Source organism: Channa argus, chromosome 6 (assembly GCF_033026475.1).
Source record: "Channa argus isolate prfri chromosome 6, Channa argus male v1.0, whole genome shotgun sequence".
Lineage (NCBI taxonomy): Eukaryota > Metazoa > Chordata > Actinopteri > Anabantiformes > Channidae > Channa > Channa argus.
This window is the reverse complement of record NC_090202.1, coordinates 13812923-13928321: the sequence shown is the minus strand read 5'-3', so window position 1 is coordinate 13928321 and position 115399 is coordinate 13812923. Positions and strand designations below refer to the sequence as shown.

General features: G+C 38.2%; 3 protein-coding genes across 12 annotated transcripts; 1 reads left to right on the top strand and 2 right to left on the bottom strand.

Annotated features, from left to right (window-relative positions):
• Positions 1–17014: 17014 nt before the first annotated feature.
• LOC137128586 (arf-GAP with Rho-GAP domain, ANK repeat and PH domain-containing protein 1-like) lies at positions 17015–66331 on the bottom strand. 6 transcript variants are annotated; one of them, XM_067506846.1, is made up of 34 exons: positions 66175–66330; positions 53424–54519; positions 48570–48739; positions 46303–46388; positions 46134–46216; positions 45821–45967; positions 45500–45566; positions 44532–44652; positions 44155–44339; positions 43821–43927; positions 42804–43003; positions 42417–42502; positions 41839–42021; positions 35429–35603; positions 34931–35059; positions 34601–34736; positions 34297–34399; positions 33532–33724; positions 33352–33397; positions 32920–33083; positions 31116–31328; positions 30556–30661; positions 30325–30472; positions 29774–29857; positions 29424–29501; positions 28944–29061; positions 28077–28190; positions 27837–27982; positions 27656–27738; positions 25523–25582; positions 23577–23640; positions 23051–23209; positions 20283–20320; positions 17015–19500 (listed from the first exon to the last, which is right to left on the bottom strand). In XM_067506846.1, the coding sequence occupies exons 2-33, from the start codon at positions 54455–54457 to the stop codon at positions 20300–20302; spliced, it is 4809 nt and encodes a 1602-aa protein (XP_067362947.1). In that variant the 5' UTR covers positions 54458–54519; positions 66175–66330; the 3' UTR covers positions 17015–19500; positions 20283–20299. The 6 variants fall into 6 exon arrangements, with proteins under 6 accessions (XP_067362947.1, XP_067362949.1, XP_067362946.1 ...); XM_067506848.1 differs by having other exon boundaries at positions 23134–23209; XM_067506845.1 differs by lacking the exons at positions 17015–19500; positions 20283–20320 and having other exon boundaries at positions 22663–23209.
• A 4035-nt stretch (positions 66332–70366) lies between these two features.
• On the bottom strand, positions 70367–81629 carry stard10 (StAR related lipid transfer domain containing 10). The gene is made up of 6 exons (XM_067508185.1): positions 80804–81629; positions 75664–75811; positions 75394–75497; positions 72881–72998; positions 72287–72339; positions 70367–71425 (listed from the first exon to the last, which is right to left on the bottom strand). Exons 1-6 carry the CDS (start codon positions 80960–80962, stop codon positions 71219–71221), a joined length of 789 nt encoding a protein of 262 aa, XP_067364286.1. The 5' UTR covers positions 80963–81629; the 3' UTR covers positions 70367–71218.
• Positions 81630–85797: 4168 nt separating this feature from the next.
• On the top strand, positions 85798–114529 carry clpb (ClpB family mitochondrial disaggregase). 5 transcript variants are annotated; one of them, XM_067507817.1, is made up of 16 exons: positions 85798–86466; positions 86707–86755; positions 88732–88818; positions 94340–94443; positions 95939–96067; positions 100069–100166; positions 101946–102060; positions 108637–108714; positions 110237–110292; positions 111390–111434; positions 111897–112058; positions 112135–112291; positions 112421–112494; positions 112627–112746; positions 113538–113642; positions 114206–114529. In XM_067507817.1, exons 1-16 carry the CDS (start codon positions 86019–86021, stop codon positions 114401–114403), a joined length of 2025 nt encoding a protein of 674 aa, XP_067363918.1. In that variant the 5' UTR covers positions 85798–86018; the 3' UTR covers positions 114404–114529. The 5 variants fall into 5 exon arrangements, with proteins under 5 accessions (XP_067363918.1, XP_067363920.1, XP_067363921.1 ...); XM_067507816.1 differs by having other exon boundaries at positions 85799–86466; positions 86704–86755; XM_067507819.1 differs by lacking the exon at positions 88732–88818.
• Positions 114530–115399: the final 870 nt, after the last annotated feature.

Here is a 115399-nt window from a genome sequence, read left to right as displayed (position 1 = left end):
GTGTGTGTGTGTGTGTGTGTGTGTGTGTGTCCAGCAGAACTCTTGTGCTTTAGGGCCCGGGATTCAGATCAGTCAATGTGGGCACTAACAGAATGTCTACTGGGGCTTAGGTCAAAGAAATATCTACAGTGGTCTCACATCACCAGCTGGAGAAAGTATTTATACCAGTGAACTCCTCAATAAATCAATGACAGTAGCTGTTTGAATGTTTGAACTGGCTAAACTGATAGAGAAATCACTGCAGCATTATTATGATCACCATCACCAGTGACGATAATGGAAAAGGCAGTGGATGTCAAAATGATTAAAGTTCATCCACTGGCCATGAATGTCTGTGAAAAAATTGCATTGTAATAATTGTAAAGCCATCTCAGTCTACATCAACAAACAGTTAACCATTGCCATCAGCAGAACTACAGTTGTGAAGCTAAAAATAATAAAAAATATCATTTCTTCAGACAGACTTTTAATTTGGCTTTGAATCTCTTCATTATTTAGACATTTTCCTCTGTAACCAACTTAAAATTGTGCACAAGCTGAGCTTTGTGCACCACCAGTTCAATGAAACATATCTTCTCAGTTAAAAAGGCCGGTTAGTATAATAATTTGTGGTTTCCCAAAAACCTGCAAAAAATACTAAAGAGCCTGGGAGATCAAAATTTGATGGCTCTTTTACACACAAACACACTCTTTAAGTCAGGCTGAGAAACCAATATACTGTCAGTACTCACAAATAAAAAAAAAGATAAAAAAGCTTTCCACCACAGGAGGGTAGAGTAAGAGGCCGTAGCTGTAATGTGACAGCAAGTGTATGACCACTGCTCTGCAATAAAGGGCAGTGGAGCTTGTTTTTATGAGATGGGAAATTCCTGTTGTTTCAGTTTGTGCTCAAACACACTGAGCAGAGCTTCTGCTGTAAATAAGATGAGACTGATGAGTGCAGAAGCCCGCCTCGGCTCTGCTCATTTAAAAAGCCCAAATTAAATGTGTTCAAAGTGACATGTATTATATTTAAATCCTGCAATAAAACAGACTGTGTAGCTTCTGTTTATGGCTCAGTTGGATCAATACCACTATCAGATTCAATGTTCGTCTCGAGCATCCCTAAGAAAGGTTTGTAAGTCAGATAAATCAAGATAACAGCAGGACAAGGGAACTCCCCTGACATCGGTATAAATGTTTAGTGACCATGAAACTAAAATCCTCTTGTTGTTATTCAAAATGCTGTGCAGCAACAAGAAACTGTCACGCTTCAGTTGATTGAGTTCCCAAGAGTTGCTCCCGTATCATCTCCTTGAGCTGATTACATCAGAACCTGATTAGACCTTCTGTCCTCAACCTGGAGTGTTTACTGACATTTATAGCCTAGTCTGATTCCTGGAATTTGAAAGTGCCGACTGAATGGATGCTCAATTATTTATGATCCCCTCTGTGTCCATGGGATGACCGGTAGATAGCTCTCTGTTAAACCACACTATCTGTGATATCACTGCTATCCAATGGGCTCTGATACATAGACTGTGTGTATAGCGCATCACTGTGAGCTGTGGTGCCTGCAGCTATGGAGTCACAATATAGTGGTAAAATACGACATAGGGGTATATGACTAAAAGAAAAGGTGGAATAGATATTTACAGATGGTTCAAATCACACGGCAAGGCTGCAAAAGCTGTGAATATGTTTTTGTGTGTGTTTATTGCTCGTATTATTTTGCCTTGCTTGACTCTGTCCAATTTCCGTACTTAACAAATACACATAGACGTCTCCCCTCCTGAGCTCCTTAACAGTGTTAGCGTGTGAATTCTGGCACAAAAACAATCCCACAAAGCCAGCTGCATTACCTTGTCCAAACAACACAACCTCCACCTTCTCTTCCACTTCTTCCCTCACTTGTTCTGCTCACATGGTGTCAAGTTGGTAACAAGCAACAAATAACAAGCAGGACCTGTTTCTGTGAAGGGAAGGAAACAGAGCGTAAACATGTGTGGAGTAAAGGGGACAAGCTCAAAAATATAACTACTGTGCTCAAGTGGTATTTGAACAAATGCTTAAACTCAACAGTTTACATTTTCCCGCCAAGCAACATCTAACAGCAACACAAATAATGACAATCCTTTCTCAGTAGCAAAGCCAAAATTAATATTGGAATTCATATTCTGCTCAGGCTGAACATGAAGATGTGGTGTACATCAGACTCTTTGGGCAGACAAAGAGTCTGTGTTTAAGACCGCTGTTTGCATAGTTTCCACAGTTTCCACAGTGCACGCTTTAACCTTAAACCTGCAAAAACTTAGATAGCCACTAGGGGACAATGGAAACAGAAAACAACACACAAAATTATTGCATTATGTTTAAATGTTGCGTCTTGTTATCAGATAAATTGTGGTCATATATTGTCTTTTTTAGCTCTGTTTTTGGTCCTGACCGACTCCTGGTTTTGTTAAATGCACTGTACCTTACAGTATGTCTGGATTTTGGTGCAGTTAGTGCGCAGTGAGTTTATCACCAAAAACAGCTGCATCAGATGCTCAAATGCCGTGCAACTCAGAGCAATTAGTATTAGGTTAAAAGTCCCACGAGGTGTCGTGACTCAAAGCTTGTCGTATGTGACTCATTGTCAGTACAGAAACACTGACACTGATAGCTGAGTCATTTCATTTGCTTATACCGAACCATGTCTTCTGTATCCTATGGCCACATTGTTGAGATGACAGTTCAAAGACCATGAGTCCTCTCAGGAATGCTCATATAGGTTATTTTTAAATGCACTGCCAAACCACCCAATTTGTTGGTAAGATGTAACGGCTTGTGGGAGGAAAATGAGCTCCCTGTTTGAGTGGACATGCTTTTCAGACATTTCCCACTCCTCCTATCTCTCCCTCGTTTTGTTAATCCCCTCCTTTCTCTGTCTGTCCTCCCATTCCTCCCTCCCTCCCCTTTCCCCTTCCTTCCTTCCTCCATCCCTGCTGTGCTTGTTGAATACCTTCCCATAGCCTCAATTCCCTGTTTCTTTCCCTCTCCAACCTCCTTTACTTTCTTCTTCTCTCTTCCTGTTTCCTTCATTTTTGCTTCCTGTCACTTCCACCTCATACTATGTAAGCCTTTTTTCGCTGTTAACCACACACAGCATTTAGTAAAAGCCCTACAGTTGCCTCCATCTTCACTTGATATTTTATGGTTTTATCACTGAGATGGAGCATAGTGTTATCCTCAGCCCAAGGCAGTTTTCTTCACACTAATTAAACCCCTTCTCAAAGTGTTCATTCTCCACCTTTTGGGTCACTTTGCTCCAGTACAGTATAAGCTAACTGAGGCCTAGAATCACAGTTATTCTCTTGAATGTGCTTGTGTCAAATAGTCTAGATACCCATGCTACTTTTCCATCCAATATTCATCACCTTCCACAATACAATATACATACACAGACCGACCACAACATTAAAACTAGGCTGTTTTAATGTTGTGGTCGATCTCTGTATGTTTATGCTTGCAGCCAGTCATGTAGTGACTGCATATGTTTTTTGCGTGTACTGCTTGTGTATAAACTATTCCTGCACGTTTCAGTGTGATCTTGAAGTGTGCTGACTTTCCTCTGCCGACTTTAAAGACAATACACTGGAGATCCACAAGTTAATTGAATTATATTTGGAGATACAGAAAAAAAAAGAGAAAAAAAGAGATGCTCAACACAACATTAAAAAGTTTGTTTCTTTTGTTTGTTTCTTTTTGTAAAAATGACATGCATTTTTTTAAACAATCTTTACTTCATTTAAAGTAAATTCCACTATTCCTGCTACATAGTTTTTCTAACCATTTACTTAATTAAATTCCTTTTTTTACAGAGCATATTCAATAGCTAGCTTAAACTAACAGAAGAACTCACAGAAAGTAAATTGTGCAGAGCGTTACACAACGTTGAAGTAGTAAAAAATCTGTGGCGGAGAGTTTAATCCCTACTTCGGGATCACTATCACTTAAAATCATTTTATAGACTTCAGTAAACCCACTTTAGTTTTATAACAGCTCCCTCCCGTGTTACACTTATGGTTCTGTAAATAGATTATTATGTGGTTGTATTTACTCTTTGACTGCTAAGGGATGTTTTAGAGTCAAGCAACAAGAGCAAGTGTGGCTCTTTGTAGTTTTACATGACAGAGGAAACCATCCCTTTATATAAACCCTTATGAAATTCACAGTTTAAAACAAGAAAACTTGGAATTTAACTAAAGGTTTTTAATTTTCTTAAGCACACGCAAGAGCAAAGTAAATCAGGAGAACGCATTTTCTGGTAAAATCAGCAGTACAGAAATAATCAAACTGATATGTCTGTTCTTGCCTTGTAATCACACATCCTCACTGTCTTCAGATAGATTGTTTGGAAGGTGGCCTTCTGGTTGGTGTGTGGAGAAAACAGCAGTCGCCCGATTGGCCAGATGGTCGGGCTGCATCAAATTGCAAAAATTATTTATACTATTTTCACCCTCTTACTCCCCCTGTATGCACTTCCTGCCATTTCAAAAATGTCATTAGATCATTGTAAGGACATCCACAGCATGGTCAGAACACGTGCGGTCGTGAATTATTGTTTAGACTATTTCTGTTCTGCAGAAGTTTGTTTGAAGAGCAAATGCATTCTTTTCTGGTTATCTGTGTAACCCTGATTCTTTACAGTCTTACACCAACAAACACAAATGACAATGAACAATTTAAAGCTATTTTAATAATTTCTATTTACTGTATCATTCCTTTATTCACTTAGTCAACACTGTCTTCCATTTACTGTAACAGACACTTTTATTCAAAGCAGTACACTAGTAGCAGACACTAGGGACAATTTTGAGGTTCAGTGCCAAAAGAGGACCTTGACATGTACCCACGGGGATGGGCAGTCAAACCACTGACCCTGTGGTTTGTGTAGGACTCTTCTACCAACTGAGCTACATCCCCCCCTCTATCTATGATCAATGAACTAATAGAAAAGTTACTTTTTCAATTTAACCTGACATTACCTCTTCTTACTCAAGCTATGTCCTTTCTGTCCTGTTTCTCCTTTTCTTTCTCCTGAGAGAAAAGGGAGGTGTAGCTGATGTAGTTGATGTATAGTTCTGGTTCCCCTACTGTGAAATTAAGATTCTTCTATCTCCCTTTGTTTTTTCTCTCTCCAATTTAGGTCTTCAGCTGAAAAGATATTTCCTTAGGCTTTCTTCCAGGCCTAGTTTGGCTCCTCAGGCCTTTAGTCTCTCTTTTTTCTATCTGGGCAGGGATCACTTATGTCCATCTCTCTGGCCTCAGTGACAAATATCATACAGTAGTTCATTTGAAATGGAAACTTTTCCGAGGCTATGTTGTGGAAAAATTGAGAACATTATTCAACAAAACCTACAGTGTTTGAGTTTTATGTCAGCAGAAAGCCAGCTGACCACAGTTAGTCATGCGCTGAACTCATTGCTGCTGCACTTTCTCTTTTTGGGCAACATCATTAATTTTCAAAGGCTCATCCTTTTATTCTCCTTGCTTGTGTCACATCAACAGCTTGAACATGTTTTTATGAGCTCAGCCAGAGGCACAGCACCACATATTGTGCTGGGGTTTCATATATAATCTATAAAATGTTTTCAACCTTTCAGGAGAGAGACACAACATCCAGGCTATCAATAGAAACACCAGGTCTTGCTTTTGAGTTTCTTTAATTGTGCTTCAACATTGAGCTGGTTTAGTTGACTTACAGCCCCTGAGAGCTTTTCAAGACTGAGACTTGATAAATGACTTTATTCTCCAGGCTTAGAAACATGACCAAGCTTTTTACATCCACTTCCCTGCGAGTGTTTGTGTGAAAGAGAGAGAGACACTAGGAGCTGTCTGAGTGCTCCATCAGCTGGGAGTTATGGTCACACTGGCCTGTCGTCTTATCTCTCACCGTATAACTTTAGATTTTCATTCCCACCGGGTTTGTTGTGTGTCTGTGTGTGTGTGTGTGTGTGTGTTACTATCTGTAAGAGATGAAGAGGGACTGTGTGTGTGTGTGTGTGAGTGTGTGTGTGTCTCAGAGGGGGCCAGATGGTGGCTGACTTAGCAGCATGCATTAAAGAAAATCATGCGATACAGTTGCGCTGATTTTTCAATATACTCGGGAATAAAAATTATAAATATACTTATTAATATTTTTTTCCTCTAAATGAGGCTTCTTTGACAAGTTTGACAATCTTGTTTTGATGCTCATTAATTTATTTGCTGTTATTCCTGACAAACTAATGTGATTGCTTTTTCAAAGCTGTGTAAACACGCAACACTGCTAATTATGTACAGTTTTACCCTGGACATGAAACATTTTGATATTTTTCCAGGTTATTAATCTCATCATTCCCTGCAGAACATGTACCATCAGCTGTTAAGTGAAGTTTAAGGATGAACTGACAGGTGAATGTCTGAGTCAATCATCAGTACTCCTGTTAGAAGCAAAATTAATAATTGAGCTTGAGTAAAGTAAACGTTCTTAAAGTTGGCAAAAAATGTTATAATATATATATTATAATATAGTATATATAGTTATTATATATATTATAAATCATCCTCTGTGGTTTCTATAACTTACAATGTTTCATTAAATATTCAGTAACTATACTGCTTTAGTACCTGTGGACTGTGGTCTGCGTAAGTTGTTTTTATGTCCAAAACATGAAGTCAGGTTAAATGGTGTCTCTAAATTGCCTGTAGGTGTGAATGTGAGTGTGAATGGTTGTCTGTCACTATCCGAACTGTCCAGACAGTAACGCTATCTCTCACCCAGTGACAGTTGGTCAACTCAAAAGGAAAAGTGGCCATTTTTCTGTGGCCATTACTTATGATTCCAGACTTACATTGTTCCACTTCAGTAAAAGATAATACAAGTTATTTAAAGTAAACGTTTTATGTTTTTTCACTTTTAAATCAGTTATTTACAGCAAGATCTCTACTTTTACTACATACATCATGAATTTGTGATGAAATATTGAATTTGACAACATCAGAGCTGAAGAAACCTTTCAGCTGCCACTGAACAGAACCTTTGGGACATTATACGTCTGTTTATACTGACTATAGCAAAACGACTTTTTGGCCGAGGAAATAAACAGATTTGTAAAAACCTCCCCATCCCATAACACCACTGCCACGTAACTCTCCAGATGTCATCATCCATCACCTTTCTTGCCTCCTGGTCCCTGCCAACTGAGCTTGGAAGCTCTCTAGCTTCAATCTGCACATCCTTTAGCTCTTTGGCTGCCACCATGACAAGCACCGACCACCTTCTGGCCACAGAGTGACGCAGCTGTTCTAATGATCGAGCTTTTGAACAGGATCCACACCGACTCCATTTTGCAGGGAGATGAAAATCCTCAGGCAGCTCCCTAAACACTAAACTAACTCAACTATTGAATAGTCCAGCCTCATTTCACCTGCTTGTCCAGACTTGAGTCTCACAAAAACCTGTGTGAGTCAAGTGTGATGAATCAAAGTCATTCACTGCCCAGATATAATAAACATTTAAGAGCCATGTTGGATCTACAGCATGATGTGTTACAGTAGAATCAATCAAAAGCGAAACCCAGTGAGTATGTTCATCTGTACAACATGCAATCACACAGAGGAGAAAAGTGGAAGGTTCTTTCCTGTTATTTATCCTTTTGGTAACTATCATTGACTGTCACTGATATAACAACAGGACATTATGATTACAAACACACATCAGACACAACTCTTCCCTGATACATTATGAATATATCAAAAGTGACAGTATCACAGGCATTTGTTTAACAGAACTACAGTATACTGGAGGGTAAAGGATCTCTGCACAGTGGCAGTGCACAACAGTGTCTGATGTTAACTCCTTGTAATTACAACAAGGAGGATGTGATAAATCTACGGCCTAATACCATACAACAAACTCATCCACACATCTATTATTCTTCACCTTATCTTCAGGGAACAAAGCAACAAACACTGCATCATCTGCAAATGTAATGTTGTAAACATCAAACAGCAGTTTCCCTACATTTGTTTATATGAAGAGTAAATAAAAACAGGGAGACGCTGTGTCCCTGTGGGGCTACTGTCTTAGTAAGAATTGAAGAGAACACAGCATTTACTTTAACACACTTTAATCTCTTTCCACATAAAGCTTCTTCTATTCTCCCCTGGGCAATAAAGGGTTGTAATGGTTAACCACACATACATTCTCAAAATAAAAAAGTGTAGCTTCAAAACACTGTAAGAACCAAACTCTTGTAGCACACCTTAAACCTACCACTAACTCTTTTTTTCTTTACTGTGTAGAGTTTTTTTAGTCTCATCTGTATTTCACACTGCTCTTAATCCCAATAACCATCTATATTAAATCACAGAAATCAGGATGACCTTTTAGTTCAAAAGTCATATGCATAACAATTATGCATCACAGACTGAGGCATCAGATTTTCACACAGATGGTGGCATTTGTGGGAAAATCATGATATGTTTCTGTGGATTAGTGGCAGGCAGGTGCATCACTCAATAATACACAGTACTGCACTGACGCACACACACACACACACACACAGTGAAATGAATAAAGAAGTGGGAGAAGCGTGGTGATTTTGCATTAAAGGGAAGAAATGAGGAGAGAAAAGAGGATTACGATGCAACATCAAAGTTCTGCGTACGTTGTGGAAATGGCAGAGAAGTTTAGTGAATCATACAGTAAATGGAGCAGAGTGTGGAATTATTGTAGCTTGTCTGTGTGGGACTTAGGTTACAACCTGTGTCTTTTCCAGTCCCTGGAAACTATATTTTTGATAACCCCCTTTTAATGCGAGCAAAGTTTAGCCCTTTTCCTAAACAGCTTATGTAACTCTGAGAGCATAACCAAGTACTACACACAGACACACACATGCACAGAGGAGAGGACCCTGTGGCTACATCATCTGCACAGACTTTCTATTTTCTCTCTCTTTCTCTGAACAGCACCCATGGTGCTTTGCGCTCAAAGCGGTGATTCTAACTGCAGACATATGATGCACAAAGGCCTCTCTTTTTCGGTGCTGTGACCATCTTTATGTCTCCTTTCTCAGCTCTGGGGCTCAACAATTGCTATAATTCTATCATCGGTGATAATAATACACCACACTTAAGTGTGCATGAAGGTGCACATTAAGAAAGCTACACTGAGAAATGACTATGGCTTCCTTTACAAACTGTGAGCCATTTTTGTAAACTAAAATACAAGAACGTGCAGTGTTTTTTTTTTTACATTCATTATTTAGGCTTTTGAATTTTCACTGTAATTGTGACCACAAGCACTCATAAGGTTTTCCTGACAGTCGGTGTTGATTACAATCTACACTTGCAGACGATTTTCACTACTGTGAGCTCATAACAAGCTTTTAAATTAAGCTCTCAGAGTTTGAACATGGTTTGTCTGCACAACATGGATATGTGATGACAGAGGTTGTCCCAGAGTGGGGAGGGCTAAAGAGGGGATTAAGATGTCAGTGGGATATATAAACACAACGCTGTGAGCCACATGCAGCAGGAGATAAAAGGTAAGGGGGAGGTGAAATAGATGAGAAAAAAACTTACTTACTGTCAAAATGTTTAAAGTGATATGTCGTATTAATGCCACTGTGTCAGGAGCAAAATGTGTCCCAACTCACAGATGACGCCACTACTGCTACAGCTGCCTTTACTATATAATAGAGTGACATGACTTGCCCAGAGGCAATGTCTGTGTGTGTTTTTATCGGCCTGGGACATATACCCCTTAATCACTGCATACTTTAGTTATACTGACCCTGGGAGCTCAATGAATGCAAACAGTGCTTGGCTGTATATCATCACTTTTTTTTACTCACTGTACCTGTGCTGTTAAATCATTTGAAACATTTAGTTCATGTGCTTGTGTTTAGTCTATCTGCATGTTTTCTTACACCGTTCTGCACTGAGCTCTGCACTGTACAATCAGATTTAATTGAGCTGTACAATTAAATCTGAGAGTCATACTCTTCAGTCTGTCGGCTTGTGCACATCCTGTTTCACCCCCAACCAGAATTCGCACGGACACACACACACACACACACACACACACACACACACTAAAAAGCCCATGGCATCTTTAGAGTGACTAATAAACTATTAGCACTTGTCTCCCTGGCCCTTCCTTCCTCCATCTCCTCCTCCCTCCGTCTTTCTCACCTCTCCCTTCCTGTTCCTCTGCTCCTTCTACTCCTTCAATGATTTCAGCTCAAGGGGTTTCCTGATTGTCCGGGAGTTTAGCATCTTTGGATAAATAACAGCTGTGATTATGAAATGACATATTCTTAATCCGCTCTCTACAACTTTCTTTACTGTCTCTCCTTTCACACATTTTTCCTGTTACTATCTTTTCTTCTGCTCCTCCTCTGTCACTTCATCATCTCTCCATATTCATCACCTCTTACTCCCCCATTTTTATTACCTCGTCCATGGTTCTTCCTCCCTCCCTTCTTCCTTTCTCCCACCTCATGCTTCGTATTTTCTTTTCCATCCTCCTCTCCCACCTCTACCATCTCTCACCCTATTTTTACCTCTACACCTTACCATTCTCTGTCTCTATTGCCTTTCTGTATTTTCTCCTCCTCTCCCTCTAATCACACTCCCACCCCTCCACCACCTCCTCCTGAGTCCTTCCAGGGCGATTGCATCTGTGAGATAAGCTGGGTGTCAGACACGAAATGTTCTCCAATTTTTCAGTGTCTGATGCAACTGAGAAATGGCCAGACTAAAAGATAAGGTTAAGGAAAGACTGTGGGGAGGTGGAAAGTTGGAAAGGATTGAAAGACACATAGGTCCAAGCAGACAGAGATGAAGTCAGGAGACTATTTGAGATTAACTTATAGTATTGTATAGTATTAGAATTTAGTTTAGTCACTAGTGGGTTTTACTGAGTAAAGCTAAGCTACTTCTGACAGCAGTTTCAAATGTACTGCACAGACTTAAAATCATCTTTTACTCTTGGAAATTGTTAAATGTTTACACATTATCCGTTTGCAAGAGACAAAGCTTTATTATTTTTTTAGTTTTTACTTAAAATACCAATGACTTATTCCATGCAGTTATTTTTACTTGAAAAAAGGAAAAAAGTGGCTGTTGATGTTCATTATATAACGTTTTTAGTTTACTTGTGCATATGCAGGTAACATTTGGAAGGAAATGTGGACATGTCCCTGAACAAGACATGAGTTGGTCCTGCAAACTGGGGAGGGTTTTTTTTCAAGAAGGCCATCCAGGTGATCTGTAAGAGAATGAAAACAAATATTTTTAGCTAAGGCTGCACTAGTTGTAAGTAAGCAACTTTGTACACTTTGTGTCATATTCATTAATTTTGTCATAATTATTAGAAATAGAAATATTATCTAGTAGCTGTTATAGGTGTCAGACTGATGTGATGCAGTGGAGTTAAAATAATTACTCCCTAGTAAGTATAAAGTTACATTGAATTCACAGTACAACTACCTATAAAGTAAAAGTATTTAATTCAATTCAACCACTGATTTGCTCAGTGTAATTGGAAATGTTTAGTTTTTCATTGTTCTTTTTGGACATCGAAAAAATGTTAGCGTTAATGAGGAAAAAAGAGTAAAGAAAAACAGGAAAAATGATCAAAATAACACTGACACCTAACCTGAATCTGGGTGACATATTTGGTTTCTGTATCTCTCCCCTTTAGACGGACAGCCAGACAGTCATTGTCTGATTGATTGTGCACAAAAAGAGAAGAGGAGAGCAGTTGCCATGGGGACAAGGAGAAAGCCATTTCTACCTTTTTTCCACCCCCCCAAGGACTAGTAACTGGTGATACACTTGAAGGGAGGGGGTGCAGGGAAGCAAGACAATTGGTGTAGAACAGAAAGAATTTTGTGTGTGTACACGCATTCTTGTATTTGTAACAGAGTTAGAGCAAATAAAAGTTTTATTATCCAACTTAAAAGATTTGGCTGGTCCTGACATGGTTGAAGGCCAGTTTCAGGATTAAGACTTTGATTTAGGTTATAAAGTAGGTTAGAGAATGCATTTTAACAATAAATGTCCCACAACGAATAAAAATATGAACCTGTATGTGGGTTTGTATGAACAGCAGAGTGAGGATCACTTTTGATTTTTCTACCACTTAAGCATGTTTTGAAAAAGTGAGGCTGCTCCCCATGGATTTGCACCTCTTCAAAGAGGTAAAGACCTGGTTGTAGGGATAGAGGTTTAAGTTAGGGTAAGGCATTCAGCGGGGATAGTTAAGGTTTGGGGCCAGGGAATGTATTATATGGGGGGCCGGCGATCCCCAGGAGAAATAAAAAGATACCTGCAAAGAAAAACACAAATGCAGAGTAGATCATACATTTACTCAAGAAGGCTGCTGTAAGTACAAGTTTGATGTACTTTAAGAGTATTTGTTTTTCATTCTATATAACTTGTACTTTAAAGATTTGGGAAATATTGTACTTTACCCCACTAAACTTATTAGAGCTCTAGTTACTCCATTAATCTACTATTAGCTAAAGCAAAGAACTTGAATGATTTACGAAGCATCCAACAATACAAGTAGAGCCGAAATTACTAGATCTATAATTACATTTATTGGCAAGTCTTGATAAAGAACTGCTGACCTAAACTCATTTCAAGACTATAATCAGTAAATGAATCCTTAATAAAATTTTTAGCCTCCCCACAGTCCTGCACAAGATTGGGTAAAATTACCTTCACCTCAAGTACAACAGTAAACCGTTCATGAAAGTGTCAACAGCAGCTAAATTATGTCATGGTTCCATTAAGAATGAGAAACCCCACGTGTAAACAGAGGGGGAGAATAATAATGTAAGGGGTTTATTGGCAAACTTAATTTCAGAAGGGAGGGGAAAAATAATCTATATTAACAAACCAAGACAGTAACTAATACAAAAGTAAGAAATACAATCTAGGTAAGTTAAACATGCACAACTTAAGAAACTAGAAAAACTAAACAAGTGCATGACTAAGAAACTAAAAAAGAGCTTAATAAAGAAAGACCTGAGCATGGGTAAACATAAAGACCGCACCAAAAGACAGTCTGGACATAAACTAAACATCAGTCAAACTTACAACAGGACCACAAACAAGGACAAGCTGGAACCTGACAGAACTGGAGGTCTAGGTAGGCTGGGTTGTTGATCTGGTAGCAAGGGAGATGTATTTATACTGTGGCTTGATTGCTGAGCAGTTGGAGCTGGGTATGGGCATGGCTGTGGCAAAAGAAAGGAAAATGAACAAAGAGGGTGAGGTATGAGCAGCCTAAGTGTGTGTGGAGGGTAGCTGAGAACAGAGCGGCAGTGGCATGGCCAGGAGTGTGTGTGTGCGCCTGTGTGCGCGTTTGTGAGCGTGTGTGTGTGAGCGGGGAACCAGGAAAGAAGAAAACACAATAAAACAAAACCAGGCAAAGAAGTGGATCAGAAAATTTTTTATTATAAATTGTATTAAAGTCACTAATCATTTTAGTACTTTTACTTAAAAGTGCAATTTGCTGAATAAATAAATAAATACATTTCTTTTTACAAGCACTAATTGAATGTTTCCTGAGCTGACTCAAATTTACAAGCATACCATGAAGTGTTTTCTCTGAATCTAATGTAAACTTACTACTCTTTCTTGCGACCTATTCAAAGGCTCCTCCAGGCCCAAAGTAGTACGATATGGTTGTACTACTTTAGAGAGATAAACCACTCAGATGAGAGCCAGACAGCTAGGCTAATCAGCTGACTCCAGCTTTGTGTGTTGTATGAGCAGGGTCCTGTAAGAATGTAAGAGGCGATTTAATGTATGTATGAAAGGGTGTTTTTGTGCTTTCCAGGCAGCTGGAGATGACTAAAGAGAAGGTTTTAATGAAATGTATCAAAGGAGACTGCTCAAATGAACTGCATCCAGCTGAGAACAGCTCCACCTGGCACTGCAGAGGATCACACAGGTTCATTCCAACTCTGTTTTCATTTGTAACAGCAGCCTGCAGGAGATACCTGGACATACCTGGATATACCTTGACATACCTGGAAAATACCTGGGTGTGGAGCTGGATGAGCAAAACACCATGTATATGCTTTATCTTGCTGTAAGCTACATGAATAGGGGGCCTAGTGGGTCAGTGGTAGAGCATTGGGTTGGGATGAAGAAGGCTGCTGGTTCAAATCCTACCCAGTCCAAAGTGCCGATCTGATCCCAGTCACGAGCTCAGATAAAATGGGAGAGTTGCGGCGGGAACTCATATCAAATCAGCATGTGGAACACTTTATGCCGCTGCGACCCCTGAAAACCATTTATCTTTCAGGTGTAAGCTACATTAATATATATCATTTCATGTCTTACACCATAGCAGGGTGTTATTTTAATGCCCTCAGAGAAGCTGTTTAGATCGTAGTCACAATAAAGGTCACAGACGGGCAAAAACAGGGTTTGTAGTTGCTGAATAACTTACATTTTTGAAGTTCTTTTGTCCTTCGTCCTACTTTACTTCTTAAGTGATCGTGCTTCACTTGTTTGTTCTGGCGTGCGTTATTCTTTTTCAATCATTGAATCACACATCAGACATTTTGATACTTTTTTATGTTGCTTACAAAACAATGTCCACACGGGGTCCATTTAATTTTGGTTCTGGAGCTTTTGGTCACATGATCTTCTTTTCTGAGAAAAGTAGATGTTCAAATATACATGAGCAGTGTGAGGTCTTTCTTACATTATTGTTTGTGGAAAGATCCTATGACCTCTAACAATACCGTAATGGTTTAAGGCATCAAAACCTTTGATGCTTGCTTGCTTCGTCCCCTGACAACAGCAGACATTTCAAAGTTACTGAGACTAAAATTATTTGGTTTTGGACAGAAACAAAATAAAACATAGAAGACATGTGGACTGGAAAATTGCAAAATTAGTTTTATCATTTTATCCTATCCTTCTTGGTGGATTAGAAAGTTTTATAGAAAAAGGAAGCAGGTTCTGGCAGAACACAGATAATTCAAATAATTCAAATTTAACCTGATACCTCATGTGGCTGCATACTGCCGATTTGCAGGGAAAACTGGGGTTCAAACCACTGACCCTGTGGTTCGTGGAGGACTGCCTTAGCAACTGAGCTACAGGCGCCTCGCAATGAAGGACACAAAATATAACACATGGACACGATTTGTCGGTGAAAATATACAGTACAGTGAATGATGTATTGTTGTTGTAGGGCACATCAGGCTTTGCTTTTATGAGAGAATTCAAAGCAAATCTTATTTACATAACCACTTTATAACAATCAGTGGAAAGTGTTTCATATTACAGAAATACAAACATAAACAACATGAAGCAACCAACATAAAAATATCCATATAAATAAATGCAATTACTTTTGAAACTTTTGTAACTGTTGTTACATGATTGCAACTATGTAAATATGAAGCTGAAATGGTTAACCTGTAACTCTGTGTACAGCAAAAACATCACCTGGATGATCAAATAATAGACTGACATTTTTGTTGGAAGCAGCATGTGTGTCCATTGGAAGCTAAATTCAACCCAGATATTTAGTGAAATTTGACAGGCTCCACTGAATATGACAATATCGGTACTCAGGGCACCTAATAACCTACTTGCAACTTTGGCCAGAAACATCCTCACATTTGTGCTCTGCGGTGCTGTAGTGGTGAGTTGTGTTATATAAAAAAACCTCAAAATGTCACATGCATTTAAACATTTAAACTGCCACGTGAATCTACAATAACTTAACATTATTACAAATAGAAAATAAATTATTATTATACATTATGAATTCAGAGCTCAATTATGCAGCACAACTGTATCTCTGAGCAAACAAGGAACGCAGTCCATCATTCTAAATTCAAACCCACACAGGCTTCTCACTGCTGACTCTGTTCAGGCTGAACTTCACATAAAAGGAGCTTCCACGTCTGCTGATGCAGCGCAGCATGTAGTGAAATCTAATTTAAGTGTCAGTCACTCAAGCTGTTATGTTGCTGCATGCTCAGAGTGGAAATGATGAAAACCGGTTCACACAGGTGGATGTCCAGATTTCGGTAGGGGGGCCGGTGGCTGCTGCTCTGCCTGCTATTGTTTGTCTTTTTCAGGACCTGTGGCACACTGTGCTCAATGAAAATTTACATTTTATTTTTGGGAGCTGGCAGGTGCAGTGGCAGGTTTTGGCAGTTGGCACGTCCTCCCACCCTGTAGGTTCAGCCCTAAGCTCACTTCCTCAGGTTTGATGTATCTCCATCCTCCATTCAAGGCTTTTTACTGAACCACACTCATTCCTCTCCATCCTTGTGTTTTGTGTAACTGCAGGAGTAACCCATATAATAAAGGCCATATTAGCATGTGTTTGTTTAAACATCCTCCTGTGTGTTCTTCCCATTAGGTGTCCACTGCATATGAATGGTTTAGTGAAGGTCTCCTGTGTGCAAGTACCTTACGGGCCTCTCCGGTGTTTGTCTAGAGGTAGAGAGTGACCCTGATGTGTCAGCTCTGCTTAGAATAATGAACAGAGCTGGTCGACCATTGTGACACACACACACACACACTCTGGAACCTCTTCAGGGCTCTCCCTACGATCACTGAACCCCCACCCCCTTACACACCTGACATTTTTCTTCAAAGCACTACTATAGGATCCCATTTTAAAGCTGCGCCATGACTATGGTCATAAAAGACCACACAAAAGTTTCTGTCCTTACTTGTGTTTACAGTATACACTATCTACAAGTGTGAAGTGCTGAACTTTTAACATAAAACCAAACTTTTACCATTTATTCTGTAGGGTGGATTAGAGTGTCACTGTTTGGGTACTTGCATATTATTTGGTAAAAGCCTTGAAGAAAAACAACTTGATTACTGTGAAGGCAAGGCAAACCTAGAAGACATCAACCTTTTGGAGAAACACATTCTGGAGAGTAAACAGAATCACATGATCCATAGTTATACGTGTATTTAAAAGTCATCATATATACACAAATGCACAAGTAGCTGAATGAGTTTATTAGTTTCAGAGAAAAAAAAAGCAAATGCATACACTGCTTATAAAAAGCATTCACCACCACGTGTCACATAAGTCAGGACACGTGTGTGAAAACGCGGTATGAAAATTTCCTTAAATATGAAAGGTCCAATAACTTCCTCTTCATCTTCCCCTAAACCGTTTTTTTTTTTTTTTTTTTTTTTAATTTGCAACTTAAATAAAAGCTACTGCATTTTGTGGAAAGATGCAGCATCCAAACTACTAATTCATCATAATGATGTAGAATTCAGAATTTTTAAATAGAAGTAAAATGCTCTGGGTTTAAATGAGCTCATAATCATGAACTCTGTGAGCAGGGCACTTGTGAAGGAGGTCTACTGTATGGACACTGCATGATAGAGGAGACTAAGCTGTTTTATGGAATACATCAAATTTTGCCAAAATTCATTTAGGAGATAAATTAAAGACAATGTATTGCACAGGCGGATGTGACTGAAGTGTTTTTGACTCGAAATATTAAAATGCTACAACTGTCATAATTAAAAAGGCGTCAGTCTCATACTGTGTGAATGTTTCTCTGAACTAGGCATTGAAAGGCCTGTGAGGGTAAAAAATAAAAACAGCAGGAATTTAAAAAACTGCTGCTCACAGTATCAGCATATCTTAACTGAGCTTGCTGACTTTAAACAAGGTTTAAAATGTTATAATGGTTCAAATGAGCTGATTCATGAAAGCACATTCACTTTGATTCAAAGTCATACAACAAATCATGAAAAAGTAAAGGGGGGTGAGTACAATCCTTTTTATATGGAGAGTAATTACACTTCTATAAACTGAAGTCAAAACTCAAACACCTGCTGAGGTCTGAACTGGTAGGAAGCAAAACACACACACACAGTACATTTTTCTCAAGCACTGGAATTAAAGACATTTAGAACTAACATTTAGCTGTAAATGACAATGTCTCACTTTAAAATAAATTACAAAAACATAACATCAAGGAAACCTGGAAACCGACAGGTGTCATAAGGTAGGAACACTACAATGTAGTAAGGACGGACACTGTTGAATGCAGCTGATAAGGCAAAGAGTCACTGGTTAGTCCCTTAGAAAAAATATTTACAAGTCTGGACACAAGTACAAAGAATGAAGAAAAAAATGGAGAGTATCCATGCTGCTTTGCTCACAGATTTTTCAGTGGGACATCTGTTGCCTGTTTTGAAGTTTTGATGTACGTCTATTGTCTCTAAGCATCACCTGTGTATCACAAGCTTAGGAAAAGGAAGCGAGCTTAGGAAGGAGAAGAGGCAGTGCTGAGGTGAGGACTGTATACATCATAGATATATAGACAGTAGGAAAAAAGTAAGCAGTCAAACAAGACCACTGATCAGGCCAGGACAAAAACATTGGTCTGAGTAAATACGGTTTGAAACGTGCCCAACTTAAGGTGTACTGAGTTTATTCAATTCAGAATTAGGTGCAATAATAAAGTTAATACATCTCTTGTTTGATCATATATTACAAACAACCTTTTGTCTCATCTGCAATGTTCTTTTTCTTAATATTTTAAGTAAAAAGTTGTGTTTTCTTCAGCACATCCCTCTTTACTTCACTTTAAAAGACACAATTTAACACAAAATGAAACTCAATTTACAAATGCACATACAATATACGCATTTACATATACTGTGTGCATACGGGATTCACACAGCCAGGTAAACTGGAACAAGCACAAATATGCAACTCTGTCTGAGGTTTTGCACAAAGCTGGCAAAGGTCCTGTGGAGTAACAGACGCTTATCCATGATTTCTAAGCTTTTTCTCAGTCCCAGTCTTGGTCCCCATGGACAAAAACTCCAGAGTGTGACTAATTTTAAACCAAGCCACCATCTCATAGGACATCACCTTTGATTACAATAGCAATTATTTATTGCTGAACTGAAGAATTACCCCAATTGTTTGATCAAAAGTACAGAAAGAGACATCACAAAATTAGATTTCAGCTCCAACTACATGCCAGTACATTCGTATTTTCTATTAGAAGCAAAAACCGATACTTGCTAAGCAAAATGTTTGCGTTTAGATTTACACGACCGAGGTTTGTTTAAATAAAACGTTCTTCAGGCTTCTGTCAATTAAAATTGCAGTGATTGAGCCACATGCCACTGAAAACAGTGGAACACTGGGTGCACAATTGCTGCATGTTGAGCTATTATATAAGTGATTCTGATAATATTCAGGATGATTAAAGTCTTCATGAAGTCATCAAACAGTTTCTCCTTCATTTTAATGCCATAACTTCTTCTACTGGTTAGGTTTTATTGAGTCTTTTTTGCTTCTCGGTCCAGTTGATAATTAAAGAAGCAGATGGCAGTGTAACACTATAATCCAGTTGTTATTTTGAGTTCCTGTTTCACTCTGCGCCTACGGTCACAAAGTAAAGAAGTAACTGGGATGTTCAGAGGTCTTCTAATGAAGCAGACCTTTAAAGGAAAAACAAAAAGGAAAAAAAGACGGTTAAAAATATTAGAAATTCTACAGTGTTCTCTACTATGAAATTCTACTTTTTATTCCTCATAATTTTTACATTTTCTTTTTATCTTAGTGTAAAACCACAGCATTTGGAAAGTCTCCTGAGGGATTAAACTTAATAATTTTTATCCAGATTACAAATGTCTTGGATCCATGGCAACCACATATGAGGCTGGTGGAAAAACGCTGAGTTCATAAGCCGCTGTCAAGACAGCAAACATACAGCCTGACATGTAAACCAACACATCAGATTAATGCTTTATCTTTCACTCAAACTCTACAACATATCCATTTCAATGGTAAATTTTGCTTATCAAAAATTTCTAGGAACCATCGCACATGAACTTTAAATAAAAATTTTAAAAAAAAATCAAAAAAGAGAATTTCACCGCATCCAAGAATTTAAAATTGCAATCTAACAATATATTATTAAAAACCTATACCATTAATTATGGACAGAATAAATTGGTAATTAGTAGGTTGGTAACTGCAATCTGCATTTGTTCGCTCCATTGCAAATGGCTGTTAGCTCAAAAGACTGGTTTTATTAGGTGGTACAATAACTTATACAGTCACTGTTATTTATTTATTTCATGACTCAAAAAATTCAACAGTCAATCATTCATTTACTATCTTTTCACAACCTGAGAGATAACAGTGATAAATAAAATTATACAAAAAAAAACAGATTAACTTCTAACCTACTGTAAAACACTCATTTTCACTGTCTTACCTTTCTTACGGCAACCATTATCGATCATGTCTAAAAATCTGAAAGATAAATAGAGTGATTATGACAAAGAAAGTGATGGTCAGATGAAGAAACTGGTTGGTGTAGAAGAGAAATGGACTGAAGACAAATAGGAAACAGAAAAAAGACCTACAGGGTAAGTACAGTGAACTTACTGGGTACTTATTAATAACATTGGTGTTCCTATACATAGATATTTGTTGTTACTTGATAACAGTAAGCAAACTTTGGCAAATAACAGGACAACAAATAGAGAAGTATTTTAGTAGTTATGGGGGTACAGGCCCCATTGGTTGTACTTATGGTGTAAGTACTGTGCATCTACACATAAGAAGAGGGTAAAAGGCTCCACTTCAAGTTACAGCCCTTGTTTGTTTTACTTTTACTGTATAACAACAAGTAACAAAGGGTTTTAGATATAGTGATATCATGTGATATTTAATTATCTATCAATATGTTGTTTAGAATACTAAAGTTCAAATGATTTAAACTGGGTTTCTATGCTTTGAGGCAATTAAAAATAAAATCATAATTGCTTGTTATTTTCTCAAAAATGTATACATCTAAACCCGTTACCTGTTGTTATAGAGTACAACAAATAGGGGCTGTAATGTAAGTGAAGCCTCTTACCATCTTCTTATCTGTACTAAGTATTTGCACCTATCATGTAATTATTTAACATGCAAATGGTAATTTCTTCATGTCAAACTATTTATTAAAACAAAAGCTAACAACAGTGTCTTTAATGTCAGTGTCACTTGTCAATCCTTAGGTATTGTGTTGGTCTGATGATATCAAAATGTGAACAGCATGATGAGAAAGAAATTTTTACATACAAACTGACATTGAACCAGAACATTTAGCGGTCGATTCATGGATCAGACATGATCCATCGTCTTGTTAGAGAACAGCATGTTATGCAACAAGTACTGAAAGATTGAACAGTTGGACATGTGCATTCAAAATTTAGAGAAGGTCAAATTAAGTTCACCCGTAAAGGCTATAGTGCATTCTAGGTGCATTCGGAAACTATTTGTGACACACCTTTGTTACTAATAAGTACCCAGGAAGTTCACTGTACTTACCCTGTATGTTGTGGGCTGTAATCTAAATTGTTACCAAGAAAAAAATGGAAGAGGGGAATGGGGACTATGTGGCCTTTACATTTAAAAAGGCATAAATATCATAAACAGGAGACAGGGGCAGGTAACTGTCCTTTCTTTCACATACACTGAGATGCATCAAAATAGATATCGTTTGAGCATCAGTAAATCTTATACGAACAAACACACATGGTGTAGCATATTCACTCTTTTCCACTTCATGCTGAGAATTGGACACATCAATATGCAGTCAGTCTGTTTCCACCACCACTACATACACAACCATCCTGCACAAACTTGGCTTCTGCGGCTGTCCCATCACCAAAGCAATCACATGTCCTCTCACAGTCCAAACAATGTTGTTATCAAGTAAATAAGACGAACAAACGATTTTTTTTTTTTGTCCTTTCGGCTTATCCCGTGAGTTCAGGGTCGCCACAACGGATCATTGTCCGCAAGTCGATTTACGCCGGATGCCCTTCCTGACGCAACCCTCCTAATTTCTAACGGGCTTGGACCAGTCTTGCCCAGAGACACTTCGACATATAGCACAAACGATAATGAACATTAAATATCTGTAAGGTATCAACACAGCAACCCTGGAACCATGATAAGCAAACTGAGATTCTATTAGCTGTTGAAGTCTGCAGGAAGCAATGAGAGGTATGTGATTGCTAGAAACAGCGGGAGGAGACAACTGCATCATCAGATTGTGGACATTTGTTCCTATAGCAAAAATATTTCCCAGGGTGAATTGTTTTAGATGGCTGCAGTCACTTTGTCTATGAAAATAACAGAACACATTGAGATGGTGATACTGTGGTTTTTGAGCAGGTCTACTTTGATGCCAGAGCACTTGAAATACAATCCATTAAGCCAACAGTGTCAATGTTTGTTACATTTCTACACCAGTATACAGCTCTGTGAGCTGATATGGGGTTGTGCTGTGAAACATGGTGGTAACCATGCAGGCATCTTGTTATGTGAAATGTGTTACTCTCTTTTTCTGTTGTGTCCTTGATTTTTTAAATCAGCTTTGGCAAAGCTTCAGAAAAAAACTTTTTGTAATTCCATTTTGTTTGTTCTCAATTCACACCCACTACAATATGATGATGCTGCTGCTGTCTATTCCTCTTCACATGGTCTGGATTCTTAAACTATGTCATACCCAGATGCAAATTAGTAATTTATTCTCTTAAGGCTCCTAAACGGCTCCTGAAAACACACACATACAGACCGCTTGAGTTTTTCAAGAGCCCTGTAGTTTATTGTTGGTCAAAATATACACTTTAAGAACCCAGATCCTGTCATGACAATTTAATGATAAATCATGAAACAGAGATCAATGATTCTGCACAGGTACAACCCTCAACTACTGTCCTCTAACCAAAGAAAATATTTTAGAAAGTTGATGCAGAGCTTCTCATGCACCACTTTATGTCTGAAATAGATATTAAGATATATAAGCAGATATATAAGAATATACTTGTACAAAGTGAGTACAAATTTTTTCTGCTCTTTACTGCACAGCAAAGTTGAGGGTCTGGACCACCTGTTCAGCATGAATGTCTCTGAGTAGCCTGCAGCTTAAGATTGAGCTGCCTTGCTTGTTCTAGATTAGTCCCAGTGATTGGTAGGTTGACTCACACCAAGCGGGTCTTGGTTGAAAGCTGCTACACTGTTCCGCATCTCATTCTCACTGCCACGCAGTGGTATCAGTGACACATTACCATGACGTGGATCTGGCAACACACGGCTGGCACGTGTCTGCTGGAGTCCTTCCTGAGGCCACAAGTCACCATCATACTTTAATGAGTAGACACACACAGGGATAGAAAAGAATTTAAGGCAGGAAAAGATTTTAAAGCAAGCTACTGTATATTCCTAAATGGACACATAACAAATTAAATAATAATGTTTAAATTGTCCGGATAAGTATTACCACATCCAATTGTGCTGGGTTATCACTGCTGCTAAAGCAAACTTCCAAAACTACTGGATAACCTTAAAAATTATTGGCCAGTAATTACATGGCAGAATTCATTATACTGAATAAATATTAACAATAGCAATGTTATAGCATATCTATATATAATGTGTATTAAAGCCCATGCATATATTCAACATATTGTTTTGTGGGTGTGTTTGTTTGTGTCTATGTGTGTGTTCACACCTGGATGCTGAGAAAAGTAGCATACCACTCCTTCAATTCTGATGGGGAGTCACAGCAGAGATACCTGCATATGAGAAGTTGATAAAAGAAAAACAGTGTGTAGACTTAGGACAGAATACAGAGAGACATAAAGGTAAATTTTAGAAAACAACCCAGGAAAAACCAAGAGAGGTAGTCGATGATATTACCTAAAATTGAAATACTCTTTCCTATTGTGCCCAGCCATGAACACTGACTATGACTCATAATTTTCACTCCCAACAAAGAGAAACACTGATTAGGACTTTTGGAATTCAATCTGTGTGCCTGTGTCCATGAAAAGGGTGTTTGTGTCTTTGTAATCTCAGTATGTACGTGCATATTTTATGTTATTCAGGTTGCCTTTACAAACCCTCTGAGTCATCAGCAATGCTGTGGCACTGAATAAACAGGGTTTATTTATAATTGCTATGAGCACAGATTTTAACTACAACAGCAGACTACAAGTGCTCTCCAGTGAGACACAACAAACATTAATACAGACTTTAGAACAAAATAGCATCCAGCATTCTGTATACACCACAGACTTATATTTAGCCACAGTTGGGCGATCCCACACATAATATACAGTCGCTCCATTCTAGCACACATACCTACAGTACAGTATAGTACATGGCAATACATTTTTCTTTTTATGCCAATAAATAGGCCTCTATTCTAGGCCATTATTATATGTAGAAGAATAAAGGCTGCTCTTTTATGATGAGTTTCCATGAAGCCAGAGAATAAAATTTAAATAATATCTTGAAAATGTCCAGTCTCAGTGTCTTTATAGGTTTATTTTTTTTTAAAGTGCAACAAAAAGGGAAAATTACTAAGTGCTAAGAGTAGTGAAGACAGAAATAACCCGATAAAAATGAAATTAAGTGCAGGTGGGTAAGTAAGATAGGGAGAGCACAGCATCCATTAGATTGGCACACCCTCATCCATTTTCTATATTTTCTTTCTCGGTTAGTTCTTTCCACCGCTAAGTCTTTTGCATGCAGTGAATGCAACATTTCTAACTTAGTATGCAGTGAATCTCCTTCTGCATGACACTATGCCTCTCTGCCTTCTTTATCTTTTTTCAACACTCCCTCCCTCCTTTTCTTTCTCCCGGGTGTGTTTTTGCTGTGAGGGACAGGATGATGGAGCGTAACCAAGAGATGATACTGCCTAAAGCATGGCAAAAACAGCGCTCCCATTACAACTGTGCTGATGTCTACTGCTGCTGACAGTGTGGAGCCAACTGTAACATGAACACACGGTCACTTCAGCAGATGTACACAGATACACAGATGCATGTACAGAACTGGATTACAAAAGAGGCACAGTAACAGGTGTACTTGTGTGTTTCCCTGCTGGGTGGAACCAACCTTTTATTTGCCTCCTCCGTCAAGCTCCCATAGGGATTTGACCTTTTTCTCTCCCTACAGAGAAACTGCTAGCCTCCCTTACAGCTGACCATGTTTACATAAAAAACACTCACACTATTATTAAAATACCCGTGCCTGCTAAACATAAGGACAGCACAAGTGTCAAAATGACTAGTATTGCAGCGAAGGCTGCCTACTACTGCAGACATATGATACATTATTGTAGCGTAAGATTGTTTTAGCTGTAAGAGTAGGACTTTTGTTATATCCTGTTAAAATTTGTGCATAATTGAAGTGCATTGAAGTACAAGTATCAAACCACAGATCACATTATTAGACTTAGACAGACTTATAATCTGTAATTACAGTACCTTAATCTTGGTTTTGAAATTTGCTTACATATCAAACACATGTAAATGTAGTGTATAATTATCATCATATATATGAGCAGGACCGTCCTGAGCTGTGATTTCTCAGGATTGACAGCTACTGTATGTAGTATATAGAATTTTTTGGGATGCTGTATACACACAACACTGGACATCTACTTACCACTGTTGTCTCTCAGACTTATCTTGTTTTTTACTCTCATAAATCACTGTCAGCCCCCAACTAGAAGAGAGAGAGTCAAAGAGACAGAAAGACAACATTTATTTTAACTGCAGTACAACTAGAAATATCCTATGCTTATGATTTTTGGGCCCAGTCTGCCCTCCAGTGGCCACTTCCCATATAAGTTCCCCAACAGTGAGTGAAAGTGTGAGGAGAGATCGAATAACCAAATGAAAATGAATTATTTAGGTTTAAGCATTAATTGATGAATTGTTAGTTGAAGAGAATGCAGAGTTGCAAAACTGGCTCTTAACTTCTGTACAGTTTTAAACTGATTAAAAAACAGTTAAATGAAAATGTTAATTAACATACATCCCATTTCTTCAAGTTGTAAACTGTTATATTTAAAAATGCACACTAGCCTCTTTCTGGTATTTATGTGCATGATTCTACTGCTGCTTTTCTTGAAATGTATGTGCTACTACATACGCAAAGCTCATCACCATTTAAAATATGTGTTTTTTTAATATTACACTAACAGAACCACTGATAAAAGTCTCAATACCCACTGAATTTGTTAAATTAAAATCTCAAGATTAACAAGCATATATTTTCACTATCCACAGACACAAAGACAGGTATCCTTTTACATTGGCTGGCAATTTTTGTGTCTGTTTCCCCTCTAATATAGTATCATGTTCCTGCTCTATCAGGCAAATACATGTCACTTTTTTCAATGTGCCATTATTTATTTACTACACGATGAAGCCAAAAATCCAAACAAATGTGGGGAAGACTAAGTATCCCCCATGATTCAATAGCTTGTAGATTCACCTTTAGCTTCAAAGACTTAAGAGTAATCTTTTCCTGTTTGACTTTGTCAGTCTCTCACATTCCTGTGGAGGAATTTTGGCCCATTCTTCTGTACAACATTGATTTGGTTCATTAAGGTTTTTGTGCATTCGTTTAAGCACAGCTCTCTTAAGGTTCCACCACAGCATTTCAATTGGGTTGAGGTCTGGACCTTGATTCTTTTATTTTTTCTTTCTGATGTAGATTTACTGGTCTGTTTTGGATCAGTGTCCTGTCACATGACCCAATTTTGACCAAGCTCTGGCTGACAAACAAATGGCCTCAAATTTGCCTCTAGAATACTCAGGTATAGAGGAGTTCATTCAATGACTGCAAGGTGCCCAGGTCCTTTGGCTGCAAAACAAGCCAAAATCATCATCACTCCACTGCCATGCTTAACAGTTGGTTTAAGGTGTTCCTGCTTAAATGCTGTGCTCAGGGCATTACGGTCAATCAACTTGTTTAAATAAAAAAACATTGAACTCCAAACTCTTGTTTGGATAATAGTTTTTAGAATCCTTTGTTCATGTCTTTCAGCCTTTGACATTGTGCAGAGTTCATCCACATACTTTTAATTATTCAAATTTAAGCACTTTTCGAAGTCAATTTTTAAGCTTTTCCAGCACTTTACAGCTGTGATAAATTAAATATTTGCAAAATTAGATAAATACTGGAAATAATTATTGCTTTAAAAACATATTTTTAAAAAGATGGCATTATGCTATAAACAATGAAAATGAATTTCATAATATAGAAGAAATTAAAATAAACACACTCACTTGAAAAATAATTTTCAATATATGTGTTACTGTAAATGTCATAAAGGTGATATTATTGAAGTCATAGCTGGTCTTTGACTCATACTGGAGTGCGTTATATTAAGTAATGCCATGCTATTTAAAATGTTTAAGAAACCAAATTAAGGATTGAGAAAAAACAGCTGACCATGTGAAAAACTTTTTTTCACTTTGATATAGATTACTATTTGATATAGATTAATGTTTGCAGAACTTTTCAGTTGCAGAAAGTTCCTAAAGTTATGGTTACTGTTAAGTAACGTTAGTGTAAATACATACAGTAACTGTTCAAGCATTTTCAAACACTTTATCCAAGTTCAAGCACATTTCAGGCCTTGAAAAAAACGACATTTAAATTCAAGCATTATTAAGGATTTCAAGACCAGATCCAGCCTAATACTATATTACCTTATATTACAAACTTTTGTTGTCATGAACAGGATTGTATGTGACATGAAGGGACACCTGCATGTACAATACTTACCATGTTGGAGGACGAAGTTTCTTCTTGATACCTTGGTAAATCTTCAGGCTTTTAACAGGCCATTCCCGTTCTGGGCGGTTACTCTAAGTCAGTGGAAAAGAAACAGATTTAATGAGTCTGTGACAGAATTTGACACCCGAGAAAGAAACAGTAAATATGTTTGAGTATTTGTCAGACCTACTCTGACATCCTTGTACATTCTAAGTGAGTTGGAGCTAAGGATGAAATATCTGTCATGAAAATTTCCAGAGGTCAGTCCTAATCCCAGGATGCTCCGCTCCTCTCTGAATTTTATCATGCCATGTTTTGCTGCATCCCCCTTCCTGGCTGAAGAGAGATCGGTAACAATGTAATATACAGAAGCAATGCAAATGCAGTGATAAAGAGAACTATTTTGTAAAGATTTGTTTTCTGTTTTTACCCAGGTAATTAATGATTGCATCCATAGCCAGGTGCTTCTTAATGAGCAAACTGGAGTCAGTGCCAAAGGAGTGGAATATGGGTAAGACACGTTCCTTGTAATGCAGTGGGCGCTCTGGGGGAAACACAGTGATTCAAAGTTTAGAGTAATCACAAATCATCACTTTCCATGATCTACAAGAATGGTAATGTTATTCTCAAAATGGCTTTGAGTCATGACTGACAATGTTCAATATCTTACAAAAGAACAAACTACACTTTTACAGTCTTCAGCACCTCTTTACTTCCTTCAACTATAAACAACAGCTGGATGTAAAGGTAAGTCTTTTTATGTCTGTTACTATAATACAAAAGTCTGCAGTAAACAACGACTGAATTTCCTCCAACTCTTTCCGTTAGTCATACTCTTTTATATTTCTCTTCTTGTTCTCTCTAATATACCTCTGTGTCCTCCTGCAAGTAACCATTGATAGAAAATCTGCGAAACTAGTGGAGTGTTACTGGCACTTGATAAGGCCCGCACAGGTTTCCCGGTAGAGAACCCAACGGTCCACATACCAACTACAACATACAGTCACAATGTGTGTCCCAGTAGTTAGCTCAGGCTGCAGGTTGTAAGTAGAGCACTTCACAGGCTTTAACTCGTTGGTTTTGTTTAGATTTGAACTTCCTCATCTTCCATGTTACTTTGACAGTTTGCGTTTGGTCATGTGAATCCATATTGCTTTAAAAGCAAAACAGTTAGAATTAGAGACTATGGGTTGACCTAAAACACTCCTATTGTATGGCCAAAAATTAATTAAATGCTTAAAAAAATGTTGCATTAACTATTACCTGCTGCTCCCCACTATGTTCCCAACTCACTCACCCATTTCCTCTTTGTCGCTGACCTCCCAGCAGCTCCAGTGGTCCTTTTCTTTTACTGGGATGTTGCGTAGATCAAGAACCTCACAGGTCAGTTCTGCTGCTGTCATGGAACCAGGAATCTAAATAAAGAGGAACAGGGTTACACCAATGATTTCATATTAGCTTCCAATATTCTACATTGTAATTTAGCCATTGATTTTTTTCTTTGGTCTAACACACTACACTGAACAAGAGCTGGGTCATTTTCTCAATTTGCCATTTTGTTCGGAAAATATCAGAAAAAAATAAAAAGGTCCACTATGATTTATTAGAGCCAACAGTGAAAAACCCAAAGATTTTCAGTTTACTATCATATGTGGCCATATGGTCAAATATCCACACTTGGAAAGCTGGAACCTGCTCATTTTTAAATCTGTCCAGTCATTAAATAATAAACCCCTTCATGTTTCAGCTCTAATTCAAAATACTACTATTGTATCACCTTCACATGCTGCTCTGTTGTGTCTTTCTTTTCCTCCAGATACACTGTACAGATGAAATGCCCTCCAGGCTCAGTATTCTGAAGTGTCCGACACACACGCACACACACACATAGAATGTGTCAGACAAAACATGACAGCATTTGGCTTTGAAACACATAAAACCACAACGGTAGGCATTCACAACATGTAGGAACTTGATTTTAAATACACTCTGACATAAACAGGAAAACTTTACAACAACAGAACTAATTATGAACGGCTGTGTTTATGTGGTTTATGTTATAAGTAATATATAAATAAATAATGACACTTTTTTTAACTTAGTTTTGTTTGTGGGCTATTAACTCACAGGAAACTTTGTGTTGAAATTCTTTCGCAATTCGTTGATAGCACTGATCTCTTTTAGCTGCTTTTTTAGCTGCTGCTCATCCACCTGCAATAAAGAACAAAAATATTAATTCACCCATACAAACAATTGGCTTGATACTATAGTTATGGCACCATGCCAATAGATTTTAGATTTCAATATGACACAGGCATTTCCACCTCATTGTGGCTGCTAAACGGGCAGAAAAGCAGAGTGTTATGTTGTTTGAACTAACGTCACCTCAATGAAGCTGGATTTTAACTCTCTTGAAAGCAAAATGACACATGTAAAAATACACTAGTTAGGATTAGTTATTTAACCAATATACATTTTCATGCTGGTGGAAAAAACTATTTTCTGTGAGTTTTTCTAGCATTGAGTTGATCTTGTAACAAACATAAGATGCCATGATCTCTGAACATCTCAGCCTTTTAAAGCTGTGCTGCATTTGCCATTTTCTGATGGTACTGTTCAAGATAAATTATTTAGCTGATCTCATTCCAATCTTTCTAACACTGAGCTAAGAGTCTGACCTCAAAGATGAATGTGTAGTGCTGTATGAGGTCCTCTATGGCACGGCCAGCAGTGTAGTCTTTTCCATCAGTTTGGAACAGTGTGGGACCAAACACTATACCTAGGTTATGGAGGTTCATCTGGTTCATCTCAGAAAACCGCTGTACACTAAAACACATACAGGGATAACACACATGAGTACGTGTGCACAGATATGCAAAAAGATTTTATTGTTTCTGTGTAATTCTCACCAATAGAGGTGGTTGATGAGTGCTTGTAGTGTAGCCTTGTTGACATGAGGCAGTTTGTTAAACAGCAGCTTATACTGGGAGATTTTAATGCTTTCATCCTTAATGGCTGGAGTACACGAAAAATAGAGGAGGGCATGTCAGGAACTTACAAGATTATGAATACAGAACAAACAATAAAGAAATATGTGGAAAAATGTGAAAAGAACAGTATGAAAGTTTAAGAAGACAATATTATATTATTTCATATTATATATATGAAAAGGGGATAAAGATATAAAAATATGAACAAATGCATTAGTGTAAGCAGAAATTAAGCTTTAATTCTAAGTTAAAAGTGGAAAGCTACTGATAAACATTTACTGTAGTGCTCTCGAGGTTCATATATGCCTGTGCAAATTGACCCATTTTTTAATCTCTCTGAATACAATGAAAAAAACTATTTGCAAAGGTATATCCCAATTGATTTAAGTGCAAAATATGGTAATTTCTGTGAACAGATCGAGCCTCAAATTACTGACTGACTATAATATAAAGTATATCAACAATCTTGGGAATTTTACCAGCAGTATTGAGCCAGCTTGTGGCATCCTCTGACATGAACAGTCCCTCTTCCAACTCCCTGAAGAAGCGCTTGAGTGTGTTGGCAACATCATCCACCTGGTGCTCCCCTTCTTTCAGACGAAGGCTGCGAGCATCAAGACGGAATCGGTCACACAGAGCTGCAACGCGCGAATTCACACCACTCTTACGATATATCCCCTCAGATGTTATGCCTAGATAAATACATTAACACAAGCACACAACATACTGTAACAAAACAAAACACATACAGTGCTTACTATAAAGCCATGCCAAAAAATAAAACCTTATTCGTCAGCCGACTGTTCAAAAATGGTAAAGTATCTGCTGTGATAATTACTGACTGGTGGGACTAGAGAGGCAAAAACATGCTAAAAGGTTTTAACCCACAGTGAGAACTGTTGGCAGTTACATTTACATTTTTACATTTTACATTTATACACTGTATGACTTTTTGTTACTGTATATTAACTTTCATATATTCACCACTAGAGGGCTTTGTGGTATTAATAATCAACTAAAGTATTTGCTTAAATTTTTCCTGTTCTTCTTTTAGCTGGTTTCTGTAGAACTAGGTCATTATAATAACATTTTTTTGGACCAGATATGTGATACATTTCACAATTGAGAGCCAAATGCAAAATAATTTAATCTACAACAGATTTTAACAACCTGTCAAAGAATGGGGTAAAAAAAACATCTAAGAGAGTGAAAGGCCAAGGATGGAGCATGGAGTAGACCTTAAGGTTAAACAGAGCTGTTTTGTTGCTTTGTAGCTTACTGGTTTCACTCAAGAGTCATTACACTCGCACGAAGACGAACGCCAAACCCTCCAAGTATGCATATTTAGAACATGAAAAAATAAATAAAATAAAACCACAATAAACACTGTCATATATACTGTGAATAACTGCTTGTATGATGTAAAAGTAGGTTTAAATATGCAGCAGAGATAAGGAGAACGAACTTCTACATACAGTGCATTCAGAAAGTTTTCAGACCCATAATGACCAGGTTTTAGAAATGTCTGTAAATGTATTAAAAAAGGAAAAATGTTTTCCAAGTTTTCAGACCATTTTCTCAGTACAATTATATTTACATGGACTTAACCAGGCCTTCTCGGGAAAGCTGATTTCTTAAATCTTGTGTAAACGGGAAAACTGGTGTCCGAATTTGGAGTAGGGGACTAGAGTAACCCAGTTTCTCCACGTAGATTTCTGTCGGTAAATGCAGATTTAGTTTTGCTGTGTTTATGCATAACCAGGTTTCTAATCTGCGCATATGCAAAACAAAAGGCTTGCAGATATGAACATGCTGTTGAGTGCAAGACTGAATGAAAGTAGGGATCATCCACTTAAAGTACCACATAATATTTTACACAAAGTGCCTCGTATTAATTTATACAAGTCACTTTCCCCCCGTGGATTTTTTTGATTCAGTCTATATTGTGGATCAGCTAAATATTTCTCCCCCTTTTTTTCCCCTTTCTCTCACCCTGTGCTGTCACTCTGCCGTGACCAGAATAGTGCACACACAAGAAAGAAACATCAGAAATCAACATTTCCTGTTAAAATCTGTGTGCCAGGCTTCTAAAATAAGTTAAAGGCAGCGAAGAAATCAGGTTATTCTTCAGCTGCGTGTATACGTGGATTTCCATTAACCTGGTTTCTTAAGTGCCTCTTAACACCGTTTCCCGAATAACAAAGAAAGATGATTTCTCTGAGTAACTCAATTATTTCAGTACATGTAAATGTAGTCACTGTTTGTACTCTGCATGTCTCTCACCACACTGTGTGATGTAATCAATGCAGCTGTGAACGATGATAGGTATGTCTGTATCTGTTAGCTGCTGCTGGCTCAGTGTGTCTCCTCCACTCCCTGCTGCTGCCTGGATTGCACCACACCATCCAGCAAAATCCAACTTCCTCTCTCCCTCTATGTACAAAGTCCTAGGAAACAAGTGGGCGGCAGAGGAAAACAGTAAAAAAGAGACAATGTCAGGCAACAAGAAAAGATGGAAAAGAGCAAGAGCATAAAAATTTCCAAAAACTATTTCCCATGGGGATAAATTGAAATTGATAAATGGAAATCTAAAAAACATATTATAGTATTGACTGTGTTTTAAATGTCATCATATTGTGGAACAAGGGCAAACAACTACTTTTAAGCATCACAACTGTAACAACAACAGCAAAAACAATTATTGCCCCCTCTCACCTGCCTTTCTCGACCAGAACCAGCACCTCATTGTCTTGTTGAATTGCTGCACAACATAGATATGTAGAAAGTATATCATTTTAGGCAGCCATTCTTTCAAAACAGAAATTGCTGTATTTAATTATCACCATCTGTGTTAGAACACTATATGTGTACAGCGGGTCTTTGTGTCTCACTCACAGAGTTCATTGAGTTTACGGAGGTGGATCTCCTCCCCCTGACTCTTCTCCAAATAGGCGTAAAGTGTGGACCCCTCCAGAGCGAACCAGCCAACCTTGGATGTTTGTAGGTTCAAACCGTCTTTATATTTCAAACGCCCGATCCGATCAAAACTCAGCCTCAGTAAAGGCTCTACAGTGGCTGGAATAATGCACTACAAATAAAACAGGACATTATGGCATTGCAGTACAGTACAGTAATTCAGTATTTACCTTCCTAAAACCACAAAAAGCAATACTTAAATTGTTAGAAAAAGTTTCAAGTTTCAGTTTTTGTATAATACTTCAGTGTGCTAGAAACAAGAGGAATGTGTTGTGGTCAGTAACTGTCTTACAAACACACTATTGTGCTTCATATTTACCAGCTGTTTCCTCTGATGCTTAATTAAAGAGTAAGTGTTAACAGATGCAATCCGTTTTATTTTAAACGTAGCAAAATTACCTTGTGTGTAACTCTAACACTTCCAAGTGCTTCTGTTAATTTCACAAATTTTTGCAGCAGACTTTTCGGAAGGGTAAATAAATAACACAGGAAACAAGTCAGTTTTCTAAGCTTGTTTTGACCTCTAGACAGCTTTTCCCTGCTCAGCACAGCTAGATCTGCAACCCTTTAAATCTGAGCACTACAGTGTCATTGCAAAGATGTCTGTTATGTAAGTAAACTCCACCCTTTGAATGGCTCCATTTGAGGAGAAAGTAAAAATCCCAGTATGTATTTGGTGGTTACCTTGGCAATAGATTTGACCCATTCCTTGTGGTTGTCTGGGTCATCAGTGCCAAACAGATATAGACGCTCTGACTCCGAGTACAGTTCAAAGGTATTGTCATAACTAGGAATTAGACAGGTTTCAAAGAGAGAAAAGGACATGTTGTGTCAAACAATGTATTCATGCATCCATAGGTGTAACTGAATCATAATATTTTAAGAGGGCATCCAAATTAAATAAATAACAAACTTCCTGTTTTAATAATATTTTGATTATTACTCATTTATTGCAATAAAATGGGGATCAGTTCCTGTATGTGTATACCCATGTTTCCCAGGTGTATCTACAGCCAAACAGACTATCTCTGAAGCCTTCAGTACTCCGTTAGGGCTCGAGTTCTTGTCACTCTCATAGTAGCTGAAGCTGCCATCATTTAGTGTGCACCATCGACGACTAAACTCTAGTAGGAACAAAGAGTTGCAGTAAAAGATTTACCAAACATAATATTGAGAATTATAATTGTACTGATGGTTTCTATTGTAGACACTGGTTTAGTTAATTACTACATGAATTATTTTAGAGCAGGGTTTAAAAATATACAGTGTATTCTTCGTGTTCTTTCTCTTGCAAGTATTGTATGGTGTCCATTATTACCCTCTTTGGTTTTGCGATCTGGGGCCCGAGCCATGGATCCAGTTTTAAAAAGGAAGCCATTGTAAGACACACTAAATGGTGGTACGTAACGTCCCACATTCATGTCTTCCAACTCTGATCGGGGCTGCTCTAAAGGAAAACAAAGAAATATGCAAAACAATATTTAAAACTTTCTTCTTGTCCAAAACCATACAAAAGTTATAGATAGATAGTGATAGAAAAACACTCAAACACTCGAGGGTATGACAGGAATGTGTGTTTGTTTATGTAACATTTAGAAGTGTTCATAATTGCCAGAAAGCAAACGTGACAAATGTATAAGTAACACTTATTCCTATGTCCTATCAATAATTCTGATTCCACTATTGTCACAAGAGCTTTCTTAACTGATCTTAACTGTACATGAATATAACCAAAATGATAAGCCTGCTTAACCAAACATAAGCATCATAACAAACAATGGTGTTTTTTGTGGCTTTTTGTGAGGTTATACTGTACCTGTGTTCAGATTATGGCTGATTATCTCCGCCTGCAAGGGTTGTGAGTGTGCATTAGCCAGCAAAAGAGGCGATGGCCAGTTTGACATACCAGTTGAACAGTTTACATTTGCACCACAGAAAATTAGGCTTAATGTCTCCAAAACATCACTGCACTGCACACTTATACACAGAGCCTAGGGACAAGGAAAGTGGAAGAAGAGAAACACAAGTACTGTAAATGCTGACAGACAAAAACAACCAATCAAACAACGATGCACTAGTTATTATCATAAGCAACAATGGCCTGTACCTCAGTTTATTTAATATTTCACTGAACTTAAATCAAATACTATATATAAACATTCACTTCACATCGGGTAGCAAAGAGCAAGTAGGTTTTTGAATGACAAGATGGACGAAATATACTGAACAATAGCATGAACTACTAGAGAGACTACACAATAAACTGTATTATTTATAGTAAACTATATTATAAAATATTACTTAGTTTACTTCAAGTATTAGATAAAAAAATATAAAAATATAAATGTAAAATAATTCTGCAGGCTGGGTAGAACATAAGAGAACTGAAACATCAAAATACTGTAAACCTGAATTTAAAAAATAGGAAGGAGGGGGAGGTGGAATTGCAGTGATGTTATGACTGAGAAAAGGAGGATGCAGTGTTTTTACAGCTGAGGAAGTCAACTTAGTGGGGAGCGCATACACACACACATACACACACGCTTTTTCTTCTGGTAAAACCAATAAGCACTTTTCTGATTGAGAAATTCCACACCACTCTGTCACAAATGCAGACAGAGCCCCTCCTTTATTTAACAACTATTGAGCCTCCCCACATGCAGTCAAAGAAAACAAATGAACAAAGATTAAGACCGCAGAAAAAAAATCTCAGAACACACTCAGAAGATACAAAGACAAATATCACTTCTATTTCACATGCTATTGCAGCAGAAAACAAACAGAAGTGGTTCAATGTGCTAGATAGAGCACTGATCCCTGGAGTAATTTCTTTTTACTTAATCTTAATTTTTGCCTGGTTAAATTTGGAACAACTCGTTCTCTTTTCCTTTGTGCATTACACAGTTTACTATATGTCCCCTGCTTTATTTGATTATTTTCTTGTGTTTTTTTTTCAACTGTATTTGACATTTGACTTACAGTGGTTACAGTTGTGCAGCCAAGTCTCCATAAACAGATTATTCTCTTTTCCACCATGAATAAGATGAACTCAGGTTTACTTTGCAATATATTTATGTCAGTAAAATCCTGCAGTACATACCAAGACATGAAGTACGCTGCAACTCAGCTGTACATTAAATTTTTTTAACCATTACATAGAATTGGCCAACAAGAGAAAAAAGTCAATATTTCAAATCAATTCCTGCAGGCTATGTTTAACAACCATACTACATGACAAGCAATTAGATGATATTCTGGAATTTGACTAAAAACACAGTGTAGTACAGACTTGTTGGAACCTCACTGCCAACAAGTTTGAACCAGGGCACTATAATGTGCTGTAATGTGACGACATACTCACACCAAAAACCACCTAGGCGTATATCCATGCACAAATAAAACAGAACAATAACAATCTATTCAATGTGGACACTCATGTGAAAGCTACAGTAAGTTGTATGTAGGTCAGTATACTGAAATGTATCAATAACCCACTATGTTTCCTATAAACAAAAGAGAGACTGAGAGAGAGATTTTATCTGGGGGTTTCTAAAACCATGGCCTCTGCTGTTATACGGGGCAGAATAGGTGGAAAAGAAACGCTTGAGAGAAAAAAAGGCAGATAAAAGGTTTTCAAGCATATTAATCCAAATCTGATCACACTGCAAACTCAATATAATAAATACACCACCATTAAAACAAAAAGCCAATTCACCTACAGCTAGCCACAACTCCACCCACATTTATATGTGCGTACATATGTTCATATATTGAATCCAGATGAAAACTAGCAGCTATCCACATATATTTCATCATTATTTCACCAGAAACAGAGAGATGGAGGTAGGGGTGAAAATTCAGACAGAAGAAAAAGGGGAAGATAAGAATAAATATTACATGAAGGAAAAAACAACAGACACAAAGAAAAGGCAAAGAAGTTGGCTGGGTGTGGCTCAGTTGGTCAGTCCACAAATTACAGTCGTCCACAAATCAAAAGTTGCCCTTTTTATGTGCTATAGTAATTTGTGCTTACTGTAATTAAAAAGAAAAGCATTAGGAAAAACATGAGGAAATGAGAGATCTAAGCTGGAATAAAAATCAATACTAGGAATGTTAATGATAATCGATAGACTGCAGTTAATAGTTAACATATTAACAAACCTTGCAAAAGACAAAGAAATTCAGTGTAATGTAAACTCTCAGCAAATGTGCTGTAGCTTGCAGTTGCCCCTGATTACAAAATCAAGAGGTGTCACTTACAGTTTAATGAGATAAAGTTGTTTGCTGTCTGCCCATAAAGGCCAAAAAAAGGCCAAAATGAGCCCACCTTCTACTGTCTAAGAGTAATAAGGGTCAGCCTGTCATGTTATTAAACACTGTTGCTGTACAAGCAGAGCTCATCACTCATCTCCAACATAAAAGTGATATATATGACAAACCCCTCCTCAGAATACTGGATCATTTTACTGATGACATCAGATGACAGATTACCTGAAGTGACAAAACTGACACAAAAGTATTTGTGCATCCCAAGGTTGAGTTCAAGTTGAGCAAGTGTTTCCAGCTGTACTAATGCTAATTATAGTAAACCACACACAAATCATTCCAACCATATGACTAAGGTAATGCCTAATATAAGGTAAAACCATAAAGATATGGCTCACACTTGGTTTTAAAGCAAATATCTCTAACACATTTAGGCTTCTGTTTAATACTTTGAAATTTCTCAGCCCAATCCTCCAAGAGTGAAAGATAGAAATGGAAATCAGTGGTTGTGACACTTTTATTAAAAAAGAAGAGCTATGTATGCTCTTTGTTGTTAACTTGTTCACATGGGTAACCACCAATTAAGAAAACAGCTTAAAGCTTAAAGGTCCCTAGAAGGGAAATAATACGTAACAGCAGGGAATTGAAAAAACTAAAAGACAATGACAGATGGCAGTATCCTTCTATGGAACCCACTTACCAAAACTATAAGAAGCACAAAAAGTAGTGGTTGTCCAGGTAGAAAAACGTCAATACATCTGTTGCACAGTTTTTAATGGTCATAACTAAAATGAGACATGTTAGACTGAATGGGTTTTTAATTTTTTGAAAAAAATAAGTCAGCTAGTGATATAAGCCATGAGCTTGTGGTATCAGGGCATTTGTGGCACTGGTGGTAGTGCGGTTGTCCACCAATCTCACAGTTGTTGGTTTGCTTGAGCAACAGTGAGTGTAGTTCATATGCAAAGCAGCTCCCCCAACGGTGTGTGAGTGTGATTGTGAGTGCAAATGGGGGAACGAGAAGCAGTGTTAAGTGCTTTGAGTACCAATAGGTACAAAAGAGCAACATAAGTGCAGACCATTTACCTTTTACCATTTAACTGTTTCCAACTCAACAATTGCTGACATACGCCTAAACTGTCAGAGCTTTGGTGTTAAACAACTAGATAACATCTTTATATATCACTACAAAGAATCTGTTATGCCCCCCTAGTGCCATTTGCTTACTCTCTAAACCTGTGGTCTGCAACACGTCGCTCGCGAGCTACCACTAGCTCGCAACCACTAGCTCGCAACCACTAGCTTGCAACCACTTTCCAAGTAGCTTTAATTGGTCATTTGACGAATGCACTTACGTGTATATCTACTCAAATTAATATGTGTCCCGGCTTCCAGACAGCAAATGAAATAAGACGAGCGTGCACAAAGCCGCCACTGGTACCCATACCAGTAACAGTATTCAATAGAAAGAAATGTATGCAGACACACTAAATGGAAAAATATAAACTAAAATATTTTTTGTGATGTTTTAATGAAAAATGTGAGTTGTGGACACCAACATTTGGAAAGGTTCACAAAAACAGCAAACAACATCAATTTAGGTCAAAATGTTAAAACACATAAGTAGCTCTTCTGCCATTTCAATTTTTGTAAAAGTAGCTCTCAAGGGGAAAATGGTTGGAGACCCCTGCTCTAAACACACAGGCCAAACATTTTAAGCATTTTAAGCCTCAAAGTTCTGAGCATCAGGGAGACCATCACAAGCTGATTAAGAAGTGCTGAAGAAGACAGAGAAAGAAAGAGAGTGCAAACAAAGCAGGTGAAGATATAGAAAGACAATGCTGTTAACTGACAGAGTAAAGCCTATGATCTACTGAGTACATGGAGAATACATGGTCTAACATATAAAAAGAGAGCAACATTGACCAAAAAGACATAAAACATGCCTACTTGCACATTAATATGCATGTTAACATATCTCAGCCCAGTCCAGTCCAACACAACACTGACAATAGCTGTACATTCACTTATAGATAGCTACTTTACAACACAACAGACTTTACTCTCAAGGCAAAACTAGGGCCCACAAACACATTCAAATATGGACTTGTACAATTGCAATGATCTTGACATAGATTGCAGACATACAACATACTTTCACTACCCTGTCCTTTAGCTCAGCTCACACACAATCTTACCTGTAAGCTTTCAGTTCCTTTCTATAACTCCTTTGTTTCACTGTCAGTTGACACAGACACACAAACTTATAAATGGAACAAACAAAAACATAGTTTGTAGAAAGTTAGGAGAATATCATCCAGCTACAAATAAGAAAAAGAGCCATAAGTGGAGACTGAATATTCTGCTGCAATCCCAGGAAAACAGTGAGGGGAACAAGATGAGAAGTGGAGGAGGTAATAAGCAAGAGGGGTGGAGTTATGGTACATTCCAGCTGGAGCAGTGAGTAATGATGCCACATTCAGAAAAGGAGAAAAACAAAGAAGAAAGAAAGTAGAGATGTGGAGATAGAAAAGGGCAGGACTAGATCAGTAAACCTGGATGTAGCCCAGACCACTTCTCATTTTACAATACACAAACTAGCGTTTTTTTCTATTCTTTTGACACTGAATCACACTACCTTATGTAATTTTATTGCCATTGCCTTGTCACATACTATTACTGCATATTTAAAGTAATGCATAATTTCCTAAGACACACCTAACTGCAAATACTAGTAATGCAACGCTTAAGAACTTTAAGAGAAAAGATAGCTCAGCGATTAAAGTAACCATCTGTATGAAATTATGGAAAATCGTGCATTCAAAAAGACAACAGAATGTTTCAAAGCTCTAAGTGCTCACATTCACCAGTGACATCCTGAAAGCCCAATAAACGATAAAGCGTGGAAACATCCGTAAAACGAAGAGAGTGCAGTAACTGGAAAACAGATATAAAGCAGAAGCATCTGAAAAAAGGACGGACGACAAGCAGCTGAACAAAAATTCTTTTAACCTTAACCAGCAGTGATTGCTATGCATGAGTGTATGTGTGTGACAATACGAAAACAATCCTTTATCTCCATCTGCACAGCCACAAAGTGACACACACGCGCTTAGAAGGGAGGGGAAATAGAATTCATAGTCAGGTGCCAAATGTGACTCACATGCATGTCTGTGAGCAGTCCGTATTGTTTGCGGTAAGCGGGTTAAGCAGCTATGTGACCCAGCTGGGTCTGAAACACTAAGACATTTATCACACACAGTGGGGCACAGCAAGGGCACTATATAAAAGCTACTCTGCCTATTCCCAGATTGTTCTTCAATGTCCTACTTTCTAGTACAGGCAGCCTGGTTGTCTGTCCTGAAAGCGCTGTTGTCTGCAGGTAACGGTAATGTCTCACCATAACTTTACATTTTTGCAAACACTGTTGCGGGTAAGGGAGGAATTCACAGAATATAGTTTGAACCTGTAATATCACTCCATCTTTGTTAAATATACTCTGGGTCTAATGATATCATTAGATGTCCTGCTTTATATGCAAGACTTGTGATGTAGGAACATGACTTTCACTGCATCTTCAATACAGTCACTTGAATACTCCACTCTATACAGTAGCTGGCGTATGTTACACTTTAATCACTAAAATAGTTAAATGTAGAATGGCTACTTTATAGTCACTAAGGAGACAACATACTTGATATTTTAGACCTTTTGGCTTCCATTTGCAACTGAGAGGCAAAAGGAAAAGTAAATGTTAACCAGCAATGTTGTCAAGCTAATAAATACTAGTACTGATAAATCCTCTTTGTGTATGACAACCTCCTGCCCAAGATGCTGCCTAACTCTTTAGTCTGATGGAATATTCAATTGATAAACCTTAGAAGAAAACAGCTTGTAGGTTAAATTTCAAACATGATGGTACCACAGACTAAACACAATTATTTAAACTGAGTTACTTACTTTATTAAGCTCTTCTTGATTTCCATACAGAGGGTGGTACTTCCTGTATTTGCCTTGGCGGTATTTGTTAGAAATGAAGCGTCGTCTGTCTTCGCTGCAGCTAGACGGTGTCAAAGCCTCACTAGGCGGAACGTTAGCCGCCCAGAAACTGTTCACTCGCTCATTGCCTAGCAATAGGAACACCTGCACAGGTAGGATTTAAGAGAAGTATTACTACATTAGGGAGGAAGGAGGCATTAGTGGTTAACATGATGTATTACAAAATATACTGTACACAGTTTATTAGGTATGACTGCACATTTATTTCATTATTAATTTCATTGCATTATGTGGGACCAAGTTCCTAACAGTTTGTACCAACACCAGTTTGTACCCAGAGGATACAAACAGAACAACCTCATGATATAATGCACTCCAGGAATAAAAACATAGTAGAATCACAACCCTTCTAACAGTTGCAACTAAAATTAAAATGAAATTCTAACCTTGTGTATGTGTGTGTGTGTGTGTGTGTGTGTGTGTGTGTGTGTGTGTGTGTGTGTGTGTGTGTGCGTGTGTGCGCGCGCATGTATATATACCCGTATAAGCTCTTCTGTCCACACCTTCCTGTCCATCTTCAGGCTTCGAACCTTTGAGATGCTAGGACCCAGTCCTCTATGCTCTCCTGACACAGCACACAGAACAGAAGAAAATTAGCATCTAAATCATGTAACAACAGTGTGATATTCTCTAGTTAGCTTACATCCGCATCACTGTCATTGCAAAACAGCAATGTTTTGAAATATCAAAATACTGTAAATACTGCCTGCTTTAAATTTTAATGTTTTGAAGACATGTATATACTGTTGATACTGTGTTAATAATTTAAATGTTAGTAAAACAAAAAATGTTGATTGATAAATGTATAAACGTAGATTCACATACCACAAGCACATAAACGTAACTCCAAAACCAAACAGACAAACCTGCGCATCGTTTGCAGACCACCACACACAAATTGATAGCTGCCCACTCTGGTTTGGGAGCCCCACAGTCGGCACAGAAACTGTTGCTTGGCTCCGCCCAAATCTGTTCCGCTACCTCACTATTGGACAAGGCTTCACCTATGGCATTGCGCATGGCATCCATCCACTGCTCCTTTTGCTGTTCTGACTCCGCAAGGAAACTGCGAAGAGAAACAAATGCACGGCCAAGTGTTAATGTGGACATTACAGTGTTAGAGCCAAATACTAAGAAACAAAACAAGAAAGCCTTTGGTGGCTCTGTGTACTGTATGTGTATGTGTGTATCCTTATGCTCATGAGCCAACCGAGTCCTGACTCTTTCTCTGCTCTTCGATTGCTAAATATACAAAGACTTGAGTCAAAGACTGGAAACTATGCAATCATACACATACAGAGACAGATTTGTGGGTTGATGCAGAGTCTCATGTCATATCCTTCCTGAAACAGCTCATGCACATTTACCACACACAAACACTGCACATGCAAAGAGACACATAAATTGAGTAAAGGCAGAGTTAGACTAAAACACACTGTGACTGTTTGTTTTAAATCTTACACAAATACACAAGCCTTTTGACATTTCCCCATCCTGTCAAGCTGAGCCCTTGCACTACAGGCTGTGCACTGTCCGCCAAAAGACCACACACACCACACCAACACATGCACTTGAGCACACAAACACTGTCATACAAAGGGCTATTCACAATTTCAAAAGATGTCCAGCTGAGGACGATGGCAATGGATGGTGGGAAAAACATCATGATTTAATTTACTCCAAGTATCTTTGCACAACCCAATATCAGCCATTGAATTATTGAAGGGATATCTTTGAACTTTCATTCTTTTTAAAACAGAAATCCATTTTTAGATAAGAAAATAAATGTGCACTGGATACTTGTGGGGCACACAAACTCAAAGACACATCCGGGTCAAAAGTAGAGTTTACTGTTCACATATGGTAGAGTGTACATACAGTACCTGAATGTGCGGTATGGTGTGGTAAGATCAAAACAACGACGATCTGTGTCTTTTATATTCCCTACATTCATCTCAATGGATGTGATACCAACACCAATACGAAAGTCCTGGAAGAAATATGGAGAAGGACAGATTATTTCTACCTTTCTATGTTTTTTTTTACTGATTAACAGTCATTCAGTATAAAAGAATTACTTTGGTGTCGTTTAGAAAAAGAGATAATAGTTTTCAACAATAATGCTCACACATTAAAAAACTAAAAACAGATTTATTTGAAGTGTGGTATTTGCACACTACTGCTTTTTTCTTTGATCATACACAAAAGGATCCATACCTCTATGGTTTTGTACAGGAAGACCTTATCTGAGGTGACAACTGTATAAAGTTTGGATCTTAGTCCTTTCAGCTCCAGATAGCCCTGATAGTCTGGGATTAAAGGTGAACCAGGGTTCATAAGGCTGTGGTTATAGCGCCCCCTGGTACAGTCCTGCAGTACAGTCACCCAGTCATTTCTCTCAGCTGAGCCGATGTGCAAACCCATGAAAAAATAAACATGTTTAGTAAAATGTCCATGCACAGATGTATATGAACCAACATAAATGTATTTGTATACAGAGATGACATATACATATGACACTGTATATTACAAACAACAACAAGATTATTTTGTAAATGTAAGTACACAAAGTTGACAAGACAAAAGGAACAGACCTTCACTTTCAGCCCTGAAGATGAATGTGCGGTTGGTGGTGGCAACCTCAAACTTAAGCTCTCCTGAACTGTTCACATTTGTAATAAAAGCTGTTGAGACGATCCCCTTAGAATACACATCCTAATACAAAACACACAGCAACAACGGCTCTGTCAAACAGATCCATATCTATCCATTCAGCATGCAGATTGTGTGATAGCATACAGACTGAATATGGATGGGGCTGATTAGGAAATCATGTGTCTATAATTCTAGAGTGGGCTAAGTAATAAACTAATAAGTTTGGGCTACAGTGTTTACAAGTACTTAAGAAACCTGGTTACTGGAAATCTGCTTATATATGAGCAGAATAGTAACCAGATTTTACCTCCACCTCTGACTTATTGTGGAAGTCTGGTATGCAGATTTTAACTATGACAGAAAACATTGACTTTTCTTTGTTTTAGTGTTTGTGTTTGTGCCACAGCAGACAATGCAGAGGGAGAGAAAAAAAAGGAGTCACACACACCTGATCCACAACGTAAACTGTCTGAATTTTAAAAATCCATTTCAAAAAGTGACTTATTCAGTCTTCTAAGAGACACTTTGTGTAAGTTAAATTTTCTGTCTGATTTTAGGTAGACTTTTTTTTAAAACAAGGCAGCATTGCCCTGGTAATCATCTCTTCTCATTCATTATCATTCACTCATTTGTGTTGCTGTCTGCAGCCTTTTGTTACACACATTTGATGTTGGAGAAAGCCAATTAGAAACCTGGTTGTGCATATACATGGCAAAGAAATCATTGTTCTCAGAACAGAAATCTACCTGGGGAAATCAGGTTTGGCTTTTCGAGAGAGAAGATCGTAACCTGGTTACTTTTGTCCATGTAGACGCACTCAATGTATCTATCTACATCTCCTACATCATGTCTGTAGATGTGACCAATATGACAATTTGATGATCTTCCTGTATGTGTGCGTTGTTACCTTGTCATTGTCAAAGTATCTCAGGTAGTCAACATCCAGCTTTACCCATCGTTTCTGGTAACGACCCCTGTGTAAGAGGATGCATAAACACAAAAACACTGAAAAAGCACTTAATTCTTTCACCATAATAGAGTAACTGTTATATATACACTGCATTATAAAACCAAATATTGTTTTGATGTGTGCCTGCTACTTTTTTAATTCTTGTTTTATTGTTGTTATTCACTCTTCTATACTGCAAAAAAGGCATTTTTTTTTTATCTTTTTCAAGCAGATCTTGCGTGTGTCTGTGTGTGTGTGCACACGCATTGTCATTAATACCCCTGAGGTCCATTCTTGCCCAGCCAGCCCATCTTGATGACAGCAACAAGTTGAGAGCCATCTTCTTTAATGCTTGAAGACCTGCCAGTATTTGGCAGGTAGACACTGGATTGGTTGCGGATGACATCATCCCGCCATAGGGTAGCACTTTGGATGTACAAGAAAACACAACACACACATTAAACATCGTGAAACACCACTTACTGTACTTCTGACTTATCAAAAACCCAGTTTTATGAGATAAAGTCAATGGTGGTTGACTGCAGTATGTGTGTGTCTGTAGCAGTGGTTTGTTTGTTGATGCATGACTCACTCATCATCATCCAAGCCCTCGTCATCACTGTACAAAGAATTTTTCCGCCCAGTTGCCTTACTGGGTACTTGTAGGGACATATCCTATTGGAGCAGACATTTGTCATTCACATTGTGCATAAGTCAAAGAGGATAAACAACGTAAAAGAGGAGAGCACTTGCACTCTTACCCTGTCTGATGTGTTTATGCAATGAACACCAGAGGAAAACAAGTCAGGGTCTTCATAGTCAAGATTATCATCAAATGATTCCAAACCTGAGGAAATAAGTACAAGAACAATATAAGATAAAAGATAGCAGAATTGTCAAAACTGACATTTGAACAAATCTACAGTGAGGATGAACAAAAAAATGTATTCACTGGGAGTAACTACAAGACAGCATTTTATCAAATGCTGCCTTTTGGGCTAAAGGGGGCTGGTTTACTATTATTTAATTTTGAAAAGCAGTAACATTTTTGCTCTGTACAATCTTTATCTGAGAAATATTTGCTTTTGGAGATTTTGTTGAATGGAATGTTTCCATTTTCAATTCATTAACTGGCAAACAAAACTACCAAAAACATATAATTAGGACAGAGAGAAAATAGATCCAGAAAACGAAAAATGTTAACCATCCATTTTGAACCTCACGTAGTTTAGGTTACGTGCAACTTACAGATAACCACAGAATTTGTAAGGCACTCTGGGAAATAGAGTCAAATACTTGTTAAAGAGCATAGGGAAACTGGAAACAAGTAAAAGCACTGACTATACCAGTTAATCAAGATATCTGTTGCTGGACTACAGTATTATTTGTGGTTGTCTTTGTAAACACAGAAACTAAATGGTCTACATAGGACTGCAGAGAATGTTACAGGCATTAGTTTGTCAAATTGCTATAACTTTTTTCAATGTTACAACTCTTAAAATCTAGCTTTTCTGGTTGAATACCGCAATTAGTCATTATTAAGCAGTCATATTACCTCTGACACATGGGACAGGTTAACCAATATAAAGTGAAAATAATACTCTGAGTAAACAATACATGTGCAAAGTCTACAAATAGGATAACGTGTACTAGTATCTGCACTCTTTGCACTCTCCAAATAAATGCACTAGTCCATAATGGCATGGCCAACATCAATCAGATGGTTGTAGCTGAGAAATAACCTTCACCCTAACAGTCCTAGTAAAACAAAAAGGTTTCAACACTATTGGAATTCAGTTTGTAAGTGTAAACACATCAGAGACAGTTTTAAGACTATGGTATGAAAAACAACTGGTCTATCAAGCTTTATACCATTGACTCCAGGTAATTACAAAAGTTATTTAAAGGGATCTACGGTAGCAATGCAGCTGGTAGAGGTAGGTCAATATGTTTGAACCTAGTATCGGTATCAGAGAAAAGACAAAACGCTGCTGTAGTATATTTGTAGACAGACTAAATAATAAAGCCACAGAATTTGTACAATATAAAAAAAAAACACTTACACTGATAGATATGTGAACAGAGGAGCAGACTAAAGACACAACGAGGTGTGTGAATGATAAAAAACATTATGAGGGTGTTATTATTACTTTTTTTAACTTTTGTAACATGGAGACCAGCATGTTTGTAAAGGTCCTCAATAAAACGAGTGGTTTTCTGGTGATGATGCCACACACTAGGGAAATAGGGGACAGACTGCAAACAACCAGAAGAATGTTTATCTGTGCAGGGTATATGATTATCCACTAATAATTATGCAGGAATTCCCATCAATAAAGACATGCTGTGCAGAATTCTGAATCACACTGCCACTATAATATTTTAATGAGCCCATCCCTGTATTATTTGTGTTACCAGGAACTAGGTAAGCATACTGTTGAAATGTAGAAGGCATACAATTTTCAGCCAATTATAATGAATAGGCTATTAATATTTGCTAATGTTAAACTAATGTGATGTAAAGTGTTGAAAATGTAAGGAACGAATAATAATATTTATAATAATAACAATATTTATGCACAAAAGATTTGTAAAGGGACATGTGTATTAACTTCAATGCAAACTCTTCTTAAATACTAAATACCTCCCTTCTACATAAAAACATTCTTGGTCTGTTTCATTTCTTTAATTTAGTTCACATGCCTTTCAAAATGTTACTTTCACTATGAGTGTATTGCTATTGTTTAATAATCCATTTGCTTATTTAATTAGAAATGCCAGTCCTAAGGTAAACCCTAAAGCAGAAAAATATATTTATAAGCACATGTTATATTAAATACTGTGCAGATTTTAAATTACCTAAAGAGCAACTGCAGCTAAAATGTCAAGCTTTGATAAATCAGTAGGGATCGGTTTCCCTATTTAAGTGTTACTATTTAAACTCAGTCAATTTGAATAAACCTGCATTACACAGAAACGTCACTAACACCCATTAGTATTAGTTGTAAATTTTTATTATATTACTTACTGTACTCATTGGGAAGCTGGGGTACCCTCCTAGAAGGAAGAGGCGGAAGAGTGTCAGGTTGACTTGGCGCTACTGTGTTTTCTTGGCTTTGAGGTGTCCTAATGCGTGGTGGGACCTTTGGGGTTTGGCCTTTCTGCATCTCATCAGTGTCCATTTGCGGGGTAGAGGGGCTGGGGAATAAAGGGGTACAGGACAGGTCACAAGAGGTTTGGAGCTCAGACGCCATGTTAATCTGGGATCCGTTGAAAGTCCCACACAGACAGGGTGATTCTATACATCCCGTTTGAGAAGAAAGTCTTCGTCCCTTAGACATTTACATGTTGTCATTCTATATTAAAAACTATAAATATAACTGCAGTTGTGATTTTACACCTGAAACCTGCTACTAAAAAAGCTCCATCCAACAAAGGTATGTAGAGCTTGTGAGACATTATAACTCTGCATGAAAAAAAGACAAAAAATAAATAAAATTCCAAACTTCTAAAACTAACTTTGGTAACCAGGATGAGTCCACATTATGACCTATTGCTCTGAAGTCTTCATGAGTAGTGAGAGAATTTATTCCAAAAACAAACTGGCATCTCACTACCCCCCTCCCCTCTCTCTACTTCTGTTTTAGGCAGTAAGCCAGAACCTGCCTCACAGCATACCTCTGGGTCCCAGATAATCTTACACACACCCTCACACAAACGCTACACAATTGTGCTTGTATTTTGGTTAGACAATTAACTATAGTGAAAAATTCTGATAGTAAAAAACACCTCAATTATATCATCATTAGCATGAATATGGCACCATCTACACACAGCTCTCTTATCTTTGTAAGCTCTTTTATTTTAGTAACCCACAGGGGAATGCCTTTTTACCAGATAAAAATCTATCCCCAACTACTCTGGTCATCACTTGCTATCCAAATCCTTGGAAACCCTTCTTCAGAACACTTCACTACTTCATCATGGCCAGTTCGCTCTTACTACATATACATAGAAGTTGTGATTTAGCTGAAATAATAATAACAGTATGACTGCATTTTCCCATTGCAACTTAAAACACATGGTCAGTAGAGCTGATGTTAGGAGGAAATACACACTATCCCTTACTCAAATATTACCTTAGCGCAGTTTACTAATTTACTACTGGCCATCTAACAAAAACAGCAAGTATATTAACTACTGTGGTTATACTACAACGTTTAAATACAAACGGTACAATGCGTATATAGAGTACAGAACATTATATAACCACCCAATATAGATCATTTGTTTTTTAAGACAATTTTCTTGTTCAAATTTCATACTGTTAGTATATTATCATTCCTTTATTCTATTAGTCTTATGGTTCGTCATAAAGATGCACAAACCCCAAAGTTGTGTAATTTATTCTTTACAATGCGCATTTTGCTGATGGGAAATTCAAGAGTGAGCACACAGATTTGGTCTCTATCCATCCAGTATTGTGAAAGTTCCTCTTTATTCCTCCCTCCTTTGTGAATTTTCTTCTCATATGACGTTTTATGCTTCCATGAGAAGGAATATTAGTGATATTAGTTACACAATACCAGTAGCATTTTTAGCTTGAGTGATTTTATTTATGATAAATTTACTGATAATTACCTGCACCATTTTAAATTGTAATGAAAAAGGCAAAAGACAAAAGACAGAAGACAACTTTGACATGGTGGCCGTAAGAGTGTAGATTAATAGCAAAAAATATCAGTGTTACCAGATGGTCTGTGGTGTGACCCTAACACATAAACTGTTCTGTTGTGTTAGATTTTAAAAAGACACATCAAGGTGGTTGTAAAAACCAGATAAAAGAACATTCAATATACAAAGTCCACAGATGTTTGATTATATTAAGTCTTTATGAACATTGTTATGAATTAGCTTTACATAAAATTGGAAACCATAAAAATGTAAGCAATGTATCAGCTCTGTTTAATAATAAATCAGAAAAAGATAGGTAAGATCCACTCTTATAGGAAACTGACATGTGTTTCTTTTATTCTCTGAAAATGAGTGCAGAGAGTGGGGGGCTGCAAATAGATGCTATTTTTAACCCACTCTCTGCTAGCTAATACTTAACAGTCTCCTCTCCTCCCACGCTTTATGTTTGTCAACTTCTGGTTAAACTTCTACATTTTAATTTAAGATCACCTTACTATACCTACTGGGCATCTGAATCATGGCGTTGACAGATAGAGCAACTTAAAGACTCTGTTATTTTTTAAATATAGTATATAGAGTAATAAAAATATTTAAGGTAATCACACAAGATCTGCAGAAAGCCTACTATTCATTCAAACCTGCGTAGTTCAAAACACTGTCGAAATGTTATTGTTACCCGAGAAAACAAAATAAGTCAGGGATGCCTTTGCCCATCTTACGTGTTTTGTAATCTTTACAGACATACAGCTAACACACCAACATCAGTTCCCTAAACTTATACAGCACAGGAAAAACAGAATGTCTAGTGTCACTCAGCATCACTAAAAAGTTAACTATCTTAACTCTGGTCAAGTTAAAGCAAATCTGTATAAACATATTAAAAAAAGTCTCACTAACAGTGGCAACTTTTCTATTCTCTAACAGCAGAAAACATGAACACAGCAAGATGAGCAAGCTTCCTTGTTGAAAACGCTGAACAGAGGTAAGAGGGAGATGACAAGGAGAGAGCACTTGCTAAATATAATACAAGACAGAGAAAAGAACTGTTGACATACGATTTGTGTCAATGTTACCTGCCTTAACATGTTCATAAGGAGTCCTCTTCCATGGTATATCCATACAATTAAAACTTAAAACACACAGACACGCGAAGTAGGGGAAAAAAGTAGTAGGAAATGACTGGCTAACCAGAAGATGGGAGGAGGCAACAACCAGCGAACTGACAAGGAAACAAGAGAGCAACAAGACAGTGTGTGAATGTGTGCAGGTCAAGGCTACAAAAACGAGTTCCTGGTATCTTTGAAATATGTGCCTTTCTGTGATATTTTTTATCTCACTCTCGCTTTCAAAGAGGGTAATGGGGAGGAGTGTTTTAACTGCTCTATGTTGTTCTTCTCTATTGCAACTTCCCCCTCTCTCTACAGTTAGTTTCCCTTTAAAAAAAAGAAAGCAAACATGCAAATGCTACTCATAATAGAAGTACCCCAAAGCCAGAGGCAAGGTTCAAGTTTCTTTTCCTTTAACTGGTGATGACACACATAGAAAAAAACAGCTGCTAATGATAAATGCTAATGATTGTGCTATTGCCAAAAACTACACAAACAAGTTTAAAATAAAAGATTAAAGTGAGAATAAAGTCTGCTTTTAAAGGGAAAATGCTTTGGGAAAAAAAGAATATTATATAAAATGAACGATACTGTGAAAAGGTTTTAGGCAACCATTTTCATTTTAGCAATGCTATGATGACTAGTCATAGTTATTTCACTGTATTTTGTGTTAGAATATGAGTAGAAAAAAATATAGGAAATGTACACGATATCAAAAAACACAGAAGGTGTTTTCGAGTGTCCTACCCTTGAACTTAACATGTCTTGAACTCTCTTGGATCTAAAAACAAAAGGAGTGGAAGATTAATAAAACAGTCAACATTTGACAAGATGTTTCTTTTAGAGAACAGAAGAAGTCCAGCAAAGACCTAGCACAGCATCTGGCTGCTGTGTGAAAAGCCCTTGATGAAACACCGTGGCAGCTCTGTCATAGTTTGGCGCTGCATTTCTGCCAGCGGTGATATTGATGAGACTGGTATTGCTTCTGGAAAGCATCTGATTGGGAACAGTTGTATTTTTCAGATTGACAGTGAGTCTTATCAATGAATTCAAGATGTGGTAGGTGCAAAGAGAAGTCATGCTGGAAACTGACTTTTGCTTGTAGAAGCTATTTTCCTCTGAAAATTTTGCGTATGCATATTTCCTGTATTTTCTGTATTATCTCATTAAAAGCAATAAGAAATGCATAAATTAATTGTCTGTGCAACTTTGCTAGAATAGCAGATTCTCTTCAGAACTTTTATAATCTTCAGAAAATACTTTGCAAAAGTTTGAAGATTATAAAAGTTCTGAAAAGGTCACCACAAAGCATGTGAGACAAACACATACACACACACACTAACACACACACTTTATCAAGTGGTCAGGTATAAGAAACCACAAAACAGACTGCAAGCAGGCTTTCAGTAAGGCTCAAAGTTCTCATGCATGCACACTTCACAGGACTTGTTAACACATTTCCTTATTCAACATGCTACTTAGCTTCAGGTCCAATGTGCTTCATCCTTTCAGTTTCAGGAAGTATCAAATTTTAATTTGAGGAAGCATTTAGAAATCACCAATAAAACTTTTTTGTATGTCTAACCATACAAACTGCTCAAATTAACAAGAGATGGAGTTTACCAATTTGACCACTAGATGGCAACATCTGGTAAAGAAAAAACAAGATAACTCACTTTTTGTAAATTCAATTTAAAATAGAATACAATGGCATTATTGTCTTAGTACAAGTAAAAGAAATTTAAATTAATAAAATGCATGTTTAATCACACAAACAAAAACAAACAGTGACGATTTAATTTACATAAATATTTGAATGAATATGTAGCATTCTGCCTTTAATGTAGCACCCCCTTTCTTTTAAGTTTTAATATGTTTTGGACCCACAAATTCAAAACAGAGGCAGTCACACCCCTTGTAGTCACACCCCTTCTCTTGCTCACATGCATGCCAAGAAGATCTCTGAGCAATGATATATTCATAAGTAAATGTGTGCAGGAATATAAGACAGCCCAAAAAAAACAAAAAATACTCATAAAGCTGCATTAGTTATTAATGAATAATAAAAAAATACACTTTACCTGTGAGTTCTGGGAGACTGTGAAGAAAAACGGTGTGGGACCTGTGGAGGGCCCCTAGGTCCTCCTCCTGCTTTTGGAGGGAGTGGTGGAGCATTTGTGTCATCACTGAGAGAAGCAGTGGATGAGACAGGTGAAATTTTTCTTCCTCCATCAGTATTTAAGTATTGAGAATAGGGTTGAATGGCTAATGTCTGAGGCCGAGTGCATGTGAAGGCTTGGGTAGGATTGGTTGTAGGAGTTAAACTCTGATTCACCGACCTGCTCGGTAAATCTGGGGCTTTGACCACATGTCTGTCCAATTTTGAGGAACCAGGGGTTTGAGCAGGAGGTGAGGGGCTCAGGGCAGAGGTAAAACACTGTGGAGGGCAGTTGGGGGTGCTTCGTGGGGGGACTGGGGGCAAAGAGGTGTCAGAAGTTGGTGACACAAGGAGGATGGGGGGAGAGTCTATAGGAGCACTTGGGCGGAATTTAGTCCTCTCTTTGGGTACAGGCCTCTGCCTATCTCCCTCTATCCCTCCATTTCTCTCATCCTCTTTTCCTTGTCCCATTTGTCTTTGTTCAGGAGCCAGCTTCTTCTCTCCTCCCTTCCCACATTCCTCTTTCATCCTGGACACCTGTCTCTCCCTGGGGACTGGTTTCTCTTTTTCCCTGGGTTTAGGTGTTGATGTCTCTCCATTCCTTTGCTTAAGGACAGGCTTTTCTTCAAAAGGAACAGGTCTCTCTCTCTGCAACACTTGAATGTGACTTGTTTCCTCTGAGCTCTGAACTCTCTCTGACTGTATGATCTGAGGCTTACAGTGAGAGTGTGCCTCAGATTGTGTGTCACAATTACTATGTGTTTTGCTAAGGCTAGCCAAGATGCGTCTCTGATGGCCTGGCAGGGTGATGCCCATCTGTTCCAGGAGATCTGGTGTTAGATCGCGGCATTGCTGCAATGTTGCTATCCCAGCGACCCGAAATGCCTCTGAATATTGCTCCAGGCGAAGCACACATAACCAATCCAACACATTTATACAGGATTCAGAATTTGACATGATTAATGTGCATAAGGGCAACTCCACCACAGCGACAATGCAGACCTCATATCATGGTACACCTGTGGAGAACAAAAAACATGAACACTGACGGTCTAACAAAAAGCAAATTACTCAGTATAGACACAGGGTTTTCAAGAGGAACAAGTGGAAAAAGCATGCATCTGCTCAAAACATAAAATCTTTCTTTGACTTTTATACTGAAGTTTGTTTTAGTTCCTAAAATGGATAATTGTGTGTCACATTTCTGATAATAGACCAGATTGTGAATAACACTTCCTGCACACTACACTATTTTGAGAAATCCTTTATTGGGAAATGTGTTACGCCACATAAGTGAAGAACACTAATAATTGTGCTTCACGAAAGACAAAAATAAATACGAAAAATAATCAGACTGAAGATGTATACATTTTTATAGTCTACAAACACGAGCGGAAAAGCTTGTAACAAAATGGACAGCTCTCACCTCAGTGAAAGAGGAAGTTGTGTTGATGAATTAAAAGCAGTTTAGTCATTTTGCACTATCAAGCACAGTTCTTCTGAATTTCTGACTTTCTCTACACACATAACACAAACCATGGATTATGTATTCCGAAACTATTGAGATCGCTCCAGAGGTCAGATTATTATAACAAAATCATACCTTATTTTTGTAGGATTTATACAGACATGTGAATTTATTTTTAATGTCCTAAACTAATAAGATCGTCTGATTGCCAAACATATCCAATCTCAGGGCTGGACAATAATGAATACAGAGTATCTTTTTAATTACTGTTGCACAGGAATGTAAGTGTAATTGACGTATTGAAGTATTAACACACAGTATGTCCTCTCAGACTCTCTTAACTCTCTCTACATCTCTCTATCAAACACATGCTTAAACGCAAAAAAGTTATTTCCCATCCACTTTCTTCACATACAACAACGGCATGAAAAATCATCATTGTTTCACTGTCTACATATGAGGATTTGTTTTGGAAGTTTTCACATGCTGCTCAGTCCCAATGACAAGCCTTCCTATAATTTGCATAATGTAAACCTGCCTGACTTTAAGCTTTTGGATGTAGCCATCACAACAATATCAGCATGAATACTCTGCAGAACTGTAGATCATAACCCCAACAGTTAGGCTATTTTGTTGCTGTCAAAATCATTAATCAATCATCTACAGCATTCAATGTGTTTATTGGTTGGTTTCCCAGAACCACAATACAATCATACCTCAATATGCGCGGTCTAATTTGTGTCTGTATATTCAGAAAGCATCTTAGCTGTATATATATGTATGTATGATGTAGAATACAAAGCAGGTCATTTCCTTGGCTTTTGCACATTTTTGGCAAAAGGTTTCCTTTAAAGTTTAGTGGCAGGTTGTTTAAAAGCGTGAAATGCGATATATGCAATAATATTTAGATTGCAGTTAGTCATTAGTTTATGATAACAGTTTAAACTGTAGATTAAATGTCAATTTGAAAATAGCATGGATGCCAACACTAGCTTTATTTTAAATATCATAATATGTTGTAGGATTGTTTCCATTAAATTCCAAAATATTTAATTTTATATTCTGTACATAAATACACATTAGCTTTCTGACCAGTAGCAGATCAACACATTACTGTAAATGTATTATTTCTTCTAACACGATACATGATACAACCTTATTTAATTTGATTAAAAGTGAAGGCTTTGGGAACTGCGCAAATAGTAACTACACTACACAGTCCAAGAGAGACTATTCACCAGAGTGTGAGCGTGTTGAAATGACTGTATTTCATTTCCTGTCAAACATTTCCTCTGACAGGGCAGGGACCACAGGGCACAGGGACAGTGTGAATCTTGTGCTTGTCTCGCTGATCAAACGCAGTTCCTATTTTTGAATTGAGGAACTGAAAAACACTTCATGCGATCCATTACAGACTGACAATGAGAGTCAGCATCTTTGACCAAACACAACTTTGCACCTTGTGTGTACACACAAGATATCAAGCATTAATGAAGGGTGACAAGAGCAAAGAAAAAAGTATGCACCATCTGTGGCCTCTCACATTGCCTTAGGTTTTAGACAGCTTGCTTGCTTCTGTTTTATTTTTTAACTGTGTTGAGGTATGGAAACATCATGTTTAGTCAAAACAGACAACATACTGTACTTTTAACAGTGTCACCCAAAATTTCTGGCTTAAGCTAAGCTTAGCTTTCTAAAATATTCATACACAACACGAGAGCTAACCCTTACAGTATGGCTAACCTCCTCCTCTGATTTCAAAGAAGGTATGGATTGTGTCTGCTTTTTGTCTTGTGGTTCGCTCTGTGTTGCTAGTAAACATTTTGCTGTAATGTTTATATGTTGTGTTTATTAATCTCACAATTTCCATTCTTTGTAGTAATATTCCAAATTGACTAGTGAAGCTGTAAGAAAAAACACGTCAGAAGAACTGTTGTACAATACAAGCAGGTCTAAAAGTTTGAAATATTTCTAAGGTCATAAACAAAAAAAACACGGAGATTTTGTGGCAACAGATTTTTTGACATCCATTTAACAGATGATGTGACAAAGGCAATTTTATATTTAAGAACATAAAAGATATAGAGTACAGTACAGTAAATACAAAACCAACAACAAGTCCCCTGTTGCAGATGTGATTAACTTTTAACTGTTTTAAATTAGAAAATATATATGTGACAGTTACTGATGTTGCAGGCTGCTAATAATAAAGTAAAAAACTCTTTCAGACTCATGGTAGAAAGATCATATACCACACTTATATAACACAAATGTTACACACGCCAGTGACTCCAGATATAAATCTGACAGAGCTCAGCTTTAACTCTGTCAAAACTGATATAATAAAATATCAAAAGGTATGTGAAAGAGTGTTTTAATAACTACTTGAACTCCTTTTGGCAGCAATAACCTCAACCAAGCACTTCCTATTACTGTGGATTAATAAAAAAAGTTTATAATGTGTTCGATAAAAAGCATAAAAAGACCAAATTCAAGTCTTGTATCCAAAGAGGTGGTTTCGTAGCTGAATTCTATAAACAGTTATTTTGTATTATTTTCATCAAGTTTTGATGACATAACCTCACACTGATGAATGTTCATTCTGACTGTTGTACTTCTTATAATCTTTTTAGTACCTTCAGCACAGATTTTATCAATGCGCAAAACATAGAATGTAAGACAGTCAAAAGAGGGCTCACAGAATGAGCAGCCACCAAACCATATTTTAAATACTATATAATGTTACTGGTTTATCTATGTATACATAACATGTAATCCTCTCGAACAGGTTCATATAGCTATTAAAAAAGATATTGATTGCCCTAATAGTGTTTGTGAGATTTTTGTAAAGCTATATTTGAAAATTAATTTTAAAATATATTATTTTTTTCTGCATATCAAAGTCCAAATGGAAACTGTTCAGTTAACCTTCTGGATGTTCATGCTTGGTTGGCGTACAGTAGTGAAGTAAATTAACCAGTGTTTAGATGTGAAAAACATGAAGATTAACTTGAACAGAATGCTCACTTAGGTAACTGAGATGCTTGTTTTCATTTATTGCCAGCTTTTGGTATAAATGCTATTTTGTGTCTGAGCATCAACTAAAAAAATATAGGAAATGTACATATACAGTTGCAAAAAAAGCAATGTTACTCTGCAATGTCCTGGCTTTATGCAGAAGTTAGTCTGCATAAATTATAAAATGTGACCTGCTCCTCACTAAAGTCATAAATATCAACAAATACAATACTTCTAAGCTGATAAAATTATGATTTTCATGTCTTTATTGAATATAAAAAGTGATTGAAGCAAAAGAAATAGCAACACTAGGCTTCTCATGCCAGTAAACTTCAACAAGGAGCCAAATGAATGAAACAAAAATGGAGGTGTGGTTATAAACTACCTTGGCTTATAAAAATATTAAAACCGTGTCAGTTTGCTAGTCACATAGAACATCAGCTTTTGTTAACCATTACTTGAAAAAAAAAAGAGACATCTTAATAGACAAATGATCAATAGCTGTTGATTTGCATCTAACGCAAAGTGCTCAATGAGGTAAAAGAACCCTAGAGTAACAGCTAAAGACTTAAAGGATTTATCGGAGTTTGTTAACATCTCTGTTCATAAGTCAACCATAACACATACACAAAACATTGAGAAGGCATGGTGGGAGACCACGGAGGAAGCCACTGCTGTCCAAAAGGTTGGGGGATGCACCAGGTCATTAACAAAACCATGGATACCAAAGTAAATCTACTACAGAATGACTCTGGAGACAAAATATGCCTTTTGGAGTGGCCCAGTCAAAGCCAAGACCTCAACCCAATAGAGATGCTGTGAAATGACCCTTAAGAGAGCTGTTTACATTATATGTCCTAAAAATATGCTTGAGCCGAAGCCCTTCTGTAAGGAACATAACTGTTTCTTGCTATATGTGGACTATGCAAATGCATAGGGCCCCCAAGCCACCAAGTTGCCCCAAAGTAGCATGTTCAGCCTCATCTGAGGAGAATTCTATCCATTACATGCTTAAACATTTAAGTAGGATATCAATATAAAGCTGCAATAAGCTGTGGCTAGTGTTTTTGTGGCATAATTAAGTCATAATTGTTGGTGTGCACTGTCACACAGGGGGTGACGTCCTCCAACAGGTAGCATGGGAATGATTGGGACAGCTACCCATCACTCCCATTAGGCAAATAGTGTTACGGCATCAAAAAGAAATGATCATAGTGGGGCAGAAAAACGAGAAGATGAAAATGACGATAGAAAAACAGTTAAACGATAAAATTAAGGCATTTTTTAACGAAAAGAAAAGGGAGGGGGTGCTGTTGTGCGGATGTTCAGCTATGTCCGAAATTGGCTCTCAGATATTTGCCATTAGGATTACTGAGGATTATGTTTTTAAGTTTAGTGTGTTTTTATAGACCACTAATTAGTGTGCTGCTGCTTTATAGATAACACTAGTTATTTATTAAGGGACTAATAAATATTAGGCCTATTGTTGATTATTTTGGACTAGTGTGGCAGTAGATTATAGCTCTAAGTCGATTAATAGCTACTCAGCTGAGTTCGTTGCAGTCTCCCTCTTTGCCACATTTATTAGAATATCTATTGTGACAATGCAGTTCGCTAATTTGAACAATTTTAGTTGCATTCCGACAGCTGAGTTAGGTATCTGATGTAGTACTTTGTCTTATTCAAAAGAACCATAATATGGCATTCTTAAAGTAAGTCCAATGTAAACTATGCTATATGTGACTATTAGTTATGCCCACAGAAAAAATATAGCTACATATGCCAGTTACATACAAGTTGACCACTGTGAAATATACACAGGCATTCCTAGTATATCAAAAAACATGCTAATTAATTATCTTCTTTTTATTACTTTAACAAGTACAATGTGTAAACAAATGCAGAAACCTCTTAAAAGTTACAGCTTTGTGTTTGGGTACATGCATTAAATGGACATGGTACATTACAATGTTTAATATAAAAACAGATAAAACAGATGTATAGTCAGTCTATGTTGATTTTTTCTGTTTATGATGTGCAATGGCCCAACAAACAGTAATGGATCAAAAATGGTTCTAAACTCCAATATTAGTATTAAACTCACAAATGTTTTTGTTTTTATTGTTTGCACTTTGATATGGATGCTGGCTCACTGTGTGTTTAACTCTAAGTAATAACATAATTTATTTTCTGTGATCTTGGGCTTGGCTCATGTTATTTATTTATATCGTTTGGGGTTGTGAGAATTTGTGTTGAAGTGATAACTTGAGTTGTGTTCTTGCTTTCAAAATTTAAAGTAAACCTTTTAAAAAGTCAATATCTTTTTTGTTTATTGACAAATAGACATGGTTGTCTTCCTTGTACTGTCATTTTTAATTAGTTTAACTTGCTTGAGTGGCTCAGGTTAAGATGTTTAATTTTATTATGAGAGGTTATCATGACTGTAACCTGTTTTGCTTGTGAAGTGTAATGGATTGTGGCATCTTTGTGGGTAATCTAAAGGGTTAGGAACCTCTCCATCATTGTTTGGCAAACTAGGGGCCACCAAAGATTATCTTGCATAGCTACAACAAGAAGTTGCATGAGGATATTGCTGCCGACCGTGGAACATTGCCATTACTTTTTCGACTATTGCTTCGTATGTTTAATGGTTGTGTTCAATAAAGATTTATTTTATTATAAAAAATATTTATTAAAAATATATAATGTGATGAAAACTTAAAGGAAGTCATTATGGGGCTTTTAGAGAAATAATATGGAGTGCTATAGGAATGAGTCCTAAGACCCGTAAATAAATTAGACATTTGCACATGCAGTTAAGTCCTAAAGTTTTTGGTGAAATGCCCAAAGGACATCTGTGGTAACCCACAATCAAGACATTCCATCAATAAATAGACCTTCCACTCTTTTGAGATTTATGTATCTTGATAGTCGCCACACAAGTGGACAGGAGCTAACATGTGGCTAAATGAGACTACAGAGGTTGTCTGAAACATTAAAGATCATTATGGGAGACAGGAAGACCTACCTATTCACTAGTCCACCTTTACAGCTTTGTGCAGTTTATATCTCACTATCACTAGCTTTATTGGGTCACTACATGAAGAAAACACTCGGGATTTGAAAGTTTCATGGTGGTCATGCAATCATGTAATGTTTGTTTAAGAACAATAGCTTTTTATTTCTTGTGGTAGTATTTTACCATCAAAAGTCAAAAATAGTCTTCATCAAAAGTGTAAGAATCATACACGAAACATCATATACGAAAAATCCTGTTGACTTTTTGTAGAGGGAACCTGGGACATGCTAACTTCTGGGTTGGCTTACAAAGAAAGATTATCCCTGTAGCACTCTACTATGTGGATATGTATTTACCATTATGCTCATGTACGTATATTAGGCATTATAACTTGTTGACTGCACTTTAATAGCTTGAAATTCCACAGTAATTATCCAATTTCCCAGTTTGTTACCAAACTACAGGCTAATGCTCTCTATGAGGCCAGACCATCTTATTGGGAAAAAAAAAAAAAAAACGTGTATGTTTATCTGGACATAAAAGTTCTTTGAAAGCCCTACTTTAATAGTCCAGGTCTCTAGGCTGATCAGCACCTGGGTTAGGACTTCCTTATCTCTAAATCACTAGTACCAGCTGTCGTAGTTCTGGACAAAACTCAGATGACTATTGACTGCACCAATAAGTTTGCTAACAAAAATGCATGATACTACTAAAACATATTTGTCACAAGAACTATTTTTTTTTTTCATTTTTGACAAAGGTTTCTGACATCCTGCTTCCTGTGTTTGTTCTTCACTGGGCTAAATATGACATCTCTGTGTATTAAGAGAAAATTGATATAGATCTCCTCACTCTTAGAAGGAAGGTACACAAGCATATTTTCAAAAATGCCTCTATACCTATTGAATTTAAGTGTTTCACCTGAACTTCAAATATTACTACAGTAGCTAGGTGATTTGCAAATTTTGCAGTCAGTGTAACTATTTATGAACTACTCACTCACATTTTACTCTCTGAACATCCATCTCAACTTCTCTATCTTAGTTCTGTCTGTCTAACCCATCCTACTCTGCGCTTTCTACCTCCCACTCAGAAAGCTGCCAATAACAGGGTCTCTGTATTGCTTCACAATGGGGCATTCTGTTGCCTAGAGAAGGAGACACACACACACACACACACACACACACACACACACACACACAAGCAAACACATTAACAAGTACGAAGGAAGCGCATGGTAGGGGCACACTGGGGGAGCCTGATCACACACTTTAGACCAAGTGCTTACCAAATAATATCTCATAAAGCTAATGTTGAGGGATGTACCAGAGAAAGAGAAATTCAAATTTATCAGACATACACACAGCTAGGTTGTTTAAATGTTCAACTTTGCTTATTGGCATTACCATCAGTTCATTATGTTCCTCTCAAAATTTTACATTTCTGGGAAAATGTGTGAAAACACTTAAGGAAATTACAAGATTATTTAACACCCACATATTTTTAGACATTTCAATGCAGTGTTTAAACTTCTGGAAATGTTAAAAAAAAAACATTAAAAGTGTGGCATATCTGAATACCCCTCTATTTGTAAAAAAGTCACTGCTCTTTAATTTATCTTTTAAGGCAGATCCAGAATTGTTCCTCTGACTGGTCACACCATGCAGCCAAACTCAAAAAGCTTAGGCTCCTCTGAGCACCTGACTAAGGATCTGAAAGGGAAACTAAGAAGGAAAGGCTATAAAAGGTTATCTAATTGCTTCCAGCTTGAAATTTCCACAGTCCAAAACATCATTTACAACAACCATGACTGCTGGGTCAAAAGGCATAACAAATCTAAATAGTTCAGTACAATCAGCAAATAAAAGCGGTAGCATTTTTAAGTTATCGTAGTTAAGGAAGTAGCCTAGCTACCATAAGTATTAGTTTAAGTAGCAAGTACTCTATAGTACAAGTACTGACTTGGGTGGGCGGGGCTGTAAAAAAAAAAGTGCATTAAATTTGAAGGGAGATTTATTTTACTGTTTGCTGCAGGGAATTTATTTATTTATATTTACATTTGCTTCATTTACTTAGGAAAAGTTTCAAAAAGAATTACAACTACCTTTAACCCACTTGTCATGTGTATCAAGTGAAAGCAACGTTTTTTTTGACTAAATGCCAACATTACGTGATAAAATGAGAATGAATAGCAACAGGCTAAGAATGTAGAGAATTCAAAAGTTCCATCCTTTGAGACAACAAAAATACTATCATGAAGGACAGAGAAACAATCAATTTACAGTGCTGGAAAAAATTTGACCCATTCCAGATTTCTTACATTCTTTGTACTTCAAACTAAACAGTTCAGTTCTTCAAGCAAAATTTTACATAAAACAAAGACAACCTGAACAATCAAAAAAATACAAGTTTAAATAATAATAATAAACAGTATTTTTGAAGTGTGTACGAGCCAATGGGGGTTTTCTTCGCGTTTGTTGTGTTTTTTCTTTTTTCGGTGGTCGCTGTGTCTTAAAAGGGTAGGCAGATTAAGAAATGTATGTATGAGTCTACTCATACATACACTTTGCCTCACCAGTTATTAAGGAAACGATGTTTGTTTACAGTTATTAGAGCTATAGGATGGATGTGGACTACAATGTAGTAGTGGAGAGCAACTAGGTAGTGGTGGAAAGTTGAGTGTGCAGCTGTGGAGGTACACAGTTTCTTACCTTGAAATTATTTTGAGAAATGTTTTATGTGGAATTACTTAATCTGCACAACTGTGGAACGTGGAAGTCAATAAATGTTCACTGACTAGGCCACTCCAAAACATTTATTTTGTTCCCTTCTGAGGTTTACAGTCATATTCTTGGGATCACTCCTGCTGCATAACCCATTTGTGATTGACTGGGTGGGCTTGAATATTTGTTCACAGATCTAAAGATCTCTCTCTCTCTCTCTCTCATATCAACCTCTAATGAATGTAAATCTAAGATTCAATATTCAGAACCAAATGCTGTTTAATGTTCTTCTGCTCAATATACCCCGTTTCTAAAATTAGTATTCTTATATTTTCATTTACTTCACCTTGCCCTTCCCTGGGACAACAAAGTTTGGAATCAGCAGCCACTAAAGAGTAATTGTCCTCTGAACCTTAACTTCTTATCAAGACATTTTCCTTATATGGAAAAACACATGCACGCACACATGGGACGTGAGTCATACACCCCGCACCAGACACACCACCGTTTTCAGCCCACTTTCAATTAAAACTGAATAGTGACTCAGTCCTACCAGTAAAGAAATTCATCTGAACAATATCCCCCAGTGTAGAAGCCTGTGTGCACACAAATACTTGCCTTTGGCTAATAGAGTTGCTATATTTCACAGTAGGACAATGAAACACAAAGTACTGAGCATTTTTAACCTAAATGTCCATTAACGGAGCCATAGTCATCAGCCAGTGATAAAAAATTTTAAAGTTGGAACTTCTGGCAGCCAAAAACATTAATCCGGTTTAAAAACAATACCTAACCACTCTTATATCAACACTTTTATTTATATATTATACCAAATAAATAAATCAAAAACAAAATGTAATGAATCGCACTGCTATGTCCTTTGAAAAAAGTCTATCCTTCAATTATATTAATTATAGAAAATTAAATAACACTATTTAGTGCACATTACAGTTAAGCAAGTAATTATAAAGGTAATTATGAAACAAAAACTTCAGAGAGGTGGAAACATTATAGTCTTCATAAATTACATTTATTGCAAGATTGCCCTTACACTTGGTTGGGAAAAGCTAAAGAAAACAAACTCAGACACGTCAGACTGCTCAAATGGTCTCTAAAATACTCCTCCTTTCACCTCATGAATGAGTGATTCAGGAATGAATAATCTTGTAATTGTATAAGACAGATGGAAAGGGAGACAAAGGGAGGAGAAAAGACAGAAGAGTGGTAGAAAAAAAGAAAGACAAAAACAAGGAGAGACATAATAACCGTTTAGCTGCAATGATGCCAATGACCAATAAATAACTCAGAGGTTGCATACTGTACTTAGACGTACTTTCCCTCTGCATTAGGATAGTGAACTTCAATCAAAAAGTTTTAAATGAGCCAAGCGAGGTCATCTTCTACCTCCAGACACAAAACCTATGGATTGATGGTGTAGACAGACACATCCATCTAAGCCTTGATTAAAAAGCATTCGGTATGTGCCCCTGTGCACTTAAAAGCCAAAACCGATCAAAAAAGCAAGGTCAGAAGAGCCACGATGCTGTTTTTGCAAGTCATTGCATTTCCCCTGGTCACGTTCTCCAATACAGTGGTGATAAAACCACCACTTTCATACTGGTAAACTGAATGTCTGGGGCAGCAGAATCTATCAGCATATCATCCTTTTCATAGTTCAGGATCTTGCATTCATTTACTTTCAGGGTCTACTGATCAACCTATTCATGCAAAGCATACTCAATTGTAAGGCTTTTAACCCACAGGCAAAAGATCTTCCTCTTTGAACATATTACACCTGTATTACAAAAAAAAAACAGAGTATCTTAGTTTCCACTTAACTGATCCTAATAACTTAACAGCTGTGCATTTGCACTGTTACACTACTGATCCAGACATTATCATCACTATTTATGAACTCAAAAGGTACCACAGGTTTACAAATAAAAGTTTTCAGTAGCTCACTTCAGTTGAACTATGCATTCCTACTACATAAAAAATTAAAGTTCTTGAAATGATCAGCCAGACTGACCACTGTTACGTCACTGACAGGTAACAAACAAAAAACAGAAACCACTATGTAGGCAGATGATGAACGTGACACAAATGACTTCATCTATTAGTTAAAACTTGTGACCAGATTAAAAATTGCGAATTCCACTGAGGATCCTACGAATGAATTAATCAGTAAACGCAAAACTGGACTTTACTGTTCCAAATGTAACTTATTCACTCAAATGTTTTCTCTTTTGTTTTGTTGACTACGACGTAGCGTTAGTTTGCTAGCCTGTCGAGCTAGTTAACGGTCAGTGCATGACTGTGACCAAGGCAACATCGTTCCTGTGTGAACCACAAGCTTTACGCTGTTTCGTTCAGTTTCTATTCTTATCGGCCGTTCTGGGAAAGTTTCTCTTGACAATAAAGTTTTACAATGTTGTCACCCACTTACCTCTTTAAGTCGTCTGACTCAGTGATTCGCGTGTGTTTCTGGGGGTAGAACGAGTGGCCCAAACAGCGACGCAAAATAGCGGATAAAATATTTCTCACGGTTAAAAAGCAGCCGCAACTCAAAAACGTCCGATCTTCAGTTAACGTAGAGGAAGTATTTTGCTTCCGGTTATACCTTTCAACACAAAAGCATATGCCAACATTAACTCGCGGAACGTTTTATTTTTATCGCCGTGAGCTGGGTGTTTTTGATATATCTTACCATTGTAACTAACTTGATTGACCAAGCTTGCAAAAGCTTCCGTGGGGCCATCATGTGACCACTGAAAAAAACTGGACAACCCAGTCTGTTTTCATGCAAATGCTCTTACTTACAGAGAAGCTTTTATTTCCTCATGCTTTGAAGTCCTCACTAATGAGCACATTAGGACATTCTCTCTTCCTTATTCACAGAATTGTCTCGTAAGGTTTTTTTAACCTGTAAACAAAAATCTGAAAATCTCATGAGCTGTTTCTCTACTATTCTATTATTCTTAACCCTAGAATATCTTATTAAAAGTGATGTGAACCATGATGTGTAATGTCACGTTAGCTTATGCTTGTTGGAAGTTACAGGCCTTCATATCCCATAAATTGCTTTTTCAAATAAGATTTGTTTCATAGGTCACGCTCAAAGTCAGCATGCACGTCAAAGTCTTAACATGAGATAAGAGAAACTTTCTCTGTAGTGTCAAACTCTGCACATATTATTCTCTCAAAAACAGACTGCGAAGTAAAAAATAATTTTGGGCGGAGATGGATTTAAACTAGTTACAACCCTTTCTAGTAGCTATAAAAATAGTCATATAAGTTACAAATTCAAAAGGTGAAAAAAGATTTTTTAGGGAGTATTGTACTAGTAGTCATAGTACAATTTCAAGTAATGTAATTTGTAAAAATGATCTGGACACTAATAAGAAATAACAAAATGTATTTATGGCCTACCCAATCAAAAAATGATTCATTAAAGTTTTAAAGTTTATGCTAAAAAAACACTTGATTAGGGTTTTTTGGTTTTCCTAGTTTTTGTAATTAAGCAGGTGCCACAAATTAAAACTTCACAAAATAGATGTGTAGATGTGTGGATATATATGAATGTATGTATAATATATCCTCTATTACAAAAATATTAAAACAATACTAATTTTACTGTTTGTACTATTTACTTAAGACTGATTTAATGACCTACCTGTAGCTTTCTTTGGGTATCAATAGTAATAACTTATATTAATCAATAATAATGAATAATAAAAATATATGTGTAAATACATCAGTGAATGACTCACATTATCACAAAAGCAATAACTAACAATGTCAAACTCAGAGGTGAATCCCTATTGGTCTGTACTTCAGTCGAATGACAAGTACACATTTATTTGAATGGGTTAATGAGCCGACTGGGTGACATAAAGGTCTATTCTACAATAAATTAAAGTGAGTTCATGATTCAAAATAATTCTGAACAGGCATTGTTTATAAACTGCCAGAAATCAAGCTGCTGATATCTTGTGTGTAAGGTCTCAAAGGAACCAGAAGAGGGCAACCAATTACCATAAACATATTGAGCATGTTGATGGCTCAAAAGTTAAACTGCAAAGTAATAAAGTGAAATCTATATCAGAATAAGAATGTTACATCCAAATAGACTTTAAATTATTAAAGTGGATTCCTTTGATTACATTTCAGCTGCAGTGAAGGGAAAAATATGAAAGCAACTGAGAGAGAAGAAGGCTGGCTTGTCATGAGCTACTTTAAATTAGAGCCCATAATTTCACGCAGTACATCATCCTGTAACAGGAGACTTAAAACATAAAACATTGTATGAACTACAGTTTTCACTTGTGAGTTTATATGAATACAAAATGCAATGTAATTTATGCAATTTATCATCATGTTTTTAGAGAGCTAATTAGACAAAGTAGTCAGGCTCTAATTTACATAATAATGAACCCTCAGTTTTAATATTTTTGGACTTAAGTGCTGCGCCTGATAAAGTTGCCCATCAGATCATTATAAATAGACTGGAACTGTTTTTAATTAGTTTTTATGTTATCTATTTGGCAGATGATTCTTTGTTGAACCGTCAGCCAGATAGATAATATCTGGCGATAACATATCTAAAACTTCTGAAATAACTTACAGTGTTCCCTAGGGATTCATTTTAAGCCCACTACTTTTTAATTTAAATATGTTACCTGAATCTCATGAGATGCTTCTCTACTATTCTATTAATCTTAATCTTAGAATCCTTAAAACTGTTTACTATACACAAAATGTTCTACACCACCACAATGTGTTATGTCACTTTAGCTTATGCTTGTTGGAAGTTACAGGGCTGCATATCTTTCTTATGGTACATCATTTTTAGTAAACTTGTATGTGTGTCACATGTGTGAATTATGTGACACTAAAAGACCCAATGAGTAAAGGCATTTTAGTTATTGGGAGGTTGGATGAATAATAAACTGTCACTGTGACCAGTTAGGTGACTTGGTGTAAAGATCAGGAGCTGGCTGCTGATAAACATCAAGGAGCAGAAGTTTTAAGAAAGGAATGAGAGACAAGTAAATTAAGAAGCTCACAATCAATGGACAAGCTGGAGGAGACAAAATTGGACTGTATGGGAATAAATGGAGAGGAACAAATAGCTTAGATTAAGAAGAAGAGCAGAGGAAAAGACAAGTCACACAGTAAGAGATGGAGATTGAGGGAAAGTAAGAAGATAAAAATTAAGCTTAGAGGAGGATGATAAAAGGAGAGAGAGAGATCTGAATGGGAAGTGGATATGAAAATTTTAAAAAAAGAGGGCAGAGACGCTGAGAAATGAGGAAAGACTGGGATGCAGATTATAAAGAGCCATAAACAGAGTCGGGGCAGATAGACGGAGATGAAGATGTGGGGTGGTGATGAGTCATCGCCAGTCAGCTTTGGTGGTCTGGGTTGCAGTGGGGGTGGCAGTGTGACAAAATGCACATACACTGAGGGATGCTGGCCATCCTGCTGCTTATATGTCTCCTCCTGCTGTGTAGGCGGGTGGAAGACAATACAGGGATGCCACTGGGACACACACTGTAGTTCACACATGCAGGCCTTTACTCTCTTCTCTCTCTCACACACACACACACACACACAAACACATGCAATAATGACTGAGTGAGAAGCCTCATTAAGATTCTAAGGATAGATGGATGGTTATATCTAGAGGCAAAGGTACAAGCAGTCAATACAACTTTAGCAAAGAACACCAGCATATACCTCATGTCTTTTTGCATCTCTCACATACACTTTCCTTTATCATTCATACTTTATTAGGTGTTGCATGTGCAGAGGCTGTAAAAAGGGAGCAGAGAATGTGATAGGGCAAAAACCATGTCACATGTGCAGATTTGTAAAAGGTTCCTTTTACTGATGAACTGTCAAGAGACAGATACTGTAGTGTCAACATCTAAAATTTTCTCAGCTTGTGTGTCTCACTTGTGTTTCAGCCATGTTACAGCTTATGTTTAGTGTGTCATACACGGCAAGCTTCTTGTCATTCAATTACCACACCCCAGGGCAGGAGAAAGTTTGGTCAACAAATGTGAGCTCTTTATGGGGGCAGCTGTAGCTCAGATGGTAAGTCGTCCACAGACCACAGGGTCAGTGGTTCACTCCCCGGCCCCGTCTATTTGTCGAAGTGTCTCTGGGTAAGACACGGAAGCCCCAAACGCTTTGCGTCACTTTGGTCCTGAGTCGATCTCAGAGTTGCCATGCCAACGCATTGGGGGATTCCTGGTTCTGATCGAGGCCACTGCACACACATACATTACACTGAGGCGAGTGCATGAGTCAATAAACACAATCAATCAATAAACACATGTATGCATGGTTTGCAGTGAGAGAAAAATTGTTTGTCAATCCGTTGCTGGTCATGACGTTCACTTACTACGTACTACGTTCGCAGTACATAATTAAAATCAGTGTTTGTGTGTATGTCACTGAAACAATGTGTTAATCACAGCAGATCAACTAATCAGCTAAATGAATTTCAAACCTATTTTAGTAAACGTGCAGGCAGCATCAGATGTCAACCCAAACATCAAAAAATAAATAAAGAATATTTTAAAAATAATTGCTGACACATGCATAAAGAAAAAATAGACTCAAATTACCAGTGAACTTTGAAAACCGGTGTAGGAATCTGTATTTCATTTTTAAACTCTACATACATTCATACATTTCTCAAAAAGTAGAGCAGACAGTACGTTTGACTGTAAAATCTTGGTGTTTGTGTGGGTGTGTGCGGCGTTGCAGGTTGGGTTGAGAGTTCCAGCTGCCTTCTACACACCTGCATGTTTCTTGCTGTATGTGCTTACAAAATGCGATGGGGATACATAATATGTGACGGAGAAACCACATGGGCAGAAAGATACAACTTTACACATGTCTGAGTGCATAAATGTAGTACAAATAAATGTCTTGTGGCCATGGCTACACATATTTCTAACCACTGTACTGACTATAGAAATAGTGGACACTATCATATTTTAACAATAAAATTTCTGATAGACAGAAATAGCCCTGTTGGGTAAGTCTGAAGACATTTTAACAGAGTGGATCTTACTTAAAATATATTTTTTATGATAACCTTTATAGGTCTTGATTAGAAACATTGATTTTCCTTGAATAAGCATTTACATAAACTTCTTCAATTGTGTTGTTTTTTTGGCATTTTAAAAATAAGTATTCTTGCTGCCTCTGTGAGTGGGTAGGTGTGCATCTATGTAAACATTATGCACGTATTTATGTATGTATGAGATTGACTTGGTCCAATATGGGTTTGTATGCATTAATGCTCACGTACAAGTAGTCTTTTAGTCTGTATTTGAAAATGCATGTACATATGCAAATATACATGCACATCAAATCTACATATGTGTTGTTACAGATACTGTATGTATCAGACATCCATTTATCCCTGCATTATTTTGTGTGTATGAATACGTGATGTGGTGTGGATTTGTGTGTTAGTCGCTGTCTTCTCTATCATGGGTCTCAGCCAGAGAGCTCTCATCAATATTCTCAAGGCTCTCAGCATGCTGGATGCTGAGCTCAGAGAGTGGGATGCTGGGTAATGTAGTCTGTTCAGGATAGAGCCAGGGCTTGAAGCCAGGGTTGTGTCTCTGCTTCCACTCTGAGTACTTCAAACAGACTTTGCCGATCTTCTTCATTGCCTGAAGAATAAAGAATCAAATAGATAAATGTCGCATGAGAATAAAATACCTGTTTATATTTTATATAGTATTCCTAATGTTGACTAACATAAGTAGACAAATTAGTTTCAGAAATTGTTATATTTTGTTTTTTGGTCAACACTAAGATAAGGCTGGACTGATTCCAACAGAGCTTGGGAATACAGGGTCCGAGTGTAAAAATATCTCCACAGAACAAAAAAAGAGAGGATGAGTGATTGGATGATGGAAGATAGAAGTATAATAGATGGAATAATCTACAGAGATGAAAATGAGGTATAGAAGTAAAGAGGGAACTATTGTGAGATGATACACTGCTGTGTAGAGTTGCATGAAAAGATATTCAAACCAGATGTCAGCACATATCATCTTTGTACATTTCTCACAGGACTAAAAGCATCGAAAAGCCACTACAAGTAAAAACCAGTGTAAGAATTAGCAAAATTATTGAATAAACGTTAGATCAAATGATTATACCACACTTATATCTTGAATTATAATTCTCTGAGGAAAAAAAATCTTTATTAACCGTATTGAAGCATGGATATTTTGACTGGGATTTGAACATCTTGTTGAACATTTATTTTCTCAAAAGAGCAAGGAGACATTATTCCATCCCAGGCTGCTCTCTCGATAATCTTATTCCTATTTCAAAAAATGTCCAAACACCTTCTGTAAGACAACATCTACAGCAAACAGTATGTTTCTGGAAAATACATTTTAAAAAGATCTGCACATTTCCCATCTTGTCAGGAACAGTTCTGTTTTTAAAATCAATGCATAGTGGATTAACCTGTCGACAAAAACACACACAGAATCTGTCTTAATCGGCAAATTACTTACGCGAGGAGCAAGGAAGTGGGAGGACTTGTTCACAACCCACTTGGGTAATGAGCCTGCGAAGGGAGAGAGAGAGCAACAGAAGAGAGAGAAGAAAGAGTGAGACAAAACATGTGAGATTGAGGAATAATAAAAGTGATAGATAAAAAGTTAAAAAGAGAAAGATAGGGAATATTCAAAAGAGGGATTTAAAGTTTGCTTTACTATTTATGTTAAGTCATCCGGGATCAAAGTGAAACTTTCAAATTAGTTGCCTCACACACAGACAAATAAATAGGTGATGAAACTGATTTACACAACCCATTTATGCAAGGAAATGTCAGTAAAAAAGGGAATAAATGGAGAAAAACAGAGAAGAGAGTCCTTCATATGGTTACTATGGTGACTCATTTTGACATAAAGGCGGGGGAATTAATCATTCACAAGAACTCTGACGTTAAGGCCCTAGTTGAGAGTGTGTATGTGTGCATGCACCTACAGGATGTGTGTTTTGTGTGTTTACTCTGAAGGAGTAGCTCCCTGAGTGCTGTTTGCAGCAGATTCTGTGTCTTTGACTATGTCCAATTGTGTGTATGTGTGTGCATATTAGTAAGTTACCTCGTGGATCTACCTGGGCCATGTAAGTAAGGGAACAGTGGTTGGGTCCCTGGCTCTGGATCAGGTAGCCAGTCTGAATTGACACAGCTCGCACCATGTCCTTTTTAGGAGGGTATTTCTGTAGGAACAAGACACACAGATTCTTACTAGGGTCCTCATCATCATGATCATCCTTATTCAGTGCATGTACGGCAGCCTGGTTTTATGCCAAGTGTCCTTGAACAGGACAAGGAAACCTGTAAATCGTCATTTCACTCCCTCCGGATTAAAGTGCCAGTCAAATTACCTAAGCTATTTCTTTTCTACATTACTTAAATACACTACCAGAATATAAATAACGGACACATAGGTTGAGATACAGCACCACATGACAGCTACATCGACTAATATGTTTCATTTACACATTCTCGAACACAACTCTTTCCACCAAGTCCACCATGTCTGCAGGGTAAGCACTGTGTTTTTATGCTGCTTTCTGCTTCACCCTACCTTGCGAATATCACAGCAGCAAAGGCCAACTCCATGCTATTATTATACTGCTGGCTCTTTTGACTGTATATCTATGATTAATATTCATGATGATAAAGTACAGTACTAGTTAGCCTGCATTAATTGGGACAGGCACACTGCAGCGCACCTAAGAAGCAAATCGAGCAGCAGTCAGCAAAAGAACTTCACGTAGCTGCTTTACCTATTTACCCCCAACACTTAAACACAGACAGTGTTTTTAGACCCCGCAGCTCTCTACCCGTAGGTTATGTTTTACGAATTTCTGCTGACAGAACAAGGATAGATTTTGTGAATCATCCCTAACAGATTTCTGGGAATTCATTGCCGTTATCATTTTCTGACCAAATGTGCAGAGACTACAGGAAATTTGAAACATTATTCAACAAAGAGGTTTCTCTCTTTGGTCTACACAATGACACATTCTATGACTTGGTAGCTGATGATCAAAGTGTTGACTTTGTACTGTTGGTTAGACAAGACAGATTAATCTAAAACGTCACATTGCTGTCTGTAATTTACTACTTATAATAAGAAGAGAATATACAGCCATGCTAGCAGCTGTGTAATGCTATCGAGGTTTTTAAGGGGACATCAGTGGATCACAACACCACGATTTCCCCATGTTGGACATGTTATTATGTGTCCCAAACATATAATTCGTGGTCCTGACATTTTTTAATAATCTTATAATTTTTACTGATATAAAGACAACATTCTGGTGGATGTTTCTCCGACCTCGACCACTTTGTATTATTTGCAGGCATCTTGATGATTTTCTACTCCTGGCTTTTGTACTGAGAGAAAGGCTGAAAAGTGCTACTTTTGACCCATTGGTGGTGCTAGACTTAAAGATTACCACAGATATTTGGACTCATCCCAAATATAAGCTGTAGCTGTTTCATCGATTCAATTGTTGTTGGAATATTTTGGTCTGGACCAATGTGGTGAACAGACAAGCATTACCATCCCTGAAGCTCTGTTCAAGAGGCCATTCATTGCTGATTGCTAACCTCAAGCTTTAAAAAGATTTATACTCTGATTTACTGAGTTAACACAGTATCTCCTTAAAGCTGCACTCCACAAGTCTATCTCTCAAAAGCTAATGATTATAAAGGGTGACCTTGGTTAATTGGAACGCAAAGAAATACAGTCTATTATGTCAATAACCACTTATTGTTGCAGGAATGCGGAAGTCACATGACACGTCTTATCCTTTTGTAAACATTATATAAGTGAGTGAAACTGGGAGAAACAGGGAGGAAGAAAGAGAGGTGGGGAGCAGACATAAAGGCAGGAGAAAAAGAAAATTTTAAACAAAAGTGATGTAACAGAAGAGACAGGCAGACATTATGAAAGGTAATTTCACTACTTCTTGACATTTTATGGACCAGACAAGCCATTAATCATGAAAATAATAATTTGCTGTAGCCCTTTAGAGAGATGATGAGTAACGTACAAGCTTCTACACTAGATAATTCTTGTCTTATTCATCTAGTCGGACAAGAAACACAGAAACAGAGCCAAAGTGAGGCTCCAATATCACGTCTGATTCCAAACCGTAGGTGACCTATATGGTCAATGTGTTCTCTAATCTGTGTTTGTAACTGCCCTTCGGCATTCAAATTACTCTAGGTTTTGATAAGCATGACTGGACGTGGAACTGGAAAAACAAATTAGTCAAATGTATTATCAGACACTTAAACTATTGCCAAGCCAGCTCATGTATCGCCCTCCAACGTGAGGGTATGGGAGTCCTTTCTCTTTGGATGCAGTGGCTCCTAATAAGATGAGTCGAGTTCCAAATGACTGCTACACACAGTGAGTGTTATGTTGTTAAATTGGATAAAAACCCATGTCCACACACCCAGTATTCACTCATTTTATAATTATTTCACAATGCACATGGAAAGAGGTATGTATGGATGAGTGAATTATAAATAAAGTTGAATTGAATTGAATTGAATTGAATAAGCACAGATAAAGGTGTGTGGGTGTATACTCACGGGATGTTTGACAGAGTAGTTCATGATCATGTAATCCTTCCCTATTTGCAGCCAAGATCTAAGTGTGATAACATCTCTGTTCCGAAGAGGTTTTGGACACTTCCCTGTTAAGAGACAAGATAAATGTGATGAACAACACATTGTAGACCTATGTAAACTTGTATAATGTTATGTGTCTACTTCCACTCACAGTGCCAGGTTATACTGGAGACCATTAGAGCAGAAGCTTATTATGAACACCATATCTTTACATGTGAGTGTGTAACATACACGAATAGTAACCAACATCTGCGTTGACCGTAAGTTTCCCAATGTCAAAAGTCTCAATGACATTTGTGTCCCACTTCCTTCTGTAGTCAATGTCATGGAGAACATCGTACATGATGTCAGCGGACACATCCTTACACACCATCCGACACTAAGAGACAGACAGAGGGAAGCAATATTTTTGTCAGGCAATAAAAAAAATACAGAGCACACATAAACAGAGCTAATGCAACTGAATTATAGACTAATATTGACCACACAGTAAAGTCAATACAAGCTGTGCAGCAGGAAAATCTATTACATTTTAATGAAGAGGCATCCTATAAATTCACAGTAAAATGCCATGAGTTTGGTGCTATTCATGCTGGAAGCAAAAAGAAATCACAGTGAACAGAACAAGCATAAAATTCAACTACCATACTTGGTTTGACATGATTTATTTGACTTATTTTGCCCATACTGTAGTCACACATTTGCACACTTCACACACACAGACTGATTCTGACTCTGATCAGACGAGCAATATGGTGTGTGCGACTGAGGCAGAAAGACAAAATTAAGAGAGGAGCTACTGACCACAGATGAGTCATTACTAGACCAGAGCTCTTAGATGGAAAACACATTCAGTCAAGGACAGAGACAGACACGTACACAGTCAAGTGACGGGTAGCAGGGGTCCGAATGCTAGATTTTTAGAGGCCATACACGTCCACAGGTCCCTTGCTGTTCTGCATTGAATCTGTTCTTGGTGATTTGGAAGGGTTTGTGTGTCACAGCTTATTAATGAACCCATGGGGACTAAATGCCTGTGTCAGGTTTGAAGTAGATGGCTCTCTACTTACATGGCCTGTAAAGTGAGGTTTGGAGCCCAAGAGAAAAGCTGTTACTGCAGTTACAATTTCCAGGGGAAATTAGTCTGAATAATAACATGGAGAAAGGAGAGTCATGTAAAAAGAAAAGGCAAGTGATAAACACAAAGAAGGACAAAAAATAAGAGGGTGAGGAACACAAAAGAACACTGAGAGCAAGTGAAAGACCATTACATGCAGAGCAAGAGAGTAAATGACAAGGAAATAGACCAAGGGTTGTTTTGTGTCCCAGATGATTTTAACTCCCTTTACCAATAAGACCAGCAGGTTCAATGCTTAATCTGTACCACCATCTTCAACATGCCCTGAGGGCTTAATTTAAAAAAATGATCACCAACTTAACTCTACATTTAGCTTTACAGCTGGTAAAATCTAAGGGCTCTTGTCTGTGTGTATTGTAACAGTAGCTTTGTGTCTTACTCTGATAAGACAGCAGAAATTATGCTCTAGTAAGAAAAACATTTAATCTGAAGTTGAGTTAAGATAGAAAAAGACTCACAAAATGTCTCAATTTCAGAATTTATTTTAGACAAAGACCCAAATTAAGTGAAGATAATTATCTTGGGATGACATAGCTTACATCATTCTACCTCCTAGTGTGTCCCATTTTGGTTTATAACCCATTTATTCCAGACTTTTTATGTTGTATCTCTGAATTTGAATTGGACATGTTCTACAGTGTGACGCAGAATGTTAGAGCTCTACTGAGTCACTGTGGTTTAAATTGCCTTTGTTTACACGGTCCAGTATAAAGATTAGCTCATTGACTGTTTTCATGCGATTAGTGATCTGAAAAAACTCTGCCTACACTAATGCCAGTGTACTAAAGGCAAGTTAAAACCTTTACATATATTTTATTACCCTGCAAGTGTCAGAAAATTGTTTGCAAGGTACAGAATAGAGATATGGCTCCACATTGACATTAAAGGGAAACAAGATTTATTAACAGAGGTGATGCATTATGTTTCCTCATAACTATAGAACAACCTGTGTGTGCATGTGTGTGTGTGTGTGTGTGTGTGTGTGTGTGCGTGTGTGCGGATGATTTGGCAGGACATGCGGTTTGGTTGCGAATACAATAGTCTGTGTTGTATTCGCAACCCAACCAAAAGAGGAGTAGGAGGAAGAAGCAAAATAAAATGAATAAAAGGTGAAAAAGAGAACTACAGAGGACAAAAGAGTCATGTCCAGTAAACAAGCAAATCTACAGACAGGCAAGTACACATGTGTGTAATTCTATTAAACACAAATACAGTAGACTCAACAGATAACGACGAAACCAGAAGGTGGAGATGGAGTGGTGTGTGAAAAGGAGTTCAGAAAGATAAAACAGAGGTCCAGGGACACAAACAGGGAGACATGTAGGTGTGTATATCTCTTGAGTCTTTTCCTCACGCCTATCCACGCTGTGCCCAGTACCATCTCAGAACACCTAGTGACAACATTTAATCCACTCCACCCATTTCAGCATCTCTCCTTTACCTGTCTCAGCCCCTCTTGTTCTCTCATTGCAAACTGTCTACTCCCATCATTTGCTCCTCTGGCTGCTGATGCATGAACACAAAAGGCAATTATGAAAACAAAAAGAAGTCTATGTGGGAGGGGGCGTGCGTGTGATTCAGAATCGGGCTTCCCTCTGTGTCAGCATTGAAGAAGGCGAAACCAGGAGTCTCTGTGTATTTGTGGGTGTGTGTATGTGTGTGAGGCAGAGAGTCAGGAGAAGTAGGCAGCCATCTCACAGTTTGTCAACTATTGAAGTAAATAAAACCACCTACACATTAACACACACACATATTGTGCATTGTATGTGCAGTTATGTGCTGACAAGTAGTATCATGGTGATGAGGCTTATTCTAACTGATTACAGAATTCCTTATTGATGAAAATGGCAATGATTCTGCTGATACGGAGACAGATGAAAATTAGAACAGTATTGATGATGATGATTATCATGATAATTGCCGATATGTTGTTTCTCTCACTCTCTGTTTTGGATGCACATGTTTTTCTTTACTGCTACTACTGCTATTGGCAAGAGAGAAACAGGAAGAGAAGCTGTTAGGCCTCAACACTCACATTAATTATTCTACATGCGGCAAAGATGCATGCTTTTAGTCTGTTCTATAAATAGGGCTGCATATGTGGCATTGCTAAATGCCGCTACACCTACACACATACACACATATGAACATGCATTTACTGCAACTAATGTCGTCATTTTGCATACATTTGCAAAGAACAAAGCTGATTGTGACTGAGATATGGGGAATTAAATTAAATGTAAAATAAAGTTCATTTAACTTGAATATTGACATAGAGTCCCATTTGCAGTTGAAATCCCACCCAAGCAGCAAATGTGTGTGTGGGCTTTCTGCTTCTGTTTGCAGAGCTGCTGTGAGAAAATACACCTGTCCTGTATTAAAAAAGCATGAATACACAGAACTTTAACTTCTGTGCACACATAAACATCACACCCTGCTGATGCAAACGTACACACCACATATACTTCAGTATACACAGGACAAGCAGTAGCCTCAGGAATCACATAGGGAAATGAGACTGTTTAACACAAACCTAACTGGCCAATTCACAACACTACAAAAAACAAACAAAGAACCTGCCTCGCCAGTACAGATACAGATAGAGAGAACCATGAAAAAAATCCTCTGTGGTTGTGGCCTCTGCACATAAAGATAACACCCCTAAGCACACACGCAACTTTATTCAACAAAGTAAACACCTGAGGATTCATTCCCACTCCTCAGACCCGGATACACCAGTCGAAAAGCACACACACATTTACATTACACAGAGGAGAATGTGTTCAATTTCTGTCTACAAAAGGGAGGAAAATGCATCTCAGAGTAACTCACTGTAATAGCATTTTAAGTCAGTATTGGTTAAAACAGTAAAGTACTGTAAAGGTCAGCAACACATGAGCAACCTTTCTTAAACTGTCGAATGTGGAACCAAACCTGTCTCATAGTCAGACAACATTTAGGCTAAGGCTAAGTGGAGACTGTACTGTATACTGGCAGTTAAACTGGGATATAATAACATCTTTCTCAACTTCTTAATCACCTGTTGTGCCATACAGAATTACATTTTCTTACATTTAGAGATGTTCTTAAATGTAACTTTGTCTTTAACACATGCACAAACTCCTTCAACAACCAACCAAGTACTATTAAGAGTGAATACCACAGTATTTGCCACAGGTTTGAGTGTGAAAGTGGTGTTTTTCCTTCCCCACTACTCAGAACACTTACATAGTCCCATTAATGACTGTGGAAAAATATAGCATGTTCAAGTGGTGTCGCTGTCCTGATGACACCTCCACATCGACTCCTTAGGCAAACATTCATGTTTGAGACAAACTGCCACGACTGCTATTTGACTAGATATCAAACTTTCCTCATAAAGACCTTTCACGTGTCATATTACCTTACCTAAACAATGTCGAGGAAGTAGGCCTACTACATTGCCTTGTTTATAGCAATGTAGATAGAACAATAGGGAAAAGCAGAAAATACTTCTGTAATCACTGAACTCATCAATTAATTTCAGGTTGTACTTTTTGTCCATTTCCTAGGGTGTTAAATTGATGGCAAACTGTATGCAAATCCAATTCATAATTTATATATTTATCATTACTTAAAATGCTTTGGGTTAAAGACTTGAAAATAGTTTCAGTGGCAGAGATGATGTGTCTCTGGAGGATTGCATGTGCTTCCTGAGGCTGAATCTTGCTCTCCCTTGTCTGTATTAAGAGGAGTTGGTTATGGTTTTTGTCTTTGTAAAATAAATTCACAAATCTACAACTGTACACATACATATAAAGATTAGTTAATCTAAAATAGGATGTGTTCACAAATTGGTGACCAAAAAAATAGTTTTTTTTAGTTTACAGCACTCAAATTTGGCCACCAATGTATGTGCATTTAAATAGACAAAATACAATGTGCTTTATCATCAGAAATATGCTGTTAGTTGGTTGGAGAAGTCTCTGCATCTACAGTAGGATTATGCAGCAGAAAGCAGTGGTTACAGTCTGTCAGCAGTTTGAATCATTTAGGAATTTACTTCCCTGCCAACTGGATTATGGGTTTTATTTCTCACCCCTCCCTTTGTGTTTTTGCTGCTCTGCACATGACCATGATCTGGCTACTTTCTATTGTTAGAATGAAGGTCGCAATTAATTAATTGGTGATTCTTATTTATTTCCTACGTTTGTGCACTGACATATTTCATACCTGTGGAGTAAATAGTCTCACCTTGATTTTATGGACGGACTTCCCTTCCTCCAGACCCTGGCTAAACACCGTGATATTCCCCTTGTTGTAAGTCACAGTCCAACTTTCCTCGCACAGACACTCCGCCTTGAAGCTGGCAAACGCCCGGTCATCCGGGATGGTCACACTATGTCCAGACATGACTCGTTACCGGGAAGAGGTAGGAGAACAGAGATGGGGGTAGGAGACTCCTAGTGGGCCCGGTGGAGACACTGTGAACCGGGAAAGCAAAGAAAACACGACTTCCAGTCACTCTTATCCTATCCTCCTATTTTCGGGGAATAACTTGTCTAATTCAATTTCCTGCTTGAAAGAAGCTTTTGTGCGCTGCACCGCGTCTTGTGATGATCTGCGTGCGCGTTCAGGAAGGTACAACAGCCGCAATCCGCCCCGCACAAACTAGTCAAACAGAGGTGCAATAAGAGCAGCCTCGCTCAGGTGGCAGCAAACACGAATAAGGAGAAGTGTCAATAACCCGGAGGAATCAAATGTCCCTTTCAGTTGATCACTGGGGTTTAATAAGTTTCAGTCCGGTTTTGTAGCTCTCAGAAACATCCGCTCTTCAAACAAACCATATGTTTCTGCGGGTTGTGTCTCTCTCTGTCTCGCCGTGTTTTCTTATCTTTTGCCTTTCTATCTATTCTTCTCTTTATCGTAGTCTTCCGTCAGTGTATTCTCATTTGCTGCAGCTCTCCATCGCTGCGTCGCCACTGTGGCAGGTGGCAGAGGAGATGCGGTGAGAAATACGAGGAAGAGGAGGATGTGGAGTGGAGGAGAAAACAGGCTGAAGGGGCAACAGCGACGCTGCGACGGCTACAATGGAAACGCCCCCCTGTGCTGCCTTTACGGATCATCGTCAATCTCTACGCTCTGTCTGAAAAGACATTTTTTGCAACTCTTTTTGTTTTGAAAGGGTACTTTTAAATGATCTAATGTGCCCTGATTTTTGCTTTTTAAAACTGAACAACTTGGAATAACCACAATCTATACCCATTTTTATATGGATACATAATTAATTTATCTCAAACAATTAAATAAAAGTCAGATCTGAACAGGATTACTTATCATGGCTTGCATGGCTTTGTTATAAATTTAAATATACATAGAATTAATTGTTTTACTCCACATGGTGTGAGATGGGGTGTATAAAATATTTCCTTTAATGTTATTTTCAAACCTTTTTCTGAATCGGCTATCATCAGCAGACATGGAGAGAAGAGTAAATCCACTAACATCTAAATGTGTAGCAAAAATAATAAGTTCAGCAACTCGTGATGACATTTTGAATATTTTAACATATTAACATGGGCTAAAAGTTTGGAATTGCAGTTAAGCTTTGGTGGGAGAAGAGGGCTACACCGTGTTCAAACTTACAACTGCAGGTCAGTGTAAAAAGCAAATAGACTGTGTGGGTCCAATAATAATCTTCGTGGTTAATATAAATGATAAATGGTCTGCACTTATATAGCACTTTTCTACCTATTGCCACTCAAAGCGCTTTACACTGCTTCTTATTCACCCATTCGAACTCACAGTCACATAAACACTCATACACTGATAGGGGAGCTGCTATGCAGCTGGGCAACGCTCACCGGGAGCAACTAAGCTGCGGTTCAGTCTTTTATATTTCATGTTAAGCTCTTTAATACTAAAACAAGCTATTTTTTGTTGCATGGTAGGTTTCTATAGCTTAACATGCATGCGACTGTATGTCATTTTCACGAGTTAATAATATTCAATGTTCAAGTGAATTTTCCCTACAGTACTTGAACGATACCTGAGCTACACGCACACCTTGTTGTCCATTTTAGTTCACGGAGGAGAGGGGGCGCCTGGCTCCTGATGGCTGACGTGTTAAGTGTTTTCCGTCGTGTTTCCAAATCAGTGTTAATACCTTAGGTTGTCAGTTACAGCGAAGTATAGCTTTTGTACAGCAATAACATTCTATAAAGCAATAAAATTCTATGTAATGCAATATTTGAGTATGGGCATATTTGTTACAATCAGTCTGCCTTGCGCTTTCCATGTATTTTTCATACATTCTGCTGTGTCATTTTCTCTTTTCCCAGTCTCCCCACTTTCGTCTTGGAGTGTGTAAGTCCAATATCTGCCTCCCTCTCTCAATTTGATGTGTGGGTGCTCTCACGACATCTTGAGGCCAAAATTATCTAAAGTGCACTTTAGTTCTTCTTCTTAGTATCATATAAAGGCATGTGATGAGCTGTGCAGAAATGCTTCATTTTGTGATATTTGACAATTATTTTAGTGAAGTTTGTGGGTTACCCACTTAATAATCTATGTGACGTTCATCTACAGCCACATTTTGTACATATAGACTTTACTCATTGTAAGAGCAATGCAGTTTTCTGATTACTGAAGCTGCCTCTTCAGTCTTCCCTGCATATAGCCACTGTGCCTGTGCTGCAATAACTTTGCTGAATGTCTGTGAAAAAAAACCTCTAGGTTTTCTAACCTCTAAAACTAACATTGACTATGATCATTTCATTGTTTTATGATCAAATTGTAAAATACTGTAATACTGAAGTAATCAAAATAGTTTACAAATAGGCAACCAAAGAGTCACATTTGCATTGGAAAAAGCTAAAGTTTCACAACAAACATTTGTCAAACACAAGTGTAAACAAAAACACAATTAACTGCTGAATTAAATTGCAATGATTAGTGGAACAGAACCATCGACTACAGTCTAACTCAAGCCAGAGCCTAACCCTAACCCTAACCCTTATATACTGTATTAATGGCTTACAAAGTTCCATGATGGTACTAGGCGTAGTCAAATAATTACTCCAAGAGGCAAAACAGCACATAGTGATTTCAAACTATAAATAGTTTTGAGCAAAATACCTTAAAAAAAGGGGTCGCACCTAAAAAAGAAACTACACCAAAATACATAAACACAAACTAGGCAGTCCATCTGCCAACACAAATCGCAAAAGAGTAATTCAGAAATTAAAACATTCAAAATATCTACTGGTGCAAAATATCTACTGGTGAACTGGTGGTGCTACCTCAGCACAATTATTCGACAAATCTTCGAAACATGAACAAACTCATCTTGTTCAACTAGTGAAAGAGTCTTGTGTGATGTAATCTTGTTGCCTGTATTTCAAATTATTATAATTTATTATTTATAAGTTATTATTTTTTATAGTATTTTTATGGGTTCTGTATATAAAAACTGTGCTCATGCCAGGAATTCAACATTCTGCACCAGACTTTTTTTTATTCCAGACATAATGACATTTCCTAGCAGCAAAAGCACAGATGTAGTTAATCACAATGTGAGACTGTTCAGTAAAATTATATCAAAAACATAAATTACAGTTGCATTGTGTTTAGATGAGTCTGTTACACTGCTCCACCATATACATGCTGGCTCATTTTCACTTATGTTGGCTAAGCTGTTTTGATTAGCTTACTGTTTCAAGACACACAATATCAGGTCTGCTTTAATTATGTTTTAGTCACAACAAAATGGTATTTTTAACCCAATTTTCTTTGATCATTTTTTGTTACACTTTGTCCTTAATAGTACTTTCACTATACAAGTAGCAGGAATGTGTTTTTAAATGTCATCCCAGCATCTTTCCCATGAAATTAAGCAATGTTTTTATCCATCAACTTATATCAGTTTGCTTTACAGGATATAAAACAAGGTATAAAGATACTCTTAAAATGTAGCTCCACCGTGACTTTAAAGACAAGCTATTATGTTATCATCAAACATATCAAACTATGTTTCTTGTGCAGGAAGTTACACATTCATACAGTGCATCTCCTCCACTCCGAGATACAGGCATAGCCCTGCCTTGAAGGATCCCTTAGTCTTTATGATTAAAGAATTATTACATTTATTGCATTGGCTTTTCTACAATGACAAATATTTTTTTCCTGTTTCCTGTTTCCTGTTTTGGTTTTAGTTTTTTTTTTCATCTCACAATAAAGCAAACCAAGTCCAAAGCAACAATAGGTGCATTACTAGATAGGCAAGATAGGGTCACATTGAGGCGAAGGAGGTTTAAAGCATTTGAACAAAATGCAAGGACTGAGTAGCAGTGTCAAGACTTTGACAGGAAAAGGAAGCCGATAAGGAGCCAGGGGAGACAGTTCTGATGGGACTGCCCTCCATCCAGTAGTAGCCTACTGTGTTTCACCAGTTTTTCTCCCACTGAGAAAATAAAATCCATGATTGTTAAAACAGTCTATCACAAATTGTGTTCACAGTGTTGCAACGTGTGCATGAAATCCCTATGCCGCAACCAAAGCTTTGAACGTTGTTTTTTCAGACTGATTCGGGTTTATTCACAGATGTGTTGCTATAGTGTCCTGTTCTCAAAATTGTGCTTATTGTGAAACTGATGATGACATTAAGCTGTCACGGCCCTGATCATGGAGAAAAAGCAAAACAACCCGGTTGTGCTTCGATGCCACCTGGCGGCCTTGATATCAAGATCATGCACTGTGACAAAACAACAGCTTGTCTCATCACATTTTTGTCATGGTGATTTTGAGAAAAGTAACAGTATTTGTACAAAGGGAGTATCAACAAAAGCACCATGAAAACACCTCTGATGCGCTGTTAGGCCATTGAGACTGCAACCTCAGGCCAAAGTTAGAAAAGATACCTTTCTTGCCACTTATTGTAAGAATGGTACTTCGTCACTACGTACAGCTATTTAATATTGTAACAATTTACTGGTAAAGGTGAAAGGTTTGACGAATAAAACACCTGTAAAACACCAGAATAAACCATTAGCTGCAGTATGCATGGGCAAAAGGTTAGCCTATTTGATCATAGGCACTGTTGGTCTCACTACAACACTTTGCCTACTACAAACCATTAAAAAAGATCAGTGACTCTTTCAGTTAAACTTAATATTAGCGAGTACAAAGGTATTTAAAAAACATTTCTAACGTGTCGTTTAAAGCAGAAGTTTCCAGTAAAACAACATTTCCCAGAATGCACCGCGAATTCTAGTGACATCCACGCTGCAATGAGGTGAAGCGGTTGTTTTCGTCTCACTGGTTTTGATCCGATGGTTACTAAGTGAGGTACATCTGCAGTTACATTGGGATTAGGATTGTATCTCCGGACTGTATGGCCTTCATTTCCCTCTGAGATTACTGTCACACTGGGGATTACATTGCTCGCTTCGTTTTCGGTGAGTTTATCGCCATGTTATCGTCTGTTCCCACCAGGCTAATTGCGCGAAGGTCGCGTAGCCTTTCTCCATGCACACGCGTTCTCCAGACCAGCGCAAGCGGTACCTCATGCCAGGGCTCTAGTGTCACGCTGGCGGAGAACAACCAAAACCCCATCGTGTCCACTTCCCGGGTCTCCAGAAGGGGGATTTTGGCTGAAGAAATCGCGAGTACCGGTCTGACCCCGTCGGTGCAGTACCACCACCTCGCCCCTAGATGGCTGTCCAACATGGAGAACCGCCGCAGGTCCTGGGCGGCGCTCGCCAGCAGGGGGCGTAAAAACAGTCGGTACTGGGAGGAGAGTGAAGAAGGTGAGGGTCGGGGGACTACTGGAGGAACCAGCAGGGCAGCAGTGGCCACTGCCGGTGTGCTGTCGGCTGCAGCAGTGGCCTTCTGCCTGAAGAAAGACTCTGGTAACAAAGGTAGATAATCTGTCGTCGCTGTATTACATCAGCTATTATAACTGACATTTGTGGCTAGTTATAGCTATGACTCATCCACCAACACCACATACACATGTTCATATCAGTTAGATCAAAATTAGGATATTGTTCTTCAGAAAAACTGTTGTAACATATCCCTGATTTGATAATATGTACAACTTTGTTGTATTGTCCTTGAGTAATTTCTCTGTATCATTCTGTTTTTTCTGTGACAAGGAGATGCTCTTCTGGAGGCAGCAAGGACCAACAACAGTCAGGATCTGGCCAGGTGTTTAGTTTTTTAGTAACAAGCACACACCTTATACATATATTAAGAGAGCTCATAACAACCACAGCACAAGCACAGAAACAAATACACATTTCAAAAAAACTTTCTGACCCTTATTATGTCCACAGTACCTAATATATATCAAATATGAAGTGCACATTTCACAGACCTATATACTTAACACGTGAATATATATTTTCTCATTTGTGGTTATGGAAGCCCAGTTTTAGAACATGTACTTGTGGTTCTGCCACTAAACACTAGATGGAAGTAGAGGGCCACCTGTATGGTTTTTTTTGTGTGTGTGTGGGTGGGGGGGTGATTACAGGATGGATGTCACATCTTTTTTTCAGTATGCCTTGATTTATTTATTATTATTTTTAATTATTTTTTTTATATCTTTCACCATTGCATTACCTTTTTTGAATTTTCAAAACAAAATAATATCAAACATGCTGAGCCTGATCCTAAACGTAAATAAAGTCTTCTACAATTTCCCTGCACACTCAAAGCCAGTAAACCTGAACAAGTATGCCATGTGAGTAGAGTTTTTTTTTGTTTGTTTTCTGTGTGTGAGGGAGAGAGAAAGCACTTTACCAAGTCTGTAGTACTTCTGTGTTCCATCTGTCTTGCTGATTATCACATTACAAAACTTACAGAAGGAGGCTGAGACAGGAATGCACACTCTGCAGTCAGAAACATGCAAGACTTCATGAACCTGAACCTTTGTTGCATAAATCTCTTTGTGACAGCAAAACACCAAAGAACCTACCTGTACTCTTGTTTAAATACAGCATATACAGCCAGATTTTCTGCTAGTCACACTGCTCAGCACTTGGAAAAAAACAAGCGTACATAATTTTTATTGGCAGATATTTGTTGTGTCCTCTGTGTGTTGTTGGACATTAGTATCCCAAGTTCATGCTTTTAGGTGTGCGCCAACATGTGTTTATCCATGTGTGTCTCCATTTGCTGGCTTGGGTTACCTGTGCCCATGTGGCAGATGGTGTAGGTGAGAGTGCAGTGAGACCACCAGTCAGCAGGTCACAGATGTGTTAAGGGCTTTGGTTGAGTTTGTAGTCTAAGTGGTAAAATGTCGGGGTGTGTCTGCTGAAAGGCGATTGAGAGAGTAGACGACTCCTTTTCGAACAGTTTCTATAACTGATAATGTGTGCTGAAATGTTGGACAATGATTGATTTAGCATCAGAGTGATAACAAGAAGCTCATGTTCTGTCACATACAGTATGCAGCCTCTGTGTTGTCATGTAAAGGGGGTTGTTGATGAATACCAGCAATGTCCAGTACAGTACATTCAGCACATTTAGATTTAAAAGAATACTACACTGAAATGTTATTTGTGAGGAGCAGGCAATATTGGCTGGACAGGATACACGTTTTGTTCTGTTTAGATGTAACTGTAAAATAAGTACTACACCCTGGAAAGTTGGGATGCATGTCTTTTTTTCACTGCCCCAACTCTGCAGCCCAGGCAGTGAAAACAGAGCATCTGAGCACAGTCCAGGCCAGACGGAGGACTCTGTGTTGACTGTAAACACACTCTGTGTCTGTGCGCTCAATACGTGAGATGACAGACTGATCACTTATACCCACACACACTGCAGACTATGCCACTTCAGTACTAGACGTCATACCCTCGGGCAGAAAACACAACACACACCTGGCTTACACACTGACACATTAAGTGGTCAAGAAGCAAGTTTGTGGCTGGAGAGAAAGACAAAGACGTGATCATATGCTGCTATCATGTTGGTGGCTCCAACAAGGCATCGTACTTGATACAGTCACACAACCAGCTGGCCAGCCACAAGATGTGCTCATCTTTTTTTTATATATGAACAAATATTTGTTGTAGCATCTTGAAAGCAGTACTAAACTGAAAATCTGCAACATACTAATTTTTATGTTGACGCCAAAGTCACAGCATAACCACTTCCTCTTTTGTTCTTTCCACAAGGCTATTAAAAGAGGGAGTGGACCCAAATCACCGCCACCGTCTCGGTTGGACCGCTCTCATGGTGGCTGCCATGAATAGACAGCACAGGTCAGCGTGTCTTTCCTTCTGTTAAATCCACTAAACAAATCACGTTTTACCATTCTAAGACCTTTTCCCTGGTGAGCACAGCATTAATTTATTGTTTTGGGATTGAGCAGCTTTCTGCATGAGTTAGTGTGTGAGCATATGTCTTGTTGCTGCGCCAGTTGTTACAGTAGGTCTTCAGAAGTGCAAAGTGCAACTTTCAGATTGACAGACGGTCTTTACCCATTCCCCCATCTCTCTGTCAAAGAAATTAAATTAGCCTCCTGGACTCAAGAACACACACAACACAAAGAGGGGCAGAGGTTAAGGCCAGGCCAAATCCAATTTACAAGGCTTTTTTCTCAACAGAACGATGTGGTCACTTTTTTTGCTTAAGGGCCTCATGAGCCCATGAGAATTTGAAAAGGGCTTAAAACAAGCTTTACTTTAAATCAGTAACAATATTTTAAATTTAGAATGGTGCAACCTAAATAGAACTACATACTGTAACATTGCTATAGAGAAAGCAATGTTTTCAACATATTTGAGGGAGTAATTAATAACTGCTGTGTTAGTTTGTTTTGTTATTTATTTTAAGTCATACACAGAGAAAAATGCCAAATATTTACCAGTTCCTGCTCCTAAAATATGAGATTGTTGTCTTTTTTATTTTTGAAAATGGAACAGTATGTGATCTTCGACAAAACAAGAAACTGTAGAGGACTGTTCGCAATGTATGATATGCATAATTAATTATACAAATTACTGTATGATTAACTGTTATTAAAACATTTTCAGAGACAAATAATGTATGATCACAAGCTTAAAACTTGGTGATGTTCAACCGTAGTATCTTTACACAGCACAAGCTGAGTGATTGTTGACGTGTAATTCGATAATGTCTCATGTCATGTTTAATGATGTGTCGTCTCTCTGTCAACTGTTTTTGGATACAAATTCACTTGTATGTGTCTCTGTATTTGTTCATCATTTGTATGTGTGTCACTTCACTGCTGTGTATGTGTGTGTGTGTGTGTGTTATGAGTGTTATAACTCAGCAAGGCACTGACACTCCTCTGTGTTTAATCCCGACTTCCAACCCCCCAGTGAGCCGTCACTGCTGCAGGGAAGACAGAACATCGACTCGCACATATCACTCACACATCTCTGTTCTACACGCGCAAGCACGCACACACACACACACACACACAAACATACACACACACACGGGCAGGCAGGCAGGCAGGCAGGCAAGAGTTTATACCAAATATCTTACAGGCCAACTGCCTATTACTCAGCCCCACACAACTTTATTTGCAGCTGTTAAGTGAAAACACAAGGAACATCACTCATGTTCACAAGTTCTAGCCTTTAGCTAGAAGATCAGCAAGGATCTTATTGTTGAATTCTTCCAGCCCTCTGCTTACTGTGTTTATGTGTTCTTGACCAGAAGTGGTAACTGTGTTTTAAAGGGCAACTTTAAATGTACCACAAGGGTGTAAATGTACCATAATGCATTTAAACTATCCTCTGGCTTCCCTGTATTAAAATATTTCTGTGCTTCTGGCTGAAAAACTCCTCCAGATGACATTACCCATTTTTTCACAATTAAATTTTATTTATTTATTATTATTATTTTTATTTTTATAATTGGTAGTTCAGATTGTTTCATCTGGAGGAGCTATGGAAAGGCAGGTTGACTGTGATTATAAGCACCATAGTGTGAGGAATGAGACGACATATTCTGAATCGTAGGTTCCTCCAAGTGATGTCATCTGGAGGCAATTTTCAGCTAGAAGAAGAGAGATATTTTAACATGGGAAAGTCAGAGGGAAGTTTATTGACATTTATTTACATGTGCTTAATAAACTAGATCCAAAAGAAGCAAGGTCAGTATCAATGAAGGCGTCCTTTAAGAGATAGAAAGTTTTGCCACATTTCAGTGGAAACTATGATTGTCCTGACTCTTTAGAGGTGTTGTGTTCACCAGGCGGCCTTGGCGGTCCATGTTCAGGGGTCGAGTTGTGGCTGTGTGAATCAAGAATCTGGGGTGGAACAGAGTGTGTAAGAATTAAGGGTAAGACATTGGGGGGGGTGTTTGCTTAGCTTTGATGTAGGGCTAAGTTTAGGGAGGTGCAGGGCCTGGCCCACTATTTGCACTCTTTAACACACAATACCCATCTCCATTTCTCTTTTTCTCCCTCTGTCCCTCCCTTGCTGCATTCACGTGCACAATGAGTGCTCGGCCGAGTGAGACGCCTGTTGAATATCGAACCTGTCGGCCAAATGATCCGATGGGTGGAAATGGGGCAGAAACCAGGGAAAGCAGAGGAATGAAAGAATGAGTGGCTTCCAGGGAAAGGGAGCCAGAGAAAAGCTCAACAGTGGAGAGAGAGTGATGTGGAGTGGGATTAGGGGTTTGGGACTGGGATTAGCTGGAAATCACCAGAGAACTTTTAGTGAAACACTATAATCATCAGATCACAATACAACAGATGATGGGCAAACAGAATAAGTTACCACATATGTGATATCTTTGTTTCTTACATGTACTCTCTGTATAGTCCAATAGACACAAAGTCTATTTTACACCCAAACCAAGTTAATTGGACAATTTCGTTTTAAATACACAGTTACTTCTGAGTTCTCTATGTTCAAAGTATGGTGAACATTTTGTGTATAAACTGAAATATTGCCTCATTATTTAGGTCTTTTAAACATATTTGATGCCTTTACATAAAATACATTGATTAAAAACATTTTTTTTTAAATAAAAAAGGAAAGTAAACCTCTACTCATCTATCTGACCAGCAGCAGGTGAGATGAGGTCAAGTGAGGTCCAACATCTGGGCCAGGTGGTCAGAGACATGGATGGTCAGTTCGACTCGGGTGTCTATTAAAGCACAAAGGAGACGGAAGTGTCTGTTTCCTGTCATCCCTTCAGGGCAAGATAAGAAACTAACACCAGCCTCCAGCAGAAACACCAATAGGAATTCTACCAGCTTCAGCATCAACATGTTGCTGTAAATGATAACTGACAGTTACTCCAGCTTTTGCAAATAAAAGCAGAAGGATGTGGGCGTCTGGTACATTAATCGGCGGCACACACGTCAAACATCCATTATGTTGTAGTGTCTTTGAGCATGAACCTGACCCCCTCAGCTCTATTGGTGAAGTTTTAAAGATGAGTATTAACCCACCCAGCAAAGGCTGCATAGCACAGGGCATGTTGACTTTTTATGCGAGAAACTCAGAAGATTGAGACCAGACCCATGGCTGGCAAGATGCTAGAGATGACACCTCCTTATTGAATGCTGATTATGACTTAGTTTATCTATAAATGTAAGTTTATCTTTTAGAAAGGAAGGCAAGAAGTCTATAATTTAATTTTTTTTACCCAGTCCTTTAAAATCTGAATTTAACCATGTTAACCTGTGTGCCTCAGATGGCCTCAGATTAGTGGTGCAACTCTCTTGTTAAACGTCCTAAATAAAGTTAGCAACTTGATCATCAGTTGATTAGTAAAACTATAAAGTGTTTTCTAAAGCTCATTAGTTTTACCACTGTGCTGTGTAATTAAATCTTTTATCTTTTAGCTGCACTTCCCTTCGTTCATCCATGCCTCCTCCTTCTCCTCCACCTCCTTTCTGCACTTTTCCTCTCTTTACCACTTCATGTTTACCTTTCTAATGCCATTAACCCTTTTCAGACCATCTAATTTCTTCACACAGCCCTGCACAGCCTCGTGTGACCAACCACAGTTTTGTGTGCATCTGTATGTGTCTGGGAAGGATACATCAACGTGTTTGTAGAAGTGCTTACAAGGGTGAGAGGAGAGCCCTCTGTGGGTCACATCCCCCCTGCCACCCCCAGCCACAGTGATACAGTAACAAAAGGAGACCCCCCGATAGTCCTTTTATAGGCCCTCAGTAAGGTCAGAGACAAAGATCTGGCTAGGCTGTTCTCAGCCTCGGCCTGAGAACATATGTATTCTGTACTGAAGATACAAACAACCAAAGTTTGGTCAGGTTTTCCGAAATGTTAGCTTGCCACATTTTTATTGCATTTTGATTATTTATTCACAGTTGTCTGCATTGTAGTTTAGTTTCCTTTTTTAACTTTCAGGTATTTCGAACTGTTTTTGAAAACATTTTAATGAATCATATGATATCATCTCACCAGCATGATCACTACATAGGGTTATTGATTTTTATAATCTGTTTTTGTTTAGTCTGATATCAAAGCTGACTATATGTTTGTGAGCTCCTGTCTTCTGTCAGTAATGATCTTTAAGAGCACATGCTATCCTAAAGGGAAGCTGTAGCCTAGTCACATGTCACACGGGACATGGTGCGGTTTAGAGCACATAGTTGCTCTAAAATACCAGTCTACCTCATCGTCACATGAATAGCCATTTTGCTCCATTTAAGCCCTTTCAGGCAATACCCACTTAGCTGAAAGTAATCCATCACTCCTTACCAGGCCACATTACATAGAAACAGGTTTAATGACAGCCAGCAGCACACTGGCAGGGTTCATGTTTGGGCCATTGCCTCCATTCTATTTTTCATTCAACGAAGACGCGCTCACTAGCTCTTGGGTGTTTGTGTGTATTCATGTGCATGTCTGAGTCTCAATGTCAAAGCCATCATTCATGTTTGCGGTGGTAAATGTTACATGTGTTCTGTAGACGGAGAGACAGTACCTGGAATGTCCGTTGGGTCACAGTGAGTGGGGTTGCCGAGGTACTTGTGTTTGTTCTATAAGGCGGTACGCTCCAATGAAGAACTACACACACGCCCCCCACAAACAACGCCGGAAACAGACCTGACCCTTGCCCCTTCATTGTACATCATATGTACATGTTGCAAAGTGAGAGAGAAGTGGCCTTTAGAGTTTATTCACTATAACAAGACGAACTGGAACTGGAGGTGAAATGGGTGACATAGTTGTGGTCGGTCGAGAAATTCAATTACATTGGTGACAATATGTTTCATTTCAAATCCAGTTAGTTTTGTGACTTTAGTAACCGACCGAATGATGGACACACTTGATGGGGCCTGCACTAATATATCATTTCAGGACCCATTACCCATTTATTTATTTATTTATTTGCTTGCTATTAAAAGACAGTACAAGCATGTCAAGAAAGAACATGTTCCCTTTGTGTCTTTATCAACCAGTAGTCAGGCTTCAAAGTCATGTACTGAATAACTGTAAAGGAGTTCTGCCTCCTGACTTGGTTAGAGGTAAACTCTATTCTGAACCAGGGTTTGGGTGACAACCTTTGTGATCCTTAGCTATTGTAAAAAAGCTCCACATTATTGGATCTGAATACAGGTTAAATTCCAACATTGGAACACCAACAACATTTTTTTAAATGTCTCATTTACTGGCAGTAATATACTAACCATCAATATGCTGGCTTAGTACTGTGAAAATAAAGTACTTGTCTGTGTGTATTTGCACAAAACACAGATTTTTAGATGTGATAATCACGTGTACTGCATATAAATGTGGATATCTATTTTTTGTAATTCTCCAGTGTGGTGAAGATTCTGCTTGAAGCTGGTGCTGACCTAAATGCTGGAGATCACTTTAACAATGTTTATGACACCTCACGGGAGAAAGGCATCCACTCACTGGAAGGTAAAAAAAAAAAAAAAAAAAAAAAACTGTTTTGTGACTGTGTGTGTCTTTGCATTATTCGTCACGTGTTTGTTTGTGATTTTTATATTACACAATTCCTAAGTGTAGAATGTGATATTATAAGATATTATAATTTGCATAAATATTTGCATATATGTACATATTTCATTTTGTGTGTGTTATTTATTTTTTATGTTCTGTGAAAAGTGTGTGTGTGTTTTTGAGCTGCACACTCAGTCACACACAAATGCTCTCATAGGGTTGCACAGGCACACACACACACACACACAGAGAGAGTCTATGTTGGATTTCTGCAGACATATTTATATGGGATATGTATATTGCAGACATTTATATGGCTGTCAGTTTTGGGTCCACGTGGGGCCAGTGCAGCGTGGGGAAGCGTTTCCCAGATGCACGCTGATGGATGGGCTAGGGGGGCTTGTGCGACGCTTTATTGAGTTAGCTATGATTATCCCGCCCTGTCTCTCCCACACACACAAACGCGCACACATAAGATGCACACACAGACACTGCAGAAAGAGACTGTCAGAAAGATAGAGAAAAAGAGTGGGATGGATGGAAGAAGGAAGGGAAAGACTGATGAAGGGAAAGAGGGAAGCAGTGAAAGAAAGTGAGCTGAAGGAGGACGGAGTGAGGTAGAGGTTAGAAATGGAGGAGAAGAAGGAAAATGTGGATGTTTGGAGGGGGGTGATACTGAGAGGAAGCGTAAGATGGAAATGGGTGGGATGTTGAGGGAGGGAGAGGACAGGAAGCCAGGAAATGGATGAGACAAAGTTATTGGGATAGAGGGAGTGGGGAAGGAGGAAGAGGGTGAAGTGATGAAAGGAATTGATGGATACTGAAAGGGTGGAGGAGAAGGAGGCGGAAAAATAAAAATGGATGATGAAGAAGTGGCACGAGATGAGTGCTTTTATGAAAAAGAGATGTAAGGAGAGAATGATAGACTATTTCTATTATTAGTGAGGAACACAGAAAAAAAGATCCTAAACCACAACTTGCATTATTCAGATCATGTTGGACAGTTAGGCTCAAATCTGTGAAAATGAGCAACTCTTGGAAAGCTGGAAACAGGAAAGAGAATTATGTAGTCTGCTGTGTAATGAATGTCAACATTTCTGGAATCTTACTATTGACTGATTTTTAAAAAATGCTTCTTTTGTATTTATTTATTTTTTTTTTTCTAATGTTTTTTATTTTCAGGGAGTTTTATATTTGCTTCTCATGCTGGAGCTGTAGCCATGGTGTCTTGTTTCCATTTTTGAGAAATTAGTGTATCTCCCTTTTTTAAATTTGAACCTAATAAAACTGGCATTGTTTGCCTGTTGTCACACGACAAGGAATTTAAACTTCGTCACACACGAACCATGTTCCCAACAGTCCTATTGTGAGCATTTGTCAGTGCAAAAATGAAAATACTCTCTCTCATATCTCTTTCGCATCTTTCCTTGTCTGCTGCTTTCTGTCCCTGCAGTTCTGGTTTCCAGGGAGGATGAATTCAGCAGCAGGCTCAGCAGCAGGGCTGGCTTCCGTGGATGCACAGCACTTCATTATGCCACCCTGGCTGATGACCCACGGACTGTCCGCATGCTGCTGGAGGCTGGTATGTTACACACCCTGCTAGCCAAACCCCAACCGTCATATCAGTGCAAAGTTGTTGCACTGATATGTGCATTGCAACAACAGTACTTAACAAGTCTCACTCATAGTGGTCTGAGCTGAATTACAAACATGGCCCCAAAACTCTTATATTCTGTCAAGTTTCCTGGCTATCTATAAATCAGAGAAATGGATGAAAGATGTTTCTGCCCCCTGATTAGATGAAGTGAGTCTAACCCTCCTCTTTAAACTGCCCCGTCTCAAACAAACCAGTCTGACAGACAACAGTTACATTTTCTACATAAAAGCAGTCCCAGTGGTTTAACAGAATGTCGGTGGCAGTTGTTAGGTTCACTACTTTTTAATACCTTTGTCAAGGTGGTTTTGTTTGCGGTCACATTTTTATTTATGTGTTACCTGGAATGTAACTAATGTAGTTGCAAAAATTGGATTTTAAACCATGAATGAATATATTTTGTCTTTTAGTTGTACATGTAAAGTTAGAGCATCATCATTGTTGCAATATTTTACATCCTTCTTTCTGCAGTAGCTTTACTTCTGTTAATTGGTTATAATAATTTAGGCACGACATTTATTTATTTTAGGAAACAAATGCGCACAAATGACTAATTAAGGAGTTTTGCCCAGAAACATGCTGCATCTTTAAGTCTTACCGATTAATATCCAAACTAAATGGCTCTCGTGCTGCCTTGGAGCTGTAGGCAGTTTGGCCTCCATCAGCTTTACAAAAGCTTTCCATGTATCATCATCTTAACACTTCTACCCTTGAGTAATATAAACAGTATTACAAAGCTTATTTGAAATTGATCACTTGTCCGTACCCCCTCTCCATTCACCCCCATTACACTTGCACCTGTCGTTGAGTCAGCTCCACCAGAGCACTCACATTCACAGACCCTGGGGGCAGAAAATCCCCCATAGTTTCCAGGAGAGCAGCGTTTAAACAAGCTAGTCCTAGTTAAACTTTGACCTCTGCACAGAACAAGCCCTTGGGGTAACTCCAGAACCACAGGATATGTGTGTGTCCTTGTGAGTGTGTGTTTGTGCCTCCGTTAATTTAATTAAAATATTTATGTCTATGCTTCTATCCATTTAATGTGCTTCAGTTTGTACATGCCTATTAGAATCATAACTTGGTCGACGTCTGTAGTTGCATTTTAGGCTGATGGGTTTTTGAACCTAAAAAAAATTCTAAAAAAGTTTTGGCTCAAACATCCCCACCGCCACAACAATCACTTCACAAACACACTCAAACACACACATACACCAGCTAGTATTAATGTCTTGTTTGTGTTTATGATGGATGGTGCATCCAAAGCTGTGTCTGGCTGTCCCTCCTATCTCACCCCTGCGTCTGTAAGCACTCTGTAGTCTTAAACAAATCACCTAGTCTAACTCGATCAGATGTTCCGCAGATGCATTTTTGAATTAAAAAGGTAAGAAATTTCACAAAGCAGAGACATTTGTTTTAAGATTATCAGATTAAAGATGGGTTTGGTTGTTACTCGCACGACTGGGCCATTGCTGGGTTGGCGCCACTGTCATGACCAATACAGTCGCGATGTCAAACACTCTCAATCACAGATGCTTTGCTGTCTATGTGCATGTGTGATTTTGTGTAAATGCGCGCATAATTAAAATGTTTTATACATATATATAAGTTTTTAATCCAAGAAAGATTGATTATTCTTGACAAAGCTTGTGCCATATCTACCACCTTTCCTTGAATCCATTTCCTCTTTGTAGCCTTCTATCCATCTTTTTTTTTTTTACATCAACACAAAAAATCTTATTAAGTGCCACTGCTTCAGGACATTTATGTGGATTTGGGTGTGTATGTCCTTTTCCCTTCATGTATGTGCACTCAGCATGCATTCAGTGTGGAGTTGTGTGTATCCTATACCTTGTTATTTCCCATGTGTTTGTGCACATTCATGCTATGCTACTAGCCATGGGTTTGCTCTTTTGGCCTTAGCCGGCCCTTGAGTCACATCTCCATCCATCACAGTCTCTAGGCCCACCCTGGGGCCTCTACTCAGCCCTCAGTCCCTCATCCTACCTGCAGAGGCTCCCTAGTTTTTCCCCAGGTTCCACATCAGGCCTGTAGCCAGGGGCACTCGGTAATGGACGGCTCCATAGGTGGTAGGAGGCCAGAGGAGACACACATGCTCACAGATGCGCACAATACAGATACAAGGACACACACACATGCACAAAGACCAGCAGGGGCTCTCTCCCGCCAGCTGCAGTGAAAGAGAGGGAGGAGGAAATAGGAAAGAGGAGGGGAATCCTAATAGGCATAACTAAAGCACTTCTAATGAAGGGATCCTGTGTATGCGTGTGTGTGTGTGTGTGTGTCTGTTGGTGTGTGTGTCCTTAGTGTTGATCCTGTTATAAAGTGCTATGGCCCAAAGGGTTGGCCTGATATTAAAGCCCTAAATGATGCTATTTATTATGTCCTGCGTATGTGTGTGTGGTTACTTTATTGCTTTCCTGTCTACCTTTTTTGTTGTGTGTGTGTGTGTGTGTGTATGTGTGTGTGTGGGGGGGGTGTTAGTGGTGTATTGTTTTTGAAATCAATAGCTTTGTGAGCAGGTCACAAAATTTAGGGGTTTATCGATAATCATCACAGTGATTATTAGTCTCGGTGCTCAGTGCTCAGAGCAGTGAAACAACCTGCAAGGTATTGATTAGTGTTTTCTGAGTCCAGCTTATACAGACAAACTTCAGATGAGTATTTTGCTTCTTGGCACACAGCTTAACCTCTTGTACATACAGAAAATATGTTGCTATGTTAATTAAATGCAACATTTACAAATTTGTAAAAAATATCTGTTGAAAGGGTTCAGTGGAGACCTTAATATACCCTTTATAGACCCAATTCAAATATATCTTCAAGGAGTATTGCCACTTTGTGACTGACAATATGGCATTGATTTATCTTCTGTTCGTATAACAGGGATTTAAATGTATTTCCTCCTGACAAACCATAAAAGTGACACATTTTATGTCCCTCCAATGAGTTTGCACTGTTTTTCCTGCAATTTCACACTTGAGTGCCATTAGTGTTTTGAATTACGTTAAGACCTCGTACTGATTTGCCAAAGATGGTTGCACACTGTGCTCATCACTGGCATGAAACACTAAAATTAAACTATTACTAACTTTTATAAATGCAAAGCATAAATCTCAAGTGTTAGTTTTCTGCAAATATCCCCATAGTTACAGAAAACAAGGTCCGTGTATAGTTTTTTTTTTGTATTAGGACTGACGCAACTCCAGGTGAATGTAACACAAACTGAAGCTAACCTATATAAAGGAATTCTCTCCAAAGGTGTAGCTGATTTTTGAAAAGAACATGTTTTATTGCTATTTATTTTGTCATTGTTATTATTTATATGTTATTATAAAGGCACATGTGTGTAGGTGACTGGGTTGAGAGCGCTTGGACAGAACAGGGCAGAAGAAATGCTAATAAGCCTACCTCAGTTCAGCTCTGGCACACTTCACAACATGCTGAGACATTATGTTTCTTCCTTCTTTATGATAATCTGTTTAACAACATTTTCCTTCCATTTGCCCCTCCTGCTCTGTGGAAGTGTGTTGTTGTGTGGCTCAATGGCCCCCAACCTGCAGTGTGTATAGATTGTATAATAGTCTGGGGTATTGGTGTGCGGGTGTAGAGGTCAGAGTGTGTGTTATTGGCACGCATTGCAGATATGAAACCCCCCACAGGGTCATTGCATGGCCCTGCTGCCTCACTGCAGTTATCCTCAGTGATCCCTGCACCCATGTGACCTCTCACCCCCATTCTTAGCCTATTGGTCGACACTCTGACTTTCCTGATGAGTTGGCAATTCTTAAAACAAAAACAAAAGATCTTATTTCTCTCATGTTAGTTTAAACAATTTTATGTGTACTAAATGATGTTTTTTCAATTTATTATTATTTTACATGAGTGTGTTTCTCTTCACTTGCATACAGGTGCCAACCCCTTGCAGACTAATGGATTGGGACACACAGCACGGGCCTATGCTAAGGATGGAGAAGTGAGTGCAGTACTGAAGGACTGGGAGAACAAGGTATGACACACTGATCACATTTATACAGACACAAATACAAATGTCGTTTTTGCTTCCATACAAGAAACAATTAAATTAACAGTTTCCATGCATACAAACATTTTGATACTGTAATTGCTTCCTGCTGCCTGTCCCAAATGACTCAGCACAATTCACTCTGCAGCCGCCTGTATTATTTCCTTGCCGTCATGCACACACAGACACACACTCCTCAGGAGGTCTGTATCAGCCTGGTGACTAAGTGACAGGTGCTATAGAGTATTGGAGACGTAAAAGCTGGTAGAGGTTAACTGGGGTTAAAAACCTGCTGAAAAATAAAGCTGGCTAAATATTATTATATGTCATGATAGAAGAACAGATACAATCTGATGTGGATATAGCATTGTTATATGCAATAACTTAAATGTAGTTTTTCTGTTCTTGAAGGCTTTTCAACCTGATAGCCCACAATTTCCTCTAAATTGATGATAAATCCATGCTCTTAGTGCTACTGTGCAGAGTGGAGTGGTGCATTCGTAAAATTAGACAGTTAGGTTAAAGTATTTATTAATTTGATGAAGTTTTGGTCAAATCCTTTTCAGCATGCAAATGGCTGCTATCCTCATTCCTCTTTACCATTGACTCTATCTTCATATCTTTTTATATCTGCATAATGTATAATTGTATTCCAAATATAACATTAGTACATTAGGTAAATTCTTTAAGAAACGTGAAAGAATTCAAGTCTTCTTTTGCTGTTGTTTTGCAAGATAGATAGTAATTTTTATTTCCAAATATAGGAAATATGTGTTTAAAAGTGTGCAAGTAGGAATGAGGGCAGTCGTAAAGTATCAGGGGTTTTTGACTTAGTAAAGCCCCGGAAATAGCTGACTGCCCATCACTGCTCAGCTTTTTGTATTTCACAAGTAGTAGAAGTTGGTTTGTGCTGTTTTCTTAAATTAAAGTTAAATAAAGTTATCGATAGTTATCTACCAGCTTGACAGCAGGCCAGAGCTAAGCAAGATGGAGAGAGAGAATAAGCTGCCTGCTTCCACTGCAGGGTAAAATCCTGGAGTCTGAGGAGACAAAGAGGACAGGATGAATGAGTTGTGCGATGGCTGCAAGAGAGACAGAGAGAAACTTAGTGTGGATGGGGAAGAAGTGGAGAGAAAAGAAACAAGCAAAGGAGGAAGAAGAGAGGTGGAAAGAGATTAAATCAACAAAAGAGGAAATGGTTGAGAAATGGAGGCAAAGGCAGATCGAGAGGTAGCATGTGTTAAAGAGGAGGAAGACAGGAAGCAGAAAGCTGTTAACAGAGAAGAAGAGAGATTTGAGTGGAAATAATTGTATGCATTTCTCTGGCTTAATTCCAAAACAATTGGCTTTGTTCACAAAATAATATTGTTTTGGTGTGTATCTCTATGTACTGCATGTGCTCTAGTAGTACAATAGGTGTTGTTCAGTCAGCAATACCTCAACCAATCAGATACTCCAAAATTAAAATGCCTTACAAATGCGTGAGCTTATATTTTGCCTTTCTTTGCTTTAGTGCCTCATAATTGTTGCATAGGTGCTCATGGGTTATAACTTGGGCCAGGGTGGTAAACAGGAAAAGCTTATGATTGAGAATTAAAGAAGCAAAGAGAACCACACACCTGCTGACTCCGTAAGATTCTGTCATGTTTTCCTACATTGTCCCTTTTTTCCCTCCCTGCTCGTTCCTATTTCTCCCTGCTCTTTCTGATGCATTGACTGTCTCATCTGATTTTTGTATGTTGTACTTTTATTACCTCCACCCAGTTTCAGGAGGCACAAGCTCAACAAGAGGCAGAGGAGAGGAGGAGGTTTCCCTTGGAGAGGAGGCTGAAGGAGCACATCATTGGACAGGAGGGGGCCATCAATACTGTGGCCTCAGGTAAACACACATAAAATATAGCAGACAAATCTGAACACTGAACATACACCACAAATATAACTAGTAAAACGCACACACAAGTAATTTTATTTTACTTTTCCCAACCTGCATCTCCTTTTCTTTCCTTTTTATCTTTCTCACCTCACTCTCTATTTCTCATTTTCTTTTAGCATGTATCTGTTTTGTACTGCCCTCCTCTTCTTCTCTCTTGCTCTCCTCCCTGCCCTCCAGCAGTAGGCGGGTTCAGACAGACCGACGGAGGCTGTAATTGGTTAATTGTGATGAATGAGCTGTCTGTCAGGCATACACAGGTGGTGTGTGTGTGTGTGTGTGTGTGTGTGTGTGTGTGTGTGTGTGTGTGTGTGTGAGAGAGAGACAGCTGAAATGGCCAGGCTTGGAGCCGCCAGTTAACACGATTACAGAGAAAGGAGACATACTACAGACACTCCCCTCCTCCCCTTTCTCTCCCTCTTTCTGCTTTACGCCTTCTGTCCAGGCCTGGATCTATGTATGGGGTCGCTAGTTTGAGCTACACCTTTCCTTTCCCAGATTTCAGCCTTGTACCCCCAAATCAGAGCGCTGCAGTGTGTTCCTTTTGGCTGGTTCATGGTTCCACATACTGCAAAAAAGATAATCAAAACCTCCAGAATTATTGTATTTTGAGTGAAAGGATCACGCATTAAAAATTCCGACTGCAGTGCAAATTTTAACATTACAGAATGCATGAGGGCAGAACCAGACTATAGTCTGACATCAAATAACTTCTAATAGTGAGTTTATAAGAGGCAGTGAATGGTGACAATGACTGTCACAAAATGTCAGTAGAGATTTGATTGGATCAGAAATTGCAGATCAATCAGATCAGCATACAATAACTGAGCAGGTTGCTTCCAAATCAGCTGTACTCCATTTCACTCTAATGGAAAACAATTGAAACTTTAAACATGTAAAAAGTATGGGTCATTTGAAGTTTTTTTTAAGTTATTGATTGTACATTGTACAAGATCTAAATAGTGGAACAAATACAATTATTATTATGCGTCCAGTAATGCTGGGTTGATTAGACCAAAAAGGTTAATTCTAGTAATGTCTTGTCTTGTGTGACTTGCAGCCACAGTCGTGTATGTTCACAATAAACAAGATTATAGCTAAAGGTTCCTTCTGTATTCAAAATACAACAGTATGATTTCCAACAAAAGAAATGGGAAATAAATCAAAAGAAACCCAGAAATAAGAAGAAATAAAAGGTACTATTGCTGGCATTGCTGGCAGGAGGTTCCTAAAGAGAACACAAGCAGAGTCTTTGGGATGTGTGGGATAGTGTGGTCACTTCAGTGGACAAGCTGATGTGTAAAATACTAAGCTGCTGTTTATTGCAAGGGACATGTAGAGAGAACAGCGATTAGATTAAGAGACAATGACTGGAAGAAAATATATGAGGACTTCGTCATGCTCTGTTATGTTGCCATAACCTTTATTTAAATGTGTGTTTAAATATAGTGAGTGGGCTGTGTACCCTGATCCTTTTTTTCTTGCAGTTGACTTAGGCCTTTTTATAATTTAAACAGATGTGGAGAATGAAAAATGCAATATGATTGACAGTATTATACTATGAAACTGATTTGGCAGCATGGTGAAATAGTTAGCACTGCCACCCTTACAGCTAGCATGTCCCCAGTTTAAATCCCCAGCCAGCTACGGCTCTGTTTGTAGTTTGCTAACCCCGTCCAAAGACATAAATATTATTTGGCGACTCTGATCTGTTACTTTTGAACCCTTGAAGTTGTTTCATACAAAATCTACTGACTGTCTGGGATTCTTGTTCACAAATCAGTGATGCTAAAAAGGTTTGCCACAGAGTTGGACCTGTCTGCTGTGGTAAACATTTCATAGAGTATGAAGATTTTATGTTCAAGCACTTAATTAAACACTTATTTGTTAATGCAAGTTAATATGCATTTCCACACTTAAATATACACATCCAGGATAAAAAGTGTGTCTTCTAAGCTGTGGAACATGGAGTTAAAAATAATAGAAACACAAACACAAAAACAAAAGTGTATGACAGTAACAGAATGCCTCCCTCAGATCTGTACTGCACTGTGAAAACAGACAGGCTAGATCCAACATTGTTAGTATCCCATTTGGGTTTCTCTCCTCAGTTTGTCCTTGCATTTTCGTCTTTTTACAATCAATGTCTGTCAGGTCACTCATGGAAAGGTGGTTGTTATTTTTAGCAGGGTAACTAACCAGTTTTCTTACATTTTCCCTTTCTTTAAATGCACATTCAGGGACAGACAGGAGACAGGCAAAGTGATGCGGACAAGAATATAAAGGCATAAGACGAGGAAAAACAAATGGAGGTGAAAGCAAACAAAAAAGAGCGCAGTGGTGATGGTGAAGAAAGCAGAGAGGTGGGTGAGAGCGAGACATGCTGTAGCATCGAAAGACGAAGAGAGCAAGTGTAATGCATGGTGAAGAGGAGGGAGGATGAGTTAGAGCACAATAACACAGCAGACAGTAAAGAGCTGATATTACACCAGGCATCCATGGAGGCCACGTATTGATCCGCGTGTGTGTGTGTGTGTGTGTGTGTGTGTGTGTGTGTGTGTGTGTAAAGGGTTTAGCAGTGAAGAAAGAGGCTGTGTGTTACTTTTATGATCTTGGACATTTTCTGTTTAGATTTGTGAAAATAATCAACTTACTCCCAAAGCTAGACGCAGACATTATTATCTGTAATGTGTTAGTAAGAGCTAACATGCAGAGTTTATAACCAACAAGAGAAAAGTCCCTTTCCCCCTACTCATAACCTCTGTAATTAAATGCTTCATCACAAAACTAAAAATCTATAAATACAAACTACAGGGTTGTCTATGAACCAAAAAACAGGGATACAGATTTGAGCAGTAGTTACAAGTGTCAGTGTAGGGTGGAGAGAATCATGGGAGTTGTAGTCTTTGGCAGGGTGATGAATGTTTGTTGTTATCATGGAAAATTGTCCTGAAAGCTTCAGAAGCGATAACCACAGCGATAAAACAGCTTATTGATCTTTGAGAAGTATTACAGTGAATATGTCTCTCACATAGTGTGAGGGAGAACATGTGGCATGGCTAAACAAAGCACAGAGCCAGGCAGAGGATGCATCTGCACAGATGGTTACAAAAATGCTCTGTATCTACTGTTTTTTAACATTGCGTGTCTAATTTTTTAATTTCTGTAGTAGATGTGAGCAGAAATTAGCAGCTGTCTTTGAAAATTGCATAATTACACATTTTAATCAAGTTCTTTGATGGACAGTTTTATATCTATCTACCATTCAATTGATCCCCTTGATCCAACATTAATTATCTATATGTGTTGCAACATGTCAGTGAAGACAGGAGAAAATTCTGATAAATTTTATGATAAATAAATGGAAAGAAATTAGGGGAAAAAAGGTGTCCATATTTACATTGGTTTGTTGTCATTACTCCAAAACCCCTAAGCTGTTTTGACCTGATCTCCTCATGACGAACAGCTGGCCTGCAGCAAGATAGATACACACTCACACACAGACTACCACTTCAACAACTACACACACACTCACACACACACACAGGAAGGAGGTTAGATTGATCCAGGTTTAGCTCTCAGGGCTAAGAGTTATTGAAGAGAATCATCCCTCTGTAATCATGTTAGAGTCAACCAGACCTGCTCAATACACACTGCTCGCTGCCAAGTGTGTGTGTGTGTGTGTGTGTATGGGTGGGTGGGTGTGTACGTGTGCATGCTACATGCGAGTGAGAGAAAGCTTTCGTTTGTTTGGTGTCTCCTTCCTTTCCTTGCTGTTGTCATGGTCCTCTGAGTAATGTCAGTGTGCCCTTCTGTCAAAGTCACTCTCAATCAACTAAAACACAGAAGGTTATGCTGTCATTCACACAGCCATTGATAAAGCAGATAAAGCTTTGGAGCCCCTCTTGTCACTATTCATCTCTGCGGCCATCTCTGACACACTCGTTTGTTTCTCTACCTCATTCTCTGTATCCTTATCTCCATCACTCCTCTCTCTTTCCCCTCTTTATCTCCTCCTACATCCTTACTCCTTTTTCCTCTTCTTACTGTATCTCTGTTTTTTGTCTATCTACCGTGTTATCTCTCTATCCCTCCACTTCCCTCACTCTGCCTCTACTCTTCCTCTGCATTTTATGATTATCAGCTATTAGTAGCTTCTTTAACACTCACATCTGCCTTTCGTTGGGTACTTTAGCTCTGCTGAATCACACATGTTAATGGAAACACTGGGGCTGTAAAAGACATGGAAAGCAGAAATTTTGGTTCACCTATGTTAGCCACAGTTCTGCTTACAGTTGTATAGGATGCACTTGTTAACTTGCCTGGAAATTGACACCTTAGATACAGTGCTTATGCTTATTAACTTGCACTGTGTTACGAAACATAAGATATTTATGATAAGACCTTGTGGGCCTTATTGAGTTGAGAAGGTATAATAATTATAGCCAGGTTTATCAACCTGTAATACTCAGGAACCGTAGCATAAATTTTCCAACCTGAGAAATCTTCACCAATGTTTTTGGGTTAATCCTTATACAAGGTTGCTATAACTTTTTAGATGCAAATGTACAGGGTTTCTTAAATTTGCAGTCAGTAGCACACTTGTGGTGTGCTTAGTGCTGCAGCCTCACAGCTAGAAAGTCACCGGTTAAAATTCTACCTATCAGTTTCCGAAATCAAAATAAGTTTGAATAAAAACAAGTCTGGACAAGAAAGCAGGTCACTCTTCTGTTGCATGTAAATTCCAGAAAGCTGATTTCTCAGAGTACCACAGTTACTTAAGTGAATGTAAAGGCAGTCTATGTTGGCCCTGAGATAGACTGGCAACCTGTCTAGGGTGTACCCCGCCTCTTGCCCTAAGACAGCTGGGATAGGCTTCCTCTCCCTGCCATAATGAACAAAATAAGTGGTTACAGATGATGGATTTATAGATGGATGGAAATTTACAGTCCAGAGGTAGAATTGATAAATGGAACCAAACAAGGATGCATGCTACTTTGCGAATCAATCATATTCAGAAAAGATTTTCTGAGGTGACTTCATGAACATGACCACACCTAAAGATTATAATTAAAGTTGCACACTTGAATTCATAAAATGTGCATATTATATTAAACACTGAGTTAAAAAATGCACTTGTATTTGTAGCCGTTCCTCGTATTCCTTTTTCATTGAAAAGAACATTGGTTTAATGGATGTTAGAACAGCATTTTAATAATCAATGTTACAGATCATTATTGTTGTTTATAATGGAAGTCATACAACTTGATGTACTGTATAACCATGCTAAGGCAAAGTGTGGTTGAATCATGTGGGTGCTGTCGCCATATTGAATGTCTCTGGTTTGAATCCCTGGTGGCCTGCAGCCTTTCTGTGTGGAGTTTGCATGCTCTCCCTATGTTGGCATGGGTTTCCCTCAGTTTCCTCCCACAGCAAAAAGAAATGCATGGTAGGCTAACTGGTAACTCTAAAATTGCCCGTAGGTGTGAGTGTGAGGTTATCTGTCTGTGTGTCTCTTTGTGTTGGCTGGGATTGATGGGGGACCGGTCCAGGGTAGACCTCAACTCTTAACCAATGACAGCTGGGATAGTCTCCAGCCCCTTGCGACGCTGAACAGGATAAGCGTTTAAGATAGCGAAAGAATGAAAACACTGGATTCCCCTTCACACTGTACGGAGATCATACTGTGTAAACCAGTAAACGGTCATGGGCACTTCTAGGTGCTCAGTGATCATTGGTTTGTGGTCATTTTAGCATCCACTTCATCAAGATTTAAATGTTAACTTACCTGAGGGCTGCAATCAGGAAACGTGTATTATCTATATTTGCTTTTTGTGTTTGATACAAAACCACGGTACAACATAGACCAAGAGATTAGAGATCAGTTGACCATTGAGCCACTGTTTACTCCTGTTGGCAAAACTCTGCTCATCTGTGTCTTAGGTTTTAGCGTCTTCCTCTCAGCAGGTCCAGATTTGGATGAGTTTGTGCTTGTAACGGCTTCTTTGTCGAGTGGCTGAAACCACGGCCAAATACACTTTTGACTTGCCTCCAACCCACCTCATCATCCTGCCTGTGTGTGTGTGTGTGTGGTTGCTGGGGTGATGGCAGGGTTGGGTAGGCACTCCTCTTTAAGAGAGCGTCTGTATGTGTGTGTGTGAGGCTGCAATCCATGCTAAACTGATTTTACCATGGCCGCGCCAGGAAGGCTAACAAAATTACTGCTGGCTAATGGCCCCACTGACTGGGGGGATAGGGTGGGGGCATCGTGGGTAGCTTTCTGGAGGTCTCTCATCTCGCTCTCTAGCTCTGTCTTCTCTCTTCTTTCTCCTTTTTTTTTCAACCAAATGCCTCTGACCCTTTTCTCATCCCTGCTCTCTCACTCTTTTATCATAGTTTCTGGGATACCCGCTGCCCTTGGGTCACCTCGGTTCAGTTGGGTGAAACTTAATTGCAAAGACAACAAATGCAAATAACTGAATAATAGCCTCCCTTTCTCTCTCTCTCTGTCTCTTCCCTGTGTAGCCATCAGGAGGAAAGAGAATGGTTGGTATGATGAAGAGCATCCTCTTGTATTCCTTTTCCTCGGGTCATCGGGAATCGGTAAATGTTCATCTTTCACACCAGTTTCTCTTTGTTTTGATCTCATGACTGTGACAGTAAAAAAACTCATCATTCTCCTAAAAGTAGCTGCTAAAAAACAAATCACTTGAGAAAGTCAAGATTGTAGAGAGAGGCTGAATACATGCAGGGTGTATTTTGCTGCGGCCAAACCATTGAATTCAAAGGAAATAAAAAAGCTACAAAAGCATGTGACACTGTACATTTCAAACACAACTTGGAAAAACTCTTGAGACAAGCCCATTTACTGAATACAAAGTGTCAGATGGACCATTTAAGTCTGCAGTTTTTGTTTCTCACATTTATGCTTTGAGTTGGTAATAACAAGAAATGTGTTTTTTTGGATGCTAACAGAGGCACTTTAGAAGTATAATTTAAAAATGTTTCCCGTCTGTTGGGCCTATTGTGTTATTCTCAGAGCTGGTCGCTGAATTGGCTGGCTAACTTTAGTGTTTACAAGCTGGCTGGGTAAGTTAGCCAACGTCTCAGTCAGTGCCGATCTTCCCACATGACATCCCCTCAGCTCACAGCTGTACTTTGCTGTCTGAAAAGCCTTAAACGGAAACTAAATCACTCGCAAAATTTGAGATGTAGACAGTGATTTAGAGGTCTGAATGTAATAGATAGTAAAAAAGCAGAAGTGGTACTAATGATATTAGCACACCCCACCAGTTTCAATGAATGATCTCCGCTGGGAATGGTGGGGAGGAAGTGACACTATCTTAATCAAGCCAGACTTTTTTGCAGCTGCAGATCAACACTGCCACTCTCACTATGATGTCTTAAAATATGCTACAGAACATATAAAAAATACTTAAGAGAAGTTGTGATACAAGGTGTATTTTTAATAAGCTCTTCACCTGTCTAAATTAATTTGACTATGACATCTGTAATTTACACAAGCAGTAGCAAGAAGGGGTTTGTGTGTATGTATATGTGTAGGGAGGTAGGAGGCAAAGGGATATTATGGGCCAGATGGAGGGCTAAAAAAAGAGGGAGATGGCGAAATGACAGGCCAAAGAGATGGATGAAGCAGAGGCAGTGTTCATATTCTTTGTTGCCTTCAGCGACAAACAGTGGCCATGAGACATCAATATTAAACACAGCAACAAGGCACACACACATACACACTTACAATCATCCTACCCATATGCATACCAAACACGAGACATCAATATCATATATGAGCATTTATATGCAGAATATTTTACTGACAAACATAATGTGTGCTTCTGTAGAGCTGGATATGATTGAAAGCTTTGTAGGGGGAGGCACTGGGATTTAGGCCAGCACTTAGAGAAGGAAAGAGATCGTTTTTCCTGCTGAAATGAGTAAACTTGTTTTCTTGACTTGCCGGAACCTCTGCATAGTGATATACTCCGAAAAGGGCTGGGCTTTTTTAAGATAGATATTATAATAGAATAATTAAATGGGAGCAGGGGCTGTTCATATTTTAAACAATGAAATGATGATTGTCTAACTGGTTCGCTGGCCCGTGTTACAGGAAAGACAGAGTTGGCCAAACAGGTGGCTCGCTACATGCACAAGGACATTAAAAAGGTATGTGATATAGCCTCAGACATACACACGTGTGTTTCCATCACTAAATAGAACAATTGTCTTCTTATAAAGTACACCCAGGTGTAGCTGAATGTCTTTGTACCTTTTCTCTTGATATGTTAGACAGCAGTCATATTTTTATTTCTGTTCTAATATTATTTTACACAACAAATAAAAATGAAAATATTGTTACCTATAACCTATTTTTTTGTAGCATTTTGACTCAATAAGGTGCCTTTTCTGTCTGTTATGAGACTTTTACTACTTCTTAACTGGTAATTTGTCCCACTGTTAATGAGTAAATGGCTCTAGTTTTTGCATGTTTGGCTGGTGCCAACTTCAGCTCTTTCCCTTGATGATCACTTGAATTAAGATCAGGACTCATAGCAGGCCCCTTCAGAACACTGTCGTTCTCCTGTTGTAGGAGCCATGAGCTGTGACTATCAGAATTAGATTTGCTGCGTTTTGTTGTGCTCTGCACAGATTCAAGACGTCCCTTTGCCAGATGCATTAAAGAAGCTTAACATAACTGAGTCTCCTCAGTGTTTATGGCAAACCAAAGGCCTGCAGGTATTCATGGCAAAACATTGTTTCAGTGAGATGAACACGTTTTAACAATGTCTGTATGAAAAAAATGTAATTAAGTAGCTCCTCCTGTCTTGAAAGAATTCAATTTGTTTTGGTTTCTGGGGATTAAACATGGTGTACAGTGATGTTTGCCTGGTGCACAAGTCAAAACCTTACTAGTTTCTGGCTTTGCTGTGCAAAAAAACCCCAACCCCACCGATTTTGCCCCCAGCTTCCAACTCGGCCCGTAGACTTTCAATTGCGATACCACTATGAAAATAACATTTATTTTATGAAATATAAAACATACATGAATTAAAAATTAATAAGGTGAAAACCAATCCCGCTTCCATTTCAAGATGTCTCAACAATTTTACAATCAATTGAGTTGTAGTGTTGCTTGTTTTTTTTGTTATTCCATTGTAATTCTGTTAATTAAAAAAATAGCTTTGCTGTACCAACTCCTACTAATATATCTTTATACAATGTTTTGTGCCCTTTGAGGAGGTTGATCCATCTTGTGATTACAGGGTTTCATACGCATGGACATGTCTGAGTTTCAGGAAAAACATGAGGTAAGATACTTCACACCTTTTACAAATGCACAGCACACACTGTAAACAAGGTTCTAATGCCTGTCTTATATTTGTTGCTGTAACAGAAACTTATTCATATTAGATGAGAGCCGATCTTTTACAACTGCATCACTTTGTTGCAGATTCATGGCAATGATGCATTGGATTAATTCCATGGATGTACTCATAATGGATGCATAAACCTAAATCAATGTTGTTTTTGCCCTAATTTGCTCTTCTCTGTGAAACTTGGTGATGAATACATTTAATCAATAAACCAGAGTTGAATTATGTTACGATGTTTAAGAACCATATCCAAACTTTTTAATTCAAGAGTTTTATTCACTGTTAAAATTTTGTTGATTTCTGCATAGTTTGTTGCAACATAACATGTTATAGGTACATTTTAATCCTGGCAAAACTGTAGTACGCTGTCACTTTTTAAAACCTATTATCTCTCAGGTGGCTAAGTTCATTGGTTCTCCACCGGGATATGTGGGGCATGAGGAAGGAGGTCAGCTGACCAAGTTGTTGAGGGCAAGTCCCAATGCCGTTGTTCTCTTTGATGAAGTGGACAAGGCCCATCCTGATGTGCTTACTATCATGCTGCAGCTTTTTGATGAGGTGGGTATACTGTACAAACACAAACACAGACCTATTTACTCTACGTGTGAAAACATCCCTGCTGTTCCTCTTACAGGGTCGTCTCACAGACGGTAAGGGAAAGACCATAGAATGTAAAGACGCCATCTTTATTATGACGTCTAATGTTGCAAGTGATGAAATCGCCCAGCATGCTCTGCAACTCCGCCAGGAAGCAGAGGAGGTCAGCCGCAGAAAGCTGGCCGAAAACCTCGGTGAGAGAAACACCCAAATTTGCAAATATATTTACACAAATATACAAACCCAACAAACATGGCCCTTAAATAACCAGATGCATAAAATGAGAAACAAAATAATGCTTTAATTGTGTTTTCTTTTCCAAGAGGATGTACAGAAAAGTGACGACATCAAAATCTCCAGACAGTTTAAAGAATCTGTGATTCGACCAATACTGAAGGTAATGTGCTTAAACACCGATCAACCCATAGTGTTTTAGCATGATTTTAGTTGTCTTTTCTTCAGTGTTTTTCTGTAGTTGTAATGAGAGGCCTGGCCTGTATTTGTCAGTAATTGTTCGGTTCGCCTACAGGCTCATTTCCGGAGGGATGAGTTCCTTGGTCGGATCAATGAAATTGTGTACTTCTTGCCATTTTGTCACTCAGAGCTACTACAACTGGTCAGCAGAGAGCTCAACTTCTGGGCTAAAAAGGTAGGAAACAGGCCTTTTGGCACAGCAACCTATATTTCTAACATTGGTGTCCTCCCGTGGGACTGAGAGGCCTCGGCCACTTTGTCCCGCAGTCACCGAGCTCTGCAGTAGCACACACAGATCAATATTGTGTGCCACTGCTACTCACTATAATATGATTACAGTGTTTAACATGTGGAGCCTTCATCAATATTTAATTATTAATATTACAGCTGGTTTCCTGACAACCAACGTAGACACTGCAGGCGACTGATACAGACCCGACTCATGACTCTCACTGAGTCTGTTTTTGAATGTTGCTTTGAGTGTTTGTGCCTGTTGTCTTTTCTTTTTTGAATATGTCTGTTGTGTAATAACTTGTCTCTGCCTGTCTGTGGCAGTACTGAATGTACTGAATCCTAACAAGCTGTTTGTCATTCCCTTAAATAAATTAAATGTTTAGTGGTATTATTCTTGCCTTAATATGGTATTTGTAATTGTAATATTAGTGTTTATGTCTCTGGAGTAAAATAGGGATCTTGTACGAGCAGCTAAATGAGCAGCTAAGATCACTAATATTGACTGGTGTTTGATTAAAACGCATTAAGGGCCTGTTGATTAGCACTGGCAGACATGTTGCTTGACAGTATCTGCTCTCTGCTGCTGAATTTCTCTCTTTCTCTACATCTCATTACTCGTCTTTCTATCACCACCACCATCCTCTCTTTCTGATTTGATTGTTTGTGATGCTTTTGTGTACTGGACATGTCATTCTCTGCTTTCTTATTTTTTCCCCCATGTCCTGTCAACAGGCTAAGCAGCTTCATGACATCACTCTTCAGTGGGATCGTCCAGTGCTGGACCTGTTAGCAGGCGGGTACAATGTGCATTATGGAGCACGCTCCATCAAACACGAGGTATGGAGATACTGTAACGGAGACTGCCAAAGCAGGATATCTTGTATGGCTGAACATTATATTCAGTTCTCTGGTTTCGTCCGCTATTGTTCAGCTTTTAATGCACCCGTTCCATCGAAAGATCTTTGAACGAAGCAACTACACACGCACTTGAAACAGGCTTAAAAAATGTCCACATAGACATTTACAACACTTCAGTCAATTAATCCAATGTTTATCTTCATTTTGTCTTCCACACAGGGGGTTTCAATAATAGGGTGAACCTAGAGGGGTTTTTAATCTTGTCACACCAGGTGCATAGTTGCACATGAAGCTGGTGAGCAAAATCTTAGATAACTAATTGGAGAAATGACCAAAAGTATTTATAAATGTCAATTTTATTAAGACATTTGTTTGAAAAGTTTTATTACAAAATGCCTGTCATTTGTAGAAAATAAGGTCTGGTCTGTAATACAGTACATAACTATGGAACAGCCTCCAATCAGCAGAGAACAAGAAAAAGAAAATACTGAATTGTTACAAGCCTAAACTCCCACCCACTAACCTCATCGCTGATCTCTCAGGTTGAACGTCGGGTCGTCAACCAGTTAGCTGCAGCGTATGAGCAGGAACTACTACCTAAAGGCTGCACGCTGCGTCTTTCTGTCCAATCAGATGGCCAAGAGGAGCGGAGCACACCCAGTCTACGCCTTGAGGTGGTAGGAGAGGACAGTTCATCGAGAACACTGGACATCCGTCCACCACTTAGCCCTGAACACTAACAACAGAAAATGAAACGCAGAGGATATACACAAATATGTACACATGCATCATCATCATCATCCAGCATCAGGGGAGTGAATGGTTCTTGATGGATATTTCTAATAAAGTACCTCTGATAACCTCAACATTACTGCCTCTCTGTTTCAGTACATACATGCAGTATTGTCCTGCCAACTTTTCTACAATATGCCGTTCAGAAAAGTCCAGTCTAGTCCAGAAATGTAATTCCATATCTCAATATCAGCAGGAACTGAAACAGTTAGATTAGATCAATTAGTCCTAGGTGTGACAAGGTGAAATAAAAGCTCTGCTGCATCATGCTTGTAGTTGCAGTTTGTCAACTATTCTGTTATATAGTGGACAGTTAAACCCAATGTTGTAATGTGAAACAGTGAAAAGAGCAAAATAATGTTTATGTGAATTAATGTAATAGACATGACACTTAGGATGAATGGTGGATTGGAGGACAATTAAAATGTTGCATGACTTCATGAAGAATGGTAAATGGAGTAAATTTAAATTGAGTTGTAGTAAAAATGCTTACTGGATGGTATTTTGAACAGAGAAATACAAAATGGTTTAGTTTTGCCATAGTTTAATTAAAATTGTCCATTTTGTATTCCTCGATTTGATCTGAAGGAAAAAGTATTAATGACCAAAGACGGGCAGACATTACTTCGGACTGTTGTGTCTTCATTTCAATGCATATTTCACACGCTACGAAATCTTCACCAGCAGAACCACATTAATAAATGTATGTAAACACAACCTGCTTATTTGTTGTATTTTACTGAAGAATGTGTCAGTGGAGAAATCCCACATGAAAATGTAGCAGTCCATTTGAATTACGGGTAATCTAACTGCCATGTGAATTGTTTCTGCTGATGCATGTTAATGTGGAGAAGTCTCATCAGTCACAGGAGCGTGATCTGGTGCTGTACAGTCTGACATTAAGAGAAATTTAGAGTCATAAAGAAATAATATTCCAAAATGTT

Coding starts and splice junctions, on each gene's coding strand:
- LOC137128586 (XM_067506845.1), bottom strand. CDS start 54,457: ATGTCAAATTCTGAATCCTGTATAAATGTGTTGGATTGGTTATGTGTG. Junction 45,567..45,820: donor GGCAAGAATGGACCTCAGGG/GTATTAATGACA, acceptor CCTCTTACACAG/GGGTCGTTACCAGAAACGAT. Junction 35,060..35,428: donor CAGCCATAATCTGAACACAG/GTACAGTATAAC, acceptor GTTTTCCTTTAG/AGCAGCCCCGATCAGAGTTG.
- stard10 (XM_067508185.1), bottom strand. CDS start 80,962: ATGTCTGGACATAGTGTGACCATCCCGGATGACCGGGCGTTTGCCAGC. Junction 75,498..75,663: donor AGATGTTGGTTACTATTCGT/GTATGTTACACA, acceptor GTCTCTTAACAG/GGAAGTGTCCAAAACCTCTT. Junction 72,340..72,880: donor GGCCCAGGTAGATCCACGAG/GTAACTTACTAA, acceptor CTCCCTTCGCAG/GCTCATTACCCAAGTGGGTT.
- clpb (XM_067507816.1), top strand. CDS start 86,019: ATGTTATCGTCTGTTCCCACCAGGCTAATTGCGCGAAGGTCGCGTAGC. Junction 108,715..110,236: donor CCTCGGGTCATCGGGAATCG/GTAAATGTTCAT, acceptor CCCGTGTTACAG/GAAAGACAGAGTTGGCCAAA. Junction 112,292..112,420: donor AAAGCTGGCCGAAAACCTCG/GTGAGAGAAACA, acceptor TTCTTTTCCAAG/AGGATGTACAGAAAAGTGAC.